Source organism: Hemibagrus wyckioides, linkage group LG09 (genome assembly GCF_019097595.1).
Source record: "Hemibagrus wyckioides isolate EC202008001 linkage group LG09, SWU_Hwy_1.0, whole genome shotgun sequence".
NCBI classification, from domain to species: Eukaryota; Metazoa; Chordata; class Actinopteri; order Siluriformes; family Bagridae; genus Hemibagrus; species Hemibagrus wyckioides.
Window position 1 is genome coordinate 16,616,169 of NC_080718.1, and position 141,791 is coordinate 16,757,959.

The 141,791-nt window shown below is 38.3% G+C and overlaps 12 protein-coding genes and 1 non-coding gene across 25 annotated transcripts in view; 6 read left to right on the forward strand and 7 right to left on the reverse strand.

The window, feature by feature from the left end:
- Positions 1 to 4,181: 4,181 nt before the first annotated feature.
- Positions 4,182 to 24,475, reverse strand: aspg (asparaginase homolog (S. cerevisiae)). 9 transcript variants are annotated; one of them, XM_058399491.1, is made up of 20 exons: positions 24,175 to 24,474; positions 21,154 to 21,283; positions 19,885 to 19,920; positions 17,105 to 17,216; positions 15,876 to 16,001; positions 15,554 to 15,637; positions 14,831 to 14,957; positions 14,600 to 14,712; positions 13,065 to 13,250; positions 12,805 to 12,918; positions 12,410 to 12,529; positions 12,170 to 12,265; positions 10,229 to 10,392; positions 7,256 to 7,342; positions 6,791 to 6,890; positions 6,482 to 6,547; positions 6,283 to 6,306; positions 5,949 to 5,969; positions 5,798 to 5,854; positions 4,188 to 5,304 (listed from the first exon to the last, which is right to left on the reverse strand). In XM_058399491.1, exons 1-19 carry the CDS (start codon positions 24,443 to 24,445, stop codon positions 5,804 to 5,806), a joined length of 2,028 nt encoding a protein of 675 aa, XP_058255474.1. In that variant the 5' UTR covers positions 24,446 to 24,474; the 3' UTR covers positions 4,188 to 5,304; positions 5,798 to 5,803. The 9 variants fall into 9 exon arrangements, 8 of the variants coding, with proteins under 8 accessions (XP_058255472.1, XP_058255478.1, XP_058255474.1 ...); XM_058399489.1 differs by having other exon boundaries at positions 4,182 to 5,854; positions 24,175 to 24,475; XM_058399493.1 differs by lacking the exon at positions 6,283 to 6,306 and having other exon boundaries at positions 4,189 to 5,304.
- Positions 24,476 to 26,091: 1,616 nt separating this feature from the next.
- On the forward strand, positions 26,092 to 26,174 carry trnal-uaa (transfer RNA leucine (anticodon UAA)). Its single transcript has one exon. It is a non-coding gene; the product is annotated as a tRNA-Leu (tRNA).
- A 611-nt stretch (positions 26,175 to 26,785) lies between these two features.
- Positions 26,786 to 29,521, forward strand: arf6b (ADP-ribosylation factor 6b). The gene is made up of 2 exons (XM_058399377.1): positions 26,786 to 26,946; positions 27,162 to 29,521. Exon 2 carries the CDS (start codon positions 27,884 to 27,886, stop codon positions 28,409 to 28,411), a length of 528 nt encoding a protein of 175 aa, XP_058255360.1. The 5' UTR covers positions 26,786 to 26,946; positions 27,162 to 27,883; the 3' UTR covers positions 28,412 to 29,521.
- A 14,377-nt stretch (positions 29,522 to 43,898) lies between these two features.
- Positions 43,899 to 47,781, reverse strand: vcpkmt (valosin containing protein lysine (K) methyltransferase). Its single transcript, XM_058398278.1, has 5 exons — positions 47,486 to 47,781; positions 46,480 to 46,593; positions 45,237 to 45,309; positions 45,022 to 45,141; positions 43,899 to 44,882 (listed from the first exon to the last, which is right to left on the reverse strand). Exons 1-5 carry the CDS (start codon positions 47,749 to 47,751, stop codon positions 44,775 to 44,777), a joined length of 681 nt encoding a protein of 226 aa, XP_058254261.1. The 5' UTR covers positions 47,752 to 47,781; the 3' UTR covers positions 43,899 to 44,774.
- A 356-nt stretch (positions 47,782 to 48,137) lies between these two features.
- tex36 (testis expressed 36) lies at positions 48,138 to 51,153 on the reverse strand. Of its 2 annotated transcripts, XM_058400006.1 has the most exons (5): positions 51,015 to 51,153; positions 50,159 to 50,214; positions 49,293 to 49,430; positions 48,911 to 48,991; positions 48,138 to 48,492 (listed from the first exon to the last, which is right to left on the reverse strand). In XM_058400006.1, exons 2-5 carry the CDS (start codon positions 50,207 to 50,209, stop codon positions 48,172 to 48,174), a joined length of 591 nt encoding a protein of 196 aa, XP_058255989.1. In that variant the 5' UTR covers positions 50,210 to 50,214; positions 51,015 to 51,153; the 3' UTR covers positions 48,138 to 48,171. The 2 variants fall into 2 exon arrangements, with proteins under 2 accessions (XP_058255989.1, XP_058255990.1); XM_058400007.1 differs by lacking the exon at positions 50,159 to 50,214 and having other exon boundaries at positions 51,015 to 51,105.
- edrf1 (erythroid differentiation regulatory factor 1) lies at positions 51,072 to 62,098 on the forward strand. The gene is made up of 25 exons (XM_058400005.1): positions 51,072 to 51,210; positions 52,264 to 52,472; positions 53,612 to 53,678; positions 53,822 to 53,947; positions 54,081 to 54,205; positions 54,293 to 54,449; positions 54,581 to 54,676; positions 54,827 to 54,948; positions 55,315 to 55,426; positions 55,516 to 55,663; positions 55,775 to 55,886; positions 55,994 to 56,105; positions 56,188 to 56,466; positions 56,687 to 56,758; positions 57,348 to 57,486; positions 57,606 to 57,797; positions 57,909 to 58,109; positions 58,450 to 58,671; positions 58,782 to 59,008; positions 59,155 to 59,313; positions 59,558 to 59,707; positions 59,996 to 60,149; positions 60,560 to 60,678; positions 60,872 to 61,044; positions 61,512 to 62,098. The coding sequence occupies exons 1-25, from the start codon at positions 51,112 to 51,114 to the stop codon at positions 61,642 to 61,644; spliced, it is 3,705 nt and encodes a 1,234-aa protein (XP_058255988.1). The 5' UTR covers positions 51,072 to 51,111; the 3' UTR covers positions 61,645 to 62,098.
- Positions 62,099 to 62,992: 894 nt separating this feature from the next.
- Positions 62,993 to 85,811, forward strand: tonsl (tonsoku-like, DNA repair protein). The gene is made up of 28 exons (XM_058399948.1): positions 62,993 to 63,270; positions 63,490 to 63,585; positions 63,694 to 63,836; positions 63,934 to 64,117; positions 64,333 to 64,462; positions 64,568 to 64,739; positions 65,064 to 65,178; positions 65,301 to 65,446; positions 66,237 to 66,389; positions 66,504 to 66,629; positions 66,903 to 67,095; positions 67,199 to 67,254; positions 67,437 to 67,526; positions 67,610 to 67,682; positions 67,817 to 67,980; positions 68,590 to 68,713; positions 68,993 to 69,216; positions 69,818 to 70,286; positions 70,443 to 70,633; positions 71,659 to 71,759; positions 73,949 to 74,105; positions 74,714 to 74,792; positions 74,906 to 75,213; positions 79,681 to 79,852; positions 80,214 to 80,389; positions 83,545 to 83,618; positions 84,002 to 84,135; positions 85,142 to 85,811. Exons 1-28 carry the CDS (start codon positions 63,246 to 63,248, stop codon positions 85,327 to 85,329), a joined length of 4,263 nt encoding a protein of 1,420 aa, XP_058255931.1. The 5' UTR covers positions 62,993 to 63,245; the 3' UTR covers positions 85,330 to 85,811.
- A 461-nt stretch (positions 85,812 to 86,272) lies between these two features.
- LOC131359815 (antimicrobial peptide NK-lysin-like) lies at positions 86,273 to 87,380 on the reverse strand. Its single transcript, XM_058399949.1, has 5 exons — positions 87,272 to 87,380; positions 87,100 to 87,164; positions 86,774 to 86,893; positions 86,526 to 86,683; positions 86,273 to 86,428 (listed from the first exon to the last, which is right to left on the reverse strand). Exons 1-5 carry the CDS (start codon positions 87,312 to 87,314, stop codon positions 86,362 to 86,364), a joined length of 453 nt encoding a protein of 150 aa, XP_058255932.1. The 5' UTR covers positions 87,315 to 87,380; the 3' UTR covers positions 86,273 to 86,361.
- A 2,183-nt stretch (positions 87,381 to 89,563) lies between these two features.
- Positions 89,564 to 90,624, reverse strand: LOC131359660 (antimicrobial peptide NK-lysin-like). 2 transcript variants are annotated; one of them, XM_058399697.1, is made up of 5 exons: positions 90,493 to 90,624; positions 90,285 to 90,346; positions 90,060 to 90,197; positions 89,817 to 89,974; positions 89,564 to 89,718 (listed from the first exon to the last, which is right to left on the reverse strand). In XM_058399697.1, exons 1-5 carry the CDS (start codon positions 90,533 to 90,535, stop codon positions 89,661 to 89,663), a joined length of 459 nt encoding a protein of 152 aa, XP_058255680.1. In that variant the 5' UTR covers positions 90,536 to 90,624; the 3' UTR covers positions 89,564 to 89,660. The 2 variants fall into 2 exon arrangements, with proteins under 2 accessions (XP_058255680.1, XP_058255679.1); XM_058399696.1 differs by having other exon boundaries at positions 90,060 to 90,200.
- Positions 90,625 to 94,731: 4,107 nt separating this feature from the next.
- Positions 94,732 to 95,733, reverse strand: LOC131359694 (antimicrobial peptide NK-lysin-like). 2 transcript variants are annotated; one of them, XM_058399740.1, is made up of 5 exons: positions 95,651 to 95,733; positions 95,443 to 95,504; positions 95,218 to 95,355; positions 94,975 to 95,132; positions 94,732 to 94,876 (listed from the first exon to the last, which is right to left on the reverse strand). In XM_058399740.1, the coding sequence occupies exons 1-5, from the start codon at positions 95,691 to 95,693 to the stop codon at positions 94,819 to 94,821; spliced, it is 459 nt and encodes a 152-aa protein (XP_058255723.1). In that variant the 5' UTR covers positions 95,694 to 95,733; the 3' UTR covers positions 94,732 to 94,818. The 2 variants fall into 2 exon arrangements, with proteins under 2 accessions (XP_058255723.1, XP_058255722.1); XM_058399739.1 differs by having other exon boundaries at positions 95,218 to 95,358.
- A 5,304-nt stretch (positions 95,734 to 101,037) lies between these two features.
- Positions 101,038 to 106,063, forward strand: psmc1a (proteasome 26S subunit, ATPase 1a). The gene is made up of 11 exons (XM_058399374.1): positions 101,038 to 101,136; positions 101,489 to 101,542; positions 101,660 to 101,756; positions 101,840 to 101,964; positions 102,111 to 102,296; positions 103,800 to 103,928; positions 104,045 to 104,141; positions 104,268 to 104,457; positions 105,133 to 105,284; positions 105,440 to 105,594; positions 105,809 to 106,063. The coding sequence occupies exons 1-11, from the start codon at positions 101,134 to 101,136 to the stop codon at positions 105,941 to 105,943; spliced, it is 1,323 nt and encodes a 440-aa protein (XP_058255357.1). The 5' UTR covers positions 101,038 to 101,133; the 3' UTR covers positions 105,944 to 106,063.
- A 160-nt stretch (positions 106,064 to 106,223) lies between these two features.
- Positions 106,224 to 118,248, reverse strand: zranb1b (zinc finger, RAN-binding domain containing 1b). The gene is made up of 10 exons (XM_058399373.1): positions 118,067 to 118,248; positions 115,737 to 116,653; positions 112,370 to 112,557; positions 112,117 to 112,270; positions 111,961 to 112,032; positions 111,259 to 111,457; positions 109,226 to 109,346; positions 108,816 to 108,945; positions 107,634 to 107,863; positions 106,224 to 107,552 (listed from the first exon to the last, which is right to left on the reverse strand). Exons 2-10 carry the CDS (start codon positions 116,560 to 116,562, stop codon positions 107,334 to 107,336), a joined length of 2,139 nt encoding a protein of 712 aa, XP_058255356.1. The 5' UTR covers positions 116,563 to 116,653; positions 118,067 to 118,248; the 3' UTR covers positions 106,224 to 107,333.
- A 3,193-nt stretch (positions 118,249 to 121,441) lies between these two features.
- akap6 (A kinase (PRKA) anchor protein 6) overlaps positions 121,442 to 141,791 on the forward strand; it is a 94,398-nt gene continuing 74,048 nt past the window's right edge. The window contains exons 1-3 of one of the 2 annotated variants that reach the window (XM_058399917.1): positions 121,515 to 121,592; positions 128,520 to 128,650; positions 131,160 to 131,533. In XM_058399917.1, the coding sequence (XP_058255900.1) occupies positions 131,204 to 131,533 (330 nt within the window). In that variant the 5' untranslated portion in view covers positions 121,515 to 121,592; positions 128,520 to 128,650; positions 131,160 to 131,203. Of the gene's footprint in view, positions 121,593 to 128,519; positions 128,651 to 131,159; positions 131,534 to 141,791 lie in introns of both variants that reach the window. The other variant, XM_058399916.1, reaches the window with a different exon arrangement.

Genomic DNA, 141,791 nt, shown 5'->3' on the forward strand with positions numbered 1-141,791 from the left:
CGTAAATTTGTCGCCTAAGTAAAACACGCACTCACGTCACGCACCCAGAGAGAAACACATGCGCACACACGAACACAGAGCGCGAGCGCACACACACACGCGCACACAATTCTTTTTGAGATGACAGTGTGGGCTGGAAAGGTGTGGTGGGGGTCACTCATACGTTAGTGTTTTAGGACCTGATGATTGCAATCCGTTGTAAAGGTGATTTAGCACGCGCAGCCGCTGGATGGGGCAGGGTCACCCCAGCACGCTGATGAAATTCCGCAGAGAGAGTTCTCAAGGGACCGTGGGCCGACATCTGGTGGCCTCGCCCGTGTAGGCATAGCGCTCCGGGCTCCTCATTAAGAGTGCTGACATGTCCTCCTCCTTTTCCCCCTCCTTCTCACTCATCATCAGAGCTCTTCCCCTCTGCTCCATAACAAGCAGCATTTAGCGAATATCGGTGCTATAGGCACACCGCTGAGATCAAGCGCCTTACTCGGATAAAGAAAGCAACTTGCAATCTTGGGCTTATGAATAATTTATTAAAGACACTCTAAAGAAAATGTGAGTGTAGTGACAGTGTGACATTTAGAGGAATTGTGTTCAGTGGGTGGTTTTAATTTTTGCATTTGCAGATTCGAAAATAAGGTATCTTAAAAGGGTTCTTATCGGGATAATTCATGGGATTATAGACCATGTATTATGAAAGCATGACAATCACTTCTCTGTGGTTCCTTCTAAACGTCTAAATGCGAAATAAATATATTATTTATTCAAACAGATGAGCTGCATATTTTCCACTTATATGTTCTTTAAGCTTTGAGGCCCGACAAACGGGTATAATGTGACATTTGATTTTTTCTCATTTTCACTTGACACAAATCAATATTCGCCTATTTGAATTCGGACCTTATTTACAATTCATGAGTCTCTTTATTCTTCTCCATCTTGTTCCTGTCTCTTGTGCCTAAGAGCCAGATAATCCGCTGGATTTGTTTCCTAATAGCTTGCAAGCTGTACACTGTGTAATGAAGAAGTTTGTGGACTAAGGTGTTGTTTGCATGGTCTTCTACCCTCACTGTGTTTGCTGTAATGATCACTTTTTACTTCACGTCATGAACTAATGAGACTTGATGTAAGGATTTAACGTAATAATTGAGCTTATTGATTTGCCTGAGTTTTCGTTCAGCGCTTGCCTTCGCTTGTTGTGCATTTGTCACGCTTAGACGCTTGTAAGGTTGGGCCCGTAAATCATCTGGACAAAATGCCGGACGTCTTCAGGATGGATAAATGGAGGAGAAATATGTTCCTGCTCTCGGAGAGACTCTTCAGCACCACGGAGAGCGCTAACTCAGCACAAAACTCACCCGGAAAGTGTCCGTCCGCGTCATTCTGACTCTTCATGAAAGAAGAAGAAGAAGAAGAAGAACATATAGAGTAGAGGTTTTTAATCTTACCTGGAAAGTATCGTTTTGTCTGCAGGTTTTCATTACGGCCTAACACAGGCCACACCTAGCACTCGTGATCAATAGATTAAAGTGAAATCAGCTGTACTCCTGCTTAGCTGGAAGGAAAAGCTGCAGACAAATCTACATACATACCATAAAAAATAACATCAACATACAATAATTGCAAAGGAGGTTTGCAAAGGAGAAAGAAAGAAAGAAAGAAAGAAAGAAAGAAAGTATGAATTAAGTTGGTTACGGTGTGAAATAAACACGAGAGAACACTATGACACTCCGTTTTCTGCATTGAAAATTTTATTTCCAAAAATACAATACAATACAATACAATACAATACAATACAATACAATGCAATACAATACAATACATTTATATTATTCTAAGCTCTCATTAAAAGCTCATCTATTAGTTGAGGAGGAAAACAAACGATTACTTATGATGTCTCTATATCACAGAAAATCACCAAGACTACACAGTCTACAGCATTCATTTGCATATTTATAGAACCAGCATTATGAAGTATAAACAGAGGGAGGAGCTCTTTCTTTCCTGCTTTTTTTTCCTGGAACTAAAGAAAACGTCTGCCTGGTCAAGTGGTCCTAAACATTTCACAATTTTTGGATAGAACTGTTGAACTGTTAAGAACCACTGAACCAGACAGACCATATGAACTCCATCGCTTCCGGTTAGTGAAGGTGCGCGAGGTGACCATCTTCAAGCTTGATCTACGTCCAAAACCGCCAAACTAATCTACTAACGAGTAGGTCAGTTGTACGACACAGAAGGTGGCGTATTGTGTTGTTAAATAAGGTAGAATGCGGTTTTCTTGACGGAGCAGTCGTCTTACCGAAGGCTGCTGGAGTTCGGCATCGACCAAGTGCGTTTCAGATCCTTGGTGAGAATACTTAAAGCAAATAATGATCATCTTTCTTTCTTTTTTTTTTAATCAAAAAAAGGTAAAAGCAAAACTGACCGCGCAAGGAGAACTTTCTCCGGAGTGTCTTCTCCCCGATGAGCCAAGTGTGTGACAGAGCAGTGTTTTTATACTGAGAGCTTAGGGCACTGTTCATACAAGTCCTATTCACTGAGACAGGCTGGAATGAAGGCCCTGCAGGTCAGACCGGCTCTCCTGGCTTCCTGCGGCACCTACTCCCCAAACACTCCACATTCAGCCTTGCCCAGGACACCATTCTGTCTCGTAGTTCCAAAAATGTTTATCAGTATCTTGCAAAAACTCCCTGCTTACTTACTACACAGTTTTTAAACCCTACTACTACTACTACTACTACTACTACTACACAGTGACAATCCTCCAGGAATTTTATGAATTGAAAATAAACTGTTTATTAAAAGTGAAGCACTGTGATTTGTGGATTTATGTCATAAACACGGTTTAAAACTTTCAGTTTAAATGAAAGTGTAGACAAAAACAATACTGCACACATAAATGTCTTCCATCATGTGGGTCAAGGAGCTTTGTTTGTATATTTATTCAATTAAATATTACATACACTATATGATCAAATGTACAGAGTGTGGGCATCTGACTTTGTCCCTCTTTGCTGATATATTAACCTCTTATAAAGTCTTCTGAAAAGGACCTAAGTGTAGCTGTTGGTCAGGCACAGGAAGGTTGTGAGGTCAGGCACAAATGTTGGTGAGGAGTAGTACTTTGTAGCAACAGGTTTGGAAAGGACAGCATATAAGCATATAAGTATGATGGTGAGGTGTCCACATACTTTTGATCATATGCTGTATATTACTAGTTGTCAACATATATTTGCATGTACATTTTTATATCTGTATTTTCATACAAATCTGATATAATAGCCTGGTACAATGAGGGACACATTATAGTGAAAAGAATATAGGTACATTCTCATCTAAGTAGATAGATATCTTTCTTCTTAGTCTTTTACTTTGGGTACATTCAGGACACTGACATCTGCCATGATTCAATCTACAAACTGCAATGTTTGTGTGAAACTGTGACAATGTACATACTAAAATGATGCAATATCGTTTGATCATTTCATCACAAATTGTTCTACACATTACAAGATTTATAGTCATCTTTCTTTCAGCTACTGTGGTATATGAAGAGATCTCAGGCAGCACATTGCAGAATGCTTGGAGATAATTGTACATAGAAATTATATTTCTATGATGTCAGCCTGCTGGTATCTGTAGATTGTTTAAGGAGGGGCATCCTATCTGATAATAGAACTGTAACTAACATTACAAATTCACTCTCATTAAAATATGTTTGTGAGCACAGATCTGGGCTCAAGAAATGAAAAAGAAACATACATTTTATTTATATATACAGTTCTATTATCAGATAGGATGCCCCTCCTTAAACAATCTTAAACAGATACCAGCAGGCTGACATCATAGAAATATAATTTCTATGTACAATTATATATTATAATTATATATTACAATTATATATAAAATCATAAATTTCATATTACTGTCTTCTAATTTTTTATTTTACATTTTTAGTGTGAAACTCCTTTATTTAACAGCTTAATCAGCAAGCCTGCAATTCAAGATATTCCACATTTTAAAACAAGACAACTTTGTAAGCATGTATATTCATGAGAGAGAGAGAGAGAGAGAGAGAGAGAGAGAGAGAGATTATTCAGCCATTTGTAACAATGAATACACAGTGCAAACAATTACAATGAAAATGTTTTATTTCTGCGTTTGTGCTTTTCTAACATTAAGCATAGATTTAACAACATTTCCATACTTGACAATACACATTCATATAATAATAATAATAATAATAATAATAATAATAATAATAATAATAAATAATAATAATAAATAATAATAATAATAATAATCATCTGACTACTTCTCTATGAGGACAAAAACGGATTACATTTTCTCAGCTCTTGGATATTACCTGAGTCCTTCATGCTCACGTACATGTTTGTGCGTCTTTAAAACATATCACACAGTATGCTGATGTGAATTGAAAAGAGACTAAATATTGCACAACTCTTTTGTGCCAGTTCACATAAGCAGATGGTAAATTAGCAAAAAGCCAAACCAATGTTGGCTAGTGCAAATCATAACACTCTTTCCACTTCATGACCACCTAATGAGATGATAAACAAACCTGATTACACCAGATATGGTTTAACAGCATATCTGAATTGGAACCGTTTCCAAATATGGGCTTCTCTAACTCACAAGCACTTTGTAAGATGTACAATACATATTGTAACACTCTCTGTCAAAGGAACAATCTTGGACCATAACACTTTATTACTTTCTAATACTGATGCGACATCAACATTTCTACCGTTATTGCTCGGTAATATAAAATGACATTCACTTATAATACTTGAATAATACTTGCTTAGTCCCATGTACGTACAGCCCAAAGGTAAAATAAATGGCTTATTTTCTAATGAAAATGATTCAAATTGTAATGACAAGATCAAATTAGGTTTTAAAAAAAAAAGGATTAAAGGAGGGATTGATAAAAACAGTTTTCTGCTCCGCTCATAAAAAAATTATTACTAATACCCTGTACATTTCCAGCAATCAGTACTCTTTACTGATCTTGTGTGATGTGATCCAGGTGCTATTATACTATAATTATCATGAGCAAAATTCCAAAATCCTCTCAAGCGTCCATCTTCTGAAGCCTGACTTCCTAATTCTGCAGCCTTTGGTTTACTCGTTTATAAAGTAAAGCAGCTTTGTGAAACTATCTGCTGTAATATCACTATACAAATACACTATACAAAAAGCAGCAGGGAAAAAGGGAAGGATGCTGATGGGATTGTCTTCTTAGGATTTCTGTGGACAAGCTGAAAACTCGATGAAATCACCATTCTGGAAAAATGACCAAAGAAAAGAAGAAATCATGAAGGTTCCAGCTTCTAAATATAAAACATGAAATATATTTTACATACAAAACGAAAATTAAGATTAATATATTAATTTTGCATTTTGGTTAGTTACCTCCAGATCATATCATTTAATTAGAACAGTTTTAAACAATAGACCTCATTTACCCGTAGTTGCTGGGAAAAAAATTACATCCTCATACCCTTTTAATTGGCAACGTTGAAATATAATAAGCAAATTAGCAACAATTGATAGGGTCACAATTTAAAAAAATGCGAGTGGAGTGACACAGAGGTCAGAATATGCATCCCAAGCATTTGGCTGAAACTTTGGATAAACTAAGGTTAGAATAGTTGAAGCTTTTATTTACAGAACAATTTATTTAAAGAAGAATGATTAATTAGCTGAAACCAAAACGCGTTCATGTTAGCTGCTCATATTACAGCCTCCGACATTTCAGTACGGCAAAATAACAAACCAGGCACTAAAAGAAGGGGTGGGTGATCTGTTTCCCTCTAAAACGTTGCATGTTGTGCTATAAATACAAGCAAAAACCAGACTCTAAATAGACAATATGTAGTATTGTGGCTTTAAATAAATAACACCAATAATAAGACATTAAAATTTACCTCCTCGATTTCATCAAAAACCTGAAAAATAAAAAATAGTTATTGATATTTGGAAAAAACAGAGAATGCAGAAAACAGCACATGCTACAAGACTATGACATGAAAACATACATTTTACCTCAGAGGACAAACAAAAGGATGACAATTCACACAGTTCAGGGTGAAAGTGGAACTTTCGGAGACATGAAACACTGACTATGGATCAATGCCACAAAGGTCTTGTGGCATTATGTATTTCATGCATTTCATGTAATCAGATGACTACAGATATTAATGTATTAAAACCTTTAAAGGTATTCAGGAATGAAATGGAACAGAAAAAAGAAAAGTTCACCTCAAAACCCTCATCTGTCTGATGCTGTGTTCATGCACAGTAGCAACAAGAAGGAATAAACAAAAAAAATCAGACTGCTTTATCATTACTGATCTCTTTTAATCTGTCTGAAATTGGCCATGTAATTCAAATCAAGCTGTGGTGTTTTCAGTTTGTGTGTGTGTGTGTGTGTGTGTGTGTGTGTGTCTGAAAGAATTACCTGAGCTCGGTACTGAGCAGCTCGTTGAAGAAACTGCACAGCTTCCTCATTTCCAAACTGCATGGCCTGCATAAGAAGGACAGAGACTGGGTTATATTGAACATTTAGAGAGTTACGCAGAGACAGGAGACAGAGGTACTGGCTCATATCTTAGTATATCTATATATGTATTGGCTACATCTTTAAACGTTTATAGCTAAACACTGACACTAAAATGAAGAAGCTACTTTTTTTTACTGGCACAGACATTTCATGCCACATACAGTGAACAGTGTATGAGTCATAAGAAGGGATGCTAGTTATACTTACCACCTCTATGGCTATTTGCCCATTATAACTTGGCATAGTCAGATCGGCTCCAGCTAAGTGCCAAATCTCCAAGCCTTCCAAGTCTGCGTTTGCTGCCAGACTATGATACAGACACGCACACACACAAACACATACTCATTTTGATCAAATACAGATTCCTGAAAAGTGCACACAACAGTCCTGTTAATTTGATGTACATCTTAATGATCTGTCATTAATGTCTGATGTTTGATGAATGTGAGAGTGTTAATCTGAATTTCTTGCCATTATAAGGTATAGAAATTGTGAAATAAAAGCATGTATCTCTTACATTTGTTTTAAACCTCAAATACCAGGCACATACTATATCTGCTGTATGCATGTAATGTAGTTAGGGGACATTCTAAAACCTACGAAAGCCTTGAATGACTGGTCAAACCTGCGTGAATGCTACACAAAGGAGGAGTGGGGGTTAGTGTCTGTCACCTGCAAAGCTCAGTTCCAGCACCTTCTATTTCTTCAGGAGAAAAATGGGCTCCTGTTTTTCTCAGTAACTTCACCACGTCCTTGTGTCTATGAGAGAGGAAAAATACGAGAGTTGCATGCACAATAGTCGAAACTAGAACTGCTGAGATCTTGTTTTGCCTGTGATACAGCACCTTCTTGTTACTCTTTCAAAGGGTATTGACATCAAGCATACAATCCCATACTGAAGAAGAACCACTTCTGTGTGAAGTCAGCCTAAGGTTCCATGGACACAATAGCATGAAATGGCACCAACTCTAAGTAATAGTGTTAGGTAACCTCAATTTCGAAGGAAATGTATTTTTCTAGTGATTCAGGCACTGAAAACCTGAAAACTTTCCAAACTAAGGAAAGTTTGCTCGATTATGTTTGATTAACCCTTGCTCTTAGCAACTGTTGGCACAAGAGTTTAGTGGCTGATACTACAGCACAAAGGTGCAGACAGGCTGGGACAAGTCGAGACATCACACCACAAACAAACGTACCACGGACGACATTGAAAAAGATTAGCGACGACTGTATCCCAGAGTGACAGCTTTGCGGTAAATGGTCGCCATTTGACAATGAAGAACTGAAAAAAACAAGGATCAATGCTATTAAAACATCTCATTATACTGAAATGAAACCTGCGCTTCTCCAGACAGGTCTGAATAAATCTTTAGCTTGGAAATATTCATGTTTCTCACATAATGATAGGTGTGTTCCACCACTAATCTATTTCAGGGCTACAGTTTGGCCCTACCCAGCTGTATATGTTTCCTTGTAATTCACTCACAAAACTAGTGGCTGTTGTATATCCGGTTAGTCCTACCTCTACTAGTCATAGTATCTGTCAGTCATGAAGAGAGTAGCAGGTACGGCTGGTTTATATAACACACCTTTTAGCATTCTACTTTTCTCTTCCTTATAGCAACACGACACCATCTGTCACTGTTAGAAGCCAAGCGTCTTCAAATGCTTTAGCTTTAGATAATTCTAAAGACCGAAATTGCCTCTTACTGCTGATCTTTCAGTTTAGAGCATCGATGCAAAGGCAAAGCTTTGTGGATGCATATAAAAGAAAACCTAGTGACCTTGCCCAGGAAGAAGACGCAACAAGAAACAGCAGTGTCTCTCCTGAAAAGAAAAAACACAAAGGATGGCGATACTGCTTCCCCGAGATCTAAACCACTCCCTCAGGAACGGAAATGTGCCCAAGGTCTCAGAACACCAAGGAAATATAACAGCGGGAATAAAAATAAGCACCAGTGACTGACTGTCTCATGCTCACTCTAATTAAATGATAATTGTTGTCAAGGCCTTTAAGGAGTCTCTCTAATTCCTGCACACACGCATACACACATACACACGCACACACTTTTACTCCCTGCTGTGTACAACTGTAATTTAGTTACAACCCCTCCCTTCTACCTCCTTTAATGAGGTTGATATCTCATCCTGGTTTGTTTGTATGTAACGTCTCCACAGAGAGAGATGTAGAAAGACTATTGATAGCCTGTGTAACATTGGAGAAAATGAAGAGGAAAGAAGCTCTGTCCTAGTTTCTTGAGCCGAGCCGTCATTTGGTGTGCTCAACAGACCGTACGATGATCATTAGGATTGTGTGCAATTAGGCCAGCTGTATGTCTAACATTTATGTTTGAGGGAGTTTGTAAGGGAAGCACACAGCGAGATTGTTGATCATGAAAAACAGACGGATGAACAGAACTAAAGGCACCTTAGAAGCAAAAGAGCCTCCAGCCTAATAGATTCACAAACTCTCCATCTGAATGCATATCAGTGCCAAAAAGCAAGCCAGACAACCAAAACAATCCTTTCTCTAACTGTGATGACTTCATTAATTCCTTCATCATCAGAAGGCTTGTGGTGGATTCAGGGGAACCCTGGGACTGAGTCAGGAACACACCTTGGCTGGGACACAAATCTAATACAAATCTACTGCAATTACATTAACATGCTTGAGGTTTTTTCTTACCCAAGTCACAATAATCTTTGCATTATGAAGTAAACACAGAACCTTAGATGAACTGGAAATACACTTGTTTACTGAACCAAACCTGTGCGCTGGTAAACAAGCTGAAACCATAAGGGTTCTCTGACACTGTTCTCTTAGGTAATTCAGAAACATGGAATGTGATAACAGTCCTGCAAAACGAGACACCCACGCACTCTCACCCACTCACTAAGACTCGAAGCTTTCTTTCAGGAACCTGTGTGACAACACATACTTTCAAATGTATAGAAACGTTCACACAGCATTCATGGCGAAAACCTTTAGAACCTCGCGTACACACACAAACCATGTACACGTCTACACACACGTACGTTTTATGTAACATATATAGAGCTATAGGCAGCTGAATAATATAAATGGGTATAAAATGTTCTGAAAATTGCTTGTGATTAACTAGCTTAGAGAAATTCAACCTTTAAACGAACTAAAGTATAGCAAACCAGTAGAGAGCCCCGTAATGCTAGATAATGCGAGATTGGTGAAGACAGAGGAAGGAACCTGAGAGACTTCCCAATACTGAATCTCTCCAGATTTTCCAGGGACTGTGGTCCCCCCTTCTGAGCTCTCCTTTTCAGCTCAGGTACAGATTTTCAGTGGGGTTTAGATCAGGGGTCTAGGACAATTATTTTAAAAACTTGGTCACTTAAACAATTTAGTGTGTATTTGGATGTTCCACATTTAGTGCAAAAGCAGCCAGAATTTCCTTGAAAATCTTTAGTACTTAAACAAATACTTCAGCATACTTTACCTTGTGTGCTGTTTAATTTCCCCATGTTAGTGGATGACTGAGGGATTTTGGCCTCCGTGTCATTTATACCCCAGGGAAAAACAAAGATAAACCTTTTATAAACCCTTTACCCATCTTTACCAAGGGTGCCAACATTTATGGAACAGAATGCACAATATAATCACCATTTTACCTGAAACGAACAGCATTTCGAAGAGGTGTGTTCCCATAGCGATCTTTGGCATATACGGTGGCTCCCTGGCTCAATAAATACTGCACTAATTTGAGGTGACCCTCACAGGCTGCGATATGGAGAGGAGTCCGGCCATCGTAGTCTTCCATGCTCAAGTTTGCTCCCTGTAGAAAGAGCATTACTATTTAGAAATGAAAATTAAGCAAATAAATCAGTGCCATTTGTGTTAATGATGCCAGTTTGTATACAGTTGAGTACAAAGTTAGGCTTTCAAAGAAGTGTGTTAAGGCGTTAATAGGCAAAAAACGAAATGATATTTCCGACCACTATATAAACGTGGATTCTAGATTTCTAATTCTTATTTTGATTTTATTTCCATTTATTTCCTGCTCTTTTAGTATTTTTCCCTCTTGTTACCCTAAACCAGCTCTATAAAAGCTCAGTATTTTTCATGTTTAGATCTTGTTGTTGTAGATGCATGTTGTTCATATTTTATGGATTTTGATTGTATTGTATTGAAAGACCAAAACTAGTTTCAAAAAGGATCTTGTGTGCATTAGGTGCTAGGTCCAAGTCTTAAAAAAAATATATGTGTGGACTTGCCAATTATTAGACACCTTAAATGAGATGCATTCAAATAACTGAATCACACCGTTAATAAACACTGTATTATGTTCAATATTACTGATAAAACTGTAATTTATTTTATAGTATAGTTTAAAACAGGCGATTGTTTCATCCTGTGGGGCATTTTGCTAGCATGGTTCAGATCCACTTTTCTCACTTACAGGAAAGCACCACTGCAAATCAATACAAAGTTATTCTAATTGCTCACCATTATCCTATGATGAAGCACTGCTACCCTCATCATGGTGATGCCTTCCTCAACCACAGGACACAAGGGTTCACTGAATAGTTTAATGAGTGCAAAAATGACGCAAGTCATATACTAGACACCAGATTTCAACAACTAAACACTTTGGAAGATGTTGACAGACGTATTAGACAGCACTCTCCTCCACTATCATCAAAACATCAATTGAGGAAATATCTTTCGAAAGAACGGTGTTCATTGTTCCAGTATAGTTTCACAGACTTCTTGTTTAATTTACAATTTTATGCTTATTTACGCCAAGATGCCTTCAATCTGGTGGGCTATACTGGCAAAGCTGGATTTTATTACAAAGCATTCATACTTTTCAGTTCAGCCCTGAGGAAAAATTCAAAGTGCCAGTTTCAGCATTGATCGGTTACTCTGAAAAAGCTAAAGTCAATTGCATAAGTGAGGCTGTATGGAGTGCAAGGTTATCAGTGGCAGGTCTTTACAAACATGGCCTGGATGCCATCTCATCAGTGCATTAGAGGCCTTATCGCAAAATGACCTCTACCTTGACAAGACAAAAACATGTTTGTTTTCCTCTTTTCTCTTTAATCAAGGGAAGCACGATAGCACTGTTTTCTCTGGGAGATAACACGGCGGCTACCTGGCTTCTTGACGTAAATTTTCTCACATAGCCATTTATGCACTTGAACATACAGTATTTCTATTATCTATGGTGGGTGCATCATATGGAAATATTTTGTGTACAAGCGTATAGTCAGGAAAAGATAAAGCACGTCTAATAAATCAAAATAAATTCCCAGCACATTTAGTGCATACCACTGCTATGAACTCAGGAGGAAAATAATTTTTTACTTTGACGTGATAAGTGTCCTCTTTGTGTGCGTGCGTGTGTGTTGGTCCAAAACAGGTGTGAAAACTGGTCTAAAACAGGTCTCGGGAGTTGGTTGAAGACATGAGAATGCTTGAAGGAAATGGTGACAGGGCAGAGCCATTCCATTCCTGACTGCAGCATAAATGACTTTTGTATCTGATGTGCTTGATAAACACAGCCTGAGATTCAGAGATGAGCTCTTTGATACCAGGCCAGAGAGTCTTACCATCTCTTTAATTGCCTCCAGTGCCTCAACATCGCCAATCTTAGCAGCAGCGCAGGCTAATGTGGGGGTCAGGGCATCACGGATAGCTTCCAGCTCCTGAAGACAACAATGTTTACAACAATCAGAACTTCAAAGAAATTCATCATTGCAAAACTAGAGAATATGATCCTGAGGCACCAAATAAAACAACTTTCCGAGAATGAAATGTGAATAGAATCAAAACAAGTCTGGTTGCAGCACCTCTTTGCAGCTGATGCTGAGAGATTTAGCAATGACTTGAATGAAGCGACTGTCACTGAGCGTCAGCTTGGCCCCCTTCAAGTGAGCGATCATCTCACCACGCAGATTTCGGCTCAACATCTGCATGCCAAAAACAGGTAAGGTAATCAATGCAGCATAAATTACTATAAAAGCATCCACATGAGAGCTTTCTGCCAGTTCACCTCTTACACATCCAAGACATTAATTAAATTTAAGCACCTATAATTAAATGGCTCAGCTGCACTTTTAAGAGTTGGAATAAAACTGTCATGGGGCTTGGTTTCCCTGAGCACTGAGCATTAGGAGTGATCCAACTTGAAAAGGTTCTCTATTATGTATCTACATATCAGACTACAGTGTAAAGTCCAGAATACCTTCTTTTTCTCTTGAGTCGTTAGGTCTTTCCTGGCCAGGATGTAGGAGAGTTTGGACAGAGCAGCTTCTGGAGTCATATCACCCCCAGGTACCAATCCAGCATCAAACAGGGCCTGCAAAGTGGTATTATAGACCAATTAAAATATAAATAAATAATTAATAATTCTATTAAAGAAGCTGGGCTGGATATAGAATGGTTTTAGCTGCTTTTTTAAGATTTGTTGTTTGATACACAGGATCATATGCACCACATACACACCTTCCCAGTGGCATATGATGTGGTGACAGAGCCTCGGAGACACTGGGTGCAGTTGACTATGATAACTCCTCTTTCCGTAGCTTTCCGGAACTCTTCCAGCAGGTCTGAACGGTTATCAGGGGCATTACCGCTGCCATAGGTCTCCAGCACTATCCCCTCCATGGGCGGCTGCAGGAAGGCTCGAACCTGGCCAAACAAGCAATTGGGCACACTGATATTGGTCCTCTTACTTATGGTCAAATCAAACAGACCATGTTTTAAATTGTTAAGTTCAACTGCATGTACAATAACAGACACTATAACAAATATATTAAAATTAATTACTGAAAAGCATGATTCAAAGATATACTGCTAGTTATCAGCAATTTTTCAAGCCACCAACTGAGCTGACAAAAGCTGTGAGCACAGTGTGTTAATTTTGCCCTCTGCTGTAATGGGTCCCACAGGGAGCGCCACAATCACTCCACCACACTGCCACACTTAAGAGCCTGTTTGACCCAATAGTCCCAGAGAGAGAGGAATTAACGATGCTGGAGATTGAATTAAAATCTTGTCAACCCCCACTTCACTGTAGCACATCTGGAGTATCTCCTAACCACCTGACCAGCCAAGGACGGCTATCACACAGACACAAAATCCCTCCCTACCTGAGAGCAGCAGTTCTATGTTACTCCTTAGCATTGCAGAGAAGATTTTGCAATAAATAAATAAACAATCTCTAGTGGTATAGCAAACAGAAGTAGAGAAGTATTGCTTTCTCAAGTAACATCAACTCCGAAACACACAAATCTGCACACATTTGTAAATAAACAATGACAAACAAGTAGAAATTATGCGTGTGCTATGTTCTATTCCTAAAGCCGCATATGAAAATAATTCCTGATTTCCTATTGTACAACAATGGTCCTGCTTAAATATTCTTACTACTTCAATAATCAGCAGTGTCCACAACATCCATTCACCCTCATTGCGATAACAGTCCTGACTTCAACCTATGCCTCTGTAGATAAAGGAGAACTACCTACATGAACATGAGAAGGAATCATATAAAATCTACACCGTATAGGGACCTGGAATAAAAAAGCCCTTAGGCCATAAAAGCTGATAAAAAAGCTATCGATGCGTAGCGTGGCAAAAGAGCCAGATTGAGGTAGTAAATATGTGCTCCTTCCCCCCTCTCCACTCTTCAGGAGCGCCTGAGTGAGAGTGCGAGCACGAATCCCAACTCCTCACTCCTTTGTGAAGAATTAGACATGCCTCATAACTCTGTCTTATTACTAAGCTATCAACACTGGTCACAGGCAGGTGAATCTGTCATACTGCAAATCTCGAGAGCAGATATGTATACCGAGGAACATGAGATTTTACAATGAAATTAGACAAATTATGCAGCTGTGTTGCAAAAGTCAGCCGCACAAAATCGAGGCACAAAAGCAGCCATGTATTTTCTATAACACAGTTAAAGTAAAGGTCATAAGAAAGACATGGGTGTGCGACATCAGTACTCAAGCCCATCCAGTGGAACATCATCTTACAGTGTCAGCAGTGATCCCAGGAAATAAACGCAGGAGGCCGACGTTGCGGTTCATCTGTGTGTTGACCCTGAACTTTGCTGTTGTGTTTGCCCTCCACACTGTGTCCCAATTTACTGCAGAGAGGAAGGATAAAAAAATAATAACCTAGCAGAAAACCGAAGGCAGAGATTAAATGATCAGAAGTGACAATTGCTTTCTATTTGAGTGGTTAATTGAATCAGATCAATTTACTTTTGATATCAACTTCAGCGTTGGCTAATGGGGCCAGGTTAGGGGAGTTAAAGGCATCAAAACTCCCAGCATCCACTTTGGTAACACGATTACCTCGAAACAGCTTATGATGGAAGTAGAGGCACACCTGTGTGGAAAGAATGGGAAGAACCTTTTCATTTTTTTTTCAATGCCTCAAACTATGTGTCCCACCGCAAACGTGGATCAGAGGATATGGCTTCGTTTATCGGGGCGGGTGAGTCAGTTTGCAGGACTAGATTCAGAGCGACTTCTTTGCCACACTCTGCATCAGAAGATGAACTGATCAGACTTGTTGAACCGGTCGCATGGGGGTGGCTGTGACTCAGTGTACACCAGTTTCTTTTAACAATAGAAATGACACACTGAGGAACTCCATATGAATAAGAAACAGCCACCACCACACATAAAGGTCAAAATGAACTTCAGTGATTTGCGCTTAGTACTTTAGTCTATCCTTATTACTCGCTAATATTAGTTTGGTAGGATCACACTAATAATGTATATCTTTACAGTGAAGTAAAAAAATATATACATCAGATATTAAAAACTGAGCAGGATTAATCATTTTAAACATCTATTCAAAAATCTATGCTTTATGATAAAGACAGCTTCGTCATAAAAATGGCTTGATTATCTAGCATTCTTGTCTTGTCTTACTAAATCGTGCCATGCCTATGCCAAAGCAAAAGAGTTCTCGCTCACCTCAGGGATGACAAACTGCCCTGCGATCAGCAGCGCCCCCAGCAGGTTGTCTCTCCCATCATTCCTCATTTCATAGATCGGTACCTGCCAGACACAACAAGGTTACTGAGACCACATTAGTGAAAATGATGTACTTTACCATACAATAACATATTATTGTGAACAACAGAGTAGCTATTAAAACTCTCATCATCAAACTCAATGACAAATACTGTCCTTCTAAGCACAGGGAACGATAAGTGTTTCCACGTGAAATGCGGCAGTTTCAACAATCAATGTGAAAAGCAAAGCATTGTGTGTGTGGGTGTGTGTGTGTGTGTACCTGAGAGCCAGTGAGGATGACAGGTTTGCCCAGGTGCTCGCACATGAAGGACAGAGCTGAGGCCGTGTAGGCCATAGTGTCAGTACCATGCAGAATGACAAAGCCATCATATTTCTCATAATGTTTCTGAAAAAAACAAGGAAAAAACTTTTTATTTCAACACCTCTTCATTAAATCAGGATAAGAGAAAATACCTGGTAAACTAACAGTAGTTATGTAAGGAATGAACCGATGGGTCAAAAATCAGCCATTGGAATTGATTGTGAGGGAGTCGTTCATAGTGCACTTCAGGCATGGGTTTGATTTGAGCCGTGCTTGTATACGTCACTGAGTTATAACTAGATGAGCATTTTACGTTTTATTGGAAAGGTAAAAATTATGATTTCATATATAATTTTGTTCAAAATATCCCTCTGGACAACCATTCCATCATATTTCGATTGCACATTTAACATTTTTTTTAATCTCCATTAGCTCATCTTTCTTCTGAAAACAATGTGTGTATGCTGTAAAACCGGGTTTTTTATCTAGTAAACTATAATCTGGATGTGAAGCCAGCGATGTGTTTAAGACAAGTACAAGGGAAATTATAGGGGGGGAGGGAATAAAACGGCCAATATTCAGTAACTCAGCTATTGTAGCAGATCCCCTGGTGCAATTTATTCCATCACATTCATTTATGTGAATAATTTGGCTGAAAGCAGTTTACTGGACCAGAGACTAGCTACAGGGTCAGACACATTAAGTGAGAAAGAGATGATATTTCGCTGACTTTCTTAGATTTTTCATTTTATTTCCATCCTCTTGTCTGATTAGCAAACTAAAGACACAGTTTAATAAAGAAAGGAGCTGGATATGAAAACCTATATATCTATAAAACATTATAGAATATCTAAAAAAAAAAAAAGAAAAAAGAAAGAAAAAGAAATGGGTAAATAATTAAATGTTTATTTTCTTCACATCAAATACAAAACAGATAAATCAAGCCAAGAGTCTTATCATTAGTTAATTATTGAACAATAAAAAATAACTGGTCACCATCATGTTAGTTTCTGCGACCTTCTATGTTTTTAAATACATTTTTTTCTCTATATATTTTAGATTCTCTTAACTACGTACAGCACTTTAGTCAGTGTTTGCTGTATATTTTCTTACAAAAACTGGTTGATTTCCACTGCTGTCTGCTGTAGATGTATTGATTCTGTAACTTTGCAGAATAAAACAATTACCTCAATGTCTTTTCCAATACTGGCCCAGTCATCAGTTGACATGTTGCAGGAGTCCAGCAGCGGACAATACTCAATAACAGTATACACTATTCTTTTATTCTGTTTGGACAGGCTGTATTGAAATAGAGAAAAAAAAAAAACACAAAATGAGACGTTAAAATAAACACTAAATTCACACAACTCACTAAAACACAGAGAATAACAAGCTCGGCAAAGCAGCATGCTTTAACCTGAGCAAATGGTTTATGTGAGCAAAGCTTAACAAGCTCAGTTAAGCCAATGAGGCAATTAAAACGGCTCAATTTGCAAAAAAAACACTCTGATAACCATTCTCATACTCTGTTCATATAAAGAAGCTCTTTAAGAAAAATGCTGGAGTTGGCCCAATTTTAGTTTTTCTATACAAGTGTACAGGAGGAAAGGGCTCAAAGGGGGTGGCTTGAGGGCATGCTCTAAACATGAAGGCCAAAAAATTGATTTTAGAGGCCTTCTGCTTGATCAGCAGGACGCCTCAAAGTTCTTCAAAGCAGTTATTTGGGTTTGTGTGTAAAGTAGCAGACATAAGCAAACATTCAAGTGTAAATAGGCAAGTGTTTGTTGGGGTAGCTGAGGGGCAAACTACCCCTCATAATGGGGCATATTCATCTTACCATGACCCTCATGTCCTAATTAAAAGAGACTACACCACCCTAAAGCCCACATTTATATTAATATAGCGCTTAAGTGGTGTTAGATTGATCAAGGCATGTTTGAGTGAACAGATGAGCTGTCAGTAGAGTGTGGTTGTCTATAGCTTGATGAAAAGACTCTTCTTAATCTCTCCTTTTCATAAGTACCCCTCGTTCCAATGACACCCCATCTTACACAGGCACAGAGAGATCAAATCTTGTTCGGCAGCTCAATGGAACAGCAGGGGAGGGAGGTAACACACACACACACACACACACACACACACACATACACACACATACACACACATACACACACATACACACACACAAACCTCCCAGCCTTCCTTCCTTTTTCCAACAGCTCTCAGATGAGCCAAGTCTCAGTTAGTGCTTTAATTAGCCTCCGCTCACAAGAGCAGCCCCAAATGTATGTTGTTGACATTCCTAAAGGATGGATGCTGCAGGAAAAAGAGTGTATTAAAACTGCCAATTATTCATTTAGCTAACAATGTTGGCAAGGGCCCTGTGGGGAGGGGTGAAATTAACATTTTTTCAAGCTGAGCCTGAGGCAGGAAATTTGCGCAAGATGAAACGAGTGATGAAAAAAAAAGAGGAAGAGAACAAACTAAATCCACTTTTTTTCTTATGCATTGTTCACCGTTAATAAACTAAACGTATAACCATTTCATATACTGTGTATGTACTGTATATGCATATTCAGCCTGAATAGGATCATGCTGTTACAAGAACTCTGCATTACTTTTTATTCTTCAGAGCATTCACACCGCTTTATACTACATTGAATCTTGGGATATAAGCACAGGATACTAATTAGTGTTCCACAATGGCCACTTTTTACCAACAAACGATAATCAATGGCAACGATGTGAGCAGAGCAGTGCTTGTATGCATGTAGTGAAGCCACCGAAATTCATCCACTTTTTAAATCATCTTCCATCCGTGTTCTCGGTTTTAGCAATTTACGTCAGCAAGAACCACATACGAAGTTGAGAACACAGCTCATAACGTTACCTCAAAATCATACCCGAACAAGCTGGTAATATGAACACTGACAGACCACAGACAATGAGTATCCAAGTGTGTAATGTTTACTGCTACAAACAAAATATACAGTAGAATATAAAATCGTGCAAACACACACTCTGTACTAAACTGTAAATGTCCATGTTGCTCAAGTGGTACGCTTAACTTTAATGCCTTTCGTTTAATTCTTTCACCTGCAAATGTAGTGGACGTCTGACTGGAGAGAAGAGCTGATCAAATGGCCTTCAGCGACTATGTATATGTGTGTGTGTTTGTGTGTGTGTGTGCGCATATGTAACTATATATGACCACACCTCCACATCTCTGTATGCTTGGACATTTGGCATGACACTCCACTAGCTTAATCTCTGTCCAACCCTGTGTGAAGGTTCAAAGCTTTGGGGAGAATAAGGAGTATCTGGTCGCCATGTGCTCTCCTGATACCAGACACCACACCAATCAGCACAGCAAGACTCCATGCAAACACATCGAGAGATCAAACATGCTCAGGCTTCAGCTCTGTGCTATCCGCCAGCACAGGCCAACTCGGACAGACCCCCTGATGCTGAAGCACATGGTGTGATTTTTGAAGCTTAACTTGAGCTACAGCTGTACACAAATCAGCCTGATGTCACTGAAATGTGAGATTTAGAAATAAGCTGAGGAACTGCAAGGGTCCTCTTGCTGGTTCAGCTGAAAATGAGGATTACTGTCACAGATTATGTAATCTCCTCCTACCTTCCTGGTTCTTCGTCACTACTGCACGAGTTGGTATTTATGATTCATGAAGTAAAGTGTAATAGAACACTGCTTTGTGAGTTAAACAAGATGCACTGTTTCAGGATTTTTTAAAAAGCTTAATTTGAAAGTAGACTCATAAACATATTGATAAAGAATAGTCATAAGACACATCTATTTTGGTTTATATATCCATTCCAGTAGCCCATACACACATTTTCTCCTGAGACAGACAGTAAGCAAGTCAAGCTAATGATTCACGCACACACACACACACACACACGCAAATCCACAAAGACAAACATTATTCCACCAGTACTACAGGACCATTGAGATAGTTCATCAGCATGTCGAGTTGGCATCCTGTCAAAACAATACATACAAGTTTGGACTGAGGCTCTGAAGAAGACTTGGAGAAGTATTCAAGATGAAATATACAAAACGTATGTACACAGCGCCCTCTGATGGTCATAATCGATAATAACACTTAAACCTCAATTTGAGCAGATCTGAAATGTCATATTTAATGGCGTTGTAGTCCTCTAACAAACATTACAACCTTATATACAATACAGAAAGAACTTCTTACAATATACAATGGACACATAAACCCTGTTAAAATGCTGGTTACTGTGATGTAAAAAAAAAAAATTAAACCCAAATAAAATCATGTTTTTAGATCATTTTTAGGAAGAAAAAAAAAACAATAACCTGGTTATTGTGTGTACTACTTTTATCTAAAAAGTTGTTAAAGCACCTTTTGCCTTTAATACCTTTTGCTTAAGTCTGACTCTTATACACTCACTGTTTACTTTAACAGTAAAAATATATACATATTAAGTCATTTAATTACGTGACAGCATAAAAGCATACACAGATATACAGGTCAGGTACTTCAGTTAATGTTTTCAACTATCAGATTGATGAAAATCAGCCATCAGAATGAGGAAAAATATGATCTGTTACTTTAAACATGGTGTGTATTTCAGAGCCGAATGGGCTAGTTCGAGTTTTCAACAATAATAGTATGTACAGTTAGAAAGAAGGCTGGTATTTAGCTTGTAGTTTCATGTGTCATAAAGCACACATTGTTCATCTGTCAAACATCAACAGGAGAATAATATAACGATTATTCTGTAAGAAGTTATAAGACATATACGTTATAAACATGTAGGTGTGTCACTATGATGAAATTCGGGCTGATAATAAAATATGGTTGATTTTTTTTTTGTCTTGTTTTTATTACACTTTTGCAATTTCAGTTATATGTTTTCCAGCTAAAGAGACAGGCCAAAGTACACTTAGATAAAGTAACAACTTTTTTCTTTAGTAAATTTTTCCACCAGATACAAGGGTTCAACTGCTGTTACAAGGAGACAAATATTTTCATTGTCATAGAGCATGTTGACAGCTCTGCAAATAACTGAAAATCTAAAGATTACAATTTTGTGATTATGTAAAAGTTGTGGAAGACATGCTGCTTTAAGACTAGTACATTTACACAAACAACCAATAGTTAGTTAAAAGTCTTACTCCCTGTGTGAGTGTATGTATGTGTGTGTGTGTGTGTGTATGTTTGTGGGTGTCTATACTTACGGCAGCACCAGCGTGTTCTCCGGAGGATCGTAGTACTCATAGAGTCTGGTTTGCAGAGCATATTGTTCATCATGCAGAGTGGGAAGCTTGCGGAGAGCTTTAACCAGGGCATTGGGCTCAGGACACAGCACTGTAAAAGAAATGACAAATACATTCATCATCCAAGTACCATAATAATGCACAATCACTGCAAATCTTTGGTCAATTTTTCAAAACACGTCTTAATGCATGTGTAATAGAATGTTAATAAACTATCTAAACACCGTATGGTTGGCTTGTAAGTTATTCCATGCACACATCTATTGCAACAACAGTACAGAACATTCAGTACAGTGGCTAATGATTTTATCACACACATTTCACCATCACTATATGACATTAATTAGCAGTGATTATTGGTTGGTTTCATGAATCCAGTGTAAAACTTAACATGCAGATATTCTGGCTTGATCGATTATATTTGGGGGGTTGATGGATGTGAAAGTTGCTTAAACCATTCCTTTAAATATGTAATCCAAATAAAGCATGCAGCGAAAGCAGTTAGTTGTTTACACTGAGGTGTGATTGGTATACATGAAGATTTCAGTTGCAGCTTGTACAAAATTTAACCCGAGAGAACCTTGAACAAGCCAGAGCGTGAGTATATACAACAGGACTTAAAAAGGCAGCTTTTGCCCATAACACAGCCTTGGACTTACAAACAGGACTTTTGGTCAATAATTAATGAATTAAGTAATAGAAACTGATATTTAATAATGATCTTGACCTCAATCCACTATACTTTTGGTTGCCAAGGCATTATGCCAAGGGGGGGTGGCTCAAGTGGTAAAGGCTCTGGGTCATTGACCAGAAGATCAGGGGTTCAAACCCCAGCACCACCAAGTTGCCACTGTTGGGCCCTTGAGCAAGGCCCTTAAAACTCTCTGCTCCAGGGGAGCTGTATCATGGCTGTGCTCTAACCCCAACCTCCAAGGCTGGGATATGCGAAGAAAGAATTTCACTGTGCAGTAATGTATATGTGACAAATAAAGGCTATTTCTATCATTTTCAATTTAGCAATCCTTCACTGCAAATACTACAATACTACTATTGTTTACAATAATCAATTCACCATAAATCAAATTACAATTAAATAAAAATGAATAAATAGAGAAATGGTTGAATAACATTATCTGGCTTTACTCAGTGGTATTACACCTGATGCCCGAAACTGCAGGCCTCTATGCAAAGTCATTAAATAGGGCTGTGGTGGATCAACAGTTAAGGCTCTGGGGTACTGATAAGGAGGTCAGGATTTAAGCTGCCACTGTTGGGCCCTTGAGCAAGGCCTTTCTGGTCCAGAAGTGCTGAATCATGGCTGACCCTGTGCTGACCCCAGCTTCAAATGGATATGGGAAGAAAAGCATTTATTGTGCTGTAATTACAAAAACAGGGCTGCTGCTGCAATAACATCCGGTCATACATTAGCAGTAGGGAATCACTTTATTTCACATTTTCACTCAGTTCATTTTTTTGTATGGTGCCATTTGAGGCTTCTAGCACTTTCCATTAGCAGACAGACAGCAGCAGATGTGTGAGAGGCAAGGAGTTCCTCAAGAATTTATGTTTCACCTGTGAATTTTATGTCAGCATTTAGGTCATTTGACTAGTGTAGGATTGGGGGGTATGCAATGTAGTCTGTTGTTATTCATTCAAAAAGTAATAATAGAGGGAGGGAGGGAGGGAGGGAGGAAGGAAGGAAGGAAGGAAGGAAGGAAGGGTGAATGGCAGACAGACAGACACTGGTAGAAAGAGGACAAATAGAGTGATGCATGCAGAAAGTCAAATGGAGTGAGAGAGTGATACAAGTCTATAGATAGAGAGAGTGTGCTATTAGTAGAAAGACAGAATGAGTGTGGGAGTCATACAGGTGAATTGACAGAAAGAAAAAAATCAGATATTTACTACAGCTTGGAATGCAAGGAATGAGTGACTGTGTGCTTTTGGCAGACTGATAGAAAAAAGGCTGGAGAGAGTATTAATAGAAAGATAGATGAATTGAGTCCTACACTGACAGGGTGAAAGGGAGAGAAGAGGGAAATCATGCCCTGTGTGATATTTGACAGATGGGGTTTGAATCATGATCATTCAGAACAGGGCTCTGAACACTCCATTAAGTGTATGAGAGTTTTTATGATATTTGACCATCCACTACAGGAAAATTGTGATCAGTAAGACAAATAAAGCCTGATAAGTCAGAACAGCTGATCTTGCTGAATGTTACCTGAAATTTTTTGAAGTCATAATAATCCAGAATTTTCAATGAAAACGTTTGACCAATTGACCTATTTAACTTACTTTTTAACACGCAGTATCATGTATGACAACAAAGCTGAATCTAATCTAATCTAATTTGATTGCTTGTACTGCGCAATGTTGTCTTCAGAGTGGGCGGGGTACAGTCTGGACAGGGCACTGGTCCATCACAGCGCACACTCCCTCACGTCCATTCTCACCCATCAGACAATTTATACATGCTTATTATGCATGTCTTTGGATGGGGGAGGAAACTGGAGTACCTGGAGCATGGTGCTGACCACTAAACCACCTTGACCGCAATTAGAAAAGTAAGATCACACTAAGAACAGGCTGAAAGGAGTAGCATGTAGAACTATAAATGTAATATAAATGTAAACATTGGATCTCAAGAAGAAGAAGAAGAAGAAGAAGAAGAAGAAGAAGAATTTTAGCTAGCAGAACACAAAGAATGGGAATCCTGTACAAAACTGCCTCAAATGAACTGTACATAAGTCTCATAAGCAGGTCTGAAAGCTGTGTTCGCCCTCATGCTGCCCCTGAGCCCTAGGCTACTACCTATATGGCCTATGTCATGATCCACCAGCGCGTGTCTCTTCACCTGTGTAGCTGTGTAGATTATACAGTGTAATCACGTTGTCAAAACAGACAACAAAACAAACAGCAATCAGCTCCAACAACAGGTGTGGTTAGTGAAGAGAAAGCGCTATAGGTGACTGGCTTTACCGTCATTGTGGTACATCATTCCTATTGTCCCTCCGGTGTTGATGACCAGCACACGCGCCTCAGCGCTCGGACTCACATCCAAAGAGTCCACGCTTTGACTAGCTGATATTCTTCTCCTCCGAGATGCTCCCATTCTGTACAGAGACGACTGCGATTGAAATGCATCCGACTGGTCGAGCTGGGATAAAGTAGTGTGAGATAGAGCCCGTGCCAGTGAAGTCATATCGCCTGGAGAAGGGAGCCCTGAAGTGGATTTCCGAGTCTCCGCCATAGCTACTGTTTGCTAGCGATTACAGCAGTCAAGGTCTTATAGGCACGAAGCGAGTGTATGGAAGGCCATTGGGGTCGTGCTACTGCATTCTGAGGCCAACACGTGTACGGATATTCTTGATATATCTCTCTCTGACACTGTTATGGAATCATCTGCCCCAGCTGTGCAAACCATATCTCCAAATGGGGTGTTTATAAAACTTAGTTTTCGACCTGAAGCATTAGTTGTACCTCATTGTTAGTCCACGTGTGTGAGTCCTTGTTTGTGTTCTTCTTTTGGCTCACCACATTGCTAACCAGGATACTAGATCAGGAAGATCAATGAATGAATAAATGAATGAACTATTGTCCATGTTGTTACACATACATGCTCTTAAAAGTGAGACATTTGAAATAACAGGGTGTAACACACTATCAACACATAATTCACTGGCATGCTACTTTTCAAATCCTTTCATTTTTTTGTGAGGATTGAGATATTTACAGAAACATTGTTTCTTGGGATCAGATTATTATTATTATTATTATTATTATTATTATTATTATTATTATTATAATAAGTAAAAGCATAAAAAATATAGTAAAAGAAGTATTATATAGTAATCAATGTAAAACCATGTCCTGGTTGGTGGAGTAGAAGATCAGTAAAGCAAATTTTATTATTAATAGGACCATCTGCCTGAAATTAAAGTCTATCATGGGTTGAGGGAATAAATCTTTTTGGTGTATTATTCTCAAAAGACATGCCTCTATGTAGACCCCAAAGGCTTTCCATAGTTGGCTCACAGCTACATATTACTTTTATTTCTGGAAAGCAGGATCCTAAATTAAATTGCCTGCTCAAAGTTACAGCTACTTGTTTGGGCAGGAGATGATCGGGAATCTTTTACAAGATTATCAGGAAGCATGGCAAACATATCACACATGACAGTGTTGTCAAGATGGGAGCCAAATTTGGGAAAGACGACTCTTTTTATGTTTGTAAAGAAATGGCAATCATGTAGAGAAAGTTTGGTAAATAAAGTTCTGTTCTTAGTTAATTTCCTCATGTATGGAGACTTTTGGGACAACTTGTATTTTATAAATGTGCATCTGTATATGTGCTAATCTGTGCTAAATTGTGATACAATTTCTTAAATGGCTTTAATCTGTTCTCCAAAGATGAATGATCTAGCCATTGTGAGACTGAGTGAGAGAGTGATACAAGTGGGTTGATAGAAATTTGGAGTGAGTTGCTGCATCTAAATTTGCCCATTATACATTCATTATATTTTGCATAAAAGCATGTACCATTGTATTTAATTATCAGCAAAAGAGTATGCAAATACTAACATATCATGTAACAGAACACTGTTAACTAGTTACGCACATCATTACTGTGAACAAACTGCTCTTCTACAGTCATTATTTCTTATATAATATCCGCTATCTAATCTTAATATCTTAATTATCTTAATTTACCATTTACTTTATTTATTTTAGCATATTTTATTTATAGCTCTCTAAATGATAAAAGATTATTAGTAGTAGTAGTAGCAGTTACTAGTAGTAGTAGTTGTAGATTTTTTGTTGTTACCCCCAATACACATGGCTGTGAAACCTGAGCCAGTAAGTGTACCGTGCTCCTCACAGCCAAGCGTTCACGTGACCAGGATGGCCGAGTGGTTAAGGCGTTGGACTTAAGATCCAATGGATATATGTCCTCGTGGGTTCGAACCCCACTCCTGGTATCCGATGTCTTTTAGGGTCTGTGGGAACAGAGAAAAGCAATGTAAAAATGGAGCAAACGTGATCGTTCACTACCCAGGCAGCTGCGAAAGCGGTGCATTTTCAACTAAGAAACTAGTAGAGAAACAAAGAAGCTTCTAGAGAAATGAATGAAAAAATAGAGAAAATAAGCGTTTAGAGATATGAATAAAATAACCCAAAAGAAAAGGCTTCGATTAAAAATCCAATGAAATCCTTCATTTGTAGTTTAAATTATTCTAGAGCAAAATCAGTGTGACCAAAAATAAAAGGGAATTAAAAATAACAGAAAATCTTTTCATTCAGTTAGAGCAAATTTTGTCCGGTTGTTATTTTTATATCTCCAAGTTTGTTTGTTAATTATAATAGACATAATCTGAAAACGAGTACAGTATTTAGTCAATGCAGCACAAGGACATATGCGGTCCTATTGACACTAGATGTCGCTGTTGTTGTATTTGAGCATGACAATGCGCATACAAAGGGTTGAATCTCAAATTCCTTTTTAATTGACATTTATAGTACACTACATACAATTCGGATGCTATAATATCATACCCTATATAGGGCACTCACAATGGGAGAAGGAAAAGATTTGGAGTTCAGCTAAGGTGGGTACGACAAACCAACTGACAGGAAGTGGCGGATGAGTTTCGTCCACACCTTTTCCGGTTTTTCATTCGGCGCTTGAGAGGCGGCTGCCTGCTGGGGCGAACGTAGGAGCAAAGCCTATTATAGAATGATGAGCCTCTACAGGTAATGAGAATATACGTTTCGATTATATTTTCGGGTGTATGAGAGTGTTTTTATATAGCAGTTGATCTTGTCGAATTTCTGTAACAGTGTGTTGTACTGAGCGAGCTTGGGCTGTTCGGCTAGCTTAACGGCTAGCTGGCTAAAACGGTTAGCTTGGCTAAGTTGTGCTCTGGCACTCCGGCTGTCTGACTTGCCTCCCTGTCTCATTCTCACAGAGGGACGGCGGGAGGAATTCACACACAGGACGCTTGAAATCGGTGCACATCGACTCCCCGATGACAGCTGGTGGGGCAGGAAAAAATTAAAGCTTCCCCGACGGGCCTTTGAATGCTTTCTCTACCTCTAGCCGAGAAAAGACGGGGGGAAAAAAGAAGCTCTGAGCCGCGCGTCGTTCACACGTAAAGAGGAAGTGGAAGAAGCACAGTGAAGGCTGCTCCAGGCCTCAGCCGGATTTCTGACAGCTCCAATACCATGTTTAAGGCTGCTTTAACGTCTTAATTATCTTAATCGTGAGGATTACTGGGCGTTTGAGTTATTGCAGGTGTGGCAACAGTCGAGGTTTCATTCCCAGTTTGAAAACTGTGGTGCCTGAACGCTAAGGAGACCCTTACACACCTTACTGCTGCTAGCTGTGATTATGAGCCGTGTGACAGATTTACATCCTTTTATTAACTAGTTCACATCCTGCTTCTGAATTGCCATTTCTATTCTTGCGGACTGAAGTTACGTCTATCTTAACTGCCTTTAGAACCTGCTCCTCTGGGAGTTGACTCATAGTTCATGTTAACTGACCAACCGGCATACTCGCAAAGCAACTGGTCCTACTTGATAAAGTCTATCCAGCAGCGATTCTATTATACTTTCAGGTAACATTGCCTGTTGAACGTATTCTTTTTTTAAATTAGGGTGAAGGAGATATTTATGAACTATTCAAAAGATGGGGAAGATGCTGTCAAAGATATTTGGTAACAAGGAGATGAGGATATTGATGTTGGGCTTGGATGCAGCAGGCAAAACCACCATCCTTTACAAACTGAAACTGGGCCAATCAGTGACCACGATTCCGACGGTGGGTTTCAACGTGGAGACGGTGACCTACAAGAACGTCAAGTTCAACGTGTGGGATGTGGGAGGCCAGGACAAGATCCGCCCACTGTGGCGCCACTACTACACAGGCACGCAAGGCTTAATCTTTGTGGTGGATTGCGCAGACAGGGATCGCATTGACGAGGCCCGACAGGAGCTGCACCGCATCATCAATGACCGTGAGATGCGGGACGCCATTATCCTGATTTTCGCCAACAAGCAGGATCTGCCTGATGCCATGAAGCCACATGAGATCCAGGAGAAGCTTGGACTCACACGCATCAGAGACCGCAACTGGTACGTGCAGCCTTCGTGCGCTACCACAGGTGACGGACTGTATGAAGGCTTGACGTGGCTCACCTCTAATTACAAATCTTAATGACCGCTTGCTTTGGCCTGGACTATTTTAGTTAAGAAGGAAAAAAAAAAAAATTCCAAGGAATAAACTTAACAACAGTTACTTCAGTATGCGCAAAAAGTTTGAATTATATTTTCATTTATTTTTTTGATTGTTGAAATGACCCCTTAACTAATAATTTATATCTTTTGAATGAGATTGGGTTTGCTTGCTTTGTAGCTTGGCCACCTTCCTTAATTAACTGTTGTTTAAAGTATTTCTGATTTTTTTCTTAATGCAGAATCTATATTTTTTTTCCTAATGATGTAGGGCTTTCTATTTCTGATTCATTCTTTCGTTTTGATTTCATTTTTGGTTAAAAACCTATTCTTTTTGGAACCTTTCTGTCTGTCGTCTGTGTTTTTGGAGTCTGTGTGAGGAAGAAAAGAAGAAAAAAAAAAATGAAGGTCTGTCTCCTGCAAATAGTCCTTGGATGTGGTGTATTAAGAAAGCTTATTAATAAGCGAGATGTTTCAGACCGTAGGACAGTCTTACTGACAAAATTGTAACAAATTCAATAGCCGATTGTGTCACCGGTTAAACTTTACCATTGTCATGATGTCCCTGGCATCGCAAAATGGTTAAACTGTAAATGACCCCATGAAACATTTATTATATGCAAGTCTATGATATTTACTCTGGAAGGAGCACATGACATTCATAAACTGTTTAAAAAGGAAAAAAAAATAACCACGACAACAGTAATAATAATAATCTACATCACGCTGTCACATGGTTCAAAATCGAACCCTGGGGTTTCTTTATTGTCATGTAGCCCAAAAGTCAAGTAAAGCAGCTGAATACCTTTTATTTTGTAATCCATTAAGACCTTTTTTGTACCACTTAGGCTAATTTCAGTCTACGAGTATGTCAGTTGAAGTCATGAAGTCATGTGTCTTCACAGTGTGGGATTGTTACCCTCTTGCATTTCCACCGTAGTGCTTGCATCAGAGTGAACTGAACTTGCCATAGAAATGGGGGATCTTTCACATGACTCATTTTTCTCATTGCTTTACTCATTTCAAAAACCATTGTACAGAGACTGATTGTAATTGTAACATCTAATTAAACTTAGACATTTTAAAGATTTTACTTTATTCTTGTTTCGATCCATTTTTCAGACCTTGAAAGTAATTTCTTAACTGAGTTACGTACAGGGATTTTTTTTTTGTGTGACAGAATTTAAAGACTGAAATGAGTGAGGGGAAATTCTGAACAAACTTTTAGGTGGTTATGTGCTCATTATCTGAGTCCTGGTTTGTCTGTAAATGGAAAGCTGTTTCAGGATCTATTTTATAGTGATTTACAAAATGGGATCAGGATGAAAACCTAAGAAAGAGTTGTAGGAATGTAAAGAATTCCTCAATTCAGGTTTAATATTTGACTTCACTCTTGGCTGAATGCTGTTCATTAACCTTCAGGGAAAATATGGGCTTTAGTTAAGCTGCTGTGAGTGGGATCTGATGCTGTGCATATTGAGTAGAGAAGTTTAAGGGGAACTTTATCTCTGCTGGCGTCATAGTTTCACCTTACTAAGCGCTCTCGTCTTCTTTGAAAACAGGATGCGTCCCTGTTAGTCCCCAAAGGCCACACAGCTGCTAAAGTGCTTCACACAGAGAAAACTGATGGGAAGCTGCTGGTGTGCAGCACAAATGTTTGTACTGCTGCTGACACAGCTGTTATTGCCAAGTTCTTGACCCACTTGTTGAGCCATCCACCATTTTGAACGCATGAACAAGTGAATCAGTCAACTGCCTTTTTCCTCTTCCTCCTCACACCAAAACAAGGAAGCGGTCTCACCTGACTTCCTCATGATGTTGCTGGCTGAGCTTATGACTCGCTGCCAGTTGCGAAGTCTAAACAGTAAGAGATAATTATACTCATCTGCAGTCTTTTAAACTGCTTTTCATGCATGAGCTGCCAAATTGTTCCCTTGAGGGGTTAGAGTTGGGTGAAAAGAAACATTCACGCCACGTTGTTGCTGAACTTCGCTTTAAACTGAAATATTGAAATACACTTGATAGAAAGTTGGACTGTTCCATTTATAATTAACTGAATTGCCACTGAATTGCAAAACTGTAATAACAGAAAGAAATCTGGTATATACAGAGGATATGTACATAGCTGCATACATATGCAGAACATGCATGAAAGACTATAGTTTACTTTTATGGCTAAATATTTTGAGTGCGTTTGTCAAGGCCAGGGTTTGTCAAGGAATTAAGGAAAGCTCTTTAACAGTAATGCATGTAAAATATATCACGGATCCCTCAGTCGAGCCCGCCCAGAATTTTATGATTTTTTTTAATTGTAGAAATGATGAAAAAATCACGGAAACACCATGATATTCAAAAGAGTGCAGTTTTTCTTAAAATTAGTGTAGATTTGGGCCAAGATGCGTCATGTGATGTCATCACAACAGGCATTCGGCCCTCGTCAAATCACGTGCATCAAATGTGAATAGAGGTATTAGAGGAAGTAATTACATGTGTCTTCACTGGTGTACTTTCCTGTGCTTTAAATAGTTTTCTCCAAAAAAAGAAAACTTTCTGCAAGGTGCGAATTTTGATAAAAAACCAACAAAATCAAGCATTTTTGGCTGTAACAATTAAAAACAAACAAAGAGTAAACAAAAAAGGAGGCATGTATTGTGAACATTAATACATTTTATTTTGATACACTTGCATAACCCACTTGTATTAAATTTATTAAATGCTTGCTGACTTTTATATGCATAATTATGTTATTAATGGTGGGGCTGTGGGTTTTATTACTGTAAGAAAATGAGAAAATCATGAAGCCCCAGGCTGTTTCATGGTCCCCTGGTGATCCCCAGTCTTCGCTTGGGTCTAAACAACAATTTGTGAATTGTTTTGCATTTTCTATAAACTGTACAGTCTGTATAAGGTGGTGTAAATGGTCAGTCAAGCTCTAATAACAAGGTTCTAATCAAATGTAGTGCCGTGTGGTTCTGCTGAATTGTTTGCCTCACTTCTGGTGAACATATGATAAAAGTGCACTTTCTATTGATGTTAATGGAGTCTTAAGAGAATCAGAAGCTTGTCTCTTTTATCAGCACAAAGATTTTTTTTCCACAGGTGGAATGTAAAGGCTTGCTGTCAAGAGGAAGTGTGACAAAGACTTTCCAAATAGCTCCACTCGCATCTGAGAGTTTCACTTCCACTTCAGACAGCTGCATGTAACCGTCTAACCCTTTCCAGGCATCAGTGATCCTTTCAAGAGGGCGTTTTCTTAAAATGATTAATTGTAAGCATTATGACCTAGTTGCAAAATATGTCAATTGCCCAAAACCTCATATTAACACACAGTCATGTATTTGCTGCATACTTTGTTCCTTCTATCTCCTTATGCCAGTCATAGATTTTAACGTGTGTGCATGTGCCTATGCAAGAGTAAGTGGAGGGAAGTGGTCATTGTGGTCACACTGTGTGAGAATGGGGTGGGACTGCGTGATGAGAATGATGAGCTTATGATTTCAGCTCTGTATTTAGACTATAATGCCAACTATATGCTTGAGAGAACTCATAAAAAATGTTGGCGGCATTAACACACCCCGGCAATCTCTCTTTTTTTTCTTTTTCTTGAACTAGTTAGGCACAGTGAGCAATAGATAAATGGACACACACAGCAAGTTGAGGCTTAAAGGTGGTGTTACAGAACCTTAATCACTGAGCTTCAACTGTTCTGATTGTTATAATGTTAAGAATTTGTGATAAAAAAAAAAGATGAAGTTGTATGTGAATACTTTGTTCATAACTACAGGTACATCACAAATGAATAGAAAAACCACCATGGTGACTTTATAAGGTGCTTGCACATCATCAGCCAACAGAACAGCTTCAGTGTGCCTCACAGGTTCTGCAAGTCTCTAGAACCATACTGAAAGGATGAACAGACATTCCTTCACTTGGGTGGAGTAATAACTTCATATAGGCTTTCAGTGGTGTTTCTCTCTAAGGGGGCTTTCACACTAGCAGTTTGGTCTGAGACTTGAGAATGATCTACAGGAAACCACCTACATGGACCCAAACCCGAGCACTATGTCGATTGTTTCTTCCATTATAAATTAGCAGGTCAGGAAGAACTGGCTGAAAGAATGGGTTTGATGCTTGTTTGTAGTGTAATGTAGACATGTATCAGATCTTATAGCTGGGTGAGGATCAGACTTTGTGGAGTCTGACTGAAGGAGTGCTTTAGTCCTGCCAAGATTAAACACAACAAGGGGGTGTTTACTATCCCACAAATCATGGTTTGATGCTAAGAAGGACTTTGTGGGATGGCTTGGCTGAACTCTATTTTCGGCAATTATAGGATTAGTTTGATTTCAGTTTTTTTTTCCACTCAGGGAGTGTTTCCTTAATGCCAGCCTAGTTGAACTACATCCAGAATCTTCAGTGCACTCTGGGAAACTGATATGAGTTACAGTGTTACAGGCAGCAGAGATAGGCTTTGACTTCACATGGACGAGGGTGTGCCCATGCCACCTATCAGATAACCTTACACGCTATCTGTGTCCTGTCAGTTAGCAGTGTGAAAATGTATCTCTGGCTGGCCGAAAGCTGTATCAGGTTGATTTGTTGTCCACAGGTTTGGCTCCATGGAGGGAGGATACATTTCGAAGGTACAGCTTTTTGTTCTTTGTAAGCCATAGCATACAGAATTGGCTGAGTTGGTAATGTAGCAGTGGGCGTCCTGTAGTGTTTGCATTCCTAAACCTGACCTTGGCCTTGCTCAGTTACAGATGTTCTCAGATGACACTGGTAATAGAGAGGCGAGGATTGGAAAAAGACAGAGAACAGGAAAGACAACAGAAGGTCGTGGGCTGCCAGCTTGACATTTTTAAAGGAAGATGATAAAAACTGAACTATGTCTCTTTCTTTTTCTGTCTCCTGAATCTACATACTGCTAAATCACAGTATTTTGTTGAAGGAAAAGTGACAGGTGTTAGAATCACAGACGAACCTTATCAATATCTATGTCCTTAAACATGTACACACTCTTTTTCATTTCCTTCATTTGTTTTTTACACATAAAAGAAATACTGTGTGAATGAGCATTTCTAAGGGAATGTCTGGAATTCTTATGCTGGATTTCCTGAGAGGAAAAAGACAATGAATGGGGAAGCCGCAAAGAGGAAGGGGGCCGGTCCAGCTGTATAAAAAAAAAAAACTTCCTATCCTACTGTATGGAGCTCAAAGCTCACAGATGAAATCTGGACAGTGAGTGATGTTTCATTATCCGTTCCTGCCACGTGCTGAGTGCAAAAGAACCAAATACTAATGTTCTTAACCTTCTATTGTTGTATTGGAGACCTCCTTTAATCTTTCCAATACGTATTCATCCTTTTACATGTCTACAGAATGCTCCATAGCTATGCATTCTATAACCTGCAGCACTGTATTCAGTATTTGTTCTCAATGGGTATGACTCCAGTCGTGGAGTTTTGTGTGGTTGCTCACCCTGGTTTAAGGGTGTAACCAGCCAGACGTTTTTGTTTCGATGTGTGTAACACGCATTCACTGCAAGCCCTGTTTGCTTGACCTGTTGCTGAGGAAACGTTCTGACAGGATTGCTACTGCATGCTTTGAGTGAGTAATTTACACCAGGTTTTGTGGATCAGTGCCATAGGTGGAGCCTGGTTTCTGTCTTTAAAGCCAAATGTTAGTACTTAAGGAGGAAACAATTTGTTGTCTTCCATCAAATGAACATCATCTCATCACCAGACAGTCAAAAAATGTATGTTAATCCAAGCTCCAGATAATAAAACTGTGTATGCTTACGTATCTTGCTTCTATCAAAAATACTTTCAGAAGAATGTATAAAAATGTACATTTCATGGTGTCTTTGAAATCATAAGAATGTGTGTGAAATCTGTTAATGTCACTGTGGCTAAATATTGGTGAACAAACCAATGATGAAAAAAAACAACAACTTCTTTTTAAGCCTTTGACCTACTTCAGTGTCTCACCTTTAAGAACCATAAATACTGAATGCTGAGTGATAGCTGAGCATTTACCGCCGTGGGCTACTGATTGGAAGGTTCTGAGTTCAAAATCCAGTATCACCAAACGGTTACTGTTCAGTCATTAAGCAAGACATCTTAATTGATTGTGTTGAGCAAGTAGGAAATATAACAAAGTCTTGCTAGTTTTCATGACATAGTCAGAGGTGGACAAAGTACACAACTTCCTTACTTGAGTAAAAGTACAGATACTACTGGTCAAACATTACTCCATTACAAGTAAAAGTTGTAAAGACAGGTTTTTACTTAAGTAAAAGTACAGAAGTACTAGTTTTTAAAAGTACTTAAGTATCGAAAGTAAAAAGTAAATGTCAACGCATTGTTTTTTGTTGCACTGTTGTATGTAATACTTAGAGTACCTTTTGTAGCAACCTTGTGAATATACTGACCAGTTTGTAGTATCTGTTGAATTAAAAGCTTTTAGAATGTTACAAAACCTATAGAAATTAAACAACTGAATTGACAAAAAAGATGGGTATAATCATTTTCATTTTTGTTTAACACTCCTACCACCCCCAACAAAAAAGTACAGGTACATCTCAAAAAATTAGAATATCATGAAAAAGGTCAATATTTTTTGTCAGTTTGTCAGTTCAGAAAGTGAAACCCATATATTATATAGATTCATTACACATTGAGTGAAATATTTCAAGCCTTTATTTCTTGAAATTGTGATGATTATGGCTTACAGATAAGGAAAACCCAAAATTCTGTGTCTCAGAAAATTAGAATATTGTGAAAAAGTTCAATATTGGAAAGTCATGGTGTTACACCCTAATCAGCTAATTACCTCCAAACACCTGCAAAGGTTTCCTGAGCTTTTAAATGGTCTCTCAGTCTACAGCAACACTGCTTTAACAAAGAGTTATATATATTTCCACATTTCATTTAAGTTCATGCAGTTTTAATATGCATTTACACCATTCTCAAGGCTCCTCCCTCCTGTGGGCAATATTATCCATTAGAGTGTGCATCGTTCTGCACTTTGAATTTCTACTGGAAGTAGTAGACCATCCAGGAATATTTGGAATACTCTTTTCAGTATACTACGATTTAGGGAATACTAATTCTAATTTTGAATACTATTTAGGACTATTTTTTACAATTTCATAGTATGAGAATTTGGACGCAGAATACGTTTTTGTGTGTTAACTCACATCATTACCAATGTGTTGGTGGTGTATAATATACAAAGCATATCTTCGTCCATTTTGCCAGCAATTGATCAATTGAGTTCAAAAAATTACGGTAAACCATTGAACTTTACGACAGGTGATGCTACAAGAGTGAAAAAAAATCATCCTCTGAATAACGTAACTACTTTCTATTCGATGACCTGGACAGAAATGTAGTGGAGTAAAAAGTAGAATATTTGTCTTTCAAATGGAGTTAAGATAAAGTAAGAAGTATCCAGAAAAAATAACACAAAAGTAAAGTACAGATACTCAAAAAGTGTACTCAAGTACAGTACTCAAGTAAATGTACTTCTTTACTGTCCACCTCTGGACATAGTGAATGTCATGATTTGATCAAACTGGATATTTACATTTTATTGTGAAATGATTCAGTGAATCATATAACAACCCCATACCTGCTGCTCATGGAGATATACAGTACATGTGGCAGGAATGATAAAGGGCCCTTTGACCTGCTCCTCTAACACACTGTAATGCCAATCTATGTGTGTGATCAACCATACCCAGTAGATTAGGCAAAATATTATACTGCTGAAGTGAAAAAAAACAGGCCAACCTGATAAATGTCTGCTTTCTGAACACATAATCCTGTCCTCATCAACTGCATTCACCTGTTATTTATGATTGATCTGTTTTAGTTGAACTGTTTTATTCGGAAATCTCAACTGATGTACTCAATTTGCAGTTTCTCCACTACATACCAGGATTGAAAAGTTATACAGCAAATCATTCTCCTGCTTGTATATTGGAATCGTCCTCCTGCATTCCTGCTGCCTATGGCCATGGAGTTTATCATCTCTCTTCAGAGTTTTAGCAGTAATTGTCCTACCCCGCTCATAAACACAACATACCATTGCTCTTCATTTGACACAGGAAGTGGTTTATAGTTAGCTCTCTTCCTGTTGTAGCTCAGAAGCTTGAATGGAGCCATCTGTGTTAGCTGAATCCATGCAGTCGGCAGTGATGGAGACTGCTTACTTGCTTGTGGTTCATAATGAATTAGAGCCTGCTTTTCCATTGAAAAACTGGCTGAAAATGTCTTCATGATCCAGCCAAATGACTTCTGGGTCATTTATAAAATGTAGAATAAAAAAGCCAAGCTATGACTCATGTTCCATGTGACTTTTTATGGGGTTTGAGAAGAAGAATTTGGCTAAAATATTAGATGTGTGAAAGTAGATCTGAATCACCAGAGATGCAGAAGTGCAGTTAAAATCTGTAAAAATAGATCTACACCTATATCTATATATAAAATCTATGAATATATTGACAGCTAGCTAGCAGTATTCAACTAGCTAGTATGACTAGAGTTATCATGCTAGCTAACGTGAGAGATTCACTAAGTTAGTTAGATAAGCTAAATGTTTGTTTTATGTTACATGTTTTCACACATTCCTTGGTAAAAGAGATACTAATTTACCTCCAGTAACTAAAATCAATGCCAAGACAGGCGTCACGGTCCTGGTGTGGTTAATAATGCTGGCTAGCAGATTCATGGTCTCCAGTTTGATCCTGAGCTCAGATTACTGCTTGTTTAGCAGGTTCTCCCCTTATTCATGTAAGTTTCCTTCATGTTCTCTGGTTTCCTCCCACCTCTCAAAAACTTGCTAGTACTTTGTGTGTGGAGTTGCGTCTCATCCAGGTTGTAAATCTTGTCTGATACTCTGTGTTCCTGGGTAGGTTCTTGATCCACCACAACCCTGACCAGGATAAACTGAAGATAAATAATTGATTTACTTACTTTATCTTTTCTATTTCTACGTTTACCACAGTATTTACTTTGATGAGTTAGTGCACTGTTACTTGAGTAAAGAATTACCTCATTTGTCTGAATTATACACACTCCCATCTCTGAGTATCTCTTATGTGGATAACCACTCCGTTTTCAAACGTTGTTGTATGTGTCGCAAAATAGCCCCATCCGTCAATACACACTCGTCTCCGGTGCAGTAAATACAGTAAAATTTCCCTGCTTTCTGAGTCATTATTTGCACTATTGCAGGCATTTGGCTTGGCTGTCTCTCTGTGCAAACAGAACAAGAGCTGATTTATATTTGCTGTACAATGCCAATAGTCTTCCGCAAAGAGCTCAGTAGGAACAGCTGCAGCAGACAGGGCGGGAGGAGAGTTTGGCTCTTTGCTCTGGTACTGAGGACGCAAAGGGAGAGGGATCCGACTGGGAGCAATTGTCTTCAGTATGATATTGAAATGCTGAGCCATTTTGGCCAGAGACTTGAGAAAAGACAAGCTCTCTGTTGCCAAGCCCTGGTGCCAAGTGTAAGTGAATAAATTCATTCTGACAGAGATTTGAGACACATTTATTTTGCTTTATTAAAAGGTCTCTATATGTCTTATTGGTATGTCTTATGAGTTATAGACAGGATAACATTAATTTTTATAAACAGCCATAAACAAGTACTGTTAGTACTCGCTCCTTGGCTAAGAATGAGTATTGATTAAATTTGACTAAAACTATGTTGAACACTAATGACCGACGAAGTCATAAAACAAAAAAATGGGGCTGCACAGTGGATCTGTGGGTAGCACTGCCGCCTCACTGCTACAGGATCCCAGGTTCAATCCCGAGCTCTTTTTTCATTTCACATATTCTCCCTGTGACTGTGTGGGTCCCCTCCAGCTTCTCCAGCTTCCTCCTACCTCCCAGAAACATGGCACTAGGTGGATTGGTCTAAATTGCCCTTAGTTGTGAATGAATGTATGAATGTGCATTCAGTGTGTATCTTGGGATACGCTCGATATCCTCCATTATCTTGACTGGGATAAATGAATGCCATTTTAATGCATCGGCTACAAGCAAATACAAAACCCAGTTGAATAGATGCCTGATTTTCTTAGAATATGAGTTAATTCAGCATATGGTAAGTGTTTTACACACAATACAGTACTGTTTTACAGTACAATTTGCCTATAAAACACAAGAAAATAAAATATCAAACTCTCCACATTCTACATATCGACAGTCTGGCCAGCATCTCTCAAAGAACTGCTCCTCCTCGTACTGTAAACATGAGTAGTTGCTCTTATGTCTGTGTGTGTGTATATATATATATATATATATATATATATATATATATATATGTGTGTGTGTGTGTGTGTGTGTGTGTGTGTGTGTGTGTGTGTGTACTACTCCAGAATCACATGTAATGTAATAACAGCAAATCATTTAGACACAACTGCTACACCACCGATAGTGGCTGGTGAGGAAGCAGCTCCAATCGTCTCCAGACTGATTTGCTTCACCGTCTGTATTTTAAATATGAGCATTCCTGTCTAAGCCACCAAATTCATTTTGGCAGAGTTGCTTTACTAATATAATTTATAACTGCTGTCTGATATTGCTCCTTCTCCAACACACAGATACTACACATAGATGAGGTCAGCTGAGTTCAAGTTTTCTGCTAAAATGTCTGTGACACATCTGTTTTGGAATCCAAGACTATTTTTAATCACTCAGTTCCCATTTCTATTTTGGAGGCTGCGTTTTAAATCGGGGGTGTGATGAGATTGGCTTTTTCCGGAGCATTCCTTCTGAGCTAAACAATGACTCCTCTGTGCTCAGACATGAAGCGTGAGATGGCTGATCATGGACCTGCTCTGCTGCTTGACTCATAATGAATACGCCATGTGTGAGAGAGGGTCGTCTGATCACAGATCATCCAAGTGAAGGATGTTTTCCCTGCACTGACCTGTAGGTGATCATGAACACTAAGATTTCATTGCTCAGCCACTATTCTCCGTATGGAAAGTCTTCTGTGTGTATTCCCTGCTGAGTCAGCACAGGCTTTGCTTACAACTTTGTCTCAGATCCTTGCCAGATTGTCTCCACTCATCTTTCTCCTCTGACTTGACCAGCCCACTGAGCACAATATTGTGCTTATACATTCTCACCGACACTGATACTGTGTGGCAAACTGATTTGTGTGATATGGACAGGGACTATGAGTGTGTCTGAGAGATGACCTCATTAAAATGGAATTTAGTATTGGACCGTAACAACTCTGCCGTGTCAATGTGTGTGCTGACAGCTTTGTGACTACCCTATGATTCACTAGTGAACAGAGCTTCTCACTACATCTGTTTGTGTGCGAAAGCATATTTAACACGCAGCAGTTGCCAGTCTGTTGCAAGGCCTGAGCAAAAACTCCATATGATGTCACAGTCCACCAATCAGAGACACAGATGGCCTGTGATGTTAAACAGAATGTCATAATTTCTGTGAATTTAATCTGATCAGCATAGTGGGTTAACTCATTTACGTGGTATCACTTCAAAGCGTTTTATATACAGCAAATATATATTTATTTAAAACTTTTTTAAAGTTGTTCATTTGCCTCTGTTAACCCTTCAAGCACTTCTTAGCACCACACCTCTATCACTAATACAGCAAAGTGTCCTATTTGGATATCATTTCCCTAACAGGTTTCTGTGTAAATGAGGTGGAATCTTTTTTTTTATACTGTATTTGGCCCTGACCACTGTCATTTAAAATGTCCAACAGTCCTCAGGTCTTATCAAATGACCTACAGTGCAAACTTCTGTCACCTAGAGATCAATGCCCTAAGTGTGTCAAAACCAAACACATGGGTTTTCTCTTTGTGCCACTACAAGTAGCGTTGTGTAGCTTCTACCATTCTGGCTATTGTGTTTCTGAGCAACTTTTGATCTCTTACATCTAAAGCCTCAAAGAGAGGAAATGTGGGTTTCCCTTAGTAACTGTTGTCAAGGAAGTGAGTTGTAATGGGGGTTACATGCGTCATATCTGATCTACAATCAGATCATTATTTTAATTTATTTATTTAAATAAAGGATTAAAGGTTACGACTGTTAAAACAGCAAGGCCATAGGACTTTAGAAAGTGTGTTCAATTGACAATGTGTTTAATAATGCTCATTATACACTTCAAATACACATACATGTTCACATGGTAATGTTACTGACATGCTCTGCAACAGTGGGAGAATTTACATCATGAATGCCACCTGTCGGTTATAGAGAATATGAGGGGGGAAAAATAAGTTTAAACATGTTCACTTGTATCCAATTTCAAATGAACACATTTCTAATTAATGTCAAATTTTATTTCACTAATCTGTCCCCACCACAGCAGAAAGAATTAATAAGACTGTAGTTTTATACTAAATATAGTAACCAATACCCTAGTGTGAGTGTCTGAGCTGGAAATATGAGCTGATGTGAAGTAATATCACTGTGATCATCTTAACCAGATCAATTAAATCTACCCTTTTGTTAAGCTGTGGGATATCACTGAGCAAAAATATCTCATGCTAATATTTAAGGTGAACCACTGAACCACTTCTCTGCAGGGTTGGAAAATGCATTATGTTTTTTTTTTTGTCTTCTTCCTTTATTAGCTCTTTATCCTCTTTTTGGTGAGAGGAAAACGTTCCCAGCAAGAGAAAAATCCTTTAGTTGTGGATTTTTTGTGCTTTACTTTTCAGAGTGAGGGAATAGTAGGCCAATATTTTTTTTCACCATCAGGAAGGCTTTATGAAGAGATGTGGTTTATGGAACTCATTATGATGTTTCTTTTCCTCAGTTAGTTCACACGTCTGCATGGTTTGAGCCAGCATGGCTTTTAAACAAAGCATGACCTAATGGCAAAAAAATGAACTGGGCTTCGTAATGATCTTCAAAAACAAATGATACATAAAGGAAATGTCTGAGGTTTTCAACTCCTCCATTATTACTTTGTATAGATGTGGCCTAAATGGTAAGTTGTAAATGGTAATCGATTTATCACTTGTTTTGTGTGTGTGTATGTGGAAAATCTTATCACATTAATCAGATTAGTGGCATGTTGTGTTTTATTGAAGAAAGTGGAGTCCACTTAGTGGGAGTGGATGTCTACAGTGAGGCTGTTCAGCACAGATGGCTCTGCTTGGGTTGTAACCACAGCAGCCTGGGTAACATCACTGTGCTCTCTGGGGCACAGAGTGGCTGATGTCTGCTAACAGGCTGATGACTGGCATCTCAACTTCAGGGAATAGTGGTGCAGCAGACACTGTTTTTGCCACATCTGTTACACATATTCCTCCTGCGCCTGTATGGGTCCTCTCCAGGTAAGTGGACTGGCTATACAAAAATGCTATGAGTGTGTTGTGTGTGTGTGTGTGTGCATGGTGCCCACATCTCCCAGTGTGTGCATTCAACAGCAGTCACTAAAAATGTATGAACTTCAGGGAACTTTCCAGAATATGGCCAAGCATTAATGACATTAAGAGTTGACTAATACAATATTACGTAAATGGAAAGACTGAATCAACTCATCCATAGAGCATTGCCTTGACTTTCTAAAGGATCATTGAAACATATAAACTTATAGCTAAACTCAGAAACAATATAAAATCATATAGCAAATATATATTTATTTAAAACTTTTTTAAAGTTGTTCATTTGCCTCTGTTAACCCTTCAAGCACTTCTTAGCACCACACCTCTATCACTAATACAGCAAAGTGTCCTATTTGGATATCATTTCCCTAACAGGTTTCTGTGTAAATGAGGTGGAATCTTTTTTTTTTTTTATACTGTATTTGGCCCTGACCACTGTCATTTAAAATGTCCAACAGTCCTCAGGTCTTATCAAATGACCTACAGTGCAAACTTGTACTGTGACATTTGAAAAATCATGGTCGCTTTTTAAAAAAATACACTGATACATTCATTTATTTATATTCTATATGGCCATGTACTGTATATGGACACCTGACCATTACATACACAAAAATGTTGCCACAATATTGAAAGCGCAGTTGTGTAGAATGTCTTTATAAGCTGTAACTAAATGAAAAGACCTGATTTTCGAAGGTTGGAGTGGAGGAACTCATGTGAACAGATCTCTGACCTCAACCCTACTGAACTGAACTGGGATGAACTAAAAAGCTGACTGTCTTCCCAGAACAGCAAAGGTCATTATAGTAGTAGGTTAAACAGGGGTCAACTTTAGAATAAGATGTTTCACTGGTACATACAGTATGAGTATGGTGGTCAGGTGTCCACATACTGATAAATTTAAATTTTATGCCCACCAACATCCATTGTTGTTGTTTTTGTTGTTTGATTTTTTGTACATTATTATGTCTCGTGGGTTGGTTGTTTATTGTTGGTGTAATAAAAAAAAATACAGGGATAATAGGCATTGTTGATAATAAAATGAGTTAGAATGTTTTAAATCTATCCAAAAACGAACAAACCAAGAATATAATTTTTGGAAATGTTTCCAGAATTGGCTTGATGAAGGATGGCAGCCAGTCAGAGTCATTCATGGGATAGATAGATAGATAGATAGATAGATAGATAGATAGATAGATAGATAGATGGATGGATGGATGGATGGATGGATGGATGGATGGATGGATGGATGGATGGATGGATGGATGGATGGATGGATGGAAGTAAAAAAAAAAAAAAGCAAAGTAAAAAGCAAAAGTGTATTAGGAGCAGCAGCTTTACTGTGTGAGAAATGTATTACTGTGCATGTGTGTGTTACTGTGCATGTGTTAACGATAGCTGTGCTACTGTGTGAACAGCGGCATTGTGAAAGCCAGGCAGAGACCTGTGTTTGTCTAGAGGAGTGTAGAACTTGCCTCATGCTATAGGCCTGTGAAAGTACCCTAATCTCTGTACTAATCTCATTGCAGAATTCCCCTAACACAGGCTGTGGATGGCACTGTCTAGACTAGAGAAAATCAGATGAACAGATTATCACCTAAAACTATATGAGAAACTTTTTGATACTGATGTTGAATCCTCTATAACCATTTTCTATAAACGCTTGCTGTTAAAATGATTTGTCTCAAAATAGGGAAAATCATTTTAGGGTATTAACCACAACATGAAACTAATATTTCAATAAACAGACCCATTTTTCCACTCTCCACTCATCCATTCTAAAAGTTACACTCGAGTTCATTTCATCTCTCCACATGTTGGTTCTGCTTAACCAGAGCACCTGCTGTTTAAAATGAGAATTACACACAGTTTAGGGGGGACAAAGTCAAAAGTTAACTCCCCTGTCTTGATAGGACTTTACATTATACTTTATAACTAAGACATATTGTATAACCTAATTTACTGCAAGGATCTGCACTGGAATGTGTATCATGAATCAAGTACAAAAAATATTTCCAGCGTTTATTTAACAGTATGGTTAATATGACATGAAGGTTTCCAGCAGTATTCAGGCTGAAAAGCACAGCTATTTTCTACAGTGGTTAGAAGAAACAAGAGCAAAGAAGGATGGAAAATATTTTAATGACTTCAAGGAAAAAGACTGGATTGGATACAGTGATGAGGGAAAAAAATGTACCATCTGTCTAAACAGAGTCAGGAGACAGGGTCTGAAGACAGAGACTCAAAGAATGGCATAAAGCCACAGTGCCTGAAAATATGTTTTATTTACAAACCATTATGATCAAACAAGCTTAAAGACCATTTTTAGAAGGTATCACATTTACTGTTTATTCTTAACCAGATGAAGTTTTTAAACCAGCTGCCCTAAAAATGCAGATGTATCATAAACGTAGGATTTACACACCGACTACCCCTCAATATCATACACATGATAAAATCATCATTACTATTAACATTATTTGTTAAGTGTTGGATCTGACACCTTATTTAACAGTATTTGTTAAGTGTTGGATCCGACATCTTATTGTATGCCTAAATTTTTGCTCAAACTTTTACCAATAACCATAGTTAAGTAATGTTAACTACATACTTGCCTAACGTTAGCCAAGTCAAACATACAGTGATGTATTTAATTTCACATCAATATACACAAAACAGTTTTTCCCCAACTAGCTTACACAAGAAAGTCAAGTCAAAACAGCTGGTGTTTGGATATCAGGATTTCTTTTAATATCAAAGAGTTTAAAATGCATAAACTGTGAATCCTTCCAGATTTATATGTAGACTGGCTTATATGCCATGGTTATTAGGGAAATATTCTTTTGGTGTGTTTTTAAGTAATAACACACAGCAGTGATGTTGAACAAAATAACAGTTAGTAAGTCTGGACACACAACGGTTTAAATGGTACGAAAACACAGGTTGAAAGCCGTTCAGCCGTTTCTGCGCCGTAGATGAAGAATGTGGATGTCGGGACTATTAAACTCAGGGTCTTGTCTTTCAGCTGGCACCTCCTCAGCCTCAAAGTCTTGCAGCAGCAACTATATAACCCACGTAGCAGAGGAAATGCCAATAAGGTCACAAAATGTCTCGAATGCAATTTAGCTTTCTCCAAATACACATTCTCAAGTCAATTATATTCAGCTGTAGACATGAAGTCTATTGATTGTGCGTACTCACCTCAAAAAATCTCTTCTCCACTTCAGGATTAACTCCCATCGTGCGCTGCTCATAACAGCAGATGATGCAGGTGTCAGGTCCAGACAGCAGTTTCAGCGTCTCCGCCAGCGGCACCACCGACTGCAAATATTCAGAGATGATTAACAATTATAACTGCCCTATTCCATACAGAAATACACTTAAAGTAGAGTTGCTGGTGAAAGATAAAGCTTTACCTGTTCATAATAGATGCAGTCAGCCATTAGAATGTAATCTGGATGTGGCAAAAAGTCTGTCACATTTTCACCCCTTTCAAAGAAATAAAGTATATTATTTATCAAGTTATGAATAGACAAATTTTATTTATTAATATATAGACTAATATGCCACTTGAGTATGTAGTAATAATTTATACCTACAATATACTCTGATCAGCCATAACATTAAAACCTGCCTAATATTGTGTAACATTTCCATTATTCCATTAAAACCTCTCTGACCCACAGAGGCATGGCCTCAACAAGACCTCTCAAGGTGCTCTTTGGTATCTGGCACCAAGATGTTAGCAGCAGATCCTTCTATAGTTCTATAATTTGTGAGGTGGAGTGGATTGTAGTTGTTTTTTCCAGAACATCCCACAGATGCTTGGTCAGACTGAGATCTGGGGAATTTGGAGGGCAAGTCAACACCTTGAACTTTTTGTCATGTTCAAACCTCAAACCATTCATAAACAATTTGTGCAGCATGTTGCAACAGTAACTCTTGTATAGGAGTGGACAAGATGGACTACACTAGCCTTTGCTCTGCTTGTGCATCAATGAGACTTTGATGCCCATGTCCCTGGTGATGGTTTATCATTGTACTTTCTGGGACCACTACTTGTAGCTACTAATGATTGCGTAACGGAAACAACCAACAAGACCTGGATGGAGATGCACTGACCCAGTTGTCTAACCATAACAGTGTGGGCTTTCACAAACTCTCTGATTTCCTTAAACTTGCCCATTTTTCCTGTTTCCAACAACTTCAAGAATTGACTTTTGGCTGGCTGCTTATTTGTTGATAATCATTATTGTTCACTTTACCTGTCAGTAGTTTGAACATTATGGATGACTGATACAGGTGCATGTTATATCTAAGTGCTTAGTGTCACACCATGTTTCCTGATGTGCAACTGGTCATCTGTCATTGCATCAACAGAGAAAGGGAATATCATGGAACCGCTGTCGCTGCTGTGCTTCGAATATTATCCAGTCACTGGTAATCCTATGTGGTGTATTTGCACTAATGGCATTAGATGACTTGGCTACAGTTAGTGACAGTTCAGCTACAAACCTACAAAATGAACATTTACTGTACATATCTAATAAGAGGGCCAGAAACTGCAGATATATGTTGAATGGGCCTGATAAAGCAGCCTTTAAGAACCACATTCATTGTTAACTTAAGTAAAGCAAGAGTCAGAAGGACAGTACAAACCATTTCAGTACCTTGGCTGTGATCGAGCCTGTTCTGACAAGCTCTCTGTTTTCCTGGATGTTTAGTTGAAGGAGAGGTTGGAGATCCTCCAGGTCTGTCACTGTGACATTGGCTCTATGTGGGTCAAACAGGGCTAGTGTTAAGTCAGCAAACAGCAGTGTGGCAAACTGGCAACTTACCAAATTAATACTCTTAACAATGGCTATGTAGAACAGGTAAGAAACAATTATAGGGCAGTTGTAAACAGATCTCTACTTCAGCCACCTGATGATCACCTACCTATGAGTATTAATTTAGTAGATGTTCACATAGGGGAGGAGCAGTGTCAGTTGTCACTGTAAAGTCCATTGTTAAAAGGTTTTTAAAATCAGTCGGTGGGGTAAGTAATACTGCTTTGTCTAAAAAGAGGTCTATTTCATAATATGTGGTTTCTTTACTGCCATTTCATTTTATTGGAAAAGTAATAATTGGAAATCTAAAATGTTTTTGTACTGACCAAATAATGCAGTATTCACAAACAAATTTTCTATAACAAAATTTGTACTAAAAATAGCACACTGTGTATACTGTATGGTGCGAATGCAACCTTTTCAATAAAAATTGTATTCTTCAGTGGGTGCCTAAATATCTAGCAGAGCATGACACACAAACATGTCAATTTCCCTTTGGGATGAATAAAGTATCTATCTATCTATCTATCTATCTATCTATCTATCTATCTATCTATCTATCTATCACATGAATAGCAACTGAGTGTTATGCTTATGCAATGAGGAAAGAAAAGAATTTTCAAGTTAGTGGAATTTCGTTTTTGTTTTGTTGTTACAGTGGTACTGAGCATGCGCAGAGTGAGTCTCACCACAGTAGCTTGATGTTGACTGCCCGCTGCTACAACTCCCCTACTCCCCTTTAGTCTTTAGTAAGATAAACATTTTTGCCTCCTACACATGAACACTTTCCGTCTCTAACTGGTGCAGTTTCCTGTCTTGTTGCATGTGTAACTCACCCCAGGGAGGCGGCCATGATCCCCACCACTCCAGTCCCCGCTCCAAGCTCCATTACTTGCTTAGAGGACCATGTACTGACACCAGAGCGGGAATTACAAAACTGTTCCGTTTCGAGGTATTTAGATAAAACAATAGCCGCATCCCAAACCACGCAACCTACATCGCCTGTGCTGCACTGATATACTTTTAGAACAGAGCCGTCATTTTTCTCAATCTCTCTAACAAAATGCGTGGCCGATATTTGCTGCTCAGGCGAGACCGCCATGCTGCTTCCTGGTTTCAACTAACCAATAGGAAGGCACGGTGACGAGTCACGGCGACCCTCGGGTTGCCAGATTGATATAGATTCAGTTTGGTCTGTTTAAACTACAGTTTCATATTATTTTTCATTAGTATTTATTTCATTTCATTAGTGTTTTTTTTTCCAAATTGGTTAAATTAAGTTAATAAGTTTGGTTAAATTGATAGAAACTAATTGAGTTATTATGTAACAGTAAGCCATATGATTTTTTTTAACAGAAGGGTGTTTGTGTTACTTGATTTCCCTCTTGTGGTATGATACAGCTATTGCAGTTGAACAGGAACAAAGAAATTAAAGGCAATTATGCATCATAGAATATGTTTAGACATGCATATGCTACACATGGAAGCTTTAATGTGTTCTTTTGTGCCTGGATTATGTCAGTTATGAGGCTGAGGAGTGGTTGGTTGCTGCCAGTACATTAAGAGGTATATGCTGATTCATATCATGCCTTCCAAACCACATGTAGCCCTCCTCAGCCTGGGCCACAGCAGCCTGATGTGACTTCTCCAGATGGTTCCTGGGAAAACGGCGTCTGTGTGTGCCTCCTGTGCTCTCTGTGTTCTGCCTGGGCAAGAAGTCAGTCTGATAAGCTGAATGATTTCTGCTCCCCAGCCATGCTTCACTAACACTGGCATCATGGCAAAGGCAGAAATGAGAGTTATGCTCCCGGCGGTCATCCAGACACTTCTTACGACCCAAACCCTACACACACACACACACACACACATTATATGGACCTTCCACTGACCTAATTATTAATGCAACTAATTAATGCTATGCCTTTATCTATACATAATCCTAACCTCAGTAACCAAAAGGAAACTGTTTTGCTGTTAATTGTAAAATAATAATAATTTTTTTTAAATGTAAATTGTACATTAAAAAAAAATAGAAAAAGTCTTCATTGTGGGCATCAGCCAAATGTCCCCACAAAGGTACTGTCAGATATTGCTATACTTGTGTGGGACATGTAGTTACATAGTTATCTTTAAATAAGTAAGGTGTATAAAAATATATATAATATCTAGAAATTGGTTGAAATATTTTTTTTAATTTTTATTTCTGTTACTCTGCCCTTTATATATGTAAATTTGTTATTAAACAGTGTAAACAGACTTACATGGCCATATGTATCTATACTGTCTTGCAAGGAACCTCGGTTGTCATGCTCTGAAAATGGATATCTCCTGCTCCTTGTGTTCTGAAAGAAAAATGTATTAAAATTATTTGTTTATTTTCTTTTATTTATTTATTTATTTATTTATTTATTTATTTATTTATTTATTTATTTATTTATTTATTTATTTATTTATTCATTCATTCATTCTTGTCGCAAGTTTCTTTATTGTGATAAATTATAAATACAGTAATCAGCTGCTCACTCCATGTTCAACTCCTACTAATACTTTTACATACTAAATTGTACTGTCATGCAGCATTTATTATGAAACTGTTGCTGCATGTGAATGGCCTAGTCATTTGGTAGTGCCAAAGTTTTTAACCTTTTCATGGTTGTTAAAGGTTTTGGGATATTTCTCATGTCCTTGCATGTGTTGTGGTCTGGCCTGGGATAGCATGGCTCCAGTGGTGGTACAGGCTTGTCGTGTTACTTCATACTGCTGCGAACCAACATGGGCAAACTACAAAAAAATGTATATATTTGAATATTATATTATATTATATTATATTATATTATATTATATTATATTATATTATATTATATTATATTATATTATATTATATTATCCACCAATCAGGCACAACATTATGACCACCTGCCTAATATTGTTTTGGTCCCCCTTTTGCCGCCAAAACAGCCCTGACCTGACGAGGAATGGGCTCCACTATATTCCTGAAGATGTGCTGTGGTATCTGACACCAAGAAGTTAGCAGCAGGTCCTCTCCATGGATCCCACCTCGCAACTTACAGGTCTTAAAGGATACTTACAGGAATTACAGGACACTTTTGATAGATATAGACCACGAACACCCCACAAGAGCTGCAGTTTTGGAGATGCTCTGATCCAATCGTCTAGCCATCACAATTTGGTCCTTGTCAAACTCGCTCAAATACTTACACTTGTCCATTTTTCCTGCTTCTAACACATCAACTTTGAGGACAAAATGTTCACTTTCTGCCTAATATATCCCACCCACTAACAGGTGCCATGATGAGGAGATCATCAGTGTTATTCACTTCACCTCTCACTGCTCATAATGTTATGCCAGATCGGTGTATTTTTCAAGACAAACTGGAACACATGTATGTGATTTTCTGATATTCTGAACTGAACCCCAAATTTTTTTTTATAATCCTAAAAACCCATCATAGATACAAAACATATTTATATATCAGAAATAATCTCACCCATTTGCCATCCTGATCCATATTTGCATATCTCTTTCCTCCTTTAGTCATATTATCTGGTAAAGTAAAATGGACTTATTATGCTTTAAATATTCAGAAACCAAAATATCTAAACTCTCACTGTCATAAAACTGCATCTGCTCTCTGTAGGACGCTTGTATCCATGACAACAGTATACAAGCTATGCACTAGTTTAAAACACATACTATTTGTAATGTGATCAATAATAAGTTATTTTAATTTTAATTACTACTCGGTAAAATTGTTTAAACTAAAATATAACTTGTTACTGAAAAACGCACATGTATATATATAAATATACATATAAAATAAATACAAATTAAATAAATAAATATATAAAAATTAAAAATAAATAAATAAAATAAATAAATATTATGAAACAAACACGGTTTGTTTAGTAATAAAAACAACAACAATAAAGACAAATTATATTAAGAATTAGCGCTATTCTTCTAGAAGAGTTTGACGACGTCATATGTACTTCCGGGTTAAGCAAGTTCAGTGGTTGCTGGCTGCTGGTAAATGTGTTTCCAGTGAGCTGTGAGATTATTTTCTAGTTTTTGCGGTTTGATTAAAAGAGATCACGCGTGTAAAAAAAAAAAATCACAGTGCTCTTTTAATTTGTCTGAAATATTCCTCTTCGATCCGGTTCATGCAGCTGACGATTCTGGAAGAAAGTAATCTGTTACTAGCTAGGATGGACAGCTTAGCTGCGAGAAATGAGTCCTTAAGACAGCTTTAAGTTATCAAGTAGAGATCAGCTGAACTCACACTGGTCATTCAGACTGACTCAGCTAGATTGAGGTCAGTGACCATCACAGCTGGTGAATGTTACCTGGCTTTAACTTGGCAGACTGGTGCGGCTGCTTGATCTGGAAGTTTCTGGATGGCTGAGAGAGAGTTGTGAGTGAATAGTTGCTGTCCTGTTGACCATGAGCTCTGCAGAGCAGGGAAAAGACTCACCTGTGTGTCCACACCACAGACATGAAGCTGTGGAAGCAGACAACTCGGCCAGTGAAGACACAAAACAGGTAACCAACACTACAGAAACATGATAAGCAACATAACCTGTCAGGCTGGAGGCTGTGTGTGTGTGTGTTATCTTAGATGTTTGTCCCTTGGAAAGAGTCATCAGGATATTAAAGATGTTATATGATACTGTTTTCAAGAAGTATTTATTATTCTTGACTGACTATGAAACCCAAGTGATATATTTGTGTGTGTGGAAGTTTCATGCAGGGAATTTAGGTTTATTTAAAAGCACAGCAGACCAATTGCCTGCTTAGTGACATTTTTTTTTAGCATTTCCATACAGATGTTTGTTGTTGTTGTTGTTTTGTTTGTTTTGGCATAAATATACCAATTAAGTATTTAATGTCCTGAAACTTCATACTAATTCTATTGCCTTACGTCAGAGTGACCTGTGACCTGTGTTGTGAAAACTGTTTGCTCAGTGCGACTCCTTAAAGATAAAAAAAATGCATATATATATATATATATATATATATATATATATATATATATATATATATATATATATATATATACAAACAAAAATATAAGACTAAGTATGAACAGGAGAAACTAACTATCGAATAAAATAAAGTATAATAAATAAAGTAAAATTAAATGTAGCAGTGCAGTGAAACACAGTTGTGGATGTAACCTTATTTTCATCAGTATTTACATTACAGTACAGTACACATGTGCAAACTGGCAGTAGATAATACATATGAAGTACCCTGAGAGACTAAAACGGTGTTAATGGTTGTATTAGTGCAGTGTGAGGGTGTTATCGCCTGTCACACACAGGTGAATTGTATGAATGATCTCCTGTAACGTTCTTTGTGACAACGATTCTAAATGAGTCCTCCGGAGAATGAGCTTCGGCTGACTCTGTAGTAGAGCTCATTCTCCAAAAGACTCAAATTTGTTGTCACATTCGTTTTCTCATTCTACGTGAGTTCTAAACTGCCAGTATATAAAGCATGACCTTATCCTTTAGCTTATATGTCATATTTGTCAATATGTAGCTGTTGATTGATTTGTTGATTGATCTGATTCTCTATTTTTCTGTTTCTCAGGGGACAGTTTTATGTCTTTGCAACAATGAGGTGAAGAGTCGAGCTGTGGTGAAATACTCCGCAGCACCACCGCCAGCCACCTATGCACTCCTTCAGGAGCAGACTGATCTCAAGCTTCCTCCAGCAAACTGGTTACGTCAGAGTGCCCAGCTAGGCTCCGCTGGTACCACTGTGTTTGGGTCCAGCAGCAAAAGCAAGCCCTTCTCAAGGTATGACTGCTTTAATGGCTTCTTACCACTCTCGCAGTTTGATACTAACTAACACATTTTCATACATAGCATAGCAGTCACTGGGAAGTCATGAATATTTAATCTTTGAGCCATTAAATAATCTATGGAGGATAATAGATTGTTTAATGGATGGGTGTTTTTAATGCCAGTGAAACTAGAAATACATCTGGCAACCCTTTAACACTTACCCCTTTTTAGAGACAGTTTCCATGAATATATACACAGGGAGCAGTTTATTAGGAACACCCATAATCTGTAAGAACTGTGTAATGCATCATGGACCAGAATCTCAAAGGAATGCCTTGTGGAATCCATGCTATGAAGAGCTGAAGCTATTTTGAGAGCAAAGTATTATATACGTAATAACTATATGTATTATACGTAATAATACAATATATGTTATTATAATATATACCTTATACCACAGTATTTGATGGTGTTCCTAATAAACCGCTCACTGAGTTTACATAAAGTATTTAATGTGGAAGCACATATATGTCCTCCTGCTATTCCAAATAGTTAGCAGGCTAGTTTACTGCTAGTTAAGTAGTAACAATAGTCACAGGTGGACACCCGACCTGTCAGAATATATTATTATGAACCTTTTTGTTAGTCTTTTTAATAGTTTAGTTAGTTAGCTGTCATTGTTAGAGCACATTCCCCTTGTCTAAAAGTATCCTTTTATGTAAAGCATTTAATAAAACTGAAATGTCTTATTGGTCATCCAGTGACACTGACCACCCCAAATAGCATCTCTTCACCATTTCATCCTTTAATTAATTTATTTTTATTTTTATATACATCGGTCTTCAGTGTCATGAATAACTGGTCTCACAAACAATTCTATTCACATCAATATTATATGGAAATATTGGGAAACGATTAAAAAAATTGACCCATTGAAAACTTCATTTGACTTACAATATCTCTTTTGCTGTCTTCTCTACTTTATCATTAACTTGTATGATGAATGAAAGACCTCTTATACATTAGAACAGTTGGTATGGTATTGTGTTGCACTTTAGCATAAATCTCTCACATTCTTGTGTATCTAAACTATTTGATTTAACATGAACTGAAACTCTTAGTCATGTGCTCTGTGTTTGTTTTTGTTTAAGCTTTGGTATGGCTTATGAATTTATTGACTCCATCGGCAACGATGTTGACGTGGTGTCTGACTCTGAGGTGAGTTCTGTTTGTTTGTTTTTTTTTTTTTTATTATCTGTACATGCTGAATATGTCGATCTCATCAAGGTCTGCTGTTCATCTTATAGTCATGAATGCATGGGAGATAACCTTTTTTTAATGTGTGCGTTTGACTTTGGCAGAACATAAAGAAACTGCTGAAGATCCCCTACAGTAAGTCACATGTCAGCATGGCGGTGCATCGTGTGGGCAGGACTCTGCTCCTAGACGAACTCGACATTCAAGAGCTGTTTATGAGATCGTCACAGGTGAGTGTAACTGCACAGGTGCTTTCCAGTTTCATTCTCTCACGGGCAGTGCTCTGGGAGAGACTGTGGGACTGCTCATGAGTTTTAATCACACAAGTCTCATAGTGTGTGTTTTTGTATTTGTTTTTGGTAGACTGGAGACTGGACATGGTTGAAGGAATTTTACCAGAGGCTCATTGACCAGAAATGGCAGAGGAAAAAGAAAAGTAAAGAGCACTGGTATGAAAAGGCCATTCTCTCCAAGTTCCTTTATTACAGGTGAGTTCCAAGTTTACATGGAACAGTTTTTTTTATTAATTACAAATTATCTATCATCCATAACCAAACATGTGTCTTGTATTTCAGTATAAATGGAGATGGTGCTGCAGAGCCTGTGCCCTCCGAATCAGACAGCTGTGCTGAAGCAGAGGAGGCGTGTGGAACAGCAGAATATGGCCCATCCTGGCCTGCTACCTTCAGCAGCTCGACCTCAGATTCGGACCAGTCCTCTATTCCTAAGGAGGTCTCCTGTTATTTTTTTTTTTATTATTGTGTGTGTGTGCATGACAGAGAGAGAGAGTTTTACACACCCTATTTTGTAAAACTCTGCTTTAGTCGATGTTTTATTTTCTACTATTCTCTTCTAATTTCTAGGAGCGAATGGAGAACACGTTTGCGCTTGGCCACGTCACCTCAGTACCTAAAGAACAGAATCTGCCGATGCTCTTTAACGAAGGAGAGAACAGCCAGGTAACAGACTCATTCCTCAACCCAGTGGAAGTCTGTATGAGGTTTCATTTAAAGTTGCTATTAGTACACAGTATGAAAAAGCTGATGATATTTGATCTAGTTTATGGTTTGTTAGTGTTATGTAGCTGTGATCCCCTCTTCTGAATGCAGGGTTTAAAAAACGACTTTGTGCGGAACATCCTCTGGACTTTTGAAGACATCCACATGCTAGTGGGATCAAACATGCCAATTTTTGGAGGCGGACGTTACCCAGCAGTGAGTCTGCGGCTCAGGTCAGATTCTCTGTCCTAGTTATACAGAAACGGTGTTTATAGTATATGTTTGATTTAATTATTTATTTTATATGCATGTTACACAGTAATAAGCTCCAGGCATTTTTAGATGCAATGCACCTAATTCAAGTTGCTTATAATTTTATAATGTAGTGTCATTGTGTTCCAGTGTGGTTTTTCTCATCATACACACACATTGTCACTGGGTTTTATTTAAAGTAATTGGGTTGGTGGTGTAGTTCACAGTGTTGATCAATTCACATCAATTCAATGTTCACAGTGGTGATCAATATCACTGACATTATGAAAGTATTTAATGTGTTATTTATTTTAAATATTAGAAATGTTTTTTTTCCTTTGATATAGGGATAACAACAAACCGATCAACATTCTTACTGGTATTGATTACTGGCTGGACAATCTGATGTGCAATGTACCAGAGCTTGTCATGTGTTTCCATGTAAATGGCATAGTGCAGGTAAAGCTTTAATTTCTTCACTACTCTATTCTTGTTCATATTATTTCCATGTACACATGCCCAGCTTTTGCTTCCATTCTTTTTAACAGAAATATGAAATGATAAAGACAGAGGACATCCCAGATCTGGAGAATTCCACATTTTCCACTAGGGTGGTGAAAAACATTGCCCAAAATATACTTTCTTTTCTTAAATCCAATTGTACCAAAGAGGGACACACCTATTGGCTCTTCAAAGGTGAGTTTCAGTCTCTTTAGTAGAATACACACATGTGGTTATAAAGATTGTGTTCCACACACTTGCAAAAGAGTAGAAAGCATCTGATTATGTCTAACTCTTTACTTTTAGCCAGTGGGAGTGACATCGTAAAGCTGTATGATCTGACCACTCTGTGTGAGGAGGCACCTGAAGAGAAATGCCAGAACCCCTTCACTTTGCCAGTGGCTGTTCTACTTTATAAGTGTGTATTGCATGTCGTGCATTTTATCTTGAGTACTTTGTATTTTCTAGATCATCCCAGTGAGCATGGTGTTCTGATGAGCAGAGCTGATTTGTTCTAAATTGCAGGGTGGCAAGTAACATGATGCTGAAAAAGAACCAAAACAGGAAACATTACGGGACCATCAGAACTCTGTTGCTCAACTGTGTTAAGCTCCTAGATGAGGAGAAACACTATCAGGTACACACAATATGTTTCTGGCTATACCTTTAATACCGTTAATAAGACTGTGGTTCATCATGTCTCCTTTCTGACTGTTTAGATCATTGCCTCAGCACACTACATGTTGTCAGAGCTGTTTCAGCTGGATGACTCAAGTGAGGAGGAAGGTAGTGAGGAGTCTCTACGCAATGGGGGCTCTGAGGACAGCTATAGCGAGGACGAGGATGAAGAAGAAGTGGATGATGATGAAGAAGAAGATGACAGCTGCTCATATAGCATGCCGTCTAAGCGTCCAGAGGACTGCAAGGCAGTGGCTGTGATTAAATCTGTGGAGGAGCTGTCTGTCCCAGAGAAGTACACATCAACCCACAAGATAAGGGTATGTCTATGATCTTTATGTAGCAGGAACTGATTAAAACCTTACACAGGTTCTGTCTACGTTCTGTATTTAGACCTCAACAATTTCTATTAGTGTTAAAATGATTGTAACAATTAGACGTGCTGCAGATGCAGTAGTTTAGGTTAGGTTAGATTAGTTTGGATGCATCAGTAAGGCACAACTCATCATTCTCTTTAACCTTCTTTTTTTTCCTAACCAGCCCAACTGTTCATTTCCTGTGTCCCAAGACAAAGAAGAGAAATGTAGGCTTGTACTTAGCTATGTGCTAAAGGTGAGAATACCCGGTCCTGCAATTGTGTTTTGTATTATTGTTTTGGATCAAAAGAAATGATCCAGAATTAGATCAGAATGGTTTAATGTACCAGTGTCAAAGACAGAACTGGATGTTTATTAATGAGCAAGGTCCTGGGGTTAGTAAAAAAACAAAACAAAACAAAAAACACACAGTACAGTTGCAATAGTTCATGATAGTTTCAATTCTATGTGATATTGTCTAAAGACATTGTGAATGTATTTGTTAATATATTTTGTGATAAATTAACGAAGAGTTATTTCCAAATTATTTACATTCCACTGAATATAAAGCATGTCTTTAGTTTCACACCAAAATGTTGTATATTAAAAGTAATAGTGTCGAAGTAAAACAACTCTTCTTCAGACAGCTCCAGTTGAGGTTGAAAATGCCATTGCTTAATGCCTTAGTATGGTGGAATCTTTACATAGAATTTTAAAATTGCAAGATGCTGAAATTGTTTCAGTTTTTCTATAAGGTTATTGTTTGAGACAGAGATTGAATTCCGATGCTGATAATATGTTCGAGAATTGTCTGTATAGTAAACACTTTGCTGTATGTGCTATAGGGACTGAAGGCAGTGGATAGCAGTATCAAGAAGGAGAGTGACCTGCCGGCAGCTGACCCCAGCACTCCTATCCCTCTGAAGTATGAGGAGACTGGAGCCAGAGCAGTGGAGAAAGAGATCGCTCTGCTGCTTGACAGAGGTCAGCAGCACTCACTAACAATTTTCACTAGAATACTTTTGCTTTACATTTCATCTACTGCATCTGGCTTTCTCTCGCTTCTTCATTATGCTCCTTTTATTGACTCTTTTCCTGTTCAGCTGCTCCATGTGGTGAGGGACTAAAGTTGCCCATGCGCTCAGGCATGCTGGCTGGTTCCTGGCAGCACCAGATGAAGCTGCAACTCTTTCTGAAGGCATCGAAAGCTTACTGTGTGTTATCTGAGGCTGCAACCAACCTGCAGAAGTACGGCCGGGCACTGCGTTACATCAAACTGTCCCTACAGTGTCATGGTGAGAGAGCAAAAATAGAAAAGAGTACACTCTTTTACAGCACAAGGTAATATAATCATTTTGACATTTGTTATGACCTTACATTCAATTCTTTCTCCTCTCTGTGTGTAGATGCGTATTGTGCTATAAGCAGTGGGCTGCACCCAACTGTGCTGCTCTTCCACAGCCAGTGTCTGTCTCTGTGTGGAGACGTGCAGTTGATGTTGGCACAGAATGCCTCAAACAGAGCTGCCTATCTGGAGGAGTACAGCTACCAGACCAGAGATGACCAGGAGATCCTTCACTGCCTTCACCGGGAGAGCTCCTGCCAAGGTTTCCCTCACCTATCACATTTCATTAATATCATATAAACATTCTGTTCTCATGAGCAAGCAAACAGGAAAGAGTTGCATGACTAGTAATTTCTTAATAGTTCACAAGTAGGCATTTAGTCATCTTTTTTGCTATTGCAAAACTGATTTAAAACACTTTTTAGGTAATTTTATTAATGAGGTTAAATGCTGATAAACAGCAAAGATTAAGCATGCGTATCTGCCTTTTTAATATAGATGATTTTACACTTTAGCTTTTCTGTATTTGTTGACATTTGTTGAGAAGGAATGATAGAAGATGCAGCATATTTTTGTCAGCTTATCATCTGTGCTGCTCTCAGCTTTCAGCATGGCCACTGACCTGGCCACTGACCCAGAGTACCAGCTGTTTGTGAGCAGTAAGTGCTATGAGGCAGCCCATGACATTTTAACCTCTGAAGCTCTGAAAGACCTGAACTCAGAGAAGCTGGCTCAGGTTCTAAAGCGGCTTGGAAACATTCGCAATGAGATGGGCGTCTTCTATATGAACCAGGCCGCAGCACTGCAGACAGAGAAAGAAGGGGGTGAGTAGGCTCAAAGATGATCTATTTTGTACAAAGGATTTCGTTTTATTGACCTGTCGATTGTTAGATTTTAATTGTATTTGTCTCTCCCTTCACTGTATGGGCCGTAGTACGGAAGTCAGTGTGTGCAGCAGAGCAAGATCTGTGGAAGAAGAGCTTCTCTTGTTTTGAGAAGGGCATGCAGAATTTTGAGGCCATTTCAGACTCCGTAAACAAAGCCCTGCTGTTGTGTAACATTGGCAGACTGATGCGGATCTGTGCACAAGCCCATTGCACCATGACTACAGAAGAGAGCCGAGGAGAGTTCTCACCTGAGGAGGCTCTCTACTACAACAAGGTACACCCTCACACAGAATGGTTCTAATTTATAAGACACAAGCATGGAGTGAGAATACTGAATGAGTCTCTCTCTAGTAGGTGTCTTTTAAATGTCATGTTTTTGTTAAGTGTGATGTATACTTTTCACCATGTATCTATATACAGGCAGTGGATTACTATCAAAGAGCCATGAAGTGTCTGGGAAGTAGAGAGAGCCATACAGCAGTGTGGGATTCGGTGAACTGGGAGCTCTCCACCACATACTTCACCCTGGCTACGCTACTACAGGACTATGCTCCATTGTCCCGCAAAGCTCAGGAGCAGGTGAGCGTATACATACACACATTCATTCAATTATATAGATGATAATGCAGGACTGAAATACTTGTCGAAATACTATAAGAAGTACAAAAATATCTTGCTTCACCTACCTAAATGCTGCAATGAAAATAGCCATTGATGTTGGCGTGGCATTAAATGAACAATAAACAAACAGTGATGCAGGAGTGTTTTGTATGTTTGTACTGTGGAAGCATGTTTTATGTTCTGTTGTGTTACTTTTTTTCAGGTTGAGAGAGAAGTGACTGATGCTATGATGAAGTCTCTGCGATATTGTGACCTCCAGACAGAATCAGCCCGCCAGCCACTATACCAGTACAGAGCAGCAACCATCCACCACAGATTGGCGTCTATGTACCACAGCTGCTATCGTAACCAGGTACACGTGTTCACTCATGCATTCCTCTCAGACAAATTTATTTTCTTATAGACTAGACCTGAGGCATTCAGAACAGTGGACCATATCATGCCCATGATGTTTGTTCATTCTCACTGCCTTCTCAACTTTGTACATGGGCTTTTAAATGCTTGTGCTAAACATCAGTGCTAACATAACATATCTGGCTATGCTCATACTCATAATATTGCAGTATTTTGGTATAAGCAAAACCTGTCCATGCAACAGATACCTAATGTTTGAGTGTGTGCACACACTTGTTCATTTAAGGTGGGTGATGAGAGTGTACGGAAGCAGCACAGGTCTCTAGCAGAGCTCCATTACTCCAAAGCAGTGCGTCTGTTCCTCAGTCTGAGTGATGCCCCGTGTGAGTTGCTGCGCACTCTGCTGGAGCGTGTGGCCTTCGCCGAGTTTACCATGGCAGGTCAGTCAAGTCAAGAAGCTTTTATTGTCATTTCAGCCATATATAGCTGATGCAGTACATGGTGAAATGAGACCATGTTTCTCCAGGATCCTGGTGTTACATAAACCAGCATAACAACATTGAAATACAAAACAGCAACACAGAGCTAAGGACAGAAAGTAGCTGTCTCACATACTCAGTCTCACACACTGGTCTTACACTTGTTGTTAGTCCAGCTTAATTTGTGCAGTGTTGGTTAAACCATTATTCTGGACTATTAAATTATTTTGCACAGAAAAATTTCTAGTTTTGTACTCTGTACTTTCTAGGTTATGGCTAAGATGAACATTACAATTAGATTAGCATTATTATAGTGTTTTTACCAATACATGATGCACATGTCTGTATGTCTGTGTTTTTGTATGTTTTAGGACAGAGCAGTAGTGCAGTGAAATTGAAAACCTTAACAGGAGCTTTGGAAATAATGTGTGAGACTCGCCATGCCTTCAGCCTAATCTACAAAGAGCTGCAGGAGCAACAGCAGAAAGAGGTCTAGCACGATATTTTGAGCTCATAACCTTCTGGTCACTAGTCCAGAAATGTAAACACTGAACCAGCACCCACTCTGGGAGCTCACCCTGGACACAAACATGAGAAAACGAAATACTTTCCACTTTTAAAAGGTTACAAAACTACAATCATGTTAAAAGTAATAGTTTGTGTGTATTTATTTGTGAAAACAGGGAGTGGTACAAGAAGACACGGCCAACCTTGATGAGTCCTCTGAAGATAGCCCTGCCTCTTCAGGGTTGAACACACAAGAAGTGGTAAAGCTGATTGGCATCTTTGAGCCCAGTATCTCCTTCTTGCTGCTGCAGGTGATTAAACTCAGTACCACCAGCAAACGCAAACCCAGGTAAGAGGGAGAAAAACTCTTTTTGGCTTATGTAGTTTCAGAAGAGAAGTTCCTGAAAAGTAGTATAATTTTGACAAATGACTTTTGTACAAATTGCATCCAAAATAGGATATTTTGGACATTTTTTTAAGAACGATACTATAATAATAAATAGTCCTATGATATACCATATTCTATTAAATACTATATGATTTAAAATTTGATAGACTTCACAACCCTACTGTAAGTCACTCTGCATAAGGGTTACACAGATATTGATGGACCTTTGTCTAATAACCATGCTTTTCTAGTAAACTTTGTGTGCTTCTGCAATTTGTACCTGCATGTTTATTATCACGATAATTGTTAGTTTATCTTCAGGAGCCAGATTTCTCCACAAATTTTAACACGTGTAAACCAATAAAATAGAGTCTTCACATTGACATCATCATGCATATGGGGTTTTGTGTTTGTTTGTGTATAAACAGCAGTAAAGAGGAGGAGCAGGTGATGGTCTACAAGCAGGTCTACTCCAGGCTGTTGCGAGCAGAAAAGAACGCCCCCCTGACCCAGCGCATAGCCCTCTATATGGAACTTCTTGATCAGTTGGCTCCTGTCTGACCAAGGCGATCGATCATCTGACCAGACCCACACTCTGTAGTGTAAGAAGTATGAAGAGGTTTCTGGAATGGGATGAATCCGAGTTCTTACCAGCGGTGTCTTGTTCTCACACTCACAGCTAATTACTAGCTAGATTTTTCCTCTGTTTTTTTTTGTTGTTGTTGTTAATATTCAGTGAGGAAATTGACAGAAATATTTCCTAAGGCTGACTAATGTGAAATGTGATATTCTTTTGTTTCTGAAAAAGAGAAAGAAAGATACTTCAATATTTTTGTTTCAGATAAATAAGCAAACATTTATTTATTTTTTTTCCAGAAGGGTCACAATATGAATGATTAATATGTGCAATAATAAGGCAATGTACAGGACAAGCTCTGCTAAAGCTGTTGCCGTATTTTATATACAATGTGTGTGCTATACAAATTCTTTATTAAAATTTTGGAAGTTGATTGAATGCCATTTGTCTTGATTTTGTCTCAGGTTGCACTAGTTATAAACTGATGGAAGGGTGCACTTGTGGACAAAGAAGTGTCTATTGTTGAATTTTTTTGTCCCCAGGACAGTCACAACCAACCATTAAAATTACAACTGATGCATTGTAATTGATCTTGATAATTAGAGAATCTTGTAAGTTGTAATGCAGAAAAACAAAGACCATGCCCAGGCTAAACAAAGTATGCAGTACTATAGGTTACTGTTGTGCAACCAGTGGATCTTAATGTGGGATCAGGGGACCCTTAGTGGTCTCTTGAGGTACAGCCAAGGGGTCCAGTTTTTTTTTTTTTTTTCATGGGTGGAAATCACAATTCATTATAGAACCAGCTTATTTGAATTAAATCAGTTTAATCCAAAATTCAATAACGCAGGTAGACCTAAAGAAGAATCTTTCTTTGTTTTGTCAGTGAACTGAAGCTCTACGCTACCAATAAATAATCATAATGAACAGTTGGTTTAAAATAGTTCGATTATGTTGAAATTTATGTGTTGAATGTGGGCTGGGGAATTTATTTAGAAGAAAAAGGAGTAGAGGAGATATTCAAAATACTCATAAGACACCTTGGTGTGTGTAGGAAATGGGAAAAACACCATGTCAGCCTATTTAATATAAATATCCATTTATAGGAATAACACTAAGCCAGTGGTGTCACTTAAGTGGCAAAGGCGCACAACAGAGACTTCTTATTTTGTCTTCTTAAAAATTGATTTATAGAATTTATAGAATTTGATGCTATCAAATTCTCTTTATAATAAACAAGTCGTCTTTGTTTAGCCAAGTTGGTGGAGGAGGAGCTTTGTTAGACCCTACCCAGTGACGTGTACTGTGAACAGCCAATCAGCGTGCGGTAGGGATCTTGGCGCCTTGGTGTGAACGGAGGCTAGACCAAAGTGGGTTTCTAGAGATGTTTTTATATAGACTAATATTTTCATTTACTAACTCTGGATCGCAGATCTAACTGAATCTCCTGATCGCTTGAAACACAAGAACGAGACAGTCGCATGTTGAACATGCCAGCTGCTATTTTTGTTGTGCCTTTTTATTGATTTGTCAGTATTGTGTGTCCGGCTAGCAGACTAGCTAGCGGCTACTGCGCAACAGCACAATGAGTACTGCCAAGGAGATCAAGCGTAAGTTCTTCCTGTTTATATAGGGGAATGTAACGATTAGAGGAGATCAGATCTCAGTATCAGATCAATGATGTCCCTGATTCTAGGATTTCTATACGGTCTTAGGATTTATAACTAATTTGACAAGTTTGTGTCGGATCACAGTACATCAGGCGCTGATACTGAGCTCTGTGTATCCTAGTTTCAAGTCACTTCATCCTGTTTCTTATTTAAATGCAGAACTACAGAAAGCCAAAAGCAAAGCCCAGGTCAGCAATAATCTAAAGGAGGAGGCCAGTCTGTGCAATCAGCTCGGAGAACTCTTAGCCAAGAATGGTAAGATGGTAACTCATCCCGCAACCCAAACTATAGTTCCTAATGGTTCTCAATTTTTTTTTTGATATTCTATTCTGTCTGTCTGTCCTGGTTTTCTCCTTGTCACAGGTGATTACCAGGCGGCCATAGAGGAGCATCGGCAGGAGCTGGCGCTGTCTGAGGTTCTGCATGACGTCATCGGCTGCGCTGTAGCCAATCGGAAGATAGGAGAATGTTACGCAGAACTTGGAAACATCGAAGCTGCTCTCAAGGTAAAACAGTAGAAAACACCCTGTCACTTTTAGATGGACATATCCATGTCTGTGAAGTAATCTTTGGCTTCAACACAACTCTGATGGTCTCTTCCAGCATCAGAGACTGCATCTGAATCTTGCTCGCTCTGTAAATGATGCGGCTGAGGAGCAGAGAGCTCTGGCCACCATTGGTCGCACTTACCTCTTCCTTCATGACTCCGATCAGTCCCGGGACAGCCTGAAGCAGGCAGAAGACGCTTTTAAGAAGAGCCTGGCTATACTGGACGGACGATTAGAAGGTTTGCACCCTCTTGTTGACCTACTAGACCTAAAGACTAGGGTGGTTTTGTCAGGTGATACCTGACAGTAAAGATTGCAGTCCCTTTAGCACTAGCACTTTATTCAGCAATTAATTCATTATTCTTCAGTATAACTGCTTCATCATGGTTAGGCTTGTGCTGAATCTGGAGCCTATCCAGTGTTTGTGAATAATGTAGCTGTGTATGCATCATAGGGACTGTGTCAGCAAGGGAGCTGAGTGAAATGAGAGCACGTCTGTTGTTGAACCTGGGCTTTGTGTTTGACGGCCTGAAGGAACCACAACGCTGCAGTGATTTCATCCGCCAGAGTATCTACATCTCAGAGTGAGACTCTCGCGTTTATAACCTGTGTCACTCCGCACTGCATGCTTGTTGCCCAACATAGACAGCACCAGTGCTGCAGTTAAATCAGATTTTTTCCTGTTTTAGGAAGAACAATCTGCTAGAGGATCTCTACCGTGCCAACTTCAATCTGGGCAGCATTCACTTCAGAAATGGACAGCATTCTCTTGCAATGCGCTGCTTTGAGAAGAGCAAGGAGTGTGCACGCAAGATGACTGACAAGTTTAGCGAGAGTGAGTGCTTCTACACCATCGGCAAGGTGAGCAGTGGGTGAAGGGTAAATTAGCTAAAACACATGGCTGGCAGGGGGCAGAATCTTGTAAAATTGTTCGAAATGAACAAATATTTTCAGATATGTTCACAATATATACTAGAAAAAAAACATAGGCTAAAATAGCACTGATTAAAATAATGTAACAATATTTACATAAAATTGTGAGCAGCAAATAACAAATCTATAAAGATAATAATACTTCACAAAGTGTAGTGTTCTAACATCCGGGGCCTGTTTATCTACCGAGGGTTTATAAAGATGTCGAGTAGTCTGTGCTTTTCCTATGTCTTACATATTTTCTATCTGTAGGTTCTTCTTAATCTGGGTGATCTGCTGGCAGCCCGTCGCTCTCTGAAGAAAGCCTTCCGCCTCGGTTCCCAGCAGCCTACAGAACGAGAGGCAGTCAAGAGAGACCTGAGATATGGTAAGAGGGAAAGTAGAGAGGCTGTGATTGATCCTTTTCATGCTCTGGAAAATGAAAGAGTAGATGTGTTTACTATTTTTATCAGTTCAATTCTCTGTGTTTGTCCGTCAATGTTTCTGCAGCAATCCGTGGCTGTCAGCTGGAGGAAGCTATGGCAGCTGTCACTAACACCGTCTCTCAGGAGGCTTTGGGTCTTGCAGAGGGACTGGGAGATCTCTATTGCAAAGTGGGCTGCTATTCCAAAGCTCTGGAGGCTTATCAAACACAGGCAAGAGGCTGTTCTATTTAAATCTAATTCTGAAAAAAAGGAAGATTATAGCTGCTAGGTTAATACACTGAACAGATTCTTGAAAAGATGAAAATGTGTCAGTGGCTATCTTGAAATCAGAATGAAACCATCAGTAAATAGTTCAGCATCATCATGTGAAAGAATGAGACCAGATAGAAGATTCCCAGATCTTGAAAGTCTACATTGCATGTATTTCAAATAATTGAATTGTGTATGTATTTGTACTTACTTTTTCTTAAATACAAGTGTTACTATGTGTAGATATTAACAAGCAGGGTCAGAATAAAACAAATGCTCTTAAGTGGCAAGTAATTATAAGAACTCATTTCTTATATTCTAAAGAATAATGTGCAGAAATTCCTTCTGTTAGGGGTGCTCTCAAATGGCCGTGTGTTTAGACGTGTAGCAGAGGCGTCTCAAACAGTTTTGAGTAGCAAAATGTAGCAGGACCGAGACAGAAACATCTACACATCTTCCATTCTTGAAAAGCTGTACTGAAATATGTAGATAATGTAGTATCGATAAACATGTACCAGGTCAGTTGGAAAGGCAGTCACAGATTTAATTAGTGATCATATATGATTTTATTCAGGGAGTTTGAGGCTCAGCCATTTGGGACATGCACTATCTTTATCACTGCAAGATCTCCTGCCATCACTGGCAAACTATTTTCCCTGTTAATTTGTATACTGCTTCCATTGTTTTTGGAATATTGCCCAGATACTTTTAGTTTGTTTCACCAGACTATATTTTACATCTACATTTTTAGCTGTCATGTGCCGAACAGTTGGGGAAACCTACACGAGAGCTGGCTGTAATCCACGTCTCTCTGGCGGCCACTTATTCTGACCTGCGTCAACACAGCAAAGCTTTAGAGCACTACAGACGTGAGCTGAAGCTGAGAGAAGGCAATCCCAAAGAGGTACTGCAGCACACATGCCCTGGTGTTTTATCTTATTTGCAAATAAAAGACTATAAGGATTAGTTACATTTCTTTCCAGATTTTCTCATTGATTGTTTCATGCATGTGTGGCAGGAGTGTGAAACGTGGCTGAACATCGCGAGCTGTCAGGAGGAGCACGGTGTGAGCCTGAGGGAGGTGGACAACAGTTATACTGCTGCTCTGAATTGTGCTGAGCGAGCAGCTCAAAGCAAACTCCAGGTTCCTCACTCTCCTTCTTCTTCCACTTTCATGTACCACTTTTCCGTGGCAAATTAAATAAAAAGCTTATGGCTTTGTTGCACTATGAAGGCATGTCCACTTGTTTTGCACCTCCATCCCCGCTAATTGACTTGAAACCTGCACTTGAAACCTGCACCATTATATTATCTAAACACAAAATGCCAAGAGCTCCATTCACACAAATTGTTAGCATTTGAGTGCAGGAATAATGTGTCTTCGCTTCGGTTGTGTGTTTCTTATTCTTGGTGACAGAGACGTGTTTTGAGGGTGTGGCTACAGGCACAAAAGCGTGCTAGGTCAGCAGGCGCTGATGCCACTGAGGCTCGTCTCCAGGAGCTGTGTGAGGAAGAGGGCTGCCGGATGGAGGACAGTGACGAAGAAGAGGAGGAAGAGGAACTGCAGAATAGTGAACCTCTGGACAGTGACATCCAGTTCTCAGATTCTGGTACAGAAAACAAAAAAGATAATATTCACAGAGGTGGTTATAATGTAATAATGGTCATGAATGTTTTACTCATATGTACCGTACCATGTTGGTTTCTGTTCAGATGATGATCTGGAGGGCTATAATAAGCTTGTGACTGGCAGGAGGAAAACTGGCAGGGTAAGTATGGGCTGTTCAAACCTGCTCAACATATTATTTGTCATTTACTTGATATTACTTCATACCTGTTTGTTCTGTTTCTCACTTTTCACGTATGTATGTGTGTGTGTGTGTGTGTGTGTATATATATATATATATATATATATATATATATATATTTGTGTGCCTGTGTGTGTGTACAGTGGAATCGCCGCAATGAGAAGGGTGAAACTGCCCTCCATCGAGCCTGCATTGAGGGCAACTTGAAGCAGGTCCATTACCTGGTAGAGCAGGTGAGCTGAACTCATCACACAAACTCACCAGATCAGCTCTGTTGATGTTATTATTCCAACTACCTGCTCTTTTTCTGCAACAGGGCCATCCACTAAACCCCAGAGATCACTGCGGCTGGACTCCATTACATGAAGCTTGCAACCATGGCCATCTAGGTACAGAGATTCTTATATTTCCTTTCTCTGTTTAACCTATAGATACAGTCATATTAGCCTCTGTTGTATTTTTTACTGATGTAGAAATTTCCTATTTCGACAGCTGATCTACTTTGTGCCTGTGTGTGTTTTAGGAGTTGTAGCCTTGCTGTTGGACAAAGGGGCAAACATAAATGATCCTGGTGGTGCGTACTGTGATGGAGTAACTCCTCTGCATGATTCCCTGAGTTGTGGACACTTTGAGGTAGCACGGCTGCTGGTGCAGAGAGGGGCTTCTGTTAACGTCCGCAATAACAAGGTCTGATTATACTGTAAATACAAATACACAGCTACACCCATATATAGCATTCTCCAATTAAGGATCGTGACCAAATTTGTTACCAAAGCTCGCTTGTGTTATACGTATTATATATATATATATATATATATATATATATATATATATATATATATATATATATATATATATATATATATATATATAATTTCCCATTGAAAAATATTGTGAAAAGTATTGTTTTCCATAAACCTGAATAATTTATGAAATAAAAATTACACAGGGCTCCTCAGTGTCATTCATTCTATTGTCAGGAGATTATAAGTTCAAATCCCTACAATTCTACAGTGGCCAGGAGCCAAGAAAGCAAAATTGGTTATGGTTGGTGGTCACTGCAGCATCCTTTGCAGATGGCAGATACTGTGATGCTGTGATGCAGCACAAGCATCAATATGTGAATATGTAGTTGGCTAGCTTCATATTTCTCAGAGAAAGCACATGTTAGCCTTCACCCTTTCCAGCTGGTAGCAGTTATAAGATAGAGAGAACTAACTAACTAGTGGATGGGAATTAACAAATGACAAAACTGCAGAGAAAAATGTTCTTGTGTGTATTTTGTGTGTCTATCAGGGTGACAAACCTCTAGACACCTTGCGACAGTGGCTAAAGACGTATGGTCGTGAACTGGACCAAGAAACGCAGCAGGATTGTTCAGAAACTGAGAAACTCCTGAAAAGAGCGTTGACGGGAGCAGGTGAGGACTTTTTTTGTAATTTAAGAGAGTTTCCCTTTTGTGTATTGGGCTTTCATTAATTTATGTCTCTGAAATATTTGCTTTTTAAGCTCTTTAGTTGAATGCGATAAATTGTATTCACAGATCTTAAACACTTCACTATTATACTAATAATATAATTAAAGATAAATAAATTTAAATGTAAAGATTGTGCATGGTGTTTAGACATATTAGACATTTATTCAAGACTTTTTTGATCAATCAGTAATGATACTTTCTCTCTTGTCTTCTGTGCTGTAGTGGCAGCTGTGCCTGTGACTCCACAACCTCTACAGGACAGTCAGCTGTTTGACGCTGAGTACTCAGAGCCCCTGCTACAGCACAGTGAGTCCCATCCTGTATCCCAGCATGCCTTGATCAATGCACATACCCCTCCGGAGGCCAGTACTCCTCCTAGACCTCCCAGGCGATCCACTGGCCCCCGGCACCAACCCCGGGGGACTGAGGAGAATGTTCTGTTTGGGGTAAGATGTGTATTAATTTCTTTGATTGTTTCAATAGACACATATTGCTCCTTATTGTATGTGCCCAAGCTAGTAAATTAAGTGGTGCTCAAGTGATCTAGGTTTATGTAAACAGATGCTGGTCACAATCCCCAAGTGGACTGAAGGGGGCAGCTATACAACAGTGCAATATTGATTGGTCAGAAACACAATTTTCTATTAGGTTTTACAGCAGACTTCTGATGAGAAGACGAAAAACTCTGTTTTTCTGTGTTATAGGAAAACTTTAGTGTTAACAGCCCTCTGTTTTTTGTGGAGTTTGTCCAGAATAGGTGTAGTTTTGTCCTGAACAAAACTAATAATATACAGCTTGTTCTATAATTAATATAGGGTCATCATGAAGCTGCATTGTAGATTGTACATTCCAGGTTTCTTTGATTATCAATATTTGCTACTGATTTTATTGGAATGTTAATGGTTTAGATAGATCTGTACTCTTATAGGTTTTAGGATTAAAGGATTAGGATCTTTTTGTGTCTGTAGTGTGTGCCACAATTTAGAAAAGGTCAGGAATCTCAAGGTTTGAACATTGTCCTTCTTTTTCCTCGTCTTAACCTCTCAGAATGAAAGCGGCTCCTCTGAGCACTCGGACTCTGAGATCAGCCCACTGCGTCTCGTGCGGCCAAGACTTCGCTTTGCAAATGTCTCTCCATCCCCACAAGAAGCTTGTGCCACTCAGGATATTCCTGCTCCACATGGGGGTAGAAAGACGGATTTGCCCTCACAGCCTCGCTCTGACAGAGAGGAATACCACAGGGCCATTCAAAACCTGGGCAGTGCAAAGTCCCGTCTTCTCTCTCAGAGCCAATCAGAGCCAGCATTCAGCAACACACCGGCAGTATCAACCAATGATCTGTCAGCTCTAGTCCCAGAGGAGTTTTACTTGCAAGACGACTGGCTGGAAGATGACTTGGGGAGCGTTCAGCCAAAAAAGAAACGGAGGGTTGTGTCGGAACAGGAAAGCAGATGGAACAGTGTGACCTCTAGAAACCAAAGTCGTGCATCTGGATCATTTGAGTCGTCTGCTAGAGGTGTGGAGCAAATGTCAACATTTTGTTTCAATTAATGAGACTTTATTTTTTAATAATTTATTCTGCATGTATCTGCTTAAAACATGTGGAAATAAAATATCACCATAAAGGAAGAGATATGTACTTTGAGTTTGTAATTTATATTTATATATGCAGGTCAGTCATCTTCCAGCAGGAGTCTCTCTCTGAAAAAGAATAACAAAGCCCGCCAAGTGAAGATGAGTCAACTGCCTGGTATGGTGATGCTGGGCAGAAGAGAGGTCACCAGGTCACCCAGTCCCATCATTACCCCTGTTGATGAGCCCCCTCAGGTTGGATGTCCTCAGCCATACAGCACACAGACAGTGGTGAGAGAGTCTCCACTTGTCTCACTTTCTAATGTTAACCACCGTTTTTAAAAGCAGCACAAGTATAAGAATCTGAGCAATTTTAAGAAATGACAAGTTGTGATGACTGTCAGAACACTATGACTGTGTCTTCTCAGAGGTCTTCTGGGGTTTTCCCAGTGTGCAGTGATTAGTAGCTACCAAAAGTGGTCCAAGAAAGAACTGATATTTCAGTGAAAGGCTAGCCCATCTTGTCTGATCCCACAGAAGAGCTACAGTAGCACAGATTGCTGAAAAGTTTAATGTTGACTATGAAGAAAAGGTGTCAGGATACACAGTGTGTCACAGCTTGCTATGTATGGGGCTGTATAGCTGCAGACCGGTCAGAGTGCCCATTCTAACCCCTGACCAATATCTAACATCTGTGGGATGTGTTTGACAAACAAGTTTTCTAGCAACTTGCAGGATTTAAAGAATCTGCTACTAACATCTTGGTGCCAGATACCACAGAGCACCTTCAGAGATCAGAGAGTCCATGCCTCAACCCATGAGTTATTTTGGTGGCACAAAGGGGACATACACAATATTAGGCATGTTGTTTTAATGTTATGGCTGATTGGCTTATAGAAATATAATCATTTAAGAGCTACTGTAATCAGAGTGACATTTGACTGAATTATTAGAAATATTATATTATATAATATTTACATACTTATTTATACCTTATACATCACTTACAATAATTGACTTATTTATTACTATCACCCGCAGTGTGTTTTTTTAAGCACTTATTTCATTTGTTAAAGTGGAAGTATAGTTTGCACAATGTGAATTGCACTGAGGACTGCTCAATTAGGACTGAAATTAGGACTGCTCTAATTTCACTGTACTCACTATAGTGACAATAAAAGAATCTTGAAGATATAAACTTACTAGGTGATCTCACTAAATGACTAATTAATCAAAAGTCCCCTGAGCAATCACTAGTAATTCACACAGCACTGAATTGCTTGTTTATGTGTTTGTTTTTCGCTTGTGTGTCACAGCCACAGGCTATACCTCAGACCTCAGCAGCCCCATTGCCTGCACCAATCAGGATGAGAGTCAGAGTTCAGAACAACATCTTCCTTATTCCTGTTCCACACAGGTTTGAAGCATCTATTTGGGTTTTTTTACACTTTGTGTACAAAATTTCTGTTGTGTTCTCACTTTCTCCCCACTGTGAGTACATGCTCTCTACAGTATGTGTGAATAGCAGTTAGTCACTAGTGTTGCATACTGGAGCTGGAACCTCCAGTATGCAACACTAGTACTCATACTAGTACTAGTACTAGAGCATGTACTCTGTCAATCTTCGCTGTCAATTTTCACTCACTTTTAATGTTTTCGGGTGTATCTGAATATTACTGAGCCACCATGGCACTTGTTAGTGGGTGGGATATATTAGGCAGCAAGTGAACATTTTTGTCCTCAAAGTTGATGTGTTAGAAGCAGGAAAAATGGGCAAGCGTAAGGATTTGAGCGAGTTTGACAAGGACCAAATTGTGATGACTAGACGACTGGATCAGAGCATCTCCAAATCTGCAGCTCTTGTGGGGTGTTCCCGGTCTGCAGTGGTCAGTATCTATCAAAAGTGTCTTGTAAATCCTGTAAGTATCCTTTAAGACCTGTAAGTTGCGAGGTGGGATCCATGGAGAGGATGTGCTGCTAACTTCTCGGTGTCAAATACCACAGCACATCTCCAGGAATCTACTGGAGCCCATTCCTCGTCAGGTCAGGGCTGTTTTGGCAGCAAAAGGGCAGTATCTATCAAAAGTGGTCCAAGGAGGGAACAGTGGTAAACCACCGACAGTGTCATGGGCAGTCAAGGCTCACTGGGGAGTTAAGGCTGGCCCGTGTGATCCGATCCAACAGACGAGCTACTGTTGCTCAAATTGCTGAAGACATTAATGCTGGTTCTGATGGAAAGGTGTCAGAATACAAAGTGAATGATGGGTCAGGGCTGTTTTGGCAGAAAAAGGGGGACCAACACATTGTTAGGCAGGTGGTCATAATGTTATGCCAGTGTGTGTGTATGTACACTTTGTGTGCAAAATTTCTGTTGTGTACTCATTTTCACCCCACTGTGAGTACATGCTCTGTACAGTATGTGTGAATAGCAGTTAGTCACTAGTGTTGCATACTGGAGTTTCCAGGGCTGTCAAAATATCATTTCACTTTTAATCTTCAATCACTTTAAATGTTTTGGGGTGTATCTGAACATTACTGCATTGGCACGAGTGACCAAAGGTTTGGCTATAGCAGCCCGGCCATGTACATTGACCCTGTGGAGCTCCCGACGGACAGTTTTGGTGGAAACAGGAGAGTTGAGGTGCACATTTAATTCTGCAGTGAATTGGGCAGCTGTGGTTTTATGTTTTTTGGATACAGTCCGGGTTAGCACCCGGACATCCCTTTCAGACAGCTTCCTCTTGCGTCCACAGTTACTCCTGTTGGATGTGGTTCGTCCTTCTTGGTGGTATGCTGACATTACCCTGGATACCGTGGCTCTTGATACATCACAAAGATTTGCTGTCTTAGTCACAGATGCGCCAGCGAGACGTGCACCAACAATTTGTCCTCTTTTGAACTCTGATATGTCACCCATAATGTTGTGTGCATTGCAATATTTTAAGCAAAACTGTGCTATTACTCTGCTAATTAAACCTTCACACTCTGCTCTTCACACTCTGCTCTGGTGGAATGTGCAATCAATGAAGATTGGCCACCAGGCTGGTCAAATTTAGCCATGAAACCTCCAACACTAAATTGGCCAGTGTTTCAGTTTCATTGTCCAACCCCTGTGTGTGTGTGTGTGTGTGTGTGTGTGTGTATATATGTGTGTGTATATATATATATATATATATATATATATATATATATATATATATATATATATATATATATATATATATATATATAAAATATAAACTTACTGTTTTGTTTTTTTTCTCAGGCTACCTGAAATGCCTGTTTAAATTTCTGCCATATTCAACTATAGGAATTATTTTATTCGACTTTGATTTTTTTTAGGCAAAATCCTAAGGCTATAATTTAATGGGATTGTAACCTTTATTCTTGATTTTATGATTATCTCTTGACAGCTTTAATAAGCCCTCCAGTGCAGCGTGTGTTTGCGGAATCTAATGTTGTGTTCTCACCACTGTTTCACATGCTATTTGTGTAGCATGAGGGTTTTTACATGAGCCACCCTTTATTTGCACACACTGAGGGCAATCCTGTATTGTGTGGAGTAAGGTGTGTGTGTGTGTCACTTTTAATTTTGTGTATTTTCAGTGAGGCCGACTCCTGTACTGTGGCGTGGCTGTGTGAGCAAGCTGCTCAACGTTATTATCAGACCTGTGGGCTTCTTCCACGTCTCTCTCTGCAGAAAGAGGGCGCTCTGCTCTCACCTGCAGATCTGCTGCTGGCTGTTCTGCACACCAACGAGGAGGTGACGAGATCTTCTTACTCCTGCCAAAATAGCATTAGAAATTTTTTACTATATGTTCAAAATATTGTGGACACCTGAATGTCACATTAGAATGTTGGTCTTTCTCAGACTGCTGCAATTTGGCCAAGTTGAATGCACACACTTGTATGGAATGTTTTTTTTTTTTACTCTATAGCATTAGGTTTTCCTTCACTGGAACTAAGAGCAACATTTAACAACGTTGGTGTAGATGAAGCAGAGTCATTCTGAACTCACTCCCACTAAACATGTGGGATGTGGTAGCTTAGTGGTTAAGGTTTTGGGTTGTCAAACTCCTCGCTTCACCCTCACTCAACATCGGTGCCTAACCTCATTAAAGCTCTTGTGCCTAATGGGCAAATCTACTCTACAAAATCTAGTGGAAAGCCTTCACAGAAGAGTGGAGCAAAGGGGGACTAAATCTGGAGAGATTTTTAAAAAATTTATTTCCAAGTGTCCACAGACTTTTGACCATAGAGTGTAGTTTAAATATGTAGAGCCTTGATGGAAAAGCAAGTATGTTTTGGTTAGTGAGTTAATGCACTGAAGAATCTATGCAATCTTTTTCTCTGTGTCTTATGTGTCTGCAGGTTTTGGCAGAGGTCTGTTCCTGGGATCTCCCTCCTCTTCCTGAGCGATATAAGAAAGCTTGTAAGAGTTTAGGCGTGGGTGAGTGTCTTTCTGGCTAGTTTACTGTCACCTTTGTCTAAACTGAAGAACAGCAATATATTTTGTGCCGGTGTGTTTAATCCCCCCGCTTTCTTTGTGTGTATTTACTGTAGAAGAGAATGGGCGTGTGTTGAGGTTATGTGAAGTGCAGGACGGATCTCCTCATGTGTGTGTATGTGGTCTTAGTCTGGTTCCAGCAAGCCTGTCTCCCCTCCTGCGTGCTCTTAAACTCCAGAGCAGCCTCACAGAGCTCAGACTCTCTGCCAACCGTCTTAATGATGACCTCCTTCCTGAGCTCATCTCTGCAGCAACCACCATGCCCCTCCTTCGTCTTCTTGATATCTCAGCCAATCAGATCACAGGAGAAGGCATTAAGAAGGCAGCTAGTACACTAGAGGGAAGGACTCAACATGCTTTTCCGGTACTTTTTACTCTTTTTTTTTTTTTGTTCTCTTTTGCTAGTTTTTTCACCTCCCAGTCTTGTACATTATTAGGAAAGTTATTTGATTTTTATATAGATTTCCACAACTAGAAATTACAGGGGATACTTGGTTTCACTAGCTTTCAGGGAATCTTTGATTCTACAAAAATAGCCATTTAGCCAATTAGAAATGGACAATGTTGATTTTTTTTTCTTCATGATTTTGCTTTTTTTTTTTTTTTTTTTAAACAAATTTGCAAAAAAATAAATTCCTTGTACAGAAGGAATAACCTATAAAATTATGGAGAAATTAATAGCATAATAATTTTACCAGTTATGTAATTGGAGGCTGCTGGCTGCCAGTGGTAACCAAGCTGGATTCTGCAGTAATGCATAGTAAACATTTTCAACATAATCCTTTTAAAAAATCAGGCATCTAATGTGCACATGCCCAACATTTTTCTCCCTTGATTTTCAGCAACTTAACAAATGGTGCAGGAGAGCAATGTTTGATTACTTCATAATTTTCACCACCATTAAAATGTTTGTAAAGTTTACAATTTGGCACTTCATTTAAGGCCTTAATTTTACAATTTCATCTTTTTGGCTCTACATTCTTTACTTGTCTCTGTCTCTAAAAGTGCTGCAAAACTTTAGAAACCTCCCTAATAAGTACTTCTAGTTAATGTTAATTATAGGCTTGTCTAATGTTACCCAAGTTGAACATACAGTACAAAATTAGATTTTCTTTTTCTTTTTTTTTTAACCAAAGTCTTTTTTTATTTGAAATTTAAACAAGCTACATATACATACATACATGGTACACTATTATTTTAGTTTTTTTTCCCCCACCCATTTCCCTCCCCTCACCCCACAAGAAAACCACACCCAGACAGCAGAAAAAGAAAAAAGAGAAAATATATATAGAACAAACAAAAGAATAATAAAAAAACATATTAGAGAAAGAAACTGAAAAAGAAATTTTTTTTATTACCGATCCAATTTATCTGCATCTATATTTTCAAAGTGGCTCATAAATGGTTGCCAGACATCATAAATTTCCTGAGTGGATCCCTTTATGGAATAGCAAATCTTTTCTAGATGAATAAAATACAAGACCTCTTTAATCCAGTGAGCACCCACTGGTGGCAACGGCTCTTTCCACTTAAACAGGATGATTCTCCTAGCGGGAAGGGAGCTAAAGGCTATCATATTGGCCTGGGATAATTAGATTTTTTTTTTTTTTCACATGAATAATCTAAAAGGCTGAAATGTTAGTGTCTTGCGAGACCAGTAGAAGAATAGGACATTGGGGAATGGAGTGGTGCTTCCAGGCAGTGTCATTTCAGTTCTTCCAGATTTTATATGCTAAGTGGCTCATCTCCTGTTTTATTGTGGAGAAAAAGACTATTTTTTTTGCCATGGTTTGAGTGATAAATTATACTAGCATATTAATATCAAGTTGTGAAGCTTCTACTCCAAATGCATAAATCTTTTTGGGTCTGGTTATATCAATAGGAGTAAAAGTTACTGGCTGACATGGCAGCATAATAGAGTGTAGAGATTATTAAATAAATATCATTAAATTACTTATCAAATAGCAGACTAATTTGATTATAACCAAGTTAACACATTTTTGACTCTGCTTTATAACTGTTTATCCCATAGAGTCAGGTCGGTTATTAGAATTTATATGACTTAAGCTTATTAATTGTATTTACTTTTTGTGACAAAAACAATTAGACAACTGATCGACACTGTTCTTAAAACATATATTTTGGATTAAATCCCAATTTAGAAGAACTAGCACTAATATTTTCTCAATTATTCTTACTTTACTAGACGTTTTAGTCGATGTAATTATTTGGACAAAACTTTGGTGGATCAGATTCAAGATTGAAGAAGCTTTATCGTCATTTCAACCACACAGTGGTACATAGTGAAATGAAACAACGTTTCTCCAGGACCTGGTGCTACATAAACATACAACATAAAGATCAAATACGAAAAAACAACACAGAGCTAGGACCAAAGTTTTGTGTGCAACTAGGTGCAAACAGTGCAAAGACAATACAGTCCAAAACCAGTAGGTACAAAAAGACAATACAAAAAACAGGACACTTAGCACCGAAAAAGAACATGTGTAGTGAAATGGAAAAAAAATGAAATGATGTACAGAGTAGATGTACATTGTTCAAAGCTGAATCTTCTTATCTACTTTGGCTTTATATACAGAGAGTACATACATATACGTAATGAATTGGCCTTGAGAAAACATCTTCAGGGCAGCTCTTGTTAACCATAGCTTTATCTACATGAAACCACAGTGGCAATGAGTCAGCATTTCCACTAGGGCTACTGCAGCATATTTTTATCAGAACTGAACCAAATAATGGTTAACCACCAAAGACAGGATTCATGAAGCTCATTTAAAGAAGAAACATTACAATAGACTGTAAACATAAAATCACTTTAGAAGGTAATTGTCCTTTCAGTTGCTTTTTTGTTTTGTTTTTTTAGATACAGTAGTCGTTAATAGAATGAGAGAGCTGCTTAGCTGCAGGGTCGGTCAAGACAACCCAACATTATTGTTATAAATACATATACTAGCTCTCCAAAAAATAATTGCAAGAGTGTTTCTGTTAGCTACTATCATGTGGTTTGTCAGCTTCCATTGATGATTGCAACACCCACTTGCTATTCTCACACATAACATGGAAAAAGATGTGTGAACGAAGTAGAGGAAAAGGATGTGTGGGTTTGTGGTTGACTTTACATAGAAGAGCCTACTTGATGAAAAACTTGGGCAGCTTTCAAGTTACTATATTATATATAGTATACTATATATATACACAGGTATATATATACTATATACCTGTACTATATTTTTTTTAATTTGGCTCAAATAGTTGATTTCTCTGTTGTTTCTATATTGCCAGTGGCAAAAAAAAAGTAATACAATTGAGGCATATTTTAAAGTCTAGGTATACAATGATGTTTTCACAAATAAACAGTTACAGGAGGAAGTCAAGCAGTCAAGCAACACTACAATAAACACAAGACATTGGAGGTTGAGGTCATAAGATGAGATGACAGATCAGAATTTCAACTCTCATTTCCTGATATATGAATGTATTAACATGAGACTTCAAGTAATGGGCCACCCCATTTTTTTGCATATTCCTCACCTGCAATAAGTGCATCAAGTGCACTCTTCTTCTTTGGTGAATTTTCAGGCATGTACAGTGTGTTCAGTTGTTTGTTTTAATAGGTTTTTCCCTCTTCAGGTGGTGAAATACAGCTCAGCTGGGTTAAGGTCTGGTGATTGACTTGCCAAATTTAATTTCATTAATTTCCTGCATGATAAATGTCCTCCCAAATAGATTAGATGCACTTTTCTGTAAATTGGCAGTTTGAGAGTTTCTGTAGACTTCTAAATTTATGAGTTGCATCAGGATTAAAGATTCGTGAGCCACATACCAGAAGCAGCTAGGCAAACCCAATGCATGACTCCACCAAGCTAGACTCTTAAGCTTTTATGTTTTCTTTCTCCACACTTTGGACTTTTCATCAGTGTTGTAGGGATTAATTCTGTTTCAAGTTTGCTTTTTGTGGCTCATTTGTGTATTTCTTTATGAAGTCTATTCTGGTTTTCTTACTCTTATTGTTCAGAAGTGGTTTGCATCTTGCGGTCTTTTTCAAAGTCTTTTTTGTTTTTCACAACTGTCAGCTGCTGCTGTTTTCTTTGGCTGAACTGTTCCACATCTAGTTGTTAGTAGACTCTTTCTTTTTCAGGCCATTCCAAATGGTTGTAATGATTATGACCAATTCTTGTCTTTACAGGCAACATCCAGGGCTCAAACCAAGGACAGACATTCAGAGCCATTAAATGTTTAATCATATCATGGTTGGTGGGTGCAAAAATAAAAGGTGCCATGTGTAACATATCTATGTAGATATTAATATCATGAAACGGTCCTTGGTTCAATCCGCAGCTCAGGTGTGGACTTTCTCACATTTTCACATATCATTTAGTGTTTACTGCATCACACCAAGTGTTTTCAGAATAGGCTCTTGATGAACATATTGCTGAATGAACAAATTTGGCAAATTTTTCATTTCCAGAACTGGCAAATCATGTGCTCTCTTTGCCTTTTTTGTGTTACTTGCACTTGCGTATGTCTTTGTAACAGCAAAAGATGTTTTTCATCCTGTTAATTTTATTTGATATGTACACAAAAGGACCTGATTGCAGCTTGCAGCACAATACAGTATTGAAATGAGGATAGAGGATAATGTGATCATCTTTTTTTAATGCCCTACATTGTCAAAGTGGAAAATGTGTGTGAATTAGACTTTTCTCTAAATCTGGCCATTATCCTATATAAGTGCAAGAGAGCAGAATAGATGTATGTACTGGTTAATGATGCTACTAATTTACTGCTGGTGTCTCTTCCTCTCACTTAGTGTCTGGAGGAGCTGAATGTGAGTATGAATCCTCTTGGAGATGGCTGGTCTCAGGCTCTGGCAAGTTTATTGTCCTCCTGCCCCCTTCTGGCTACTCTGACTCTGCGAGCCTGTGGCCTCACTGCTCGTTTCCTTCAGCAACACCGGCTCTTGCTGGTCAGTGCTCTCACAGGTAATTATTCTCTTCTAAACTGTAGTTATAGATAGCTTCACAGTACTTAGTGAACACGGGTATGTAATGCATGTAATACCCAAGCAGGTTGGTGTGATAAAAAAAAAAGTAATGTAAGTTTACCTACCTGTCCATGAAAATGTCCATTTTTCTCATGTTCTCATGTTTGCCACTAATTGACACCAATGAGGAAAGGTATGAATGGGCATATGTGTATGTGTGTGTGTGTATGACACCTGGCCATGGACTGGCATGTTACCCTATGTGAACTCCTGCCACATGAATAGTTTTTCTGCAATATGTTCTGGATGCACTGTGACCCTGACTAGAATAAACTCTGATATTTATGTTTGCTTTATAGGTACTGGTCACTTACGGTCAGTGTGTCTGTCCCAGAATGCATTGGGTGCTACAGGGTTTGAGTTAGTGTTGAAGACATTGCCACTACTACAGCTCACACACCTGGAGCTTAATGCTGTGTGTAAGGGTCCCTCAGATCAGCCTGCTCTGGACCTCCTCAGCAAACTTCTAACACAGGTATACCTGTCTCCATAGCGTGCACACACATGTGTTTGCTATTAATATTTCAGTACTGCCACTGAATGGTCTTGTTGAAACATTATTGTATACATCACTATAACATTTTGATGAAGAACCAGAGTGAAAATGCTCACCATAATAAGTGGTACCTTTTTTTAAACATTATACAATGCCATGAATGAATGCCATGGTTGAATGCCATGGACTCAGAGACTTAACTTAGATATTTGTATAATTTACATTATAGTATCTTGCTATATATCAGGAGTCAAAAACTGGCCATATGTGCACCCAGTAAAGCACACCAATCTGAGTAGTGGTAAATGTAAGGGGGAAATTGCCATAATAGTTGAGTCAGAACATGAAGCAGTGCAACTGCTGTCGCACCACTGACTGTTATTTATTTAGATGAAGGAATATATATATATATATATATATTTCGAATACAAAAAATCATCGAGGCAAATTAGTTGCCTCGAAGCTTCGTTTAGTCCATTTAGTGTAACTACACACAGAGAAGATTCAGGCCAAAGAAAACGGCAGAAAGTTTTCAAAGTTTGGGATCATTTCAAACTAAAACAGACAGAAAACTCTGTACAGTGTGATTACTGTAAGACTGAACTGGTGTACCGCAACACTACAAGATCCACACTTCAACATCTCAACCGCGGTGAAGTTGGTTTGAGATTCGGACATTAGACATTCGGAAGCGGTATTTTAGGGACCGTCGACAAATAAAAATCAGTGAAAACATATTTTGGGATAACAAGAGGTGTACCTCGTGGGGGTTTCCAATTAGATTATTTTGGTACTAGTTTTGGATCACATGGCATATGTATATTTAAGAAGAAATTAGAATAACTGGGGCAGGTAGCCAGGTATGTAACAAGTACCACATTTCAGTCGTACAGAAATTTGTCGACGGTCCCTAAAATACCGCTTCCGAATGTCTCTCCGAATATCAAACTAACTTCACCGCGTTAATTTCTCATTCTCACACAGTCCCCGCTTTAAACTTAGCTTAAAACAATAGGAACGTTTGCACTTATCTTAAATCAATATGATTCCTAGTTGAAATTAAGGCTAGTCATGGGCGTCGCATTTCTACTCGGCTTCCCTAAAGAGTCTGCGATTCTCCATAAACTGTACACAAATTGGTGATGGCCTCAGTCCCCTTTAAATTTCATAATGAGAACGACGGCAGACTTTCGGCTCTTTCACGTGTTTCAGCGCGTTTTTAAATCCGCAGACCGCGGCGTCGAAGAGCGAGAATCAGAGGGTGTGTGTGTGTGATCAGGAAGACTCGTATTTGGCTTGCTCAGTAGTCAAATGTTATACACATCTATGCAATACAGTGGAATGCTGCAATAAATTTACCATCCTACCCTGTTAGTCAAACGTTAATTTTATTTAATTTCATTTTTTTATTTCTTTATTTTTTATTTCTTTCTTTCTTTATTTTTTTATACACACACACACACACACACCCCAGTATGTAGTGAGACATTTAACAGGGTTGATTCTCCAAATAACTCTGATTTCATGTTACAGAAAAATTACAGAGAAATTTGTTGTATGGACTCTTATTCATGTTCCAAGTTAGCTTCCTGTCCACTCATTTTTGCGTCTTACAAAAACCACAAATTCTTCCAGGGAGACAGTAAAGGCTTATGTCATGCTTGAGCTGTAGTTAGACTGAAACGTCAAAGTTAAGTTGACGTTAACTTAACATAAATGCAATGTTTTAGGTATTATTGTTATTATTATTATTATTATTATTATTATTATTATTATTATTATTATCATTATGTTTTAGGTTATACTATTTTTACCTAAAGTTTTTTTTATTTATATATTTGTATTTGCATTTTGAATGTTACTTAAATGCATTAAATGGGTTTAGATTTTATTTTCATTTTTCTAAATAGGAAACAACTTAATTGTTCATTTTAAAAGACCTGTCTTATTTTCTCTTACATATTTAGTATTCCTCTTTAATAAAGAAAAAGTACTTATCCGATTACTCGATTAATTGATGGAATAATCGGTAGAATATTCGATTACTAATATAATCGATAGCAGCTGCAGCCCAAGTTATAATTTTGTTCAGTGTATATGTATGTATGAATATATGTGTGTATATATATATATATATATATATATATATATACATATATACACTGAACAAAATTATAACTTCGCACAGCCATTGAAGAGGAGTGGACCAACATTCCACAGGCCACAATCAACAACCTGATCAACTCTATGCGAAGGAGATGTGTTGCACTGCGTGAGGCAAATGGTGGTCACACCAGATACTGACTAGTTTTCGGACAGACACAGAATTGCCTTATTTATAATCATAAATTAATTGTTAATGATTAAGTATTAAATGAAATGAAGGCATGTTAGTTGCCTATCCTAACCACTGGAAGTAATAAATGTGATGTCACCAGACCTCTACAAATTCTTATTTATGCTAAGAAATGAGGCCAAAGTCACATCTATATGATAATTATTTTTTTTAAACTCTTGCACATTGTCTGTCATATAAAGAACTCAGCCCTTTATCATAATTGGTCAGCTTTATAACGTCACCATTCCAATCACCAGAAAGTAGTTGTTTTCTTTTTAAGAAGAAGAAGGCTTTCAGACATAGTGAGTAATTGACACCTTGAGATAGAAGAAAACTATTCATTGCACAGGATTATGAGGTTATGAGGTTTGCATGAGCTGCTTCTGACCACTTTGCACACTAAGTGATGGTGGTTAAAGTGTGCTTTTATACATTTGCATCTGCATCTTTCCGGAGTCAGTGTGACTACTTGTGGTAAACTGATTAATAAGCCCTCTTCAGTCTTTGGCATACACTAATGATTTTAATTCTGTTCATTTATTTTTTTATTCTCAGTTTATCAAAATTTCTTTTTTTTTATTGGTTTAATTATTCTATTCTATGAGAATTTTTTATTTATTTATTCTATTAAGTCCATGTGCGTGTGTCGGTGCGTGTGTCTTTGGGTGGGTGTGTGTGTGCGTGCATGTGTGTGTGCGTGCATGTGTGCGTGCATGTGTGCGTGCATGTGTGTGTGCGTGCATGTGTGTGTGCGTGCATGTGTGTGTGCGTGCATGTGTGTGTGCGTGTCTTTCAGGGTGACTGCTCACTTACACATCTGGGCTTGGCTGCAAATGGACTGACTGATCAAAGTATCAGATCTTTCACAAGGTGAAAATAATGTCTCCATAATCATTTTTATTTGTGCTCAGATGATTTGTGTGACTCTCTGAAATGTAATGAACTTTCACTGATATTTCAAACAAAAGCAGGATTTTTAATCTATTGTTTCATATTCAACTTTCATTTCAAGACCAAATGTTTTCAGTGTAAAGCAGAAATAAAAGATTTGGCTTTATCAATACAATACTTATGGAGGGGACTGTGTATCCCAGTTCTGTTCTGACTGATTGGAGCTTTTCCCCTCTGAGGAATGGTTCAGTATGTAAGGTCAGGAAGTGTGTGTTAGTAGGTGCAGATTTTCACTGACAATCAGATTCTCTGTGAATAGGAATATAGTGCAAGTCATAAGTAATTTTCTGTTGCCGTTGTAGGTGTCTCCCTCTTTGTCCATCCCTTGTGTCTCTGGACCTGTCAGCTAATCCCTCTGTGACCTCAGCTGGACTTCATAGCATCCTACATGCTCTTGGGGAAGCACGACAACCTTTGACTCTCCTTAACCTTCAAGGTTAGTCATCTGAGTAGTTTATCATAGCATTATATCATCAGGTGCATTGTTGTGTGTGTGGCATGATGACATAAGACATAGTGTAGACATCTTGCTGTATAGGGGTCACCAGTTTAATGCTCAGCTCAGGTTGCTCTCTGTGTGAAGTTTTACGTGTTCCCCTTATAACTGCTTGGGTTCTCTGATTTGTGGCCTCCTGGTTCTCAGGTTCCCAGTGTCCGAAAAACATTCCAGTAGGTGAACTGACTATGGTACATTCTAAATGAGCAGGTGCATGTGCATGATGGCCCGCAATGACCTGGTGTCCAGTCTGGGGGCAGTTCTCCTACCTTGTGACCAGGCATAAGCTCCGGATCCTTTGCAGACCAAACCAGAATAAAGTAATTACAGATAAATAAAGAAAAGATCCTTTTAAATCCACAAATTTCAGTAGTATTGAAGTATCAGGTGTTTATGCTAGAGTAGCCAGTCATGATTCAGTCCTCTGATAAGACAAGTATTTGGGCTCAAAACACACTTGAAATTAGCTTCTTCTTCTTTTTTTTTTTAGATTGGATCAATGTAATACACAGGAAATGGCCACTTAAATTACAGAAATATAGGTAATATATAACATGATCTTAAACAGAATAGCAATCAGTAATATATTAAACCCCCAAATCAGTACTGGCACCAGGGCATCCTCCACATAACACATTGCCCATGACTGAATGATGAATACTGGAATATGTTTTCATTTTATCCAGGCTGGAAAACGAGACATTTTTTGATGAACACTATAATATATATTCAAAAATTAATTTTTTTTGAAAATTAGATTTTATTGCTTGAAATGAAATGCATCTAAATGGATGTGAAAAAAATCTGATGAATTTACAGTTACAGAGCCTCTTTGAGTTTTAGCTTCTTCTTGAATGTTTTAATATAATTGTATTTATTAGTTGCAGCCCTTCTTGTGTATGTGTGTCTGATAAATCATTTCTGCTTATGGACATTTCTATGTCAGGTTGCCAGGTGTGTGGGCCATGGGACATGGCGTGTTTGGAGAGCCTGGCTGAGCACGTTGAGGATCTGCGACTGTGCTCTCAAAGGCTTAACAAACTGGATCAGGAGATACTGCGGCGGAGCTGGCCAGGCTGTATCCTGACGCGTAACTCCAAGTGCCTGCTCAGTATGACTCCTGTTCCACGTTAACTCGCACTGTAGCATTTGTGCAGTCACTGGAGAATTGAACTGAGCCAAAACCAGTGCTGGTGTTTTTCCTCTGTTGGACTCTTTCCCCTCCTACTCCATGTTCCATCTTTTGTATTTATGTACAAATATATTTGTGTAAGATGTATTTAAATGTGGTGACTTGGTGTGGTGACATCAGTCAGAATGTACGCGTGTTGCAGAAGCAGTAAAGGTTTTTGTGTTCATTAGAAGCAGCTTCTGTTACTAATGCAGCCCTGTCTTAGAAACATTCAGCATTAAAAATAAAAACAGAATGAACTGACAGAAGAGCTGAGCAGAGCTTCTCACAATGCAGAGCGATATTCATTCTTGCATTGATCTTAATTTGGATCCTGTAAAGGAAATGTACTAATAAATAAGAAACTATACAAATGTGTGCAAGTGATATATAAAATCAAGATATCAATGAGACCCAAACGTTGTTAAATGTATTAAAAGTCACAGTCTGCCACACATTATCAGTTTCACTTTTGCCACCTTCTGTGGTAATTTTAACCACAAGACTGCATGAGAATGTTCTGAATTTCTTTCCCCATTTGAAATTCTACCCACACATGATTCATGTTTACACACACACACCCTTCAAATGGGTGTTCTAATTTAAGAAAATAGCCATGCCTGACACACCTTCAAGTTAACTTCCTAAATATTCTCATCTCTCCATTTTGTTCATGACGGAGATTCCACATCTGCTACCACCTTGTGTCCTCTCTACTGTACAACAACCCAAATCCTAATCCCTAGAGTTCTTCCTTAGTGCACTTCCACAATCACTCTCCATACAAGGTCAGATGAAGGTGTGGTCAGTAAAAAAAAAAAAAAAGCTAACTTAACTTCATTAATTGTTTTGTTGTGAAACATAAAAGTCTTAACTCTTTGGTGCCCATGAATGAGACAGAATTGCTGATATCAAATTGATTTATTGGCACAAAATAATTGACTTTATCATAACTTGAAAGCATGCTGTATTACAAACATGTATCATTTTATCTTTTATTCAATCCTTGGCATGGAGTTCTCCTTCAGAAAAGCCTTGGTCATTTCCATCATGACCATTGACCTGTAAATTTTGAATGGAAGATACATGATTTTAGTTACTTGCCATTAGACACTAGGTATGTGGAAGTATTTAGTCGGAACAAAGTTTTGTAACTCACTTGCAAATACCAATATTCTGACAGATTGTTTTTGGATCATCTGTGGTAGAAAGCTCTTCTGTCAAAGTATCCAAGTACTTGGTAATGAATTTCCTACAGACACCTCGCAGGAATCCGATCGAATCACAGACTTTCATCACTTTTTCTTTAATTGTGTCCTGTGGTAATGTTTAAACTTGTGTGAGAAATGTTTAATGGCATCAGTTACTTTGAGATTTTACATACATCACATGATGCTTATCACTCACCACATTTGCACTATTGCCAATCTGGCTTTTCACTTTCTTCATGGCCCACTTACAAGCCCAACATGCACCAGGGAGGTGGGCCTCAGACTTCAGCAAATCCTCATCCTGATCAACAAAATCCTGAAAAATAAACAAAATCTACTGAGCAAATAGCAAATATTTCAAACAAATGAAGCCTGAGTAAAACATTTTATATTTGCATATTACAATTAGAGATGTGTAGTTTGATGTGACTACGTGCACAGTATACTGATGCAATAAATAAATAAGTAAATAAATTAATTATAATAAAATGTTATATAAAATAGCCAATTTAGATAACATACTGAGCTCTCATCAAGAGTTTCCTCAGCATAGTCAATCTTCAGGTATTCCAGGTGCACTGCACACACTGAGAAATGAACAAAACAATAAGCTTTTTACATACAATTAATTTAACCTCTTAAAATGATCACACTGACAAGAATTGTCTGCCAAGATTTGTCTGATAAAGCATACCTGAGCTTATGAGCAATGAAGCGATGAGAAGTTTCCAGAGCATTGTGATGGTTAAAGATGGCAAAGATATGTGTATACTAGAAAGCAGTATAGTCTGCCTTTGTGCAGCACTTGGTGGTCGTCTTTATACCTCTGCTGACTTCCTTTGATTTTCTCATTTGACCACAAGCCCAGAAGTCATGTTGAAAAAATTTAAGTGTACCGACAAACTAATATAAAAAATAGTCCATTTTATGATTTTCTATCTATCTATCTATCTATCTATCTATCTATCTATCTATCTATCTATCTATCTATCTATCTATCTATCTATCTATCTATCTATCTATCTATCTGCTTATCTATCTATCTATCTATCTATCTATCTATCTATCTATCTATCTATCTATCTATCTATCTATCTATCTATCTATCTATCTATCTATCTATCTATCTATCTATCTATCTATCTATCTATCTAGGTATATACAGTTCTGGGAAGAAAAAAAAAGACCACTGCAAAATAATGAGTTTCTTATGTTTTCTATTGAAAACCTCTGGAATGTCATCAAGAGGAAGATGGATGGTCATCTTCCTCTTGATGGTCATCTTCCTCATTTATACCACTCTTTTTTTGCAAAAACAGCAATGTGAAAAACTGGTGGAGAGCATGAAGCCAAATCACATGCAAATCAGGGTTATTCCACCAAATACTGATTTCTTAATTTTATTTAGCCAAAGCATTAACACAATTTGTTTACAAATTATTTGCATTTTGTTTTATTTGAGTTATTAAAGCTCTGCAAATACTGCATGATCTTGGGTTATTTTGATGTGTTGTCATTTCCTTTAAATATACACTCTAAATAACAATAGTTATATTTTTAATTTAGGAGAAATATTTTCAGTAGTTCACAAAAAATGAAACAAAACTGTTCATCTCACCAATACATGAACCTGGAAGAAAAAAAACATAAGAAACCGCAGTGGTCTCTTATTTTTTCCCAGAGTGATAGATAGATAGATAGATAGATAGATAGATAGATAGATAGATAGATAGATAGATAGATAGATAGATAGATAGATAGATAGATAGATAGATAGATAGATAGATAGATAGATAGATAGATAGATAGATAATTTTTTTAGTTCTTTAGGTGGAGAGAGTAGGAATTGTTTCTGACACAGGAGCTGGAGATGATGGATTTTTTGAAGCAGCAGTAGCCACATTACGGTCACAGTTGGAGCCACTAACAGGCTTTTTTAAAGGCACCAAAAACCGATGCACTGCATTTGGAAGCAAATATTTCCAGACTTTAGTGTAGACCACGCCCTTACTTACAGCCAATCAAAAACGGGAAACTGTTTGGTTTTGCGTTGTGATTGGCCGGGGCTTTCTACACCCCTTCTTCAAACTTCTCAACACAGAGCCCACCTCAGACTGCTTTGATCAAATCACAAATCGTACAAAAGAAAATAAAAACGTATTTGCATACCGCTGTCTATACCAAATTTTGATTGGGTGGGCAAGACCGAAGTTTGGGTGGGCTCAGCCAACCCCTGCCCATGCCTAGAGCCCCTGATCAGAATTACTTATGTTGCTTTGAATTGGATACTAGATGCACATTATCCTTTCATCTTTCTCAGTATGTACTTTGTCCAAGTCAGGGTGGACCAAGAACCTATCCCCTGGAACACTATAGGTGTGAGAAGTATATACACCCCAGGTGAGATTCCAGTCTAGTACAGGGCACCACACACACACACACACACACACACACACAAAGAAGTAAGGTGGAGTCAGATAGAGTGTTGATAAATGAAGAGACAGAAGAATTCGAGGCAGGCTACAGAAAATCTGTGGTTAGTTCTCCAAGATGTTTGGAACAACCTACTTGCTGAGATCCTTCAAAAATTGTGTGCAAATATACCTAGAAATATTATGATGATGATGTAATGGCTTAAGAGGAAAGCTTTAAAATAAAGGTGTCGTATTTTATTTGCCTTTTTTATTTATTTATTTTTTTTACAATTATTTTTATCAACTATTTTAGTATTTCTCCAAACTGCAAACTTGCTAACAAGCTAACATCCTGCTGAGAAAAGTAGAAGCCATCAAAAATCACAGTCCCACCTCTCAGAGTTCTTCTTTATTACACTTCCACAATCACTCTTCATGCTAATACTGTGAAGTCTGGTCTACACTTGCAAATAAGATTAACTTCATTTTTGCCATGACACTCTTTACAGATTCAACCTGCATGAACTATATTGTACACCTAGTGACACAGAGACACATTGTGACAAAGGGAATTAATGCCTTAAAATGCTTTATTAGCACAAAATGGTTTGGAAACAGTTATATTTGGAACATATATTTCCAGTTTAATTCATTTCTTGTTGTGCTGCCTCACAGAATCTGGGAGTTTGGGGAAAAAACCTGGATCAGGTTCAGCATGCTCGGTGACCTGTGTTTTTTAATGAAAGATAAAGGATCACAATTACTCTTATTAAACTGTACTTAAAACAATTACAGGATCAGTCAGGACAAGTTTTCATAACTCACTTGCAAATTCCAGCTTTCACACAGACTGTTTTTGGATCATCATCAGTAGAAAGTTCCTCCACCAAGATATTAATGTGCTTATCAACCAGTCTCTTACAGAGGTCTTTCCCTGCTGGGAGCATGTTACAGCCTCTCATCAATTTCTGTTTAATCTTGTTCTGTGGAAATATTTTAAGTGTGTAAGAAAAGTTTAGAGCACTACTTTCTTTATTTTACCTATATAGTATGATGCTTGTCACTCACCGCATTTTCATGATCACCGAGGTGTTTCTTCACTTTCTTCACAACCAGCTTACACAAAGCACACGCGCCAGGGATCTGTTCCTCACTCGCTGGAAAATCCTCATCCTGATCAAAAGAATCAGGAGAAGTGGCCGAAACCTGCTGAGTAAATATTACAAAGAAATTAAGCCTGTGCAAATCATTATTATACACATTTTCAATTTGGCTGAAAATGATCGAACATACCAAAGTTCCATCGGCGAGTTCCTCAGAGTGAACTTTCAGGTATTCCAGGTAAAACGCACAGGCTGAGAAGCAGAGAGAACAAGACAATAAACAAAAAATATCCTTTTTAACTGAATTTACATGACTTCCTAGTTCTGAACATTTAAGAATAGACAAAGTGGCCAGTTTTACCTTTTGATTAAATTTTGACTCAAATTGTGTGACTTACCTGAGCCTATGAAGAAAAACACAAGGAGGATGTTTCGGAGCATACTGCCTGAAGATGCACAAGCTATGTGACTTCTTTGTGAGCTGAATAGTCTATCTGAATTCAGTAACTTCTAGGGGTCTTTTATACCTTTGGTGCTTCCACAGTAACCTTTTCTGTGACCACAGAACCCACAAATGATGCAAACACTGCAGACCTGCCCTGAGTCATGCTCTTTATGTTCTAGTTCACCTATCTATACTATAAAGCACACATATGCACAGACAATTCAGGACTTTTTCCATGATTCCACCAACACTAGGAATATGTGGCAGGCCATCCGGGCAATTACAAACTACAAGCCAGCTCAGATGCCCTGTAAGGATAGCATAGACTTCCTCAACCAACTGAATGAATATTTTGGTAGGTTTGAGGCACACAATAGGACACCAGCAAGAAAAGCAGTACCTCACTTGGATGAGCAGGCACTGACCCTTGAAACAACAGCAGTCTGCAGGATCTTAAAGAAGATCAACACCCAGAAGGCAGCTGGGCCAGATGGCATACCTGGGCGGCTGCTCAGGGAGTGTGCAGACCAGTTGGCCCTGGTTCTGACGGACATTTTTAACACCTCCTTGAACCAGGCCATTGTACCATCCTGTTTCAAGACAGCCATAATCACACCAGTACCAAAGAAATCCACTATAACCAGCCTAAATGACTATCGCCCTGTCACACTCACTCCTATTATGATGAAGTGCATTGAGAGACTCATAAAGCGACATATGGTTTCCAAACTCCCCTCCACATTTGACCCATGCCAGCTTGCTTATCGGCCAAACCGCTCCACAGAGGACACCATCTCCACTGCACTACACCTAAGCCTTCAGCATCTGGAGGAGAAGAACACACACGTGAGAATGCTGTTCGTGGACTTTAGTTCAGTGTTCAACACGATCATCCCCCAGCATATGGTAACAAAACTGGAACCCCTGGGTTTTGATACCTCCTTGTGTAACTGGCTGTTAGACTTCCTCACCGATCGGATCCAGTCTGTGTAGGTGGGCAAGAACACTTCCTCGGTCATCACTCTGAGCACCGGCTCCCCACAGGGCTGTGTCTTGAGCCCCCTTCATTTCATCCTGATGACTCATGACTGCGTTGCCAGGTCCACTGCTAACCACATCATCAAATATGCCGATGACACAACAGTAGTGGGCCTCATCAACAATGACGACGACAGGGCATATAGACAGGAGGTGGAATAGCTGGTGGAATGGTGTGGGAAGAACAACCTCTTCCTGAATATTGACAAAACTAAGGAGATTATTGTGGACTTCAGGAAGAGCCAGCCACGCCACACTCCGCTGCTAATTAACAACACAGCAGTGGAGATTGTGGGAAGCACCAGGTTCCTAGGGGTGCACATCACAGACAGATTAACCTGGACTGAGAACACCGCGTCTCTGGTGAAAAGAGCACAGCAGCGACTGCACTTTTTCCGCAGGATGAAAAGATCAGATCTCCCCACTCCGATTCTTACCACTTTCAACCGAAGCACCATAGAGAGCACTTTGACAAACTGTATCTCTGTATGGTGTGGCAGCTGCAAAGCTGCGGACTGGAAGTGTCTCCAGAGAGTGGTAAGGACAGGGGAAAAGATCACTGGGACTTTTCTACCTTCAGTCCTGGAGATCAGACATAAACGCTGCCTGTCTCGTGCCCTCAGCATCATCAGAGACTGCTCACACCCCAATCGAGGACTGTTCTCTCTGCTGACCTCTGGCAGGAGGTACCGCAGTCTGAAGTGTAGAACAGCCAGGTTCCGTAACAGTTTCATTCCACAGGCCATCAGAATCTTGAACTCAGTATAGACAATATAACAGTATGAAAGTGCAATACATGGGAAATAAGTGCTATAAATATCATTCAATGGTATGTTTGTATAGAAATAATTTTTAGTCTTGTTAGTGATATTCACATAGCACATGTACAGTACTTTTATTTGGGACTTCTAAGTTATGTGCACTGTAATCTTATTCATATTTTATTTATATTTTATTTTTATTTCATCTATTATTTTTATTCAATTTGCCCTTTCTATTTTCATTACATGTTCTACCTCTTCGTCAATTATTTTACCTCTCCTCTACCTTGCGAGTAATGCAAATGTAATTTCGTTCATATGCGTACTTGTGACGTAAAAATTAATGACAATAAAGTTGAAAGTTGAAAAGTTGAGTTGATCAGATTTTATTTATCACATACACAACCATACACAGTATGACACATCACAGTAGTAGTGAAATGCTCTTTTTGTCTGTCTGTGTCATAAAAACAGAATATAAAATAGTTATAATAAAAATAGAAATAAAATGACTTGTATATTATATAATGTTTATGACAATTTGTTTATTTTATTTTATTATATTCATATTTAGAATTTATTATTGTTAATAATTTATTATTTTAGTTATAATAGATTTATTAGGGGCTGTGAAGTGGTAATACATCCTGGAAGGAACTCCAGTCCATTCCAGGGCACTACACACACACCTCACACACACACACACACACACACACATAAATATATATTCCTACATTCATTTACATTTATGGGCATGTATCTTAGCCATTCAGCCAAGTTCCATGGTTTTGGGAGGTGGGAGGAAAATGGAAAACCTAAATGAAACCACTGATTATATTTATGGCTTGACGTCATAACAGGGCCTCAAAAGTAAAGGCAAAATATCCCTCTAGTGGCTGACTGCAGCACAAATTTTAACCCTAGCTATGCCCACACTACTGAATGGGGCACATGAAGATAGATAGATAGATAGATAGACAGACAGACAGACAGACAGACAGACAGATAGACAGATAGACAGATAGATAGATAGATAGATATTTTTTAGTTTTTTAGGTGGAGAGAGTAGGAATTGTTTCTGACACAGGAGCTGGAGATGATGGATTTTTTGAAGCAGCAGTAGCCACATTACGGTCACAGTTGCTGGAGCCACTAAAAGGCTTTTTTAAAGGCACCAAAAACCGATGCATTGCATTTGGAAGCAAATATTTCCAGACTTTAGTGTAGACCACGCCCTTACTTACAGCCAATCAAAAACGGGAAACTGTTTGGTTTTGCTCAGTATAAATGAGCTCAAATCAACCTTCATGTATTTCGGATCCCCTATTGTTTGATCTTTATTATTATTATTATTATTATTATTATTATTATTATTATTATTATTATTATTATTATTATTATTCATAATAATAACAGAATTTTGGTTGTACTGTAAAAGCATTTCTCATTAGCCTAAGCACCTCCATATCTGGTTATATTAGATACTAGCATGTTGACCAGACTGGTCAATTTCATTTAGTGGTAAGGAGATAAGCTACACTTCAAATGTACCTTGGGGCTTGACTAGTGGAAATGCTGCAGTTAAATCAAAAACAAGTCTGAGGTACACATAAATCACATCAACTGAACCTGAAAGAGAAAAAGAATAACACACACACACACACACACACAGCTCTAACTGGGTCATAACAGATATGTTGTATTGCTTTAGCAGGTAAGGGGGCAGGTGCCTCTTCATGGCTTTTTGGTTTGTATAGCAGAAGTTTTTCTTTTGTGTCTTTTTGTTCCTTAGGCTAGGAGCATGAACCTTAGATGATTTCATATTTTATATTTTATTTCATATTACAGATTTGGCCACACTCTCAGGCTACACCTGTAATCAGTATTAGTATCAGTGTTATTATCAGTATTACATTTATTTCAAGCCTACAAGAACCAGTGTGACCTGGAGTTCAATTATTCACTAGATAACGACAGATATTTTAATTTAATGTGATGTATAAATCAGTCAACTGAAAGTGATGTAATGGCTTAAGAGGAAAGCTTTAAAATAAAGGTGTCGTATTTTATTTGCCTTTTTTATTTATTTATTTTTTTTACAATTATTTTTATCAACTATTTTAGTATTTCTCCAAACTGCAAACTTGCTAACAAGCTAACATCCTGCTGAGAAAAGTAGAAGCCATCAAAAATCACAGTCCCACCTCTCAGAGTTCTTCTTTATTACACTTCCACAATCACTCTTCATGCTAATACTGTGAAGTCTGGTCTACACTTGCAAATAAGATTAACTTCATTTTTGCCATGACACTCTTTACAGATTCAACCTGCATGAACTATATTGTACACCTAGTGACACAGAGACACATTGTGACAAAGGGAATTAATGCCTTAAAATGCTTTATTAGCACAAAATGGTTTGGAAACAGTTATATTTGGAACATATATTTCCAGTGTAATTCATTTCTTGTTGTGCTGCCTCACAGAATCTGGGAGTTTGGGGAAAAAACCTGGATCAGGTTCAGCATGCTCGGTGACCTGTGTTTTTTAATGAAAGATAAAGGATCACAATTACTCTTATTAAACTGTACTTAAAACAATTACAGGATCAGTCAGGACAAGTTTTCATAACTCACTTGCAAATTCCAGCTTTCACACAGACTGTTTTTGGATCATCATCAGTAGAAAGTTCCTCCACCAAGATATTAATGTGCTTATCAACCAGTCTCTTACAGAGGTCTTTCCCTGCTGGGAGCATGTTACAGCCTCTCATCAATTTCTGTTTAATCTTGTTCTGTGGAAATATTTTAAGTGTGTAAGAAAAGTTTAGAGCACTACTTTCTTTATTTTACCTATATAGTATGATGCTTGTCACTCACCGCATTTTCATGATTACCGAGGTGTTTCTTCACTTTCTTCACAACCAGCTTACACAAAGCACACAAGCCAGGGATCTGTTCCTCACTCGCTGGAAAATCCTCATCCTGATCAAAAGAATCAGGAGAAGTGGCCGAAACCTGCTGAGTAAATATTACAAAGAAATTAAGCCTGTGCAAATCATTATTATACACATTTTCAATTTGGCTGAAAATGATCGAACATACCAAAGTTCCATCGGTGAGTTCCTCAGAGTGAACTTTCAGGTATTCCAGGTAAAACGCACAGGCTGAGAAGCAGAGAGAACAAGACAATAAACAAAAAATATCCTTTTTAACTGAATTTACATGACTTCCTAGTTCTGAACATTTAAGAATAGACAAAGTGGCCAGTTTTACCTTTTGATTAAATTTTGACTCAAATTGTGTGACTTACCTGAGCCTATGAAGAAAAACACAAGGAGGATGTTTCGGAGCATACTACCTGAAGATGCACAAGCTATGTGACTTCTTTGCGAGCTGAATAGTCTATCTGAATTCAGTAACTTCTAGGGGTCTTTTATACCTTTGGTGCTTCCACAGTAATCTTTTCGGTGACCACAGAACCCACAAATGCAAACACTGCAGTCCTGCTCATTATGTTCATCTAGCTATACTATATGATCAGATTTTATTTATCACATACACAACCATACACAGTATGACACATCACAGTAGTAGTGAAATGCTCTTTTTGTCTGTCTGTGTCATAAAAACAGAATATAAAATAGTTATAATAAAAATAGAAATAAAATGACTTGTATATTATATAATGTTTATGACAATTTGTTTATTTTATTATATTCATATTTAGAATTTATTTTTGTTAATTATTTATTATTTTAGTTATAATAGATTTATTAGGGACTGTGAAGTGGTAATACAACCTGGAAGGAACTCCAGTCCATTCCAGGGCACTACACACACACCTCACACACACACACACACACATAAATATATATTCCTACATTCATTTACATTTATGGGCATGTATCTTAGCCATTCAGCCAACTTTGGATGGATGGATGGATGGATGGATGGAGGGATGGATGGAGGGATGGAGGGATGGATGGAGGGAGGGAGGGAGGGAGGGAGGGAGTGCAAATAGTAGAAGTTGTGCAAAATAATTCAGCTCCACAAATTATTTTCAGGAATCTCATTCTCGTTTTTAGGTTCAGTTTTTTTCAACATATCCCCTAATATTTTTCCTTATGATAAATGAGTTTTATATGTGAGTTATTTGACAATTGCAAGTGCAAAATGGCAGCTCTTGAAAATAGTGCACTGTATAGTGAATAGTGTATAGTGAATATGGTGTAGTAAATAGTGAATAGTGTATAGTGAATAGTGTATAGTGATATGGCATAGTGTATAGTAAATAGTGTGTAGTGAGTAGTGTATAGTGAATAGGGTGTAGTGAATAGTGTATAGTGAATATGGTGTAGTAAATAGTGTATAGTGAATAGTGTATAGTGAATAGGGTGTAGTGAATAGTGTGTATTGAATAGTGTATAGTAAATAGTGTATAGTGAATAGTGTGTAGTGAATAGGGTGTAGTGAATAGTGTATAGTGAATATGGTGTAGTAAATAGTGAATAGTGTATAGTGAATAGGGTGTAGTGAATAGTGTGTATTGAATAGTGTATAGTAAATAGTGTATAGTGAATAGTGTATAGTGAATATGGTGAAGTGAATAGTGTATAGTAAATAGTGAGTAGTGTGTAGTGAATAAAATGTAGTGAATAGTGTATAGTAAATAGTGTGTAGTGAGTAGTGTATAGTGAATAGTGTATAGTGTGTAGTGAATAGTGTATAGTGAATAGTGTATAGTAAATAGTGAGTAGTGTATAGTGAATAGGGTGTATTGAATAGTGTATAGTGAATAGTGTATAGGAAATAGTGTGTAGTGAGTAGTGTATAGTGAATAGTGTATAGTAAATAGTATGTAGTGAGTAGTGAATAGTGTATAGTGAATAGGGTGTATTGAATAGTGTATAGTGAATATGGTGAAGTAAATAGTGTGTAGTGAGTAGTGTATAGTGAATAGTGTGTAGTGAATAGGGTGTAGTGAATAGTGTATAGTAAATAGTGTGTAGTGAGTAGTGTATAGTGAATAGTGTATAGTGAATGTTGTATAGTGAATAGTGTGTAGTGAAAAGTGCATAGTGAATAGTGTGTAGTCAATAATGTATAGTCAATAGTGTGTAGTGAATAGTGTATGGTGAATAGTGTGTAGTGAATAGTGTATAGTGAATAGTGTGTAGTGAATAGTGTATAGTGAATAGTGTGTAGTGAAAAGTGCATAGTGAATAATGTGTAGTGAAAAGTGTATAGTGAATAGTGTATAGTGAATAGGGTGTAGTGAATGGGTTGATGTCATAACAGGGCCTCAAAAGTAAAGGCAAAATATCCCTCTTGTGGCTGACTGCAGCACAAGTTTTAACCCTACCTATGCCCATTCTCCTGAATGGGACACATGAAGATAGATAGATAGATAGATAGATAGATAGATAGATAGATAGATAGATAGATAGATAGATAGATAGACAGACAGACAGACAGACAGACAGACAGACAGACAGACAGACAGACAGACAGACAGACAGACAGATAGATAGATAGATAGATAGATAGATAGATAGATAGATAGATAGATAGATAGATAGATAGAAATAATGAAAATAGTAGAAGTTATTATAAATTATTATATATAAATTTAATTATATAAAGATAGAAATTGTCACAGAGTTTAATTATCTTGGTTTAACACTGGATTCAAGCTTAGCTTCAAAAAGCATGTAAAGAAAATGGTGAGGACTATAAAATATAACTTGATAAATTTCAGACAAATTAGACAATGTCTTCCCACTGACGTAGCTACGACTCTCATGCATGCTACAGTTTTTTCTCATTTGTCATATTATGCGACATGTTGGGGTCAAGCAGGAGAAACAGTTATTAAACCTTTAAGATCTCTTTATAAAGAGACTTTAAAAACTTTGGACAAAAAGCCTAACCAGTATCACCACTATAGGGTTTTGGAGAAATATAATTTTTTGAGTTTTGATAATTTTAGACTTTTTACAAATTTGTGTATGGTATATAAAATTCTAAATGGTTTGGCCCCTCCCATACTTTGTGTTTTTGTGCATCTCCACTCTGCAGATTTTTTAAGATCTACTAGATTTTCTTCTAGTAGTGATTGTGTTGTTCCTTTTCGTCACTCTTCTTTTGGATTATCATCTTTCTCAGTGAAGGCTATTACTCGGTGGAACGTGTTACCCGAAGACATAAGGATGTGCACATCTATTGACCTTTTCAAACTAAAACAAAAATTTTATCTAAAATCAAGTCTGTAAACACTGATATGGTTGTGGTTTTACTGGGCCTCATTTTTATCTTTGTATTGTGGCTCTGATAGGATGTGTATATGTATCATTAGATTGTATGTGTTTGTTACATTGTTTTTTATGTTTGTGTTATGTTCCCTGCCAGGGGACCGCAGATGAAAATTAGTCTTTTGGCTAAATTCAGTACAATGCATTAAATAGACACATTTATGTTTATAATTGTACATGGTCCCTTTCAAATAAAGCTCAATAAAAAAAAATATTTTCAGGAATCTCATTCTCGTTTTTAGGTTCAGTTTTTTTCAACATATCCCCTAATATTTTTTCTTATGATAAATGAGTTTTATAGGAGTTATTGGACAATTGCAAGTGCAAAATGGCAGCTCTTGAAAATAGTGCACTGTATAGTGAATAGTGTATAGTGAATATGGTGTAGTGAATAGTGTATAGTGAATATGGTGTAGTGAATAGTGTATCGTGAATATGGTGTAGTGAATAGTGTGCAGTGAATAGTGAATAGTGTATAGTCAATAGGGTGTAGTGAAGAGTGCATAGTGAATAGGGTGTAGTGAATAGTGTATAGTGAATAGTGTATAGTGAATAGGGTGTAGTCAATAGTGTGTAGTGAATATTGTATAGTGAATAGTGTGTAGTGAATAGTGTATATGGTGTAGTGAATAGTGTATAGTGAATAGTGTGTAGTGAATAGTGAATAGTGTGTAGTGAATATTGTATAGTGAATAGTGTGTAGTGTATATTGTGTAGTGTATAGTGAATAGTGTGTAGCGAATAGTATATAGTGTATAGTGTATAGTGAATAGGGTGTAGTGAATAGTGTATAGTGAATTGTGTGTAGTGAATTGTGTGTAGTGAATAGTGTATAGTGAACACTGTATAGTGAATAGTGTGTAGTTAATATTGTATAGTGAATAGTGTGTAGTGAATAGTGTATAGTGAATAGTGTATAGTGAATAGTGTGTAGTGAATAGTGTATAGTGAATAGTGTGTAGTGAATAGTGTGTGGTGAATAGTGTATAGTGTGTAGTGAATACTCTATAGTGAATAGTGTGTAGTGAATAGTATATAGTGAATAGTGTGTAGTGAATAGTACATAGTGTATAGTGAATTGGGTGTAGTGAATAGTGTGTAGTGAATAGTGTATAGTGAACACTGTATAGTGAATAGTGTGTAGTTAATATTGTATAGTGAATAGTGTGTAGTGAATAGTGTATAGTGAATAGTGTATAGTGAATAGTGTGTAGTGAATAGTGTATAGTGAATAGTGTGTAGTGAATAGTGTGTGGTGAATAGTGTATAGTGTGTAGTGAATACTCTATAGTGAATAGTGTGTAGTGAATAGTATATAGTGAATAGTGTGTAGTGAATAGTACATAGTGTATAGTGAATTGGGTGTAGTGAATAGTGTGTAGTGAATAGTATATAGTGTATAGTGAATTGGGTGTAGTGAATAGTGTGTAGTGAATAGTGTATAGTGAATATTGTATAGTGAATAGTGTTTAGTTAATATTGTATAGTGAATAGTGTGTAGTGAATATTGTATAGTGAAGAGTGTATATGGTGTAATGAATAGTGTGTAATGAATAGTGTATAGTTAATAGTGTATAGTGAATAGTGTGTAGTGAATAGTGTATAGTGAATAGTGTGTAGTGAATAGTGTATAGTGAATAGTGTAAAGTGAATAGTGTATAGTGAATAGTGTATAGTGAATAGTGTATAGTGAATAGTTTGTAGTAAATAGTGTATAGTGAACAGTGTATAGTGAATAGTGTAAAGTGAATAGTGTATAGTGAATAGTGTATAGTGAATAGTGTAAAGTGAATAGTGTATAGTGAATATTGTGTAGTGAATAGTGTATAGTGAATAGTGTAAAGTGAATAGTGTATAGTGAATATTGTGTAGTGAATAGTGTATAGTGAATAGTGTAAAGTGAATAGTGTATAGTGAATAGTGTATAGTGAATATTGTGTAGTGAATAGTGTATAGTGAATAGTGTAAAATGAATAGTGTATAGTGAATAGTGTAAAGTGAATAGTGTATAGTGAATATTGTGTAGTGAATAGTGTATAGTGAATAGTGTAAAGTGAATAGTGTATAGTGAATAGTGTATAGTGAATATTGTGTAGTGAATAGTGTATAGTGAATAGTGTAAAGTGAATAGTGTATAGTGAATATTATGTAGTGAATAGTGTATAGTGAATAGTGTAAAGTGAATAGTGTATAGTGAATAGTGTATAGTGAATATTGTGTAGTGAATAGTGTATAGTGAATAGGGTGCAGTATCATATACAGATATAGACAGCAAGTCGACCATGGTAGGGTTTTGAGTAATGAAACACGACCTAGAATTCTGACTCTTATTAACAGTCTTCTTGGATGTTTCTCCAACACAGTTGGTGGCAGTATCACACACACACACACACACACACACACACACACACACACACACACGGCGAGTGAATCGGAAGTTGTGTTTCATAACCCGGTAGTAGTAGCTGGGAAATAAACGACAATGGTGAGCAAGCAATTTTATTTCTTATGCATTTAGACATTTTAGTCCTAAATAAATATGTAACCGAACCCGGTGAGAAACAGGAATACACTGAGTTTACGTTTCAACACACAATTTTAACTGTGGAAAATCGTTGTGGATTGTTTTAGGGTTTTAGTTTTAGTCATAACATTAGCTTTCGCTAGCTGTCGAGTATAAATGAGTTTAGCTAGCCGCTTCCTGTGAATAGCTTTATAGCGTTTGGGTTCACCAGTTAAATAAATAGAAAGCCCTCAAGTGACTAATTGTAATCTTATATAAGTCAGTCTGATAGATTATGAGGATATAATACATGCTGTACGTTTGTGTTGAATAGGGACAGAATCAGAGTGGAGGACATGGCCCTGGAGGTGGAAAGAAAGATGATAAAGTAAGTACTTGCTTTAATTTCACTAGGACTGGAAATACAACTAGTGAGATAAGGACAGTCATGTCGGCTTGAATCCATTTAACTGATTAACAAATACCAAACAAATTTCGTTGAAAGGATAAGAAAAAGAAATATGAGCCCCCAATTCCTACAAGAGTGGGAAAGAGGAAGAAGAAGACGAAAGGCCCAGATGCTGCAAGCAAGCTTCCTTTGGGTATATAAAACTTTTTGAGTCCATCAACCTACATCACATTAATACATAAAGGCGTGATCTGATCGTGTTGTTTCTGTCTGTAGTAACTCCACACACACAATGCAGACTTAAGCTGCTGAAGCAGGAGAGGATCAAGGACTATCTGCTGATGGAGGAGGAGTTCATCAGGAACCAAGAGCAGATGAAGCCACTTGAGGAGAAACAGGAGGTATATTTCCCATTTGAAGTGGAAACCGCATCTAGATTGTTTTCTGCACACAATCATTTTAATGTCCTTGTCTGTTATAAACAAATTCAGGTAGACGCAGACTAAATGCTCTGACTCTCACCAGTTGTTGTTGTTGATCCTTACAGGAAGAGAGGTCGAAAGTTGATGACCTGAGAGGCACACCTATGTCAGTGGGAACTCTTGAAGAGATCATTGATGATAACCATGCCATCGTATCTACGTCAGTGGGCTCAGAGCACTATGTCAGCATTCTCTCCTTTGTGGATAAAGACCTTCTGGAGCCTGGCTGTTCTGTTTTACTGAATCACAAGGTAATATGATTTTCCGTCACGTGTTTACATTGTTAAAGAGGTTCAGTTTAAGCTTTTGAACTGAAGTGATATTAAAGACTGATGAATAGGTATGCTGTTTCTTTCTAAAGGTAGTCTCAGGATATTTGCAGTAAATGCTTTAATCAGTGAGAGTTGGAGTGAACAGCACAGCATTGATGTAGTAGTATTCTGAGAAACACATTCTTATTTAAAAGGGACCAAAATGTTAAAAACACACAAAACCTGGCTACACCAGTATGACTCCGTATTTACAGCAGATAGCTGTCTCAGCAAATCCAACTAAAGTGTATGCTACAATTTAAATGGTGTAGCACTGACTCCAGTGTAGCGAAGTGCATGAAAGAGCGTATATCAAAACAATGCAAAATATATTTATATTACTCATATGCAGTATACAGCCATAATTCCAGCCATAACTTACATACATTTACACATGTGTTTATAGCTTTATATACACCCACCAGGCATAACATTATGAGCACTGACGGGTGAAGTGAATAGCACTGATTATCTCCTCATCATGGCACCTGTTAGTGGGTGGGATATATTAGCAGCAAGTGAACATTTTGTCCTCAAAGTTGATGTGTTAGAAGCAGGAAAAATTAATAAGCGTAAGGATTTTAGTGAGTTTGGCCAGGGCCAAATTGTGATGGCTAGACGACTGGATCAGAGCATCTCCAAAACTGCAGCTCTTGTGGGGTGTTCCCGGTCTGCAGTGGTCAGTATCTATTAAAAGTGGTCCAAGGAAGGAACAGTGGTGAACCGGTGACAGGGTCATGGGTAGCCAAGGCTCATTGATGCATGTGAGGCCTGAAGGCTGGCCTGTGTGATCCGATCCAACAGACAAGCTACTGTTACTCTAATTGCTGAAGAAGTTAATGCTGGTTCTGATAGAAAGGTGGCAGAATACACAGTGCATGATGGGTCAGGGCTGTTTTGGCCGAAAATTAGGCAGGTGGTTGTAATGTTATAGCTGATTGGTGTATACGTGTGTACAGATAGTATATATTTGTATTTAGTATACTATTTTGCTGCTATATTGTCTTTTTTATTATTTATTGTCCAGTGTTTCTTGTCTGCTGCTGTAACACTGGAATTTCTCACTTGGAATTTAAATATCTAGTTATTATATAAATTATTATTTTAAAAAAATAAGTTATCATTTTTTTCTTATCCTGATTGTAACAAATTCTTTGCGTATGCTGAATCCCTGTTTTGTTCATTCATAGAAAAATCTATTTGAGAATGTTTGCAGCACTGCTTAACCAAAAATAGTTGCTGTGAACAGCTTGATAGCTGTTGTGCAGTGTAAAGTTATGAGGATACTGACTACCCAGCTGAGGGGTTTTAGTGCAGTCAGGACCATTGTTTAGAGAAATGGAGGATGCTGTAACATCTGCTGTAAACTCTTTCCAGTGGGAAGGAGTTGCAAAAATCTTGGGAAGTCCTATTAGAGAGTGATGTGAATGGCTGTGCTTGCAGGTACACGCAGTGATCGGTGTGCTGATGGATGACACGGATCCTCTGGTAACGGTGATGAAGGTGGAAAAGGCTCCTCAGGAGACATATGCTGACATTGGAGGCCTGGACAGCCAAATTCAAGAGATTAAGGTATTATATGCGTCAAACACACAGACAGATCTTCTTCCTGTTTTTACTGTCACGTTTTGATTTTTTGATTTTGTGCATTGATAATACTGATTGATCATATCGTTGTCTTAATATAGGAGTCGGTTGAGCTTCCACTTACACACCCAGAGTATTACGAGGAGATGGGAATTAAGCCCCCTAAAGGAGTTATTCTGTATGGTCCACCAGGAACAGGTCAGACAAAACACCCAATGAATGCTAATAAATGATTAGCATAAAAAAAATGATCCTGTGCTTCAGTGAGTACTGGAGAATTTGGAGTATTGATTGATATGTTGACACTGAATATTCTGGTTTTAGGTAAGACCCTGCTGGCTAAAGCTGTGGCCAATCAGACATCTGCCACGTTCCTGAGGGTGGTGGGTTCAGAGCTGATTCAGAAATACCTGGGTGATGGTCCCAAACTGGTGAGAGAGCTGTTCCGAGTTGCAGAGGAGCATGCCCCCTCCATCGTCTTCATTGATGAGATTGATGCCATCGGAACAAAAAGGTAAGACAGATTGGTAAGAATGTGTTTATTCTTCTGCTGTAGAAGCCACCCAGCGATCACATATGTATCATTTTCTCCTACATTTATAACTGCATTGAGTCTAGTGTTGGGAGGTGTACTTTTCTTTCTTTTCTTTTCTTTTTTTTTTTTTAACATTGATTGTTTTATCTTCCTTCATTTCTCTTTATTTGATCCTAATGCTTGTATGTACCGTTTGGGTTATAGAATGTGCAAGCCTCCTTTATTAGTTAAAGTAACAGTGAAATATCCTATGTATTTACTACCAGACTCTCTGGTATAGAGTCTATAGACTATAGTTTCTCTTGTATACAGAATAGCACTTCTTCACTTAAGCAGCAGAAAAGAGTGATGATGATGATTGCTAGCCTGGTCCCAACAGCTACCTGCTCTTTTTTTTTCTCTCCCTTCTCCAGTGTTGTGTTGGGATCTTGATGTATTATGCCCCATATGTCACTTCTTACAGATTTATATGCACATATTATACACTGTGCTTCCTCAAGCATTATCTTAGACAAATGTAATCTAGTCAGCTCATAAAAAACAACACCACATTTGCAGCATTGCCAACATAACAATATAGCACATTTAGCTTTAATCAAATGATTTTTCTGATTATATGAATCAAGTGGGTGGTGTGCAATGTGCTCTGTGTAGATACGACTCCAACTCTGGAGGAGAGAGGGAGATCCAGAGGACCATGCTGGAGCTCTTGAACCAGCTGGATGGATTTGACTCTCGTGGTGACGTTAAAGTAATCATGGCTACTAATCGGATTGAGACACTTGACCCCGCCCTCATCCGTCCAGGTCTGTTGCCGAGCCAAACGTTCCGTGTCCTTTGCATTCAGATAGAACAAAATCTGACTTCAATATAATCTATTATTTCTATGAATCACTCACAGAACATATGTATATATTGTTTCTTTGCTTCAAGACTGAAATGTTTCCATGTGTTTCTGCAGGAAGAATTGACCGCAAGATAGAGTTCCCATTACCTGATGAAAAAACCAAGCGCAGAATCTTCCAAATTCACACAAGCAGGATGACACTGGCAGATGATGTAACCCTTGATGACCTTATACTAGCTAAAGATGACCTCTCTGGTGCTGACATAAAGGTATGGTCTTGATGGAGTCAAATGATATCTATAATTCGCATGAATTATGTTATATAAATAGTATAAACTAATTACTTCAAGCACTTACTACTCTGCCACCTTCTGTCATACAGATGCATCATATCACTGATTATTAAAAGTTGTGATGCAGACAGTAGCAATGGACATGAGGAGTTGTGTGTTTTTAGTTGAAATATGTGTTCTTTTTCCACAGGCGATTTGCACAGAAGCTGGGCTCATGGCCCTGAGGGAAAGGAGGATGAAAGTAACAAATGAGGACTTCAAAAAGTCTAAAGAAAACGTGCTCTACAAAAAACAGGAAGGGACCCCAGAGGGCCTCTACCTTTGAGTTGGCAATGGCCAAATGTGTGCCCAGTTATACTAAAAATACCCTTCTTTTGTTACTCCTGTTTCTGTTTGTTCTGGCTGTCATTTCTGCTTCTTGCAAATAAAACGTATTACATTTCAAGCTAATAGTCTTATTTAGAAACCGGCAGTAATGTTTTACCTTTCCAATGTATAAAACATGCATTCCTCTTGCAGGGAGCCTTGAACACACTCACACAACCCTGACCCTGCATAAAAGGCACATGTGACAAGACTTCACATACACTCCTTTTAAAAACAAACGGTTTTAAAGAAGCTTTACTGGTTAGACATTCAGCTTATAATCCTTCAATGATTTGGTCTCCACCTCATCACACATCAGAGACATAAGATATATGCCAAAGATTTGACATAATTGTATAATAACGGAAAATGAGAACTCAAAGGTGTCTTTAAAACTAGGTGAGGGACTAGACTGAACACAGCCACAAGAGGAGAGGGTGAAGACATCAAAACAAACAAGTCTGATCACTGCAAGACCACAGACCAATGTTCACTTTGGTTTCAGTCAAGTCTTTGAATGTAATATTAACAAGCACATCCAGAGAATATTAGCAGAGAGAGGAGAAAAAAAAATCAGAACACCTAAACGGTCACACCAAATGTGACCAGACACCCAAGTGTTACAGTATGTAAAAACATGACTTAGTGTACATGTAGTGTAACGTTCAGCGTTAACAACCAACTAAAAAGAATGATCCATTTGGAAAGGCTAGCTCTGTCTTGTGAGGCAGGAACAGAGTGCCGATTACCCACAGAAAATGGTATCAAGTTTGCAGTTGAATTCCTCATGCACATGAGAGGTCAAAACTTTTATCATACAGTGGTATGTATTCATTTCCGTAGCTCACAAACTATCATACAGATAAATAAATATCTCAGTGAATGGATCTTGACGAAAAGACTGATCTCAAATTCAAGTGATGTATAAGTATATGAAAGGTGTTACCAACAAATAAAGTTTAAAAATGGAGCTGAAGCAAATTTAAAAAAGAAAAAAAAAATGTGCTTAAGTGCTCTTAGAATAACTACTGAAATATCTTATTTCTTCAATTCTTGCTTCCAAAAGCAAATCTAGAATAATAACTTGAATAAAACAAAGGGCATACTCTGTAAGGCATGTACCATTTTTAACCTAAGTTCTTTTATTTCACGTGGGCCAAAATCTTTTTTTTTTTTTTTGCGTCATTGATGAGAAGAGACCACTGATTTGCTGAAGAGTAAGAATGTGTGTGTGTATGTGTGTGTATATACATATGACAAGGATAAATAATGGTACATTAGTGTATGTGTTCCTCACAAGGAGGGGTAAAGGTGCACCAAGTCTCTGAGTAAAGAGAAGCCTCTCCTTCTCACTCATCTTCATCTTCCTCTTCTTCCTCGCCATCTGAGAGGGCAGGGCAAGTGCCCAGCTGCCGATATCCGTCCAACCACTTCTCCACCATCTGTGTGACGAGAGGATGGCTCCGCCTCCTGGAGCTCTTCTGCAATGCCACCAGGACTCCACCCTCAGTCACACAACAGTCCAGCCACTGCCTCAGCAGACGCTCCTGCTGCTCCTCTGTTCCCATCTGATGGACACGCGAAACAATTTAGCTACTTACCAATGCAGGTCACACAAAACTCTTATCTATGACAAAACCTCCACTCACCTCTTGTGCAGACAGGAAGTGGACATGCAGCAGCTTCCTGTCACTGTCCACCAAGGGCAAAAATGTGACGGTGACATCATCATCTGTGTTGAGGTTAGCACCTGCACCGCGGTTGTCATAGCCGTCATTCTCCATGGCAACCAACGCTGAGAAGTGGCCTCTTGTGTAACCCAATGCTATGGGGCTCTTCCAGCAAAAACTCGGCTCCCACAACAGGGGCAGATACACACCTGTAGAGTAGGCAGGAAATGACAGTTTAGCGTGGATTTCATCCAGGCAAAATGCCAGCAATTTGCTTTTGAATAAAGGTCTTAGTAGTAGAACAACAAGGCAGTTGGATTGGTGTCGTAGGAGTGGCAGTTGTTATATTCTCATTTTCTTTGTACTCATTTCTCACAGTCATGTAATAGTTCGGGGTGTGAAACAATTATTTTAGCTGTCCTGATATGCTTATTGTTTGGGATTAAATGTTGCCAGTGTAACAAAAAAAAAGGCCAACAACAAAGAATACTGAATTCATATTTTAACAGTCAAGTAAACCACACACTTGCATTGTAACCAGTGAAGGTGTGCTGTACCAAAAAACGTGCATGTTACAAATAGTTTTCAAATCACAATTCAAACCATTTTGTTTCACTTCATGGTAGCTGAATCTGATGCCTAATTTATTCCTGGTGCTCAGGTGTGATGAAGGTGAGTACTATCATGATGGTTCTGCCACTGTACGAACATTTTTCACAATATTTCCGTAAACACAGGAGCTGGATATGCCTCCTGTTGTCATTCACACGATGCTCAGTGATGAAAGAATAAATGAGCCTTGAAGCTATCGAGTGATAATGTATTCCTATGCCAGGCACTCCATGTGCAACAGTTTTGCCAACATTACCATTTCAAAGCAAATATATCAGCTGTCTTTGCACTCTTGCCTAATCGTGACAGAAATGGTGTTTAAAAATAGCTACTGGGTGATAATTTCATTTATAGCACTAAGAGGCTGTTCATCAGTATAGATCAGATGTTATTTTAGCTCCTGTGATGAGTAGCAAAACATCTTCCAGTCACTTAAACTATTAAACACACATTATAGCAACTCTCATATTACAAACAGTCGATACTGTAATTATTAAACTGCTCCAGCTTATATGGCTAGCTCATTCAAAACTCATTTTTTCAGCTCACCCTGGAAGCGGGTGTATCCCAACGTCTCCCCTCTGAAGCTCTTGTAATATTTCACGCCGTACACGATGATGGGCCGGCGGAGGATATGAGCCAGCACAAACACATGAGTCTGCTCTAAACTCGCCCCCGGCTAACAGGAACAAGGCACGAGGAGAGGGGAGTTTTTGAGCAGAGAGTGAGAGAGAGAGAGAGAGAGAGAGAGAGAGAGAGAGAGACAGAAACAAAAGAGAGAGCTTTTACTTTTTTTTAAATAAATAACACATTGCTGGTATATACTGTACATTAATAAGCAAATGACAAACGAAATGTATGAGGAAGGTCTGCTGTAAATGTCTCACACTTGAGTAGGATGCCTTTACATAATGTGTGTGTGTGTGTGTGTGTGTGTGTGAGAGAAAGCGCATGTTTACCTGACTGGCTAGTGATAAAATAAAAGCCCAGTCTTCCTGCCACTGCTCTTCTCTCAGAGAGAAGTGCAAGCCAAAACTCTGAGAATACCACGATTCCCACTCCTTCCAGCGGGTGTAGAACCTGCAACACACACACACCAAACAAATCAAAACTATAACAAAAAAAGCATCTCTTAAATAATTAACATCTGGACAAATCAATTGTACACCTTGGAAGAGTTGCCTATAATCAATATTATATTAAAATAAGCTAAATACCCTTGTTCCCTTGACTGCTGTAAATAGCAGGTCGATTAATAATTACATAATGCAGCATTTAGTGTGGTGGTGTGTTCTGGATTTGGAGATAAATCTCTAATCTACATGCACTATACTCATTCTGAAACGTTATGACCACCGTAGCTGATCTCATACATACCAATCATCTGCAACTGTGATGAATATCTGCGTCTGTACTACTTCCTGTATTACTTTCATTTTCAGAAACAACTGGTAACTACATGTAAATGTCTCTAATAACAGTTCTTGATTGGAACATAGTGTTCATGAAAAGCATTGTTCTTCATATAAACCGCGTCATTAATTCTTCTGCAGCAAGTAACAGAACTGTGTGAGTGTGTGAAGTGATAAATCCAGTCTGACAGATGAAATCAAACCCCAGGCAAAATATTCTAATATGGTGTTAAACACTGTCTCTTGAACTAAAGGTCACTGCTGTCAGTGTGGTCTCACATTAGGGATGATTGAAGTTTACAAATAAAAACGCCAACCAAAATGTCTTACTAATTCTGGCTCTAAAAGCTTTCTACTTGCGGTTCTGGGCCACAGGCTGCAGCAGTGACGTCTTAGATAGATAGACTTACAGACAGATAGATAGATAGATAGATAGAAAGACAGATAGGCAGACAGATAGATAGAAAGACAGACAGATACTTTATTCATCCCAATGGGAAAGTGTCTGTCTCTTAAACGATTGATACTGAAGCGTTCTGATTTTCTCAATAATTTTTGTATTTGTCTGATTTCCTAATGCAGTATTTGACACTTAACTGATTTAACACTCCAGGATAAAATTTGCATAACACACCATGCAGGCAGAAGAAAACCATCTGTTCATGTACAAATCAGTCACACAGTCACTAAGCACTTTATTAGGAACACTGTACTAATACTGGGTTGGTTCTCTCCAACAGTCTCAATTTCTCATGGCATGGATTCTACAAGATACTGAAACAGTTTGAGATGTTTAGATGACTGCATTCCTGCAGATTTTTCAGGTGCACTTTAATGCTTGACTGGATTCAGAAAATGGGTCCATGTGCCAAATTTAGAACCTAGCATCTGTTTGCCTCACCAAAAATCGAGATTCATCAGACCAGGCTACGTTTGTTTGCCCCCATCTTTAGCTGTCCAGTTTTGGTGAGCCTGTGCTCCCAGCAGCCTCAGCTCTCTTGTTTGACAGAAGTGGACAGTCTTTGCTGTTGCAGCCCAACCTTGTTGTCTATCAAGGTTGTGCATTCTGAGATGCTTTTCTGCTCACCACAGTTGTACAGAGTGGTTATCGGAGTTACTGTAGCCTTTCTGCCAGCTCTCTCTCATCCATTCTCTCTGGATCTCTAATCGACGAGATGTTTTCTGTCTGCAGAACTGCTGCTCACTGGATGTTTTGCTTTTTTTTGCACCACTGTGAGTAAACTCTAGCGACTGTTGTGTGTGAAAATCCCAGGAGATCAGCGGTTTTAGAAATACTCAAACCAGCCCATCTGGCACCAAACAATCACGGACATCACATTTTCCCCCCATTCTGATGTCTGATGCGAACATTCCCCTAAGCTGCTGGCCTGCAAAGCTTGCATTGCAGCTAGAATAGATAATTATGGTATAGGTGTAGAGGTTTAATAAAATGATGACTGAGTATGTTTAATCAATAGAAAACAATATAGATTAAATTACTGTTTCTTTGATTCGCTCAAGAAGATCTTTCAGGCAGTGTGCGTGTATGTGCATGTGTGGGTGTGTGTGTTTTCCCTCACCAGTGGGAGCAGTCATGTAAGCTGTCATGCAGACTCTTTCTCAGTACGGAATCTTTGTCGTAGATGCCCCATGTGGCCTGCAGCACCGAGTCCAGAAGGCAGTCTCCTGCAGTGCGGTTCCACAGAGCGTACAACCGGCTGTCCAATCGTGTGCCTAGCTCCAAAGACCAGTTTATGATTGGAGATTCCTCTTCAAGCTCTGCAACATTTTTATAGCAGTTTATAGATGTGCTTATGATAGGACTTAGGGGAAAATCTTTTGTTTCACATTAAACGTTTGCAAAAAACAACATTAAAGGATAAGGAAGGAAAAGAAAATAGTAGGGAGACAAAGAGGGCTGAAAGAATGCTACAGCAGGCGTCAGTGTTCGTCACGTCTGCTGTAGCACTAACACACACAAATATGTTTTTCAAAAGTATGATCACTATGTGTATTTTACATGGATTATCTGGGGATTATTCTCTTTCTGGCTGCAGCCATGAACACCATCTGCAGCTTCCATCATTCTTTTTTTTTGTTGTCATTAAGTCTGGATACCATATTAGATAAACAGACAGACAGACCGACCTTATATCTCAATCAGGGCTGGATATTTCTCTTGAAAACCAATCACAGTGTGAAAACACTGACCTTTCTATTTAATAAATTCGAGCAGCAGAATCAGTAAAATATATCTATTTTACAAATGGATTTTTTTTCACCTTTCTGTACATCTCGATCCAACACCTCATCAAACAGCTTCTCTTGGACATTAGGAGGCAGGTCTTCAATATCTACAAAAGATATGGAGGGTCAAATAAAGAGCAAGCACATTTACTGACACATTCATAGTTCAGTAAAAAAGTGACATGTCTCACCTGCTGGAAGAGTAAAGGTAGTGATATCAGTGAAGAAGTAACAGGGAAACTCTCCTTTACGTCTGTGTAGCGCGGCAGCCACTTCCCGACGAATTTGCTCTGTTAATTCAGGACATACCATGGCTGGAATACACTTAGCTGCCTGCTGGGACACCTGAGACACATAAAAATACACACATTAATGTAAACATGCCTAAAATAGATACGAGGAGTGACATTCACTAGGACTGTTTGAGCATATGTGCTGGCTGACCTCCGTGAGGAGTACAGAGAGCATGTCCTGGCGCTGAAAGCGGATAGCGAGGTGCACCAGAGTGAAGCCAGCGTTAAACGCAGATGGACGATTCAGCAGGCGGACCTCATCTGAGGTCAGCTGACGTGCGATGTCACCACCTGATGACTTATAGGCTTCGACTGCAGCCAAATCACCCTCCACCACACCTGCAAGTGGGAGAAATAGATATGTTAAACACACACACACACACACACACTACATACCATCCATTCCAAGCGTACTGAAACAGCAAGACCCTTTTTTTTTTTTTTTGCTGTACAGTTATGACATTTGGGTTGGAGTTCAAAAGCAAAGATATGTTATTAGATGAATTTCAGCTTTCCCCTATTTTCACATCCAGATGTGTGAACAACTTAAAACATGGCACCTTTGGTAGCAAACCATCTGGTTTTTATGCAAAGGAACAGAGAATCTTAAACTAAATAACACTTAGTATATTGCTTACAATAACTGCGTCAGGCTGGTCATCCACTGACCCCACCAGAAACGTTGCAAACGCCTTTAGTAATGTTAGACATTCAGAGCTAATGCTTTGTTAAACAATGGATTTAACAGGGCAATCGAACCTTCGGCAACACCAAACGGCTGTCGGTCACACATTCCAATGTTTTTGATCACTTGAAAAATGGATGGCTTCAAACAAAAGGTGCTATGTTCCAAACTGTTTAACACATCGAGCTGTAAATATAAGCAAATGATTTCATATCCATGTTTGAAGTCAAACCCGAATGACTTCAGTGTATAGCAAAAAAACAAAAGGACTGGCCTTGCTGTTCCAATACTTTCAGAGCGAACTGTCCTTTAAACTAATAATTTAACTCAAGTTACTAGGTCTTGCAAGTGATGTATTTTGTACTCCAGACGTTCACTCTGGTTAATATAATTGTGGAATTATATCATGTAAACATATTTTATAAATATGATGATACTGATTAACCCAAATTCTATTTCTATCTTATGCAGCTTGGTGTAGTTTGTAATAGCAATCACTAGAATTTAACTTCACCTTATTTACCAGCATTACTAAAATCTCAAACTTTATTTATGTGCCATTATCAGACAATAATTTGCCAATATCAGACAAAATGCATGACTTTCTTTAGAATAAAACTTAATGCTGAAAGCAGCACTGATTATTCAACGTTCTGCTCTGAACATTTAATATTTTGATTTTAGACATTGCAATGTAATAACGTTATAAATATTGAAAACTGAAAGCTTGAAAAAGCAAGGCAAGTGCATTATAGAGTACTACATACATCTTACAGAAAGAAAATGCTTAACGTCCAGTATTTCCTTGGCATGTCATTTCAGTCAACATGAAACAGAAATACGAGACACGATCAGGAAGTGTGTAGCTAAAATGTTGTAGCATTTTCCCCTAGTTTTCAGTGCTTATTGATCCTTCTAGAAAAAGGTCTGGTTTAAGAGAAAAAAAAGAAAGAAAAAATTTTTAAAAAAGGTCACGAAGGTCTCTGAACATTTCCTTGGACTACATTAACTTTCTGAATTTCCTTATGAGTCTAAAACAATAACAGTGACCACTGAATCCTAGTTTATAAAGTTGTCTCAAAACAGACAGCTATAATAGAACTACTGCAAACGTATTAAGGTAGGTCACATATAAAAACATGCATAAGTACAAGCCATCTAACACTTTATATAACCAATATATACAAACGTGAGCATGAGAAAATAAAGTAAACCAGAAATGCAAGTATTTCCTCAGCTCTATTTCTATGTCAAGTGACACAAAGGGTCATTTTGCCAAAAAGGAAAGCAGTGTTTTGATAGAACCTAAATTAGGCAACTAAATTTGGACAGAGATTTTAAACTGTTATTGATGTTTTTATTAAACATTCATATGTGTATAGAACATTCTGGACAGTGCCATTTGTTCATCTTGGATGAAAATGATATGTCTTCAAAGCAGCATGAAAAACCGTAGCAGGCTATAGACCATGAGATCAGATTTCTGAAGAAAGTTAATGCCACACTTGTTGCAAACTTAATGTCTGAAATGCTGTCGAATCACTTGTGAGTCATGATGTGATCCGGATGATGACATATTACCCTCAGAAACAGAAATCGTGAAGCAAACATGTCAAAGGGCATGAATGACTTCCACAACAGCCAACAGAGACACACCACACGCCCTGTTTTATCTAATAACTGAATTCTTTTCAACTCTGTATGATGGATCATTGCCAGTTTTGTTGTGTTCAGTATCCTAAAGCAGATCTTTCACACCACTGGACTGTGCTGGACTATGGGTCAATATGTAACTGACCCACAACAGCCTTTTCCTTGCCTTCGTGGCCGTGAAAGCATCAGGCTGCTGTTAAATGCACCTTGATAGCTCAGAGTGCTCAATCTCTATCACACACACACACAAGCTGCATATTAACTGTACACAGCTCACAGATCAATGCAGCCCACAGTGTTTTTAAGTGAAGTTGTACATGATTGTGTTGAGATAATAAACATATTTTAGACAGCCAGTGAGTGCAGACACACACACACATAAATGCCACCATTCAACACACAAGGGATGCTTTGAACAGGGAATAACGTGGGAAGCTGCAATAGCACAACTGCACAAACGGCCTATATTTGCTGATAGTTGTCTTCTACCATGTAGAGTGATGGAGGTAGTTTGGTTATGTGGTATACTGTATATGGGGTACATGTACAGTCTGACCCATCAAATCTATCGGCAGTAGCGGATTAATGGCTAAAGAGTCTGGGTTTCTGTTCAGAGAATCAGGGGTTCAAGCCCCACCATCATAAAGCTGCCATGGGCCCTTGAGCAAGGCCCTAAACCCTCTTTGCTCCAGGGATGCTGTATCATGAGTGACCCCAACTTCCTAACAAGCTGGGAAGATAATAATCACTCTAGAAGTATGTGTGACAAATTAAGGCTTCTTCTATGTACAGAAATTTTCTACTGTGAAATAACAATTTGGATTATCTACCAAACAGACTTTTAATACTAGTATAATTGTACAAAAAGCCAAGACACTTGTACAAAACTAATTTGATTTCATGAGCACATGAATTAAACCAATTTGCAGTGTGTATTCAAACTGTGTCAAAACAAACTTGATTTTGGAACTGTAAGTGTATCCTAAGTGACTCATGGTAAAATGTCAAATTCTGTTAAATAGAACAAGCTGCCCACAAAATAACACGTTTGGGAATTCAGAATACAAAGCAATAGACCTAAAGCAGAGGAGATCAGTAAACAAGTCAGACATTTTGCTAGCACAACACATCGCAGGATTCAGGATAGTGGATATTTTGAAGCTGCCAGGCTTCCTCTCACCTGCACATGCATTGAGAAAGAGCCAGTCAATCCTCCGCATCCTGTTCCTGATTTGCTTGAGTTTCTTAAAGTCCGTCTCGTGCTCTTCTTGGGCACCCACTGCTCCAGACGCCAGTTCAATCTGCACTTCGGCCTGGCCAGCAGGCACAGGGGGCGAAAGCCTCCGCTGAGCCGTTTTACTGCCCCCCATACCCCCTCCCCCTGCTGTCCTCTCCTGCTCGTTCACTATAGACAGGGCCATGGTGCTCTCGGGCTGAGGCTCCTGCAGCACAGCATCGCTCGTCTTAGGGTGGTCACACACTACACACCTTAGGGTCTTGGGCCAGTTCTCATAAGTGCAGGCTGAGCAAGCCCAGTGCTGTACACGTGTGTTCAGACGATTACGGTCATTGTATTCCTCACAAGGGTCAGGGGCCACGGGTGCAGGAAGTCGACAGCCTGGTTCAGAGGTGTGTGGACCGTCTGAGGGCCTGTGAGGGCCCTGCTGAGATCCTTGCTGCCTCTGGCTGAGGCACTGAGTGCAGCGGATTGCACGGGGCCAGTTCAGATAGGTGCACATGTGGCATGACCATTTGCTGGCAATCTCTGGCACCTCATCGGTTACACGTACTCGTGGTCGGGCACTCGAATCAGGGCAGATGAGAACACTGGAGCCCTCCTGAGTGGAGCACAGGTGTGAGGTGAGACTCGGACTGCTCTTAAACGGCTCCTCGGTGATGATGGGGCCTGTGGGTCGTTGGGCGCGACACATAGTGCACTTGATGGCGGATGGCCAGTTCTCGTATGTGCAATACTCGCAGCTCCACTTCGGCTGGAAATCAGTCATCCTCGCTCGAACAGAACTTCTATATGCCCCTTCCCTCCCACCCTCCGCTGGCTCACGCCTGACCAAAGGCCACTCAGCCTGCCAGGGCGCTCTGAGAAAAGAACACACAAAACTCAGTCAATCATCTGCTTATCTACTATGAAAGTCACAAAAATGCTGCATGCATAGACAGTACCTGCTTAATAACAAAGATTTTGAAAAACAAAGGCACGAAAAGCTCCTGTCTCTTACAGCTACTTCTGGCAGATATAGCAAAGAAAGCTCCAAGGGGCACTGGATCACATTTGAGTAAGGCGCAGCAGAGGCACATCACATCCATTTGAATATTTTACATGTGGTGGTGCAGCTGTGTTTTCTCACACAGGGGCTGCAGGCAGTTTAAAGCGGTGTATTCACTGACAGGAACTCGCCTTTTCGCCCTTCCGTGTGAAACAGTAATCAAATAAAAGCACAATACAGCAATCTGAAAGGGCTTGTCCCACGGGAAACTAGCTTACAACTCTAGAGCATTGTTCTGTGAAGTCCAAATAGAAACAAAAAAACACAGATAATTCCAGATCACTCGACAAGCCAGATGTACAGAGATGCATGATAGCCATGTTAGTTCTCACACAGTTCACCTCCAATACACTCTGGAAGCAGCATTAGCAAACTCTTCCTGCTGTTAATGATAATACAAGCGGAACCTTATCGCCAACTTTTATTTAATTTCCGTAACAGCTTACACTGCAGACAGGTATTAAGTTAGTCTGGGTCTGTAGTATTGATCTAGCCCGAACTGCAACCATAATTAAGCGCTTTAATCCGGAGAGTTAGCCAGCTAGGCTACATGTCAAAGCGATCCTAACGGCCTGGCTGAAGACAGTTAGTTTACAAGTAGCAGTCTTATCTTAAAATATATAAACCTGTAGCGATTCGAGCTACGTTATAACATAACTAGCTTCCACTCGCATGAGTCAAAACAAAGCTGTGTATGAAAGTCTAAATGGGTTCAGCATTAAGAGTGATGTTATTCTCGCCATCAGTATAAACCAAAGCGTGAAAATAAACATGGAAAATTAATTACAGCAAAAATAAGACACCTAAAAATGCTTCATTTACTACTGAAGTGACTGACTTCCGGGCAGTGATAGGCTGTCCTTTTACGATCACTGTAGCTAGCTAGGTCAGCTAAGCAGCCTCCTTGGATTTGGGGCAGAAGGTGAGAGGAGAGCAAACGGGATCTACAGTAGCATTCTGAGCTTGTGTAGGCTACACGGAAAATAGGCGGAGGAAATCAATGGACAAGCTAAACCTACGGGCCTTTACAGATTCTCGGTTCCTGATCTCGGTTTCTCGGAGCATAGAGTCCTCTTGAGTTGCATTTCTGTAGTAACGCATCCCAGCGCTTTCAGTGCAGTTGTCCGAACGAAACCGATCCTACCTATAAACAACCCGACAAACCCCCTGCAGCCACAATTTAGCCGTTAGCAGTACACACTCGTATTATCACCTCCACCCTTACCTTTTCCACCGCAGCGATCCTGCTATCCGCGAACCCCAGTTTTTTTTTTCACCGAGCTTTCTGGGAACTTATAAAGTACTAATTCCCATTTCCAGTGCCGATTTGTCTAATGGCGGCAGCACGGGAACAGGGTAAACCAAAATAAACCTACTCCAGAGATACAGGGGAGGAGGGACGCCACCTGGAGCGGTACTCAAACGTGATTGGCTCTTTTTGCACGTGACTGATCTGAGCCAATTAGAGCCGGCGTATTTCATTGACATCGATTAAAGGGCTTCTGACTCTCCCTGTATAACTAGGCTGCCAGAAAACTGACAATCTCGCGCCGCCATCTTGGCTCTTCAAACAAAGTAGTGACAGCCGCTTAGTCGCTTCCTTTGGAGCCACAATGGCGTGCTTTTCATACATATCAGGCAACAGCAACTGTAGTAAAAGGGTGATGTAATCATTTCAGAAAAGATCTACCGCAGCATTATGCAGTGGTTCGGTATAGTAGGTTTGCTGTAATTTTCAGCGATGGCTTAGAGATTTATTTTATCCTATTTATTTGTTAAAGCAACTAAACAAAGCCAAAGCTGAATAATTTACATGTAAATGTAATATTAATTATTGCGGATTTTTGTAACCCACTTTTATGGCGGTCAGCTTCATCTTACATTTCGGAAAAAGACAGGTTATTGTAACAAACAAATACAAACAAATAAACAAGCTATGGCATAAATGAAAAAAAATATATATATTGTATAGGACAGAACATGGAGATGCACACTATCAATGTGTCTATGTGCCGTTGTAATTTTATTTATTTCCATTTAATTAATCACATATTCAAAGCTCACCTGCTGTGCTGTTTCCAGAGTCCTTACTTCCACAGACAGCTTCCTAATTGGTCAGAAATCTTGTTTCATTCATGATTACCAGCACTTCAGGCTATTTTTGACCAATCCTTGATGCCATTTACTGTTTTATCCTGTGTGATTCCTGTATATCAAGCCTAATAGAGCACATTTCCAGCTTTAAGTCTCCCAGAATCTCAGGCTGCAATTTTTCAGATAATATGCTGAAGGGGTTTTCCATCTATGGAAAGCAATCACTCCGTTACCTCTCTAGTCTAAGGCAGAAACAGTATTAACTGGCAGAGTAATAGGAACGTTAATTTTAGTGTTAATTGGTGTCTTCTGTTTGGGCATCAGATCACTTTCACCTGATATAGAACGTCTTATCTGTTCCCTTATAGCAATGTAGTGAAATAGTGCATTTAAAGTACTTTATAAAAGTTCAAATTGCAAAAAGAGCAGACCAAAACTGGGTCCTTTTTCTGGATACAGTGCTGTAAATCATGCTATGTTAATATAAAATACAAATAAAATACAAATCTAATTTCTTTCTTTTTCATTTCAGACTATTTTTATTAGTAAGCATGGCTAAATAAAGGTAGTTTATTTTGAAGTTGCTCTTATGTTGTTTACATCTGAAAAAAATTATTGTGTATGTTTTTCTCTAAGCCTGTGGGTGGTACAGCAGTTATCGGTTGGTAACAGGCTTTAAAGGAAGGCATAAAACCTGTTGAAACAGGCTAATCCTTTGTCAACTTCTTAACAGGGGCAAGTTGATTTCAACTCAATGCCACAATTGTAGCTCTCTCCAACCTCTTTGTGTATCAGGAACATACCTCTGCTACTGCATTCTTAGCATACACCCTTATGTTAGGAAGAGCAGTATGTACCAAAAACGGTACATTGGTGTAAACGCAATACTATATCCGGCATGAAGATATATATAGAGTAGTTACTTAGTTATATATACATTACTAAATTGTTATAATTATACTCGACGATTGCATTCTATACATATTCTTAACTTTAAGTGGAAAATAAAATCAATGTTTGACTGGGTCTTTCTGGGGAATGTATTGAAAATATGTACTGTTTAAAGATCAATACTTTTATTTAAATAAACGATATTAGTAATTTCTAATTTAATTCTTAGATAATTGGCCAGTACTTTCGGAGTGTATTCTATGTATTCTACTGTTCTTAATCCTTCTTTAATGCCTCTTCTAAATCTTGCAGCATTATTGCCATCCAGTGGAATTTGTAGGGAAAGTCAATAATAAATTGTATCTCATTGCTGCACCCTTCCATTGCTGATTAATTAAAAATAAAATAAAATGTTTAAATGTGATTTGGACCACTACTCTAAATTTTGTAATCATCCCTTTTGATCCCTTTGATTGACACAATTATTCATTTTTAGTAATATATCTAAAAAGCTGACCTGGTGCAGCAGTCCAGAGCTTGAGTTACTTTATGTGTTTTGCATGTTTCCATGCATTTTCACTGTGTTCTCTGTTTTCATTCTGAAAAAACGACACAAAAGACACACAGGCAGGTGGACTGGCTACTCAAAAATTTCTCTAGCTGTGAATGAATGTGTGAATATGTGAATGAGTGTGTAAATATGTGTATAACGGTTTGGTGTACCATCCAAGGTGAATTCTCCTGCCTTAACCCCCAGAGATCCCAGCCTCCAGATTCACCACTGATGAGGATACAGCAGTTACTGAAGATCAATCAATGAGTGAAATATATATTTGTAAAACAAAACAAAACAAAACAAAACAAAAACTCAAGTTTCTTTTGTATATGTGTGTCTCAAATCTGTTTGTGTTTAGGATAGTGCAATAAAAGCAGCCTTTAGTTATTGTATTTAGTGAAGTCATTTTGAAAATTCTTAAATACAGAAAACAATTGTTATTTTACTTATAATCAACCTTCTGTGATGTCTTCTCTGATGTTTTTTTACTGACACTAATGTGGAAATATTTTCAACTGCTTTTCTTTAGTATTTGCAATGTATAAGCTTAAATTATATAAGAATATAAAATACATTAATACATTAACGGACATTAATGCAATAAACATCAAAAGGGGGTTCAGGTCGGTTTTTACTAAGGCCAGTCAAATTGTAATACAATAATATTCAGTTATTGTAACATAATATATATACACATTAAAGTGTGGTGTACCAAACGTCTCCACACATATGAGATATGTCTTCAATTTTTTTTATACTAACTGCATATGATTGTATAGGCGGACATGCAATTTACAAATTTATCATGAGTTAGAGAGACAACTCCGTGTGTGTTTATGGAGATATTGAGATGCTGTTCTGCATGCTAAGATAATTTTTGCTAATAAAATAAAATAAGAACAAAGTGTTAATTTCCCTTATGTATGGAGACTGGGGACACACTGTAGGGTAATCTTCGGTCACCGCCGTCCTGTCTCCTTTAGCCCCGCCCACACCAAGCACCACACCTCGCCAACCAATCACAGCGCAGCGTGACTGCTCCATCACTCCATAGTTTCCCAGGCAACAGGGCTGCTCGGCTGAAGGCGCTGCATCATCAGCATCCGCTGCTCCGCGCTGCTCGAGGCCGCAGTGTCTCAGCACACACACCTCCCCCACATCACAGCCTCACTCACGCCCTGAGCACGAGATGGAGTAAAGCAGGGATCAGGTGAGTGCCACACTTCTATCCTTCCTCACTCATGATGTTATTGTGCTGGTGGTTGAGGCCGACCCTTGTGTTCCTACTGCCAAGGTTATATTGCGCGGATAGCGGTGACTGTTAAGGCAGCGAGCGGCGTCCTGCTTTGTCAAAGAGGCCTGCAGAGAGCGAAAAGCTGCCGCATACACACACACACACACACACACACACACACAGCTTTCACTGGTGAACAGATTTATCCGTCAAGGGAAGTGCGTGTTTGTAAGTAGCAGTTGTTTTCATGCTATATTTGGCCTTGAGAAAAGGGATACAGGCAAGACAGCAGGATGTGAAACTGTGCACAGCTTTTCTTTTGTAGAAAGCAGAGTGTTTACATACACTGGCTCTGTGTTTATATTTGTGTGTATATGATTCAGGAGTATTTTTGCTGATGCTGTTGTTGGCGGAGTGGAGAATGAAGGGTTAATAGTGAGTGTGCTTCTTGGGGCAGTACTGTTACTGCTTTAGTCCTGTCCACTGCCTGTCACTGAGCCTCAGGTATACGAAAAGTGTTGTGTGTATTGTAAGGTGTGGTTTAAATAACTGCCTCTGTAAATGATTTTGTACGGTCCACATGTGTGTGCAGTGTTTTAAATATGGCTGGCCTAAGCTCTAGGCTGTTGATTGTGTCAATTTGTGTGTATAGGTAGAATTCCCTCTTGTCCGGCCCCTCCCTGTTCTGCGAGACACTTGTTTTATTATGGTGATGAATCTCTGTGCTTCAGGAGAAAAGGAGGGGTGAGATCAGGAGGGATATGGAGCTCTGTTCCATTAAAGTTGTCCCCTGCTGGTACCAGAGCTTAAACCTTTTCTACAGCTGCCCGTCTCCCGTCTTTGTTTCATCCTCGGAGCATTAAAAGTGTGCTTTGAGCTGGGTACGATGGGAGACAGGTGACCTAGGCCACCATGTATAGCCATGTATATACCGTGTATAGTACCTCAGAGGAACAATAACCTTAGATCTTGGTTTTACAAATCAGAAGCTATTTGTTTGTAGCTATGCGTTTCAAATTAAAATTTTGTGTTTAAATGTTGAACCTCAAAATTCCCTTAAGTAAAAGATTTTCATGTTAGATGATCCAAGAGCTTTGTATCGAACATGTTCAGATAGTCATATCATATTTCAGGTGAAGAGTGCAGCAATGTTCTGAACTATCACTCAGACATATTGAGAACAGCTAGCCTTTAGCAGAAAGCACAGTAGGGTGGGGCAGTGGGCAGATAGCCACTTTTAACATTGAGCTCACAGCATTATTAAACCTGTTTGTGGGGTTTATATACAACAATGAGAATTCATTATATCTGCATGAATGAGCTAGTGACCTATAAATGTATCTCTCATATGTTGTATAAGCAGATATGCAGATATTTCTCCTGTCCTGTTCCTGTCCTTCTCCTGTTTTTTTTATGTTGTGCTCAGGTTATTGTGCTGTTGAACTGAATCACTGATTTTCTCTTTATGGAGTTCAGGGCGGTCGTGAGGTCATCGCTACAGGAGCATTGAACCTGCTTATTAAAAGTTTCCATCTAGCTATCGTGATAATTAAGCTCAAAGGTCAACATATTGATCTCAGAACAAGGAATTGAACACCTTAGAGATGCAAAGCAAAGCATATAATATAATGAAAAAAATTCATGCACAGCAGAGGATTCACTCATAAACATTAGATATTTTGTAATGTATTTTTAACATAGCAGAAGCTACAGGGAAGGTTTTTAAACTTGTGGTGATGTTATAGAGAGTTCTGCTTGTGACAGTGTTATGTTGTGTGGATGTAGTGTGAGGAAATGCAAGAGGTTTGAATGTTTAAGTGTAATGACCAATGATACACCCTGTTGGTAACCGTACACCTGACACAAGGCCCAATGTGTTTGCTGACTCACTGTACAAGCTCATCCTCTTTATTACGCTGACTTTCAGTCCTAATGACTCTCTAACCTCCAGTATATATGACATTTTCTTGTTAACATGTGTTTTGAAATAGTGTCCTGACATCGAAGTCTTCATAAAATACAGCACGCTGTCGATTGGTTTGTTATTTATGAGGTTTGCTGGCCTCAGATATTTCCTTCATGATTACAAAGCCACTACAAGCACAAAACCCTTTGACTCCAAATATACTTCTAATGACACAAATAAACATTTAAATTATGTGACTGTAGTGCAAATTTGAAACTACCATTTCAAACACTATCAAGAAATCTTAAAAAATCTTAGGATCAAACACTGTGGTGGTAATTTTAGTTACTTACATTTTCTCTATTTGTGTTGGTTATGATAAATTCTGCTCTTTTCTGAAAGGATAGTTTATACTTATAAAGCAACAGCTCTGCCATAAGCTATGGGTTAGCGAAGTTACTAACTATTGGACCACACACACACACACAAATATATATATATATATATATATATATATATATATATATATATATATAGCGAAACTCGAACCCAGGACATGTGAGGCGAACATGCTAACCACTAAGCCACCGTGCCACCTATATATATATATATATATATATATATATATATATATATATATATATATATATGCTTGGTGGGTTTCCTCCTGGTGCTCTGGTTTCCTCTCACAGTCCAAAGACATGCTTCTAGGCTGATTGGAGTCTCTAAATTGCCTGTATTGCATGAGTGTGTGTGCCTTACGATGGGTTGGCACTCTGTCCAGGGTGTGTCATGCCTTGATGCCCGATGACGCCTGAGGCAAAGGTGACCCGAGTATAGATCGGATAAACCTCATACAGACAATGAAATGAAATGAAAGTATATATATATATACAAAGGGGCCTAAAAAATGTATACACACTTCAGCATGAAAAATATATAATTAAAAATTTTATTACGAAATTTATATAAACAACAAAGGGTAGCTGTAAGTCATGTTTAAATTATGCAATCACATTAGGTGCTCAAAGTGGCCACCGTTAGCATCAAGACAATTTTGATTTCGGTGAACTACTGTATGAACAACATCAGGAATTCATGCGTTTGTTAGTCGTGTTGGTGGTTCTGTTCCAAACACACGCCGCCATTGTTGAAATTTACACACATTTTTTAATTTTACAATACCACTTCAAAATGATCTTGCGTTGCTCGAAAATCAAGCGTGCCTCCGCCATTTTCTTTGGCTCTCTTCTGATGGTCACAACTCCATCGACTCGTATGCGTTTATAATTCTCATTAATCTTCTTCTTCTTGTTGAGCCATTATTATAGTTCTGAAGGGACTAAAAACCAAATGTGAGCTTTCACAGTGTGAAGGATGCATTGACGTATTGCACAAGCTAGCAATAGCAGCTAATTTAGTATCTACTGTTTTCCTTTTTCTACAAATGCACTTTATGCTCCAACATCTTCAATTAGATTTCCATTTTATGTTAGTTCCATGTAAAATAACCTTTGGTTAGCACAGGAAATTAGTCAGTTCTTGGTAATGGTAATTGTTTATTTAAAGGAATGACCAGGAAGTAGCATGAATATGCCACTCGGGAGATTCAGATTTGATATATTTAGGATACGCTGTTCATTCTTATGCCAAAAAATTCTAGCTTGTAGGGTTATTTCCATGAATTATTTAGAATCAACTGATACTGTTTAGCCTAAATCTCTCTCAGATTTAGCCATATTAAGCAGTTCAGTGTCACTGAGCATGCTCTACTGAGAATATACTTGTGAGCAAGATACGTATCTGTTAGACTTTATGACTTAGTTGAAAATATAAAAATATATTGACTATCCTGAAATGCATGTTTATGAGTGTTTCATGTATGAAAAATATTAAGAAGCAATCCCATTAAAAAAGTTAGAGACATGTTTAAAAGAGAATTTGATTCATTAAAATTTGTTAAAATGATGTTTCAGTGAAAGATATTAAGAGTATAGAAAAGGGAACAGAAATGACTCTGGTAATGGCGAGCTGCTTGACTCCATGCTGAACAATTCTGTGATATAAAAGAAGTGATATAAAGACTTTTACAAGGTGTGAAGGTCAGTGAATCCAGATGAATAGAATAGCAAAAGGTCACTTAATACTGAAAGGAAATTATGTAATATGCCATGAGCCTATAAATTGTACTGTATAATATGCAGTAATTTTAAGAAAGACAGATTATGTATGTCCTGCCAGAATTACATTCAGTTCCATTATATTTTTTATAGGACTTTTAGAAATAGATATGGCTATAACACAGCTTAAGGGAAATCCAGATGCAGAAAAAAGTTCATTCAGTATCTGAAATCTGTGCCTAAAATCTCATTGAGACTACTTCTGTGACACTCGTGTAAAAGCCACAAATAGGAGGATGGCATAGTATGATGTGAAACGCACAGGACAGGTACAGATATTTTGGCACACATGTTGAATTGTAAACAATGGTAATGGACAGTAAAAATGCCCTTATTTCCTCAAGCTCACTGAGGATTCTCAAGAATGTTTTTGTGACCCCATTTTGTGCACGAGCTCAAATCACCCTGATTGACATACTCACACTAGTGATGCAAGCAGAACATAGTCTTTAATGGCAGGTCTATGGTTGGATGATCTTCATCATATATTCTGACATGAGCATGTTTATCAAAGAGTCTGTTATATAATTTGGACAAGATTATACAGAGCAGTGCGATAAGTAATAACCTTACATAACAGATGAAAGTTCACTGTGTAAAACTGAACAAGAACAATACATTATTTCTAATCTGTGATTTTGTATATAAAAGATTATATAAAATGACAACGAATTGAAGTTATTATTTATTAGTATTAATAAAGGTATCCTCTTACTAGGATGACAAAATCAAATTCTTTGTCAGTTGTGTTATTCTTTGCTTTAGATCTGTGTAGTATTTAGGAAGGCACATTTTTTGAAACATGTCTACTTCCCAAAACAATAAATAATTCAGAGCACGTGGCCTGGCATCCCAGAGAGAAGAATCCTGACATTGTTTCCCTGCAGACAATCCTCTCAGGTCCTCCATGCTCTCTGGCTGAAGCTATAGACACACACACATACACGCACACTTGGACTGTTCTGGTAATGGACCTTGTGCATCACCACAACTCAGACGATGCCAGTTATGGTGAATCACTGCCTGGCAGGAAATAGGTTTTAAACACAGTTATGCCGATGGTGGTGTTACAAGATTATTGGGAGTCTCCACCTCCTCCTAACACACCCACACTCTTACCATCAAACTAAGCAGTTCTATTGATTCAGGCTCCTGTGGGTTATCTGAGTTATCAAACCCAGGATGCAATATGATAGTCCTGTGTAGAGAGCAGAAACCTGGGTGCGCCCTGATATAGAGCAGTTTCACAGCAGGAAAAATGGCCTGCATTGCAGGTTTCTAATTTAAGCTACTTCTTATTCATATAGATACATGCTGGATATTTATTTTGTCATTGTCCAGTTATAGACATTCGTTTTTTTAGTTCATGTGTGTAGAAATTTAGCATAGTGTTTAATAGTTCTGGCCAGCAGAGGACAGAACTACTAAACACTACACTATTTTACGTCCATAAATTTTGGACACCTTTAACTAAGATGGCTTGTTGCTTGGTATTTTGCAGATTCAGCATTGTTGATTACTGTGGTAATTAGGTGCTGTGCTGAAGTACATAAAGCTTTTCAGATTCAGCTCTGACGAGATCTCGAGTCTCATGTAAACAACGTTTGTGATTTGATCCTAAATTTCATAAAAATCACCTTGAAAAAAGTACTTATATGTATATATATAAACTGAATAGTAAGTGTACAAAGATATGTTTGTGCTCATGCACCAGTACAATAGTGCACACTCATCTAGGGGATTTAGGGAAGTTTACTCATGTAGGGGATTTTCAGTCAGGATGATAAGAGTGAATGTCCGGCTTATTAATTTAAATAATGAATGAATCTCATATTGATTAAAAGAGTGCACTTACCAACATGCATTAGATTAGATTTTTTTTCTACGATGAGACCATTTTTGTGGACTGTTCCATTGTGGAGCTGAAAACTGAGAGCAGAAAGTCTTTTTAGATATGCCAGTGTGCTGTGAAGAGTACATTGACACCATGATCAGTGTTATTATGTATCTCATACTGATACAGTGAACCGAGACTCATATAGATCATATGAGCCCATAAATTTAGAAAAGAACCTCAGCTGAAGTCCTTTATCATGGCTTTAAAAAATATACTATACCACTGTGCTTGTGTATTTGATGCATGGTTCTGCATGGTCAAGCATTAATTGCTTCAGACTCCTCTGCTGTACCTTCACATAACATGTGCCAGTAATCCTCCATATTACTTCTCTAATATGCACAGTTTGCTGTTTAAAAAATCACCCTTATGATAGAAACACTAAAGCCATGCAAACCCTCCATAGGTACGCTTGGAGGAAGAGCATAGGACTGAGGGAACATGTTGAAAAAGTAACCAAAGAGCTAATGAGTGGACTAGTCTAGTTGTTCAGCAACCCCTTTGCCCCTGCATATCCATTTTGGTCAAATGATCTACACACGGAGGCCACTGTGCCAGGGTGACCCATGGTATTTAGAAAAAGTGGCTTGTTCAAAGCTGTCTGTTCAGGTCTTGTAAGAAATGTAAAGATGAGTAAGCACAAGGACATAAGCCATGTATTTTGGTTAGCCAACACAATGATTCTGTTTGTTGTTATTTTATATGATTGACATATAAGATCTGTACAGCAGCAGTTTTAAGCTCTTTGACACTGAATTACTGTATGCAGCTCGCTTTCCTTTGCTTTGTGATTAAGCACTGGGCAGAATTATGCGGTTTGTGCTTTTACATGAAATGTCACATTTTATTGGCCAGATTGTGACTCAGAGGCACTGGCGATAAAGGCTGTGTTATTAATCCAGGGTGATTTTTTTTCACAGAGTGATCTCATTCTTCGGTCTTGCCTCATTCTGACACACAGAGGATGTGAGAGTCATCTGAAGGATCTTGCAGTCATCGCTGTACAAGCTCTAAAGCTCCCCCTCTCCACTTAGATTATGCAGTGATTACTGTAAGACATCAAAGTAGCTTGATAATTTTGTCTTAATACATTTAATGCTGTTAACAAGCTCAGATCTTTTATGTAATTATGTGCACTGATTTTCATCTTCTGGATATTTATTCTTTCATTTAGCACATTTCTCTCTCTCTCTCTCTCTCTCTCTCTCTCTTTCTCTCTTTCTCTCTGAGTCTCTCTCTCTCTCACTCTGTGTGATTTATGTAAAAAAATGTGTCTTTGTGTGGGGGCATTTGTTAACTAACTAACTAACTAACTATGGAACTTGCAGTAGAATAGGTAGAATATTTGTGATGCTATAGAGATTTAGCTATTTGTTTTTAAGGTTGGTTAAACCTCTCTCTCTCTCTCTCTCTCTCTCTCTTTCTGAGGTTCTGAAAAAGAAATGTGTGTTTGGTTGGGGCCTTCATTACTAACGGGGCCTAATTAACTAACTAACTAAATACCTAACTAACTAACTAACTAATTAGTGTTTACTTAAATGACTTAAGGTACATAAGGTAGAATATTTGAGATATTACAGAGATTTCGGTATTTGTTTTCAAGGTTGGTTAAACCTCTCTCTCTCTCTCTGTGTGTGTGTGTGTGTGTCTGTGTCTTGTACACACACATGTGGGTAAGATGAGTGCCACTCTGTGGCTGTCACTGTCCCAGCAGGACTTTAAGAGAAGAAGACAGAAATGAAAAGCTGATTTCACTCTTTGGGGATGAATAAGGTTAATGTCTTTAGGCAGCTGGGATATATAGGATTCTTTATAGCTGGAAGGATGTTTGGCAGCAGAATTGTCAGGTTGTCTTCCACTGAAAACAAAAGTAGTGCGTCCTCAATCCTGCTGCATATAACTGATCACCCATTCCACATTTGAATACAATTACTTTTTTACAGTGATACTATGTAGGTGTTTTGGGAGTGTGTGTAACTTGCTGTGTGAATCCATATACCAGATGTGTTATGAAGATATTTTTCAGCATATACAAACTTAGATTTGTAAAGTCATTTATATCAGTGTTCTTGCTGCCCTTTGTGTTTTGTTTGAGGCTGAAGCAAACCCAGGCCTGTCGTTTGCATGTTTAAATAGCAAAAGCAAAGTGGAGTACATGCTAGACAGAGTCTAAATGTCAGGAAGTCATATTGCCAGAATGATTCAACTAATTGGTGCATTTCTTTCTGTGCAAAACCAAGTGATGGCACTGCACTAATAATACGTTAGAATAATTTTAACTTAACGACCACTTGATGTGGATACTGACTTCCTGCAGCACATTTTCAGATCTACAGTTATCTTAATTTGTGGCTTTTTTGTGTCTGAAAGTGTCTTTTTATAGAAATCAATTTACATACAAAGTGAAAGCTATGACCAGTATGGAATTCTATAAATGTACACTTTTTTGAAGAAGAAGAAGAAAGAAAAGAAGACTTTATTATTGGTACACATACATTACAGCAAAGTAGAATTTTTTTCTTTGCATATAGAGCACAGGGACAATTATGACGCAGTGCCCCTGAATCAAGAGAGGGTTGAGGGCCTTTCTCATGGGGCAGAGGGGTGACAACTTGGTGGTGCTGCAGCTTGAACCCCAAACTTCCAATGAACAACCCAGAACTTTAACCACTGCCCCACTTTTATGTCAGTTACGATCATTGTGTCAACTGAATTTCAGGGAAGACATGTCTGACTTCCTTTATTATACAGTAGGGAGTGTACAGAGTATTAGAAGCTGATTTTACTGATTTATTTTTGTATGTTAACTATGAAGTTGATATCTTGTTGAAATAATGAGTAAATACCTCAAAATAACTACATATAAACTCAAAGCTTCAGCTTTTATTCACAACTTGTGGATCAGGGCTTCTGTATGTAAGCTTGAGAAAGAGGTTGTTGTACAGATAGATGTAATAAAGTTTTTAAATGTTCTTAGAAATTAGATAATGTTCTGAGAATCAGTACTTCTTGCCAACAGAGATCCTGGCATGTCAGTCCCTTTGAGAGTTCTAATGAATTCTAAAATAACAGTAAAAGTATCTCACTTTTAAACCACACAGCGTGACTATGCACTTGGCTTATTGAATGCAGATTGATGCAGTGAACTTCAGAGAGAAGTGTCAGTGAATCCAGTGCTGCTGCAGAAAGCTAATATGAATGTCAGTGGTGATCTTGATCACAGCATTCGACTGATAAAACCCCATAATGTTATTTGTGATTTATGCGTTAGCTGTTATTGAGAGAGGATAAGTGGAATGGAAAAATTGCACACGATCATTACGTCAAAATGGAAAATACTCAAAAATAAAAGTCCTTGGGCATGTTATTGGGAAAGTGACAGCCAATTTGTAAGCCAGCATTGCATGAAATGGATTGGCTGTGCATTTTCTTCACTAATCCCCCCTTTTTACCGTAGAAATAAATCAATGTGTTTCATACTCATTCACTCAGGTTCTCTCTTCTTCTTTTCATCCCTCTTTCCCTCTTTTTCCCCTCTACCTCATTTATTCTCCTGACAGATTGTTGCAGAGTCCTCATCGTACGGATCTAGCACATTTTCACCATGAGCATTGCAGTGTCACCGGTGGCCAGTGAGGCTGCCTCGCCTATGATCACCTCTGTCACTCCCACCTTGGAGTCCTTGGAGTCCCCTAAACATTGTTCAGATGGGCCTAATATAAGTGGGGATAAGGTGCTTCAGAGCCCAGAATACCGCCAGAGAAATTGTAAACCTCCTCCCTTGCACACAGGAGCGGACTGGAAGGTGGTGCTTCACCTGCCAGAGATTGAGACCTGGCTGAGAGCTACAGCAGAGAGAGTGAGGGATCTTACGCAGTCTGTGCAGCAGGATAGCCTCAACAGGCACGTGGATGTTCACCTGGTGCAACTAAAGGTAAGAGACACTGCTTTATGCCTTTAAAGATAAAACCGCTGCACACTGTCCCACAGATATACTGTACATGCTGCTGGACGTGAAGATGTGCTAAAGTGTGTAAATAAACTATATTCCATTTTTCATATAGATCAGTGCTGATTCTGTAGCATTTAGAAAAATATCAATGCTGCAAATGTCTTGTTTAGTGTCTTGAATATCATTGTCAGCTGTTACATGATTAACACTGGCAGATCAAAATCAGTGTAGTGATTTTGTTATAGGTCAAATGTTCCCATTATAGCTTTTTCCCTCATAAATGAATGAAAATTGGCTACAGTGCAGCACAACACACAACATACTGCTAACACCTGGTTTTCTGAGACATACAAAATCATACGCTAAACTGTCAGGTTAGTACAAGGAACAGGATATTTTTGAAAGGCAACTTCCTCCTTCAAACGCACATACAGTATATAAGCTACTCTGGTTAGCTGTAAGCCTTTCATATTATTAGCCACTTTAATTTAGTTGCTCCAGTGCAGAACACAATTCTCTCAGAGGCTCACTCAGTGTGCTTTGGAATCATCTACATATGGTAGATTATTATATTAATTTAATTTATAATTAACCAAGCTGTAGCACTGGACCTAAAGGCCTCATTTTTTTTTTTTTTTTTGATAATTGAATTTTTCCAGTGGAGGGTGGAGTGCCACATAATTAGGTTATGGAGTTATGGACATTTATTACGGGAGATCCATCCATCTGTATTTTCACTGAACAAATATTGTGTAAATACTTCATATTTATTGGCTTCTTATGTCAAATTTCATGGGAATACATTGAGAATAAAGAGTAAAAGAGCAAGCTAGGTTTTTTACCTCTGGTAACTAGAAACAGGACATTAGACGAGTAACAGACAGGACAATGAACACAGTACACAATAAATAACAGAGTTTTAGGGTAATGATGATGACTTTAATGATGGCTGTGTTAGCTAACTGTGCTTGGAAGTTAGCTAGCTAAGTTAGCTACCTTAGAATGAAGCTAAAGAAGTCTGTCAAGCTTGGTAAATTAAGTTGAGTTAAGTTGTCATATGATAAATTAATGATTTGGACCTGTGTTTAAAGTCATCTTATTGTTAGAGCTTGGGTTCTACCCAATGCCCTTTTCAAATGAGCAATTATATAATTGCTTTATGAGCGATTCCTATTAATAGAAAGCTTGCAGGCTGTGAATATTTGAGTAAAGAGGTGGATAGACAGCAGATAGACACGATGGTGATGTTTCAATGCTTTTAGATGCTTTTTAGATTCACGCAGGAGTGACAGAACATCTGCTGACGTCCACTCACATACAAGTACTATCCTCTCATATCTTAGATTTTAGCTAGCGCTGACACGAGGTTCTCTGATCCCTTTTATGTTTAAAGTAAACACACTGAAACCCTTCATGCCATGGCTTTTTATAGCCTTACTGCGGCGCTCAATAAATAATGTGTAAAGGGTTTTAGCTTGGACGGGACATGTTTGTTTTGCGTGTGTCTGAACAAATGTGAAACTTGCAGCACAGTACTTAAAGTGAATAGAGTACATAATCTTGATTACTTAAAGTATGTGGACAAACAACATCTTTAATGACATGCTTAGATCATTGTTTTTGGAGTGAAATAATATTACTGTTTGTTTTTGGTTTTAGACATCGCTTTATAATCATAAAATATAGGGCCTGTTTTTTAAGCTTATCATGATTTTTTTTTTCCAGAGCAATTTACATTTATCTCATTTATACATCTGAGCAATTGAGGGTTACAGGCCTTGATCAAGGACCCAGCAGGGGCAGCTTGGTGGCTCTGGGATTAAACTCACAAACTTCTGATCAGTAGTCCAATGCCTTAACCACTGAGCTACTACTTTAGCTAGAACATAAACTTGGCAGTGACTAAATTGTGGCTCAAGCAGAAGTTTGGAGAATGTGAAGGGGGATAGGATGCTTGTCAGTCTTGTGGTTGCTCATGTGACAGGTAATGATGCAACTGTGACAAGTTAAAGATTTGTGTAAAATGGTACAAAATAATATTATCTATTAATAACATTAGGCACTTTTTTAATCTCATACGACATGTGGAAGCCTATGAGAAGAGGATACAAGGTCATTTGAAAGTGGATGGTTTAGAGGTTCAAGAATGTCTAGCTCTTTTATTTTCTCATAATCTAACCAATCAGGTCGCAGCTCTACCAGGATGTAGTGCTGTTATAGAGAACATAAGGATTTTACAATAAACTGAATCTGATATTTTAATACCCTTTCATGAAATGACAAAAAAAAAAAAAAATCAAAATTAGGACCAGATTAGGACAATGCTGTTCTTAGTTGTTACTCAGTACAACAAGGGTGTAATAGTTTTTTCTGTTTTTTTTACAGCACAAAAACATTTTTCTTTTCATAGTCAGTGCAATGGCTCAATTTGGGATGGTAATAATAATAATGTGGAGTGAATGTTTGGCTTAGCCTCTCTCAAGACTCTGCATTGGGAATGATTGCACTCTTTGTCTATTCTCTCAGCAGACAATGAATCATTTTGGGTTACGTAGTGCAAACACTGCTGGAATGGAATGAACTAAGGCTCCTCTGTTATTGTGGCTCAGTTATTTCCATTCGTTTATTTCAGTGGTTCTTCAGTACAAAACAATGAGTAATGTGCCTTTATCTGAGTGGAAAACAAATAAGTAAAAGACATAGTTTAATTCTCATGTAAATGAACTTTCCTCACTGTGTTCCTGGCAACCCCCATATCCTATTTGACCATGTCATGCTATAGGTTTAATCATATAAACATCTTTAAACCACACAAATGTGATATGATAATTATATTCATGATAATTGACAATCATTTTGATGGATGAATGAACTTCTTTATTGTCATTGTGGGGACACAGTGGTACAAAACAACAAAATGGGTTTAGCAGCTTTTAAAATGCCTTATATTAAAAACAATGAGTAATTAAATAGTCAGTAATAGATAGAAGTTGAAATAACAGTATAAACAATATAACCAGTAGTGCAGTGACAGCAGTGTTATAAGTGATATAGAGCAAGAGGCAGTACCTTGTAACTGCGTCAGTATTGAACGTATATCCGAGTTGAAAACAATGTTTACAGTATATGTACAATTCTAACAGTATAAACATTATAGACATTCTGATAGTTGTAGTCGTAAACAATATAAACTGTAGTGCAGCATGTTGTACTATTTTGAAGTGATACAGTGCAAAAGACTGTGGCTTATATAAAGTACAGACAAGACTAGTAGAGGAGGGTAGTGTTTTTCTTACAAGCCTGGTAATAACTGTCCTTTGTGATCTGACTCACTCACCCTAAAGCAGAGTAAACAATCATCTAGGTAGTGTTGTGGCCTTTCGGGAGGCAAGTTTACTCTGTTGTTGTGTCAGTCACTTTCAGATAAGTGAAGACTGCCATCTAGTGGAGAACAATATGATGAATATGATTGATTATTTCATACCATACATACACAATATTGGCAAAAGTTTTGAGACCTCTGCCTTTACATGCACACAAACTTTAATGATATCCCATGATATCCCCTTAATCCATAGGGTTTAATATGGAGTTGGCCCGCCCTTTGCAGCTATAACAGCTTCAACTCTTCTGGGAAGGCTTTCAACAAGCTTTAGTAGTGTGTATATGGGAATTTTTGACCATTCCTCTAGAAGCGCATTTGTGAGGTCAGGCATTGATGTTGGACGAGAAGGTCTGGCTCGCAGTCTCCGCTCTAATTCATCCCAAAGATGTCCTATTGGGTTGAGGTCAAGACTCAGGCCAGTAAAGTTCCTAAACACCAAAGTCGCTCTGTGATTTTACGTGACTTACGTGCTTTCACTATGTTATAATACCGCTAAACACAGTTAACCATGGAATATTTTGTAGTGAGGAAATATCACGAATGGACTTATTGCACAGGAGGCAACCTATCCTGGTACCATGCTTGAATTTACTAAGCTCCTGAGAGGGATCCATTCTTTCATAAATATTTGTAGAAGCAGTCTGCATGCCTAGGTGCTTGATTTTGGCAATATAGTGTAGATTAATACATACCACATTTTATATAGACAAACTGATGCTTGTTAATTTGGTTATGTGCAATATAGTTGGAAAAATATTTCACTTAAACAGAAAAAAAGCTAATGATCATAGAATCTAGAGTTTAGCAGAGCAGAATAAAGGTACAGTCATGAATGCCCACATTTATAAACACTGTGAGAATTTTAATTTTGATCATTAATACTTGTTTTCCAAATAAAATCTTGAAATAGTTGGTTATGTTATAAATGTTTTTGTAGTTTCATTCAAATTAAATTAATCTAATACCGGACATATCATTCAACACATACATGCCTCCAGCTGTTAGTATGGATTGTTATACTGACAGTAATATTTTGGTGATCTCTCTAAGCCTCCTGTTGAATATGGTGTGTGTTGGATTGTTGGTTGCTACATGGACCAGTACATGGAAATATCAGCTTTTAATATAGTCCTATTTATCTAGTATTCCCTATTATACGATTCCAATATAAGAATAATTCAAATGTAAGATGTTTAAGTCTGTTTCTGTCCATTGCTAGTTTTAGCATTTATTTCTACAAACTAAATGATCAGTGAATATAATAAGAAAATTGCAGCTTCAAATTGGCCTAAAAATATGATTAATTCAAGGTATATTCAAGCCATCTTTACTTGTTAAGTAAAGCTTTGTTTCGTTTAATATGAACTGTTTTGAAGTTTTACCTTCCTTCTGTCCAGAATGCTGCTATTTTCACCATATATATCACATATTTACCACAATTATTACATTACTGTTCTGTAGGGGTCTTTTTTGGTAACATCTGATGCAGTTGCAGTTACTTGAACGCATGCTGATATCTGTTTTACCACTAGATGGTGTCATCACTGCTATATTTGACTTGCTATCACTGCATCACTGCTATATCTCATCTCATACTCCCAAAACATCCATAGAAAAGGTGATAGAAATATGGCTATGTGCAGAATGCATGGTTGTTGCTGTATGCTGTGCTGCCATCATCCACCAGCAACTGTGTGTAGAATGTGAAGAGTGAGAGAGGAGGGTGTGTGAATATCTTGCTTCACAGCTGCGGTGTCTACATTCCTATCTGAGCCCTACCCACTAAACAATGTGTTTGTGGGCAAACTTTAAGCAACCATGCCTCTAGTTATACTAGACACACATTCATATACATATGCATACAATGAGGCATATTCTGAGGCATACAGAGTATAGACAGGATCAGGGCTCAGTTACAGAAGGCTTGCAGCTGCTTGTGGGTATTTATTTCGGGTGATGTAATCTCAGCACTCTGGAGAATTCGGATAATCCTGATATGTTATCTCTCCCAACAAGAGAAAGAGAAGCAGGTATTAAGAGGAAAACTAAGGCGACAGTGTTGACCAGAGAGAGTTTACACCTTGCCCCATCTTTTATACTGGTCCTGGGATAGGCTGCAGACCTACCGGTTACTCTCAAGACGAATGAATAAATGATATTACATTACTATGTAAGAAAGCTTAATGCCCAGAGCTACGTTATTTTAGAGGCTCAGTGTGCTCAGTCCTGCAGAAATGGTGGATCTGAGTGCAAAACAGGCTGTCCAACATACACAGCAAAAAACCTACATCTTAGCAAGTTATATATCTCAAATCTAGTCAATTTATTCTATTATTTCTTATTAATTATATTACAGCAAGCCCAAAGTTTATTAAATATTTTTTTCTAGACATTTTGGGGTGTTTTTAAGCTTTCTTTTTCTATTTGCAGACTATTTTGTGCATTAATTTCTAGAAAAAAACTGATAGACTAGGAAAATGAAAAAAATATTCAAAAATATCTAGAGACAGGTTTAATAGTCTTAGATTTCATTTATTATAATCTTGTAGAAAGAAATATAAGACAAATTGTACAAGATTCAGGATGTCATGTTTTGTAATGTGGCAACATAACTCTGTGTCTCTCAGCAGCAACAAAATCAACAACAACAGAAAGTGAGTGTGTCTAAGGGCGTGCGGAAAGTCAGAGGCTCTTGGGAGTGTGAGTGTGACCTCCCCAGTAGCAGATGTCTGGCCCGTTTGCACTTGGCTATTTTCAGTGAACCAGGCGCAAGGGAGGAGGGGAGGGAGGTTGAATCTCAAAATAGTCGTGCAGTGGTGTGTGAGAGCCCCTCCTTCAGAGAGAGGAAGGGAAAAACGGGTCAGCGTTGGGGGTGTGAAAGACAGTAAAGGTGGACAGACAGAACAGCCTCTAAAACATGTGAGCAACAGTGGCAGTGTAGCTGCAGATCAACCTTGCTTACTTTCTCTGAATCTTTTATTAAAGCTAAAATTCGTTTTATTCCACCTGATCTCATGCAGCACAGAGGAGGTAAGCATATGCCATTATAGATGTGATTTTGCTGCCACTGGTGTGAAACAGGATAGTGTTAATAGGGTTAAATCATTTTCTACAATGAAAGGGACACTTGGAATTTGATTATCATGCATTAGAGTAGTATAATTTTATTCACTTGGAAAAAGTGCATGGTTAAGGTTATAGGCAATTATGTCATACATTATAATGCAATACATTATGCCATATATTATAATGTTGGATTAAAATCTAATCTGATTAGTTGAATCTATATAAAAATGCTGTAAGAGTTTCTACTACATATTTTTTTTTACATTGTTTTTCTGTGTACTTAGGAAGGGTTTTTTTGCTCATGGTTTAAAAAAGCAGGCTTGTGTGCTCTAATTATGAAAAGTATGAGTGCACATAGTGTTGAGAGGTTGTCTTAAGATCGTTGTTGTTGTTGTCACTGTTCTCATCCTGTTAGTTAGCTGCACATACCCAGCAAACAAACCAACATGCGAAAGCAAAAGCAGGATATCTCAGAGCTGTTTAGTCTTATGTGCATGTTGCATAGTGTGTATTAGTGTCTATATGGACACTATTGCAATTTTGTGGATATATTTGAGTATATATATATATATATATATATATATATATATATATGAGTGAAATATATGCTATTGAAATGCTCATGAAATATTACTGTAATGTTACAAGAGTTAATGGCCATTAACGCTATTATTAGAATCATGTGCAATTGTATATCATAATATTTCTTATATTTTTTTTTATTTGAGGCGATTCCAGGGTGAGATGCTGTTTTTTACATACAGTTGACCCTTACTGTAGTGTTTATTTTTGAGCTGCTGTGGTAGAAGTCTCGTGTAGGGACTCTGTCATGTTGGCAGAAGGTCTGACCTACATTCAGACATGCCACTTTATATTAGGAGGCAGGAAGCACCATGGCCAAGACTCTGGTGCCGGCGGGCAACAACACAGAGTCACAACGGCGCGGCAGTTGCTTTGGCATGTCTGCGGCGTTCTAATCCTTCAGATCTGACAGAATCCTAATTTCTTTACTTTAAGTGATGCAGTAGGTGCGAGTTCCTTTGGAGTTAGCGGGAATCTCCAAGATATAAAATAAATGGTGAGGTCACTGAAAAAGTCACACACTTTTGTTTCGCAGAGTATGAGTACTTTATGAGAACTTGATACTGTAACATTTATCTGTGAAATAAAGAAAGAAGGAACGTAAAAACATAGAAATAGATTTAAAGTGTTACTCTCTAACAGGTACTATCACAACAGTTCAAGCAAGATTTCAAGACTTAGTACAGGATGTTATAATAACTTTAGTATATTATTGTTTTATGATACTATGTGTGTGTGTGTGTGTGTGTGTGTGTATGTGTGGCTGGTTGAGAATGTCATATGTTCCCAGCAGCCGGACCCCAGTTTTAGGCCAGGGTAAAGGTTTCTGTCTCACAGTATTAAATTCCGAAATTAGACTTTTAATATCATCAGTCTGTAATTTATTCCTTAGAGACAGAGAAAGAAAAAGCAGTCAGGAAGCCAGTCATAAGACAGTAAGCATGTTATTTGTGATCTTCATCTTACCAGCAGCTAAACTCGAATCCCACAAATGTATTTATCTATTTAGAACAGGGATTCTTGAGCTTTTTTGGCCGATGGCCCCATTAAAATGGCAAATGTTTTCACAATGTCTATAAAAAGCAAAGCCACTTTGTTTAACACTTGAGTGTGTTGGACTTACTGCTGCTGAATGATGATGACGATGATGATATAATAATAATAATTATAATAATAATAATTATAATAATTATAATAATTATAATAATAATAATAATAATAATAATAATAATAATAATTATAATAATAATAATAATAAATGTATATATATATATATCCCAGCCACACCCCAGACAACCCCACATGAGGTCATGACCCTAGGTTTGATAACCTATGCCTTAGAACAACATGCCTTATCCCAGGGACATTAATTAAACAAGGTAGATTTGTTTTATTTGCCTCTTCCAATCCCTATTCACTTTATAGTCTATTGCTACCATTTATAAAAAATACATTGATTTTGTAATATTGTTATTATGTAATATTATTATTTTTAATCATTTAATTATAATAATGCCAATCAGCACATTTTTAAGAAGTCAGTATTATAGGACAAAAAAGGCTCTGGGATGTTTAGGAATCCTGCTCAGATCCTCATTATCTCATAATAATCGACTTATAAGTGAGAAGCACAGTGTCTAACATTGTTAGACACACAGTGTGTGAGATACTCACAATGCCATTACTTTGTATTTAAAGAGAAAGACAAATTATTAATGAGAATTTGTCTGCTGTTGTCTGCTAGTAAACAAGCACTACAAAGAAATAGCTTCAAAGCATTCCACCACTTATAACCTACTGGTAAGATACTGTTAAGGATACTGTCACTTACATTAGTGCACAGTGAAATTCTTTCTTTGCATATCCCATCACTGAGGGTTGAGGTCAGAGTGCAGGGTCAGCCATGATGCAGCAGCCCTGGAGCAGGGTGGGTTGGGGGCCTTGCTTAAGGGCCAAACGGTGTCAGCTTGGCGGTGCTGGAACCCCGATCTTCCAGTCCCAGAGCCTAAAGACATGGTTGTCTTTAAGAAGAAAATGTTCACAAGCTTGGGCTAAAATGTTTAATGTGACAGAAACATCCATTTTACATAGAACTAATGTCTCATTTCTTCTTATTTAATAAAAAGATACCTCAATAAGACAGTTCTGATCTGAGACTCATCGTGTCCATGCAGTTAGCATGTTTGTTTATAGTTTATTTCAAGTGAGAAAAGAGACGTTTCTTGATTTGTATCATATACATATGATACATATGAGGGTATTTCTCTCTCTCTCTTAGGAGGTGGGAGGAAACAAGAGTCCCCCGGGGAAACCCATGAGAACATAGGAAGAATGTATATAGCTTCACCCAGACTGTAACTAGAGCTTGAACCACAGTTCTTAAATGTTTAGACTCTGAAATAAATGGTCACAGTGGATTTTATTTGACTGTAAGATATCAGTAAATAAGCTATGTATAAATGTTCTGTAATGTCATGCCTTTAAACTAAATGCCCATGTTTAGTTGTAATAGACACATAATTCTGTGTTTTTAGTCTAATAGCTTTTAAAAATTACAGTACTGAAGTTATGGATGTGCTGGTAATGAGCCATGAGATATTGAATGATTATTATTAAGCTAGCTATATGTTACTGGAACAGGGCTAGACTGGGTTTGCTTATATGGCTCCATGCTATTGTTATGCTGTAGGTAAAGGTTTTCATACCTAGGATAAAGCCACAATATAATAATTCGGATAGTCTCCATTTAGTTTTATTTGCTGTGGTCCCCAAAGTGTGACCAGGGTCATCTGTGTTTGTGGCATTTGGCACAGTGTCAGTTCACAATGCATGTGGCACAGAGTTGTTTACGCTGTGAAATTGTATGTAAATTATTCACATCTCATGTGAAACTGACTCAAGTGCAGAATGTGGAAGTATGACCTCAGGCTTCCTGTATTTCATTTGGTGCTTGTACAGTCTTGAAAACCATTCTACAGTGATTACAATATTTTACGGTAGGTAATTTTTTATGTAAACATTGAAAAAATGAATCAGGTTTAATTTCAGCACATGACTTTTAGTGATTATTGTTTAATTATGTGCTTCGGCTGTGGCATCTTCCTGTTTTCTGTTTTCAAACAATTTTGATGAATTTTTTCTTCTTATGTTTTTTCTTCTCTGTACGAAGATTTCAAAAGACCCTATGATACGTGTGTTTTACATTAC

Bases quoted from the DNA above. Each gene is read 5' to 3' on its own strand.
- aspg (XM_058399489.1), bottom strand. From the start codon at position 24,445: ATGGCGGAGACTCGGAAATCCACTTCAGGGCTCCCTTCTCCAGGCGAT. The intron at 17,217-19,884 runs GTCCTGTAGTAC...ATTTCAATACAG, and splicing joins GCTGATGAACTATCTCAATG to CCTGTCCAAACAGAATAAAA. The intron at 14,713-14,830 runs GTAAATTGATCT...TCCTCTCTGCAG, and splicing joins CGCTGAAGTTGATATCAAAA to TAAATTGGGACACAGTGTGG.
- arf6b (XM_058399377.1), top strand. From the start codon at position 27,884: ATGGGGAAGATGCTGTCAAAGATATTTGGTAACAAGGAGATGAGGATA.
- vcpkmt (XM_058398278.1), bottom strand. From the start codon at position 47,751: ATGGCGGTCTCGCCTGAGCAGCAAATATCGGCCACGCATTTTGTTAGA. The intron at 45,310-46,479 runs GTTTGTACTGTC...TTTCTTTGAAAG, and splicing joins ACAGCCAAGGTACTGAAATG to GGGTGAAAATGTGACAGACT. The intron at 44,883-45,021 runs GTGAGTACGCAC...TGGGTTATATAG, and splicing joins TGGAGAAGAGATTTTTTGAG to TTGCTGCTGCAAGACTTTGA.
- tex36 (XM_058400006.1), bottom strand. From the start codon at position 50,209: ATGACTAAAGGAGGAAAGAGATATGCAAATATGGATCAGGATGGCAAA. The intron at 48,992-49,292 runs GTTAAAAACTTT...TTTTTCTTTCAG, and splicing joins CCTTTAACAACCATGAAAAG to AACACAAGGAGCAGGAGATA. The intron at 48,493-48,910 runs GTAAGTCTGTTT...GTGTGTGTGTAG, and splicing joins GTATAGATACATATGGCCAT to GGTTTGGGTCGTAAGAAGTG.
- edrf1 (XM_058400005.1), top strand. From the start codon at position 51,112: ATGAGCTCTGCAGAGCAGGGAAAAGACTCACCTGTGTGTCCACACCAC. The intron at 53,948-54,080 runs GTGAGTGTAACT...TGTTTTTGGTAG, and splicing joins TGTTTATGAGATCGTCACAG to ACTGGAGACTGGACATGGTT. The intron at 61,045-61,511 runs GTAAGAGGGAGA...GTGTATAAACAG, and splicing joins ACCAGCAAACGCAAACCCAG to CAGTAAAGAGGAGGAGCAGG.
- tonsl (XM_058399948.1), top strand. From the start codon at position 63,246: ATGAGTACTGCCAAGGAGATCAAGC. The intron at 67,683-67,816 runs GTACAGAGATTC...TGTGTGTTTTAG, and splicing joins TTGCAACCATGGCCATCTAG to GAGTTGTAGCCTTGCTGTTG. The intron at 74,793-74,905 runs GTGAGTGTCTTT...TATTTACTGTAG, and splicing joins TTGTAAGAGTTTAGGCGTGG to AAGAGAATGGGCGTGTGTTG.
- LOC131359815 (XM_058399949.1), bottom strand. From the start codon at position 87,314: ATGCTCTGGAAACTTCTCATCGCTTCATTGCTCATAAGCTCAG. The intron at 87,165-87,271 runs GTATGCTTTATC...TTCATTTCTCAG, and splicing joins TTCATTGCTCATAAGCTCAG to TGTGTGCAGTGCACCTGGAA. The intron at 86,429-86,525 runs GTGAGTTACAAA...CAAAATTTACAG, and splicing joins CAGAATATTGGTATTTGCAA to GTCAATGGTCATGATGGAAA.
- LOC131359660 (XM_058399696.1), bottom strand. From the start codon at position 90,535: ATGCTCCGAAACATCCTCCTTGTGTTTTTCTTCATAGGCTCAG. The intron at 90,347-90,492 runs GTAAGTCACACA...TCTGCTTCTCAG, and splicing joins GTTTTTCTTCATAGGCTCAG to CCTGTGCGTTTTACCTGGAA. The intron at 90,201-90,284 runs GTATGTTCGATC...ATATTTACTCAG, and splicing joins AACTCGCCGATGGAACTTTG to CAGGTTTCGGCCACTTCTCC.
- LOC131359694 (XM_058399739.1), bottom strand. From the start codon at position 95,693: ATGCTCCGAAACATCCTCCTTGTGTTTTTCTTCATAGGCTCAG. The intron at 95,505-95,650 runs GTAAGTCACACA...TCTGCTTCTCAG, and splicing joins GTTTTTCTTCATAGGCTCAG to CCTGTGCGTTTTACCTGGAA. The intron at 95,359-95,442 runs GTATGTTCGATC...ATATTTACTCAG, and splicing joins AACTCACCGATGGAACTTTG to CAGGTTTCGGCCACTTCTCC.
- psmc1a (XM_058399374.1), top strand. The intron at 101,757-101,839 runs GTATATAAAACT...TTCTGTCTGTAG, and splicing joins TGCAAGCAAGCTTCCTTTGG to TAACTCCACACACACAATGC. The intron at 102,297-103,799 runs GTAATATGATTT...CTGTGCTTGCAG, and splicing joins CTGTTTTACTGAATCACAAG to GTACACGCAGTGATCGGTGT.
- zranb1b (XM_058399373.1), bottom strand. From the start codon at position 116,562: ATGACTGATTTCCAGCCGAAGTGGAGCTGCGAGTATTGCACATACGAG. The intron at 112,271-112,369 runs GTCAGCCAGCAC...TATGTGTCTCAG, and splicing joins TCTCTGTACTCCTCACGGAG to GTGTCCCAGCAGGCAGCTAA. The intron at 107,553-107,633 runs GTGAGTGGAGGT...CGTGTCCATCAG, and splicing joins ACTTCCTGTCTGCACAAGAG to ATGGGAACAGAGGAGCAGCA.